At 34.3% G+C, this 132,439-nt stretch overlaps 14 protein-coding genes and 1 non-coding gene across 19 annotated transcripts; 10 read left to right on the forward strand and 5 right to left on the reverse strand.

Annotated features, from left to right (window-relative positions):
* The first annotated feature begins 5,125 nt into the window (after nucleotides 1-5,125).
* LOC114184826 (subtilisin-like protease SBT1.1) lies at nucleotides 5,126-8,126 on the forward strand. Its single transcript, XM_028072141.1, has 2 exons — nucleotides 5,126-5,182; nucleotides 5,651-8,126. The coding sequence occupies exon 2, from the start codon at nucleotides 5,656-5,658 to the stop codon at nucleotides 7,966-7,968; it is 2,313 nt and encodes a 770-aa protein (XP_027927942.1). The 5' UTR covers nucleotides 5,126-5,182; nucleotides 5,651-5,655; the 3' UTR covers nucleotides 7,969-8,126.
* A 2,405-nt stretch (nucleotides 8,127-10,531) lies between these two features.
* Nucleotides 10,532-19,793, forward strand: LOC114184134 (phospholipase D gamma 1-like). The gene is made up of 10 exons (XM_028071387.1): nucleotides 10,532-12,831; nucleotides 13,485-13,598; nucleotides 14,180-14,374; nucleotides 14,761-15,009; nucleotides 15,096-15,164; nucleotides 15,279-15,426; nucleotides 16,110-16,258; nucleotides 17,680-17,859; nucleotides 18,284-18,481; nucleotides 19,294-19,793. Exons 1-10 carry the CDS (start codon nucleotides 11,092-11,094, stop codon nucleotides 19,585-19,587), a joined length of 3,336 nt encoding a protein of 1,111 aa, XP_027927188.1. The 5' UTR covers nucleotides 10,532-11,091; the 3' UTR covers nucleotides 19,588-19,793.
* A 2,039-nt stretch (nucleotides 19,794-21,832) lies between these two features.
* On the forward strand, nucleotides 21,833-42,648 carry LOC114183994. Its single transcript, XM_028071219.1, has 18 exons — nucleotides 21,833-22,279; nucleotides 23,782-23,861; nucleotides 24,452-24,502; nucleotides 25,868-26,395; nucleotides 26,535-26,792; nucleotides 27,440-27,505; nucleotides 29,856-30,035; nucleotides 30,926-30,977; nucleotides 31,067-31,351; nucleotides 32,623-32,733; nucleotides 34,052-34,240; nucleotides 35,308-35,583; nucleotides 36,415-37,038; nucleotides 38,073-38,575; nucleotides 38,674-38,734; nucleotides 38,857-38,925; nucleotides 41,434-41,997; nucleotides 42,169-42,648. The coding sequence occupies exons 1-17, from the start codon at nucleotides 22,115-22,117 to the stop codon at nucleotides 41,518-41,520; spliced, it is 3,585 nt and encodes a 1,194-aa protein (XP_027927020.1). The 5' UTR covers nucleotides 21,833-22,114; the 3' UTR covers nucleotides 41,521-41,997; nucleotides 42,169-42,648.
* A 969-nt stretch (nucleotides 42,649-43,617) lies between these two features.
* On the reverse strand, nucleotides 43,618-45,817 carry LOC114184140 (THO complex subunit 4B-like). Its single transcript, XM_028071396.1, has 4 exons — nucleotides 45,516-45,817; nucleotides 45,301-45,423; nucleotides 44,273-44,517; nucleotides 43,618-43,958 (listed from the first exon to the last, which is right to left on the reverse strand). Exons 1-4 carry the CDS (start codon nucleotides 45,639-45,641, stop codon nucleotides 43,694-43,696), a joined length of 759 nt encoding a protein of 252 aa, XP_027927197.1. The 5' UTR covers nucleotides 45,642-45,817; the 3' UTR covers nucleotides 43,618-43,693.
* Nucleotides 45,818-48,223: 2,406 nt separating this feature from the next.
* LOC114184311 lies at nucleotides 48,224-66,086 on the forward strand. 4 transcript variants are annotated; one of them, XM_028071609.1, is made up of 10 exons: nucleotides 48,224-48,483; nucleotides 48,973-49,066; nucleotides 49,350-50,246; nucleotides 50,712-50,833; nucleotides 51,270-52,206; nucleotides 55,070-55,588; nucleotides 56,607-56,932; nucleotides 62,564-62,650; nucleotides 62,733-62,858; nucleotides 63,519-66,086. In XM_028071609.1, exons 1-10 carry the CDS (start codon nucleotides 48,352-48,354, stop codon nucleotides 65,304-65,306), a joined length of 5,028 nt encoding a protein of 1,675 aa, XP_027927410.1. In that variant the 5' UTR covers nucleotides 48,224-48,351; the 3' UTR covers nucleotides 65,307-66,086. The 4 variants fall into 4 exon arrangements, with proteins under 4 accessions (XP_027927410.1, XP_027927407.1, XP_027927408.1 ...); XM_028071606.1 differs by having other exon boundaries at nucleotides 48,225-48,483; nucleotides 51,270-52,221; XM_028071607.1 differs by having other exon boundaries at nucleotides 48,225-48,483; nucleotides 51,270-52,221; nucleotides 62,567-62,650.
* A 6,588-nt stretch (nucleotides 66,087-72,674) lies between these two features.
* LOC114184252 lies at nucleotides 72,675-74,078 on the reverse strand. The gene is made up of 2 exons (XM_028071537.1): nucleotides 73,680-74,078; nucleotides 72,675-73,596 (listed from the first exon to the last, which is right to left on the reverse strand). The coding sequence occupies exon 2, from the start codon at nucleotides 73,248-73,250 to the stop codon at nucleotides 72,756-72,758; it is 495 nt and encodes a 164-aa protein (XP_027927338.1). The 5' UTR covers nucleotides 73,251-73,596; nucleotides 73,680-74,078; the 3' UTR covers nucleotides 72,675-72,755.
* A 5,336-nt stretch (nucleotides 74,079-79,414) lies between these two features.
* Nucleotides 79,415-79,486, reverse strand: TRNAC-GCA. The gene has a single exon. It is a non-coding gene; the product is annotated as a tRNA-Cys (tRNA).
* Nucleotides 79,487-79,971: 485 nt separating this feature from the next.
* On the forward strand, nucleotides 79,972-81,067 carry LOC114183908 (DNA repair protein XRCC3 homolog). The gene has a single exon (XM_028071087.1). It carries the CDS (start codon nucleotides 80,074-80,076, stop codon nucleotides 80,926-80,928), a length of 855 nt encoding a protein of 284 aa, XP_027926888.1. The 5' UTR covers nucleotides 79,972-80,073; the 3' UTR covers nucleotides 80,929-81,067.
* Nucleotides 81,068-81,197: 130 nt separating this feature from the next.
* LOC114183907 (pentatricopeptide repeat-containing protein At2g39620) lies at nucleotides 81,198-84,252 on the reverse strand. Its single transcript, XM_028071086.1, has one exon. The coding sequence runs from the start codon at nucleotides 84,196-84,198 to the stop codon at nucleotides 81,529-81,531; it is 2,670 nt and encodes an 889-aa protein (XP_027926887.1). The 5' UTR covers nucleotides 84,199-84,252; the 3' UTR covers nucleotides 81,198-81,528.
* Nucleotides 84,253-85,589: 1,337 nt separating this feature from the next.
* Nucleotides 85,590-88,726, forward strand: LOC114182998 (WUSCHEL-related homeobox 8-like). The gene is made up of 4 exons (XM_028069814.1): nucleotides 85,590-85,738; nucleotides 85,896-86,092; nucleotides 86,614-87,144; nucleotides 88,447-88,726. The coding sequence occupies exons 2-4, from the start codon at nucleotides 85,906-85,908 to the stop codon at nucleotides 88,530-88,532; spliced, it is 804 nt and encodes a 267-aa protein (XP_027925615.1). The 5' UTR covers nucleotides 85,590-85,738; nucleotides 85,896-85,905; the 3' UTR covers nucleotides 88,533-88,726.
* A 1,887-nt stretch (nucleotides 88,727-90,613) lies between these two features.
* On the forward strand, nucleotides 90,614-93,841 carry LOC114183417 (pentatricopeptide repeat-containing protein At3g12770). The gene is made up of 2 exons (XM_028070430.1): nucleotides 90,614-90,710; nucleotides 90,932-93,841. The coding sequence occupies exon 2, from the start codon at nucleotides 91,276-91,278 to the stop codon at nucleotides 93,454-93,456; it is 2,181 nt and encodes a 726-aa protein (XP_027926231.1). The 5' UTR covers nucleotides 90,614-90,710; nucleotides 90,932-91,275; the 3' UTR covers nucleotides 93,457-93,841.
* A 1,016-nt stretch (nucleotides 93,842-94,857) lies between these two features.
* LOC114185774 (ras-related protein RABE1a-like) lies at nucleotides 94,858-99,380 on the forward strand. Its single transcript, XM_028073682.1, has 8 exons — nucleotides 94,858-95,194; nucleotides 97,055-97,127; nucleotides 97,549-97,649; nucleotides 97,977-98,042; nucleotides 98,323-98,420; nucleotides 98,597-98,659; nucleotides 98,748-98,840; nucleotides 99,027-99,380. The coding sequence occupies exons 1-8, from the start codon at nucleotides 95,122-95,124 to the stop codon at nucleotides 99,105-99,107; spliced, it is 648 nt and encodes a 215-aa protein (XP_027929483.1). The 5' UTR covers nucleotides 94,858-95,121; the 3' UTR covers nucleotides 99,108-99,380.
* A 1,325-nt stretch (nucleotides 99,381-100,705) lies between these two features.
* Nucleotides 100,706-107,358, forward strand: LOC114185835 (2-oxoglutarate dehydrogenase, mitochondrial-like). Its single transcript, XM_028073768.1, has 9 exons — nucleotides 100,706-100,970; nucleotides 101,102-102,726; nucleotides 102,814-103,040; nucleotides 103,122-103,454; nucleotides 104,190-104,436; nucleotides 105,471-105,599; nucleotides 105,878-106,093; nucleotides 106,246-106,369; nucleotides 106,717-107,358. Exons 2-9 carry the CDS (start codon nucleotides 101,155-101,157, stop codon nucleotides 106,953-106,955), a joined length of 3,087 nt encoding a protein of 1,028 aa, XP_027929569.1. The 5' UTR covers nucleotides 100,706-100,970; nucleotides 101,102-101,154; the 3' UTR covers nucleotides 106,956-107,358.
* Nucleotides 107,359-108,236: 878 nt separating this feature from the next.
* LOC114184238 lies at nucleotides 108,237-114,654 on the reverse strand. Of its 2 annotated transcripts, none has more exons than XM_028071519.1 (6): nucleotides 114,400-114,654; nucleotides 114,116-114,243; nucleotides 109,292-110,701; nucleotides 109,134-109,202; nucleotides 108,854-109,052; nucleotides 108,237-108,695 (listed from the first exon to the last, which is right to left on the reverse strand). In XM_028071519.1, the coding sequence occupies exons 2-6, from the start codon at nucleotides 114,116-114,118 to the stop codon at nucleotides 108,625-108,627; spliced, it is 1,752 nt and encodes a 583-aa protein (XP_027927320.1). In that variant the 5' UTR covers nucleotides 114,119-114,243; nucleotides 114,400-114,654; the 3' UTR covers nucleotides 108,237-108,624. The 2 variants fall into 2 exon arrangements, with proteins under 2 accessions (XP_027927320.1, XP_027927321.1); XM_028071520.1 differs by having other exon boundaries at nucleotides 114,352-114,566.
* Nucleotides 114,655-119,655: 5,001 nt separating this feature from the next.
* On the forward strand, nucleotides 119,656-120,424 carry LOC114184090 (zinc finger protein ZAT11-like). Its single transcript, XM_028071329.1, has one exon. The coding sequence runs from the start codon at nucleotides 119,759-119,761 to the stop codon at nucleotides 120,296-120,298; it is 540 nt and encodes a 179-aa protein (XP_027927130.1). The 5' UTR covers nucleotides 119,656-119,758; the 3' UTR covers nucleotides 120,299-120,424.
* The last annotated feature ends 12,015 nt before the right edge of the window (nucleotides 120,425-132,439 follow it).

A 132,439-nucleotide genomic window follows, 5' to 3' on the forward strand; every position in this document is an offset into this window, starting at 1 on the left:
TTATAAAAAGTTTTTATTTAAAAGTTATTAATTTTTTCCTATGTCGTGTTTAAGATTTTAATCAATCTATTCATCTATTTTAAGGTGATCGAAATCATAGCTAATCAAAAATTTATTTTTAATAAGTTCATTTCTATAATTTTTATTGAGTCAATTTTTAGAAGTTTTGTATGTGTGTGATAAAATTCTTGCACATGACTTAAAAGAGTTCTAAACAAATTTTTGTTTGATTAAGATTAATGGATGTGTTCAAATAATTAATATAAATTTTTCAATATACAAGTAGAGCATTCTATGAGGATCAAAGTCATGAAACTTAATTTAGTTGAGATCAAATATAGATAAGGAAACTAATTATTTTATGAATTTGTTTTGATTTTAGTCGTGTGAATGAATTATGTGATGAGATAGAACGAGTAGTAAAACTTCTAAAGATAACTTATTAACTAAATGTGACATTAATAAATTTAAAGTTTTTAAAACTCCTAAAGTTGTTTCGTTAAGCAAGCTCGTATATTTGCTGAACGAGATAGAAAGATTTTGATAAAATATTTAAAAATTTTGAGATGAAAAATGTGTGAAATCAAATAAAGAAAAGCGTGTTATAATTGATAAAAAGTTATTAACTTTATTTATATATATATATATATATATATATTTATATATATATATATATATATATATATATATATATATATATATATATTCTTTGAATAAAATGATTAGTAATAAGTAGCCTAAACTAAGGACATTTTAATTATTTTATTTATTCAATTTTATTTTTCTATTTAATATTTATTTAATTTAGTGAGAAATGTATCTGTTTTAAATTAATCTAAAGATTAATTTTTGGCACAAATATTATTTGAAATTTAATATATATTTATAATTTGGATTATGAAAAGTAAAAAGAATAAAAACATAAGTTGGTACTTATAAAAAAATGTAGAATTACATATTATTTATCATTTTATCACTTAAAATAAGTTGATTCATTAGTTTTGTCAAACCTATCATACTTTTTAACTTTTCGTTAATTTGTCAATTTTCCACTAACTTTTACCCAATTTTACGAAACACTAAAACATTCGAATCACTTTATTTATTATAATAAAGTTAATAATGTATTTAATAGGCAGATGCATTTGGAAACAAATTTAAGAATTTGATGTTTTATTTTTTCCAGTTTCTTTTTGTTCTTGTCTCGTGTTATTTGAAGAAGAGAGAGAAAAGCGAAAACGACAACACAGGTAAACTAAAACATAGAAATAGCGAGATACCCGAAACTTGTTTTTTTGTCTGCAAATAATGCATTCGACAATGGTTTTAATTTGAAGCTGAATGTGAATTTGAATTTAAATTATTGTGAGAACATAGTCGTTGATGGACCATACAGCATTCATTGATGCATCACCAACAAACCTATCACTCTATCACTCAAACCCATTTATTGGACTTTGTTCTTACAAACCTATGGTTAAAAAATTAGGGTTCGTAGGGTAAACTATTATTTAATTTTGATTTTAATGTTACAGTAATTCATTTTTTAAAGATTTATGCCTTGTGTATGTATGAATGATATACATATACGATATGTGTATCGGATACAATATATATCTAATACATCGATACACTAATTTTAAAAATAATAGGATACAATATGTGATATATGCGTATTAAAAAATGTACAAATTTTTAAAAAATATATGAAAATATATGATTATTTTGGTGTAAATTCAAATTAAAATCAAATATATTAAATATTTTTAGTACAAAATTTATAAATTATTGTCATCGTACAAACATTATTAGTTTATATATTAGATACTTCATTAATCAGTATCGATAAAATACTCTAAAATATCAGATACAAATATGTATCATTGACAGAAATATCTGATATAAATTGAATTATTGATACATGCATGCACCTAGGTGAGAAAAGTTATTTAACTTGAAAATGAAAAAAAAAAAAAAATGGTAGAAAACATATCACACTTTTACTCTTGGCAAGGAAATACTTTCTTTGCATAACGCGAACAAAGCAATAGAAGAAAAAAATGTAAAGAAAATTAAAAGCAAAATTTTAATTATTATAATTTTAAAACTTTTTTATTATAACTATATATATATATATAATTATTAATAAATGAGATTGTTTTGTATAAGATGTACACAATTTTATGAATGATTTTATCTTTACCAACATAAATATTTTATTAATTATTTTATTCTTTAAATTTTAAAACTATTATTTATAATTATTTTTTGAGATATATTTTTCATAAATTTAAATACATTTTTTATTTTAATAACAAATAAAAAATAGTTTTTTTTATTACCATAAGATAAAAAAAAGACACATGTCTCACTAGTTAAAATAACAATAGTGCTATTAAAATAATAAATAAATATTATTGATAAAAAGTTTTATTTTTTTTTTCATTATATATATATATATATATATATATATTTGTATCTTCTTTATTTTTCTTTTTTCTTCCTTATCTTTCCATTTAATCTAAATAATGTTACTTTCAACCATCTTTTTCATTTTTTTTTCTTTTCTATTTCTTCAAATTTATTTTTTTAATTCAAAGTATGATTTTTACATTCATTTCTTTTTATTCTATTCCTTCAAATTTATTCTCTAATTCAAAACACTTTAAACTGTGATTTTGTTTTTCCAGTAACATCTTCGACAGCAACAAAAATTCATCTAAAATTAAATTTTCCAGTGACCAAATTCTGAGAGAGTTCTATATTTTTTTCATTATGTAAATATTTTTTAAAATAATATCATTTAAGGAAAAAAATAAAAAAATTCAAAAAGTTGATTTAGTTGGAAGTGTGGTGAATTAATGTGGAGAGATCTTAGTGATGAAAAATATGCAGTTCCTCCCTCACATGATCCAACTGCACGTATTTAACTTTTCTCGTACCCCATACCATGATAATTAAAGTCTCTGCAATGCCCTCTTCTACAAGTACATCATCATTTACATTTAATGTGTCTCCATTTTAATGCTACAATTGTTCCTAATTATGAACTCCAACATGTTCAGATAAACAAAAAGGAAAAAAAAAAAGTGGTAAAACGGTGCCTTAAATTGGACTCAAAGTACAAAACCACTCTAAATTGAACAAGCATAATGGTTTGAGAGCAGAAAATTCTTGAGGTCTGAAACCTGTGGTCCCTTAACAGCAATGAACCTTTCATAGCTGAAATGTACTACTCAGAAAACATTGGCAGAGTAATATGAATGATGAACACTCTGTGGCATTGGCAATAGTATGAACTTGTGCATAGTATCTGTGACATTTGCAGCAGTGTGAATGAACACTAGCCGTGACATTGGCAATAATTTGAGTTCTTGGTGTGACATCAATAATAGTTATGAAACTAGCTTTGAAAAGAAATGTGAACATGTTAATCAAAAACTTCAATTCTTCACTGTTCTCATCACCTTAAACCAAACTACCACGTGATTCAACCAACTTGGAATAAATGAGCAGGGCCGTGTTATGAAATCCCTTGATCTGTTACGTATCTGTGCTGCAACAATGAATGTTGATGAAATTTCTTCTTATATTCATACTGGTGTATGGGTTTAGGTGTACATTTATGATTATTATAAGACAAAAGATAAGATAGTTAATGACTTTAGGCTGCAATAGTAAAGTGAATTGAAAATCTCACATCGACTAAAAATGAGTAAGACGAATAATATATAAGTAGAATGACTAATAAATCTATTGTCTTAAGGTTTTAGGTCGAAAGTGGTGACTTGATATTTCATACAAACTTGTTCACCATTCGCTGTGTTTTCAAAGTAGTTATTAGATGTTATGATTTTATTGTCTCTTAAAGTTTTAGGGCGACGTGTCTTGATATTTTATCTTTTTAAGGTTTTAGGTGGAAAGTTGTATCTTTATTTTATACAAACTTGTTTACAATTCAGTGTATTTTCAAAGGAGTTATTGGATCTTATGATTTTATTGTCTAAGTTTTAGGTTTTTAGATATTTTATTGTCGTAAAGTTTTAGGTAGAAATGTTGTCTTTGATATTTTACACAAACTTGTTCACAATGTGTTTTCAAAGGAGTTATTTGACCTTTTGATTTTATTGTGTTTTAAGGTTTTAGGTCGAAAGTTGAGTATTGATATTTTATACAAACTTGTTTACAATTCAGTGTTATTCAAACTTATGATCTTATTGTATAGTGAATAGAGTAACAAATGAAGTCTACTTGTAAGATTGAGTAACAAATAGATATGACCAAACATGAAGCATTTCTGAATGACAGACATAATATTACAGGCAAAACATATTTCCCAAGAGGTTAGAAAAAGAAATTTCATGGAAAAGGTGGAAATGAAAGTTTTAAATAAATTTCCTCAATATATAGTTAAAACTGAAAATACGTGTAAAATTTCCCTTGACAAAAAATTTGTCATGACTCATAATGTTGTCTCAGCCATGTGTTTACAAAAGCCATAAATAAGACACAGAAAAAGGTTCTGAAAAGGGAAAAGTGTGCCAAAGGAAGAACCGAAAGCAGGTGATATAAAGTGGTACAAACTGAGAAAGTTATTTCTATATTTGATAACCAACACCTCTTATACATGAGTGCTCTTAAATTCAAGTCACGTGGTTAACTTACATCAACTACATACTAAAAATACTTCACAAAAAAGAAAAAAATGAGTTCTTAGTTTCATGCATGTTAGGCCATAGTGAAAAACAAAAAAACTAGGTATCTTTTTTGATCTTATTTACTTTCATTTATGTTACTGTTATATGTTTCTGTTAGTGTACACGATTCCGATCTTGACCTTCCAAATCAAAATTTGTCACTAAATTTAGAGACTAATAACCATTTACAAGAAAATAATGAGATTGAAATAATTAAAATATGACATCATAACCATTCTTGCTTTAGGTGTTATAATATTGACTGCTAAACAGTTATGTATGACAGTCTTTTTTATTGTGAGATTTTGTCATATTGAGTTTAATTCCTTTTATTCTATCTTTTTTATATGCATTTTTTAAAAAATTTGTTTTAACATATTAGTCTTGTTGTTTGCTGCACCTCCATTTCTATATAAATCTTTGGAGATCTTTGGATTGATGCCATCTCATTCTGCACTCTTGAAGTAGAAGAAAAGTAAGAAAAGGTGAACTCTTTTCTATAGTTGCAATGAGCATATACATAAAGTTAAAATTTAAACTTCTACTCATTTTAGTGCTGATTCAATATTTGATGTGAAAACTTTATCAGAATTTCATATTGCATTAACTTTTTTCGTGATCTTGTACCAAGCCCAGCACAGGTACAATCTACACAACAGACCCTTGCTTCAATCTTCTGTGATCTCTATCTGACTGCATTGTATAGTTTGCATACTTACATAGGCAAAATTTACTTTCAATTATCTAGATTCCTAAAGTACACAATATTTTAATGTTAGAAACCGGTTTGTAGCTAGAAACTCTGTCTCTTAGGATGAAAAATGTAACAGAAGGAAGTGGAAATAGTGTAACATTGTTTCATATTTTAGTTTTTCTTGAATTGAAGATTCTTATGGATTCATTTTAGGACCTTAGCATCCATGAAGTGTGAATTCCTTCTTCATTTTTTGCAGGCATCATGATCTTTAGAACACTTGTCCTATTTCTGGCTTTTATGGTGACAAATTCAACAGCTCTTGCGGATCAACACACATACATAGTTCACATTGACAAGACTAAGATCAGAGCCTCAATTCATTCTCAAGACAACTCAAAGCCATGGTTTGAATCCATCATTGATTTTATTTCTGAAGCTTCAATGCAAGAAGACGGAGAAGAAGAGATTTTAGCCCCTCAACTCCTTTATGCCTATGAAACCACCATGTTTGGTTTTGCTGCTCATCTTTCCAAGAAACACCTCAAATACTTGAACCAAGTTGAGGGTTTCCTCTCAGCCATACCTGATGAACTATCAACACTCCACACAACGTACAGTCCACAGTTTCTTGGCCTAAAGAGTAGAAGAGCACTTTGGAGTGCTTCTAACTTGGCCAATGATGTGATCATTGGGATTCTTGATTCAGGAATATGGCCTGAACACAGCAGTTTCCAAGACTCAGGATTTTCCCCAGTGCCTTCTCATTGGAAAGGTGTTTGTGAGAAAGGCACCAAGTTCTCTCCCTCAAATTGCAACAAGAAGCTTATTGGTGCAAGAGCCTATTTCAAGGGGTATGAAAAATACTTTGGAAGAAAAATCAATGAAACAGTGGATTACCTTTCTGCAAGAGATTCCCAGGGGCATGGAACACACACTGCTTCAACTGCAGCAGGTGATGTGGTGAAAAACGCCAACTTTCTTGGCCAGGCTAGAGGTACAGCAACTGGAATGAGGTACACTTCTAGAATTGCAGCTTATAAAGTATGTTGGTCTTCTGGGTGTACTAATTCTGATGTATTAGCTGCTATGAACCAAGCAGTTTCTGATGGGGTTGATGTGTTGTCACTCTCTTTAGGGAGTATTCCAAAACCTTTTTACACTGATAGCATTGCCATAGCTTCATTTGGGGCAACCCAGAAAGGGGTTTTGGTTGCTTGCTCCGCAGGCAATTCAGGCCCTTTTCCATCAACACTTGGAAATGGTGCTCCATGGATCATGACTGTTGCTGCTAGCTCCACAGACAGAACCTTTCCAACAAAAGTAAAGCTTGGGAATGGACAAATTTTCAAAGGGTCATCTTTATATGAAGGTAAGAAGACAACCCAATTGCCCCTTGTCTATGGAAAATCAGCAGGTCCAACTAAAGAAGCACAGTATTGCACTGGAGGCTCTCTTGATCCAAAGCTTGTGCATGGGAAAATGGTTGCTTGTGAAAGAGGAATAAATGGTAGAACTGAGAAAGGAGAGGAAGTGAAAGTGGCTGGTGGAGCTGGAATGATTCTTCTCAACAATGAATATCAAGGAGAAGAACTTTTTGCTGACCCTCATGTTTTACCAGCCACATCCTTGGGGGCTTCTGCAAGCAAGATTGTTAGAAGCTATAGTGAATCTGTTAAAAAAAGACCAACAGCTTCAATTTCCTTTATGGGGACAAGGTTCAGGGACCCTGCACCAGTGATGGCAGCATTTTCTTCAAGAGGACCAAGTTTAGTGGGACCAGAAGTGATTAAGCCTGACGTGACTGCACCTGGTGTGAACATTTTGGCTGCTTGGCCACCCAAAATTAGCCCAAGCTTTCTCAAAAGTGACAAAAGAAAAGTATCATTCAACATACTTTCAGGTACTTCAATGTCTTGTCCTCATGTTAGTGGCATAGCAGCACTGCTAAAATCTTTGCACAAAGATTGGTCCCCTGCAGCCATTAAATCTGCTCTGATGACTACTGCTTACACATTGAACAACAAAGGAGCTCCAATTTCAGACATGGCTTCTAATAACTCACCATTGGCCACTCCCTTTGTTTTTGGTTCAGGCCATGTTAACCCTGTGAGTGCTTCTGATCCAGGGTTAGTGTATGATATCAGCACCAAAGACTACTTCAATTATTTTTGCAGCATAAACTATACTTCTTCTCAGATTGCTTTATTATCAAGAAGTAACTTTGTATGTTCTAAAAAAGCAGTTCCACAAGCTGGTGACTTGAACTACCCTTCATTTTCTGTTCTATTTGGCAGAAGTGCCTTTAATTCTAGTGTGACATACAGAAGGGTTGTCACAAATGTTGGAAAATCTCAAAGTTCTTATGCAGTTAAAGTGGAACAACCGAATGGAGTTTCGGTTAGTGTTGAACCAAGGAAATTGAAGTTTGAAAAACTGGGTCAGAAATTAAGGTATAGTGTGACATTTTTGGCAACTGGAGGAGGTAAAGTTGGTGGTAGCTCATCGTTTGGGTCACTGATTTGGGTATCTGAAAGATATAAAGTTAGAAGTCCTATAGCAATAACCTGGCAATAGTGAAAATCTTTGTGAAGGGTTGTGTTTTTGCTGAATAGACAGAGTTTATTGATGACTTGTTACATTATTGTTGTAAGTTCTGTCATATAGGTAACTTTACATTGATTCTTGCTAATTATTTTGAATATTGTTTTAGTATGTGCATTTATGCATTTTAATCATCAATGTAATCCTAAATTTTTTAATGGGCTTTGTTTTCTCTTATGGCTGTTCTTGTCTGAAAACTTCTTGAAGCTCGTTTCCTACATTTTGAGGTAGCGTGTAGTATGTCTTCAAGGTTGAGAATTGTACTTACCCCGGCCATATAATATAATGATATACGCAATTACTTCTTGCACCACCCATCATTTCCGAAATTTATTTTTCAAGAACACTATAAATAATTTTGAATTTTTTGGAAAACCAAAAGGAAAACATTTTTGGAAACATTTTGATGGGTGGGAGAAGAAATTTGATGGGTGTACAAAGTAGTTGTCAATGATATAAGTTTCTAAGGCCCAAACCAGGCTCAAATTAAACTGGATCGGTTGAACCAGACTGGAACCTTTTCGACGAACCGAACCAGTTCGGTGAATCAGATCAAAAATTGGTTTGACCGAACCGAACCTGAAACTGGTTTAATTAAAAACCAGTTCAACCGAACAGGGCCGATAAAGGGTTCAACATAACCATATTGAAAACCGGTTCGACTGAATCGGACTGAAAATCGATTCGACCGAATCGGACTAGAAGCCAATTCGACCGAATTGGACAGGCAGTCGGTTCGACCGAACTGGACTGGAATCTAGTTCGAAAGAATTGGATCTGAAGTCGGTTTGACCGAACTGGATCGGAAGCCAATTTGACCGAATCGGACCAGGAGCCAGTTCAACCAAACCAAACCAGTAGTCTGTTCGACCGAACCACACCAACAACTAGTTCGACCGAATTGGACCGGCAGCCGGTTCGATCGAACCGGACCGGTTATTGGTTCGAAAAAATCGGACCCTTATCAAGTTCGATCGAACCGGACCGATAGTCAGTTTGAAGAAATTAGACCAACAATTGGTTCGACCGAACCGAAGAAGCAGCTAGTTCGACCAAAGCAGACCGTCATTCGGTTTGATCGAAGCAGACTGTCTGCCGCTTCGACCGAACCGGATCAGAAAAGGTTTGACACAATCAGACCGAAAAGTGGTTCGACCGAACTGGACCGATAGTCAGTTGAACCGAATCGATAGTCGGTTCGATCGAATTGGACCGTCTCCCAGTTCGACCGAACCGGACGTCAGCCCGTTCGACCAAATCGGACCGTCAACCAGTTCGACCGAACCAGATCGTTAACTGATTCGACCGAAATGGACCAGAAAGAGGTTCGACCGAAATGGACCAAAAAGAGGTTCGACCGAAACGAATCAGAAAGAGGTTCGACTGAATCGGACCGAAAAGAGGTTTGACTATATATATATATATATATATATATATATATATATATATATATATATATATATATATATATATATATATATATATATATATATAAAAGCTAACCTGTATTAAATTTGTTTGAAGCTTTCTAAAAATTCTATATTTATTTATTTTAAATAATGTTTTTGTTAATGTTCATAATTAGAACGCGTTTTAGAAAAGACAAAAACTATATTGTTGGAAATCGCAATCATGAATAATAAAAGTTATAAACTAGTAAAAAATATTGCTAAATACATTTGTACAAAATAGGATGGAGATGATGGTGTGTGATCCCTCGTGGCTCATCTGGATCCATGATTAAGATCTGTATTAGAATAATCAAAAGATTAATATTAAGATTAGTACACTGTAAATATTCCAAGACTAGATCTAACCTATCTAGTATAGATTCATTTAAGTAAAAGTTCTTAAAAATTATATATATGATATAAAACAGTTTATTTATTTATTACCATATGTATTTTATCTGAAGACTTAAACGTTAATATCTCACTAAAGACGAGAAACAATGTTGGAAAAAGAAAGATCTTGTAAAGACATTTAGACTCTCATAAATAATGTTCACACGTATTTTTTTTTTAAGATCTTTATAATTCATAATTTATTAGAATATTAAATGATTTCATAAAGATAATATGGTATTTTCAGCTTAAACTTTTGATATCAATTCAAGAAAGTTAGTTTGTCCAGTTTCCACACAAATGTTTTCTTAAAAGAATTGTCAAAATTCATTATCAGGAAACATGATTCCTTGAAATTTTTTAAAATATTAATCTAACATGAGAAATAATTTATCTTCAGATCCTTAAAAATCTAAAAGTTCCTTTCATACCGAGTATCTCTTATGATATTCCAAAGAAAAAAGGTTATTTTTGTTGAAAATAAAGTAAAATCAGATACTTGATCCTAAAGTGAGAATCATTAATACTTCTTGGAAGAATCCGATTGAACTGTTCTACCAATCTTCTTTATCGATAATTATTGCTAACAACTTTATAACAACCCAAGTCTTCCATAGTTGAATCCAATGGCACTAAACTATTCACACGAACTTGTATATTTGGTTCATGAAGTATTAAAGTGAAAGAAAAACACCGTTTATTACTGAAGCAAGTTTTTATTTTTCTAATCCCACAAGTTCCGTCGTTGTTCATTGTCGTGTTAAACAAAGTTTAAGATTTCTTCTCAGGTGTGTAAGACCGTGGTAACATCCAATCAAAATTGCCCAGGTGGAACGACGAAAATTTTAACTTGGAAAACTGAAAAAATGTTAGAGGAGGTTGGTATATTGAATAACGTGCCATGCTAGTATTCCACGTGGACTTTCATTCCCTGAATGCTTCTTCTTCTTCGTCGTGTTTCCCCACAAAGGTAAACAGGTTCTCTCTTTCTACTGGGTTTATTCATTTCATCCAAATACCCTCCAAAATTTTCATCACCTACAGTCTCATCCTTCGATCACAGCAATTCACTTTTCTCCCTTTTGAAATCCCTATCTGCTGTATCGATTTAAATTCAATTGGCTCGATTCTTGTTTGATTGGCTCCAATTTCATCTTTTGCTGTCTTTCTTACATTACCCTTTTGTGTTGAGGAATCAAATTGGGATTTTAGCTATAGTTTTATCTCGCAAGAGTGATAATTTCTGTGTGTGATGGATAACTATGGATCATCTTCTCCATACCGGTATCCAAGCCCATATGGGTACCCTCCCAACCCTCATCAACCATACCCTCCTCCTCCAGTTTCAGCTCCTGATCCATATGCACACGCTCCTTATCCTTCATATCCTTACATTTCTTCACATTCCTTCAACTATTCTCACCATGGACCTCCTAGACCATCTTCACATTCTGGCCATTTTGAGTATTCTTACCCTCCTAACGCCATGGACTATTCTCACCCTCCTCCGCCATCTTATTCTCCTCCTCCACCATCTTATTCTCCTCCACCATCTTATTCTCCTCCTCCCACTTATCCTTATCCCTACCATGTGCCTCCACCAAATCATGGATCTCCCAGGCCTCCCCTTTTTCACCAGCCCAGTTACCAACATGGTTCACCTCAATACTATTATCCACCAAAGGAGGCCTATTCGCCGCCTCATGATATCCATTCCGGCACCAATAGCTTCTCTAGTCCCTATTGGCAGGATAACACAAGCGCGGTTGAAGGAGGTAAAGTGTCACAAAGTAGTGACAATTTGAAGCCTTCTCAGGGTTCTTCTTACCCAGCTTTGGATGATCTTATGAGCAATGTTAGGTTGTCTGATGGCCAGCCAACTGCTCCTGCATCACCTCCTGCGCCTGCAGGGCATCCTCTTATGCATTCCATTTCAGTTCCTAAGTTGCAACAGAAGAAGGAGGATTTTTATGGATGTTCTAATAACTCCTTCTCCGGGTGGGGATCCTCCTATCCCACCCGGATGGGTTCTTCTAAGCTTTCAGATTTTTCTGGCTCATTTAATGAATCAATGTATGGTGAGCGTTTGCAGCTTGTTCCAGTGCAGAATAAAGGGTCCTTGAGAGTTTTGCTCCTCCATGGAAATCTAGATATATGGGTCCATGAAGCCAAGAATCTTCCAAATATGGATATGTTTCACAAAACTTTAGGTGATATGTTTGGTAAATTGCCTGGTAGTGTGAGCAATAAAATTGAAGGAACTATGAATTCGAAGATTACTAGTGATCCTTATGTATCGATTTTAGTATCCAATGCTGTAGTTGGGAGGACTTATGTCATCAGCAACTCTGAGAACCCTGTTTGGTTGCAACATTTCTATGTTCCTGTTGCACATCATGCTGCAGAAGTACACTTTCTTGTTAAAGACAGTGATGTTGTGGGTTCACAGCTCATTGGCATTGTGGCAATTCCAGTGGAGCGAATATACTCAGGGGAAACAGTTGAAGGATTTTTCCCTATCCTGAATAGTAATGGGAAGCCATGTAAGCAAGATGCTGTCCTGAGGCTATCCATTCAGTACATACCTATGGAGAAACTGAGCATTTATCACCAAGGAGTTGGAGCAGGGCCTGAATACGTGGGGGTTCCTGGAACATATTTTCCTTTGAGGAGAGGTGGAACTGTTACTCTGTATCAAGATGCTCATGTTCCAGATGGAATGCTCCCTAATGTGTTGCTTGACAGTGGGATGTACTATGCGAATGGAAAGTGTTGGCAAGATATGTTTGACGCCATAAGTCAAGCTCGGCGTTTGATTTATATTACAGGTTGGTCAGTGTGGCATAAAGTAAGGTTGGTTAGGGATGCTGCTCGTTATTCTCCAGATTATACCTTGGGTGATCTTCTAAGGTCAAAGTCACAGGAAGGAGTAAGAGTGCTTCTGCTTATCTGGGATGATCCTACATCAAGAAGCATTTTAGGCTATAAAACAGTAAGTAAAACAACCTTTTCTGTTACATATCTCTGCATTGCCATGCTTCGACTGGCTGGTAGGATTTTATTAGCAATTGTCTACACACATGCATATCTTTGTTCTGTGTTGTTATCTGGATAAACGTTTTATATTTTTCTGGACTTTGCATCTTTGAATTGAAGAAATGAAAAGAAATAGATTTTGGCAATGAACTGTTGTTCAAGAGACAGTCATATACTACTTGTTGAGCAAGTGAGCAGCAAAGGGGGGATACTGATTCCTTAAAACAATTTTCTTGGTTACTAGTTTCATAACTATTAATAAAATTGTTTAACCTTCCGTTGGCTGATGGTGGCCTCAAATAAATCAGAGTAGAATATTTGTAGAACTTGTATACATTTGGACTTGGGACATTTTATACCTTGGTTACTCGTTGACCGGGCAATGCTTTTGACTAGATTAGAGGGTAATATAAGTAAATCAAGTGACCCAACAATCCATTCTCTTATCCTCTTCCTTAATACTTTTTCATGTGTGACAACAGATGTTTACTTTATTTCAGTTAAGATAAAGATTATTGAGTGAATATTTATTTTATCAATAATGAATATATTATTTGTGTCTTTCCCTTTAAGCTTTAGTTTTGAGAGACTCATGGACTTTATGTTTAGGATGGTGTCATGGCAACTCATGATGAGGAAACTCGACGATTTTTCAAGCACTCTTCAGTGCAAGTGCTTCTTTGTCCTCGTAGTGGTAAACGACACAGCTGGATCAAGCAAAAGGTTTGGTTTTGACAACTACTTTTCTAATTGAAATATTCTTTATTAGTTTATGCTCAACTGTCTACGCTAGTGCTGGAGTATTGTTTCTCTTTGATGTCATTATTTTAGACATTGAAATTTTGGGACTTAAATATATTATGATTTACAGCTGATAATGTGATCAAATTTGGTAGATTCCTGAATTATACAGTGGCACAATTGTGAATGTGATGATTGGATTGGATTTAATAAGCCGAGTCTGCAAGTGTACTATCTGCATAGTTGTTGATAATTAGTCAAATGCATTTACTTATTGACTACAGCTCATGTGCTAGATAGTGAGATCATTACATCAACGAGTAATTCAATTCACTCGTGCTCTTTGTTATCTACCAAATAGTCAGCACACAAAACAATTGGAACCCCATAAAGTGCTCCATGTTCAGTGAGAAATGAAACTAAAACTTCATGGGTCATACCTTTTGACAACATTAGATTTTGAAGCTGTTATATCTGCTTTCTTTTGTGTTGTGTCTTTTGGTATGTTATCACATCTACAATTTTGGTTTCAAAGTTCAACATTCTTTTGGTCTTCTTATTAGGAAGTTGGAACGATATATACACATCACCAGAAAACTGTTATTGTTGATGCTGATGCTGGAAATAATAGAAGAAAAATTATAGCATTTGTTGGTGGACTTGATTTGTGTGACGGGCGATACGATACTCCCCTCCACCCTATTTTTAGAACATTGAATACAACGCATAAGGATGACTACCACAATCCCACTTTCACGGTAATCTCTATTTCAGATTCCATTGTTGACCAATGAAGATTAGCTACGGTTTTCTATCATTTTCTTGATATGATATGCCAAGAATGAATGAAAGCAGCTGTAAAAAAATATTTTCCATTCTTTTATAAGAAAGATAAATTTTTTCATCACTACATGTGGTGTATAGTGCAGCTCTCATTGATATACTGTTACTTATATTCAAGTACCCTAATTGCACAACTGGAATTTATCAATAAAAGCCACAGTTTTCGGAGGAAATGTTCAGCAGTATATTTATATCATGGTGGAATTTGTAGTTAGAAATCTGTTTGGTTCAATTTCTAACTATTATTATTTGAAATACCCAGACCAATTAATTGCTATAATAAGAGTAAATTTCATGACAGGGTAATGTTGGTGGTTGTCCGCGGGAGCCATGGCATGATTTGCATTCTAAAATTGATGGTCCAGCAGCTTATGATGTTTTAACTAACTTTGAGGAGCGCTGGTTAAGAGCTTCAAAACCTCACGGGATTAAAAAGTTGAAAATTTCATACGATGATGCTTTGCTAAGGTTGGAAAGAATTCCAGATTTTATTGGCATCAATGATGCTCCAAGTGTTGGTGAAGATGATCCTGAAGTTTGGCATGTTCAGGTAATTAGTTATCTAATAATGCTAACCATTTATTTTCTAGGTTGCTCTAAGGTGAAATTATTGATTCTGTTTACTTTGGAATGTAGATATTTCGTTCAATTGATTCCAATTCGGTTAAGGAGTTTCCGAAGGATCCAAAAGTTGCAACAAGCAAGGTGAATGAAAATCCTGGTTTTCAATTTTTCTCTTTTAGACTTGGTATACCTGTTAAACTTTGATAAATTTGTGCTATATGTACAGTGGAATTAATGCTTTTTGTATTTTTCCAGAATCTAGTATGCGGAAAGAATGTGCTGATTGACATGAGCATACATACAGCATATGTTAAGGCCATTCGTGCTGCACAACATTACATTTATATAGAGAATCAGTATTTTATCGGCTCCTCATACAATTGGGGTCAACATAAAGACCTTGGTATGGAACTCCTCTTTATGAATAATTGCTGCTTATAATTGCATTCAATACTATTCTGGAAATTATGTAGAACATAAACTAACACTGTATCAACTTTGAGGCAGATAAATTATCCTGAACCAGAATCCATCTCGTAGAATTAATGTTTAACTAATTTAATCGAATAGACTATGCAATAGGTAACAGAAAAAAATCTTTCAGATGTGCAGCATGTCACTTGGATTATACAGCAAAGGCCCTAGAAGTAACACAAGTATATTACAACTACTAGATCATATTATGTTGAATTGGATATTTTCAACTGCTGTTTGTTTTACTAATTTCAAGTTGAAGGGGGGAAATTGTATATTTCTGAATGACCAATCTGAACATTGGCTTCGCAGATTACAGACTAAGGCTTATGATTAGTTTCGTAAGGTAGGGGTGAGTTACAAGAACAGATAGAATTGGCCCTGATGAAATAAAATAAACAGCTAAATGTTCAATTTGAACATTGTTTTAGGCGTTAAAAGAAAATCTCGTTGAAAAATAAATTATAGGAATGCCCATGGCAAGCCTTTATCAACCGTATCTTTTCTGCGTTCTCAACCACTTATTGGATGAATAAGGATAAAACATTGTCAATGAGGTGCCACAAATTTATTTTGAAACACTTTCATATGTTAATTTTCTTGTTTTGGCAGGTGCTGATAACTTAATCCCAATGGAAATTGCTCTAAAGATTACTGAAAAGATAAAAGCACACGAAAGATTTGCAGTGTATGTTGTTATTCCCATGTGGCCAGAAGGAGTTCCAACAGGGGCTGCCACGCAAAGGATTCTATTTTGGCAGGTATGATTCAACACACAATATGAAAACCAGGTTTCTACTTTTGGCAAGGATTTGACTGAAATATTGAATTGGTTTAAGTTTGAAATTGTTCACTTTTACATCAAATTATATGTCTGCTCTATCACTATCATATTAGATCAATTTTGTATTCCAGTCTTCTATTTTACGTGGTTCATGGTCGTTTTACTCAAAAAGGATTATAATGTATTTTGTGAGTAACATTTTTGTAATAAACCCTAAATCCTAAATCCTAAGCTTGGATTAGGTTCCTCTGTTATTAGTTGAATAGCAAAAATATGGTTGGAAGGCGAGGTGGTTATCGTAGAGCAAAAATACTTAGAGGGCACAATGGTGCCAAAGAGCACAACAAAGTTTGGAGGGTATGACATTTGTCGGAAAGCAAAAGATGCTTAGAGGGCATGACTACTACTGAAGTGTGGGATAGTTGTCAGTGAGCCAGACTTTTGCCCGGAGAATAAAAAATGTTCGAATGGCATGATAATTGTTGGAGAGCAAAAAAATGCGTACTTAGGAGTGTGGCAATTGCTGGAGAGCAGAAGTGCACAGCAAGTATTGTTTACCTGAAGAGAAAATCAGGGTGACAAAATCAGTTACCACTTTGGTACAGTCTTAAAAGCTAGTTTAAGCTTAACTCAACTTTATAAAATCAGTTTGTAAGGTAAAAATGTTATCCATTTATATGTTCTAGCAGCTCTACTTTATTACCATCAAAGACCATTTTATATCCATTAAAATGGTCACTCACAACGTTATAGACGTTTGAAGCCCAGGAGTGTTAGAATAGAGTCTATTTTAATGAGTTTCGTTGGGATCTCTTATAAGCTTCTTACACTGAGTCTGGGTGGTCTGATAGAGAATGAGTGACATGATAGTCCAACAAACCTCACTTGAAAAGGCTCTTATACCATATTGAAATTATTACTTGTAATTGTGTGTTTTTTACACATGAGAATTCTTGTTTATAATGAAGAAGAGATAGAAATAACAAGGAACAGAATCAATATCTAGTAACAAAAAGTATTGGGTGAGATATTTCCCTCTCGAATCATATTGTATCTCCTTGAACAATGTAATCAAATAATATTCTTTAACATAATCAATCATCTCTCTGGCTAGGATTACAATGTATAGTCATTCAAAAAGGAATACCATTGTGACCATCTTAAAGAGCTAGCATAACATCCTCTTTCTCTTTGGCTTAATTGTTTAGAGGACAAAAATAAATCAAACCCCGTTAAATTTTTCTAATTAAGGAATCTTTGATCTTCAGTCAAATGAGTGGTAAGACTCAACTGTTGAGAACTTGTAATTGCCAAATGTTAACTGAAAAAAGGTTGTAGCAGATGGTGGTACTTGGTTATTGCATTTGTTGATATGAAATTATTTTCCTACTTTTGCAGAATAAAACAATGCAAATGATGTATGAGACCATTTACAAGGCTTTGGTTGAAGCTGGGCTTGAAGCAGCATTTTCTCCACAAGATTATTTGAACTTTTTCTGTCTTGGTAATCGAGAAGTCATCAGTATGTATGATAATGTTTCTGTGACAGGAGCTCCTCCCCCAGCAAATAGTCCTCAAGTATGTTACTTTTAACACCCCTTTTACCTTGTTTCACTCTTTCCAATTATATTTTTCTGCTACCATACCACATTAATTTTATGAATGTCATTATGTGAAACAAGGATCCCATATAGATTTCTCTAGTACCAAATGTAGATATTAAGGGGGTAAAGGCTTCCAAATAGGTGTTTGATATTTTATCAAGTAAACTGCTATCTGACAATCAGAACGTAAGAAGTTTAATATATCAGATAGTACTAACAATTAACATTGCCGATCTAAAGAAAAAAAAAACTCTAATGCTCTATCCAAATTTCTTGGTGATTTTTATTCAATTTCCATATAGGTATTTATAATGTTTTTATTCACTTTTTAAGGGCATGCAATCTTTGTTTAGTGAATGCTCTGGTAAAACTTTTGTACGTTCGTGGTCTATTTTCAGGTGGCTAGCAGAAATAGCCGACGTTTCATGATTTATGTTCATTCAAAAGGCATGATAGTTGATGATGAATATGTGATACTGGGGTCTGCAAACATCAACCAGCGCTCCATGGAAGGAACAAGGGACAGTGAGATTGCAATGGGCGCCTATCAACCTCATTATACATGGGCAAGAGCACAAACTTATCCACACGGTCAAGTAAGTTTCTTACATTACTATTTGGCTACTGATGTTTTCTAATATATTATTACTATAATAACTTCATGTTTCACTTGTGCTATTCAAGTTGAAAAGATGAAACTGCAGAATTTCATTAAATATCTCGTGGTCATGTAAAAATATTGCATAGAATCTATGATCCGGATACGAGTATTGGATACGACACGTATCTAATACGTCAATACGTTTATTTTGAAAATAATAAGATACAATATGTGATATATATGCATGTTGGAAAATGTACAAAATTTTTTAACATGATAAATATATGATTGTAATGTGGGAATCCAAATTAAAATCATATGTATTAAACGTTGTCAAAATAAAAATTATAAGTTATTGTCATCATAAAAGTATTACTGCTTTATAAATTAGAAACTTCATAAATAATTATCGGTAAGATACCCTAAAGTAGATACGTGTCTGACACAGATACGTGACCCAAATTAAAGTATCGGTGGATGGACCATATGATAGAATTTTCCTAAAACTTAACAAAGTAAAGGGGGGTTAAGTCACTGCCATAAAAAACACTGTTTAAATGCAGAAGATTACTCACTTCAGTCAGAAATAAAACACTCACCGGTATTATTTTGAGGTCATCAAATGGTATTTTGCTTGATACAAATGAGATTGTGTATGCACATTCTGACTCTGGTATACTTAATGTTCAAAGATAATGATATAATAGTATTGTTTGATTTGATTTTTCAGCAAATACATTATTGAATCCATTAACATGCAACCATCCATAATCTAACATCAATACTTTGTGAATCTCTGTTATGTAGATCCATGGATATAGGATGTCACTTTGGGCAGAACATACAGGAACTATTGAGGACTGCTTCTTGCAACCTGAGAGTATTGAATGTGTAACTAGGATCAGAGCAATGGGAGAAATGAACTGGAAACAATTTGCAGCAGATGAAATAACAGAGATGAAAGGGCATCTACTGAAATACCCTGTAGATGTTGATAGAAAGGGCAAGGTTAGATCACTTCCAGACCAAGAAGAGTTCCCAGATGTGGGAGGAAAAATAGTTGGATCTTTTCTTGCCATGAAGGAGAATCTAACCATTTGATGAATCCATTGGTTTTAGTTTTTCACATTCTTCTAGCCAATGCCAATAGGATAATGTGTGTAAATTACAACTTGGAAACAATTTTTGAAATGTATGATAGAGGAAGAAACAAATACCATTACCAACCCAAAATCCAACTAAATAAAGACACCACACTTGTACAAAGATCAGAGAAAGATGTTATAGTTACTGTGATTTTTCAGGGATGTTACAACAGTACTTTCTCTGTTCCACCAGTTTAAGGTTACTGCACATATAACAATAGCTTCAGTAAAATATACTATTTTTTGAAACAATAAATAACCTCACTCGTTCCCTAAATAAGAAATAGTGTATTCGAGGACATATCAGAAGAAAAAAACTTACTACTTCGTTGAGAGGTGAAAATTTCAGTAATTTTGAAAAATTTTATATAGTAAAAACTGTAGATGTTTTGGAACTGACAGTTACACATTAATGTAAGCATGGTTGCCAATGCTAGAGACAAATGTTTCTGTATCAAACAGTTTTATATAGTTTGCATTACATGAAATCAACTTTCCATTTTTTTTAAATGTAATTCAATCTACAAGGTGTGATAAAATATATTTCAATCAAATAAACATCGACAAATGTAATATTTGATAAAAAGTTTCATCACTCCTCTCAAAATAAAAATAGAACATATATATATATATATATATATATATATATATATATAAAATTTACAATATCTTGGTTGGATACATACAAATCATAATAGAAATACAAAAACACTATATACAAGTTACGTGTGAAAGACATTATTATTGCATGTTGCACAATTATGTTATAGCATATGTTGGATGAAATTATAATCTACAAATTCAATTTTTAATGAAACAATTGTTTAGAAAAAGATCGTTATACGATACATCAATTCTTTAATGAGGTCAAGTGACCAAGTCATTTACATTTAAATTGCTATACTCTTCAAAATAAAAGATTGTCTCTAATTATAAATTATAACTTTTGACTTAATATATTATAAATTAATTCTTAACATTCATGAAAAATTATTGTGGATTGGATAATTATCCCATAATATGCAACTTAGTATGTTGGGCCGTTTAAGTCCAATAGGTCAGTGAAGTTCAATGTGTAACTGTAACGTTTATTGTCATGTTTGGTCTACTTTAATAATACATCCAACTTTTTACTTCTTTAGCATTCTTCATTTAAGATATTTATGGACCCAAATAAATTGAAATATTTCAAATTTAATATTTGTCATGCTTCTATCACTGTTTCTGTGAGCAGAAAAATGAATTCTTGAAAAACTCATTAGTTAAATTTAATGAATTTTAATTTTATCTATACATGTCAAATATGGAGTGAATTATAAATGCCATTTATTGGATTTTAAATTAAGTTGAGATATTTCGTACCTGAATTAAACCTACAAAAAGGTTTTTTTTTTTTGCTAACTTTGGTGAAATTGCAAAGGTTAAAGAGTATTAAATATTTTTAATTACTTAAAAGTTAAACATCAGTTATAAAAAATAGTTAACTAATAAATGAAACATGTAACCATCATTTCCTTTTCATAATAATTAGTTAGCCAAACAATAGTTAGATGAAACGAATGAGACATGAGTCTTGATAATTTCAAAAGAGTTTGGAGAATTTAATATAAATTACTAATAAATTTAATGGCATTAATAAAACTAATTAACTTCTAATTAGTCAAGTGAATGTAAGAACAAAGAGAGTACATAGTACTGACAAGGAAGTTTTTGTTGTTAAATTACTAATTTTCTAGTACTAGGCTGAAAAAATGGTTTTAAAGTAATAATTATAAAATGTAATAATTTTTATTTAAATAAAATGATTAAACCATAACACATAACACATAAACACAACTCCAATTTGCTACCTCTTTCTATATTTTCTCAAATTCAACATTTTAAAATTTAATTGATGCTTCTATTTAATAATAGTGACGTGGATATAATAATTAGAAGTTTAAGCATGGACATTTTATTTTAAATATAACAAAATTTGCTTTAATTAAGCATTTCTTAGTTTGTGTATATGAGCTTTAAATAACCAAAACTATGAAAAAGGAGGTGGCACTGTACAGGGGAGAAAAAAAAAAAAACCCTAGAAGGAAGAGAGATTTGAAATTGAAACGGAACTTACCAAAAATAATAGAGAAAAAAATATTTATTTAATAATAATATATATAGAGAGTGTTTAGCGCATGCCAGCTCAGTCACAAGTGTTGTGTTCATAAAACTACGGCGCTACGTACAGCTAATACAACACTCGCGAAAATTAAGAATTTTATTTAATTTTCCCCTTTTTTTCCTTCTCAAATCTCAAAACCGAAACGCACTCACTAACACAACACCACGACGAAGACGACGCACTTCTGCAATCTCTCATTCGTTCATTCTCCGATTCGAGAATCGTTCAATCGAAATCAAATGTGCAATTCTTTGCCAAGGCGCTTCCAGATTCGCCTCCGCTGACGCTGATTTCGAATCCAATCCAGCCGAATCCGATAATGTCTTCCAGCTTCAGTCCCTCGCGTCCGCCGCAGCAGTTAATCGGGGTTTCGCGCCTGAGATCCTCCGGCGTTAAGAAGCTGCCGGAACCCTTGCGGCGAGCAGTCGCCGATTGCCTCTCCTCCACACTCTCTCCATCCAACGAACCTTCTAGAACTCTTCAGGTCTCTCTCTATTCTTCGTCTTCGCTTCGTGATTCGTGTTGCACTGGATGTGGAAAATTGGAAAATGAATTTCGCACGACACCGTTGCTGGAAATTATTTTTTTATTAGAAATTATTATTTTTGAAAAATTGGACGTTAGTTACCATTTTTTTTTCACTTCTGTTATTATGTAAAAATAGGAAGTTATTTATCCTCGCGGTTGGGGAAGAAAGTGGGATCGAGTAGGCTTTTTTTACGTACTTAGCTGAATATGAATCTTGTTACTGAGCTGGAGGAGGGGTAGTTTGGTCAATGTTGTGTGGCTGGTTTTAGGTTAACTTGTGGGAAGGGGTATTACTTCTGTACACACTCTTTCTCACTGGGCATGTTACCTATTTAGCATACAAGGTGTCTATCTAGTTATAGATAGGAGGAAAAATAAAAGTAAAATGAGTTAAACTTCTTTCAGTTAAAATTACACATTAGTTACAGTAAGTTACTGGATAAGCTAAATTAGTGAGCTATTATCCCCTTTGTGTATATGAGCAATCATTTTAATATTTCTTTTGCATTAATTATATAATTAGTATTCAGTAATTGCTTGAAAAGTCTTCCTGGCTTGCTATACCCATCTTGATAGGCACCATAGCAACTTCCTGTGCGAAGTTCTGGAAGTTAGTTAACTGCTAATGTCGTCTTTAATTTTTAATGTGTAGGCTATGAAGGGTGGCGGATATGGTTTTCATAATTAGTGTGATGATTGCGTCTTTATCAACGTGACATTTGAAGTTTTTCCTTAAATTTGTTGCTTGTATGCTAATGATTTCAGATGGCTGAGTAATGCCGTGCATGTGTGCGAGAAGTTTAAAAAGTACTCTGTGTGGAGTTCTTATTTGATGTAATGGTCATTTTTTTATCATCATATACATATGCATATACATATATAGTATGCATGCATACATCTATGTGTGTGTATGATGCTGAACGTTTTTTTCTTAATTTTGTTCGTGTAAGTTAATGATTTTAAACAGCTGAGTAATGCTGTGATCAGGTGCAAGAAGTTTTGAAAGTACTGTCTGAAAATAATGAGTATTCTTGTTTTGCTTTCAACTCATGATGCAGGCTGTGTATCAGCAGGGAAAATTTTAATATTTACTGCAAATGTTGTAATGCTGATGTCACATTCAATATTTTTTTGCATTTATTGTACCATCTGTACTGAAGTTACTAACATATATTTTATGCAACAAATATGATTGTTATCGACAGTAAGTCTAGTATTTTTAGATGTAAGGTGATTACTCAAGCACCAGCTTTCTATTATTGGGGTTCCTCACCATCTGCAACATCGTTTTTGTTTCTTAAAATATTAACAGATTTTAATGCATAACTGTCGCTCTCGTTACTATGACCAAATCCCATTTAACTGCAAATTATTGTACCATTTTATTTGATATACAGTAACCAAATTCTAAACTTTACCAATTTGTTTTTATTTTATAGCTTAAATATATGATTTCAGGACTATCTGAAGGCCCCTGCAGCCACAGACTTGGCTTATAATGCAATTCTGGAACATACTATTGCCGAGAGGGAGCGCAGGTAATTGTTACATTTATTTATCCCATGAGGTAGTTGGTGATGCTTTCCAGACTTGTTAGAAAAACATCTCGATAAATATCCTGCTATGTATGTACTTAAGACAATGTCATGCACGCAGTGAACTAATTTTTTGGATGAAAGGTGTGGAGTACATCCTTATAATTTCTATTTGGTAGTAGCTGAGTATTTTTTTTTCTTGGTTAAGAAGGTAATGCACCTCTGAAGTGGATGGTGAACAATCATACACACACACACACACACACACACACATATATATATATATATATATATATATGTGTAGGATTTACCTTCTCTTGTCTACTTGTTTTATTCTGCTATTGGACCTGATTTTCCTTTCAATTCATTGAAGATCTAGTTCCTTTTGTTATGAATTTGTTAGTGTTTCCCACAGTTGAACTATTGTAATTGACTTTGTACTAGAATTTTGCTAAGACAAGCTGATTATACTGTTGCTTATTGTGTACTACTGTCGGTTAGGTACCTCAAATATTGTTTCTATTTCTTTATTGCCCTTTCCTGTTATACAATTTCAAATTCCAGAAGTTTCTAACTTTGATATTTTCTGTCAGTCCTGCGGTAGTCACAAGGTGTGTGGCACTTCTGAAGCGGTATCTCCTAAGGTATGTTTTCAGTTACTTAAATATGTCAAAACTCAATGGTTTACCAGATTTCTATTTTCTGGACATTATCTATTACTCTAGTCTAGTGTCTTCCATCCTCATTTCATAGACTTGCACTTCATTTTACTATAATTATTTCAATATATGAATTTACTTACACAATGTTATGTCAATCTTTATGTTAAATAAAATGCCAAAAAGAGTAGAGTATTGGTAGGTGTTTTAATCAATGCCAAAAAGTGGGTATATGTCTGTTTTGTATGCTTTATGCTGAACTTGAACTTCTACTCCTAGAGTACTTCGTTGGAAGAAGCGTTTTGTTTTACCAATCTTACATGCAGAACAGTGATGTAAACTCAGTGTCAATAAAGTCCATTTATTAAACAACAAAGATGATCATTAGTTGATAATTGAAGGTACCAACAAAAGTACTAGAGCACAATGTTATCTCATTTCTTCGTTACATTCTACAGCAAGATGTTTCAAATTTGGGGAAAGGGATTTGTTAAATTAGTTTTTTCACATCCTATGTCTTTCAAAATTTACTGTTCTGATGTGCATTAAAGTTTCTAATGTATTTACATTAAAGAACTCATAATAATCAATTAATAGAATAATATGGTAGATCCTCATATGTAAAAATTAATATGCTCTAGTTATCTGTTTCTTAAGACATGGCAATGCCTATATCATTATTTTGTTAAATTAGTGTTTACTGGATTTTGATTATTTCAAACTCAAAAACTAGCTTTTCAGTCTGATTCTTGAAGAATTTGATTATCAGCTTTTCTCATACTCATGAAAGAAGAATAAGTTAATCCAAAGGTCAAATGGTCTCTCACTTCGCAAAACGAGTGACACTTAAATTCTATTGAAAATTATGCAGTTAGATTCCTTTTCCATTTTTGTGGGATAAAAGCACAAAATTGCATTTAGGCAAATAGCTTCTTTGTCTAATTGAATAGAACAAAGTACAGAAATGAGGACAAAGTGTCATCTCAAAAGAAATCAAATGTGCAGAGTCTAGGAAGAAAGAAATAGCATGCACATTTTTTGTTGGAAGGGGATAGGTTGGCTTTCTGGTCCTGGAATTCATTGTTCCTTGTATTAATTATTGTCTTAGTAACAAAACTTCTTTGTTCTCAGGCCAGGGGAAGAGGTTAGTGAAACTTCTTTAGGTTTATGCTAATTTTCTTTGTCGTTTAAAGGATCTTATATTCATTATCTGAATGCTGTTTACGTAGATTTATAGAATATCTGAAACATGTAATTTGTATCTTTCCTTATTTGACTGCTTCTTGGACAATATACAATCCTGTTATAGTTGCTATTTGCACATTAAGTACTCACAACTTATTACTACAGATACAAACCAAGTGAGGAGACATTACTTCAGATAGATCGTTTTTGTTCAACCATAATTGCTGAATGTGATATTAACCCTGCTCAGCCGTGGTCACGAGTTTTGAATCGTCAATCTGGTGTATCAATAACATCTATAAATACATCTCCTTTACCTGTATCTACCTTTGCTTCTGAGGCACTTGTAAAGTCACTAAGTTATGTTCGTTCATTAGTGTCTCAACACATTCCTAAACGGCTTTTTCAACCGGCGTCATTTGCTGGACCACCTTCATCCGGACAGTCACTGCCGTCATTGTCATCATTGCTAAGTAAATCCTTCAATTCCCAGTTAACTCCTGCAAGTATTCCAGAAACACAAAGTTCCACAAGTGTTCAAGAACAACTAGAGAAGGATTCAAGTTCTCTATCCATTTCAAGGTTGTCGAAAATTGAGAAAGCTGATGAAATGGATGAACTAGGGTTCATCGCAGGTGATCTTCTGAAATGGCGCTGGCTTGAGGAACCAATGTCATCTATAGGCACTGAAAAGTAATAATCTGTGCTTTATACTGGTTTAGGTGTCTTGTTAATGGCCACTGTAGCTTACATCTCCACTTTACCTTTTAATTTTCAATTATCTTCTAGCGTTTCAGAAATTAACTTTGTTAATTAACATCTGTTAATGCAGTGATCGTGCTGCGAATTCTCAAGACATGACATCACATAGCTTCTTAGAAATAGGTGCCGCAGCTCTACTTGTAGGAGACATTGAATCTAAGATGAAGGAGCAGCCATGGAAATTTTTTGGAACTGATGATATGCCTTACCTGGATCAGCTATTGCAGTCTTCCCCTGTAACACCAATTACTGATTCTGATTCTGCTCGCCCCCATTTGAGAGCGATTACAGCATCTAAGCGCATAAAACCTGGTTCTCGTCAGATATGGCATGTTCTTATATGAACTTGCTCTGTTATTTTTCTTTTTCTATTTTTTTTTGAGTTCATGACATGCCAAATCTTTCATAATTTGTTGTTTTAGCCAAATATTATATTACAAAATCTGAACTATTACCTTCATAATATTTTATTTGATGTGAAGTTGAAGTACTTACAATTTAAAAGCAATGGTTTCTAGAATTTTAGATTATCCTTCAAAAGACAAATGGATTGTCATGTCATGTTGATTAATTAATTGGTTTGTGCGAGGTATGTTGAATTAGTTTTGTCAGTTAAGGTTTTGTCATTGTACTTTTTCTGTACTCACTCTGTTTCTTGTATTCTTGTTCTTTCCCTCTTCGTTGTATATTTTTTTTAATATACACCTTATCTGCACTCATACATAAGATCTTTATGCAATTTGGGTGGTCTCTTTGGTTCATTATCACTCATTTCAGCAAGGACTGTGAACTTATGCGAATTATCATGCTAGTTGTATGGGCAACATTATGTGATAAGTATTTGAATTGGTCCTATACAGTTTGATATTCTTTTTATCCACAAGATGTGTAAAAGATATATTTTTTCTTTTTCACTACTTGGTATGCAGCAATGTTTTTCATGATTTGGTTTGCTAAACGCTTCCATTTCTACAGGGAGGATTTTCCTGTGACTACTTTCCGTCCCAGAACTCGACAGCTTTTCCAGTATCGTCATTACAGGTTTAGATCATTTGACTCTAGAGAATCTTCAGACGAATTGGACAACAAATGTTTGAACCTGATTTTACCATATCTGAATATGCATGCCATAAAATAAATTATAACTTGGTCTTTCGTTGCAAGGGAAATTGCTATCATTGCTTTCCAATTTATATTCAAAAAATGTAATTATTTAATATTTGTCACTTCTTTCAATGTCACTTCTTTCAAAGTAATTGTTACTTCATCCTAAAGCTTCTTAAGCTGAAGTCGAATATTTACATTAGTATGTATGATTTTACTTGTTTATTGAGCTCTGGTAGTTTTGGTGCCATTATTGATGATTTAATATCTTATTGTCTATAAATTTGCACACTCTGATGACAGAATTGAAGGGAAAACTGTCAGGAATAGTTAGAGCTGTTAAGTAAATAGGGGGGGGGGGGGGGAGGACATATTGTAAGCCAGGAATTTATTTGGTAAAGGCCCCCCCAAAAGGCCTGATTGTCTTTTTTAGAGGGCTATTTCTGAATCACATATAGTGTAGTGTAGCTATTCCTTCTGCAACAGTTGCTGCACTTAACTGTTCTACTTCAGCAGTGACTTTAGTTCCCAGGGCAGCTCTGCCACTATAGCACTCTATTTATAACCCTTTATAGAGTAACTTTTCTGGAGATGGATGCAGAAATAAGACATAGAACGGGAGGATAGGAGAACACCGCAAATGAGGAACTTGTTTAGGAGGAGGCTCAACCCCCCAAGCATCTTGAGGAAAACTGATATGGTAGTGGGTTAGAGTGTGGTGGTCCAGAGATTCTCTCTTGGGCAAGAAAAATGGGATTAACCCATTTGATGGTTATGATCCTTTTGGGTAGGTTACTAAAGTGGAATGCTTTTTAAAGTGCAGCAAATTAAGCCACTAGTTTAGAATTGTGGGAGATGATCAGCAGGGATTCTCATGCAAGTGGAATCTCTATGTTGAGAAGAGAGAAACTGAGAAGGCCTCTGGCGAATTCCATTTATTTATACCACAATGAAGCTATTCAATTTATATGGGGAGAACATAATTACATAATATTCAGAAACCCTATTTTGGGCTAATAATATAAATGTAGAATCAATCTAATTGCCTAATGTCAATAATAACTTTATCTATAAGATTCTAACATATCTACATTCAAACACTCTCCTTTAAGTTGGAGCATATTGGTCATATACACCAACCTTGTTACATATGTTGTTAATCCAATGACCCCTTAGTGATTCAGTGAATATATTTGCTAGTTGATCACGGGAATTGACAAAGCTAGGAGATATTTCATACAGCATAACTTTCTCTTTGACATGGTGAGAATCAACTTTAATATACTTCATACTTTCAAATCATATCTTTTACATTCCCCTCACGTTGGACATATATATGATATAAGTCAAGCTTGTTACAAACATCATCAGCATAAGACCCCTTGATAGAGCAAAAGTGCTCAGCAGACAATATGACTATTGGAGAGCGAGAAGAATGCTTGTAGGGCATGACCAACTGCTGGAAGCAATAATTGCTTCGAAAACACCATGACTATTGGAGAGCAATAATGGTGAAATGAGATTTTGATTGTTGGAGGCCATAATGCTTAAAGGATGCAATGACTACCGGGAAGGAAGAATTCCCAAATGGAGTGATTGATGTTAAAGATAAAAAATGCTCATAGAGCGTGGCGACTACTAGAGAGCAAAAGTGCTTATAGTGCGTTCAAAAAATGTCTCAGGGCTCTATGGTTGGCAAGAAAAAAATGAGTTGGTGGTGAATAGTGAAACACGAAATAAAAGGAACAGAAATTGGCAAACATATAGAATTTCTAAAAGGGTACCTTTGGTCCATTTGGAAAGCACAAATTAAGGTTGCCTTCTCGTTAGGCTCCCGATACCATGTTAAGAAGCAGGAAATCAAGAAGGTGTGTGATGAATTCTGTGTATTTAGACAATAGAGGAACTATTCTATCTAATTTGATTGATCCTAATATCAACTGTTACTATATCTATAGGATTCTAAAATATCTATCACAGTTACATTTAGAGGACAAGGTTGTTGTCCGGAAAAACTGTACAGTAAAAACTATTAGGGACTTTCAGAGCATTTAGTAAGAGGAGATCAGTTAGATAATTTGTGGATGGGGGGATAAGGGGTTTCTTTGCCTTATCTCAATTGTTCAATAAAATTGTTTTTTCTTTAAATTGCTCATTTTTATTCCTTGCTTCCTAAGATTTTGCATATATATTCAGTTAATAATTACAGTATTTTTTTATCATAGTATTGTTAATAGTTTATTTATGTGTTTCTATATCTCACAAAATGTTCTCTTTTGTCGACCAGTGAGCAACAACCTCTGCGATTGAACACTACTGAGGTACATGATGTTATAGCCGCAGTTTGTGCAGAGGTTTCTGTCCCAAATGCCAATGTTGTCAGAGCCTCAACTACACTAAATAATAACAGCGGCAAACCATCAACGGATGTGGCTGTGAGCGTCCTTATTAAACTAGTTATTGACATGTATGTTTCAATTAACTGTTGTCTTTTTTATGTTTTATTCCTTTCTGGTTACCATCAGTCCTAAATAATTTTTCTTACTTTTACTGTATATTCCTGATTTCTTTTATTAAAATATTAATTTTTTGTGAGTTTCATTTTCTCACAGAATGTAAACTAGTACGAGTTGAATTAATTTTTGAAGTAGAGAAGATAAGGGTTTGATATTGCAAAATTGAAGAAAAATGTTATGAAATATTTATTTTATTGAAGGTGGTCCCCATTACGCTAGTAAAAATATATCCCAAATATCATCCAGAAATTCTTGCAATTTGGCACTAATTTAATGAATGCCGTGCTTAGAATCTGTTTTAGCTACGGGCGCAAGCATATAAAGAAGAAAATAGACACAGTAAATTGTAGGTCGGCCATGAAACAGATAGAAATGTCTGATGTACAAAGATTACTCTATTCAATGCCCATGCGCATAACATTGGATATTCTCCACAAATCTCATTGAAAATTTGTTGCCATTCACAGTTGAAGGAACCATTGTTTTTTTGAAATTTTTACAGAAAGGAGGGATGGTTTTATAGAGGTGTACGAATATATAACTTGTTGACTGGTATTTTTTGCAGTTGTCCATTTTATTTTAGTTTGGGTTATTAGATTAACAATTGCCAATTTACACTGATGTGAAAGCATTTTCGAGATATGGCTATGTAGGTAGTATTTCAAAACTTATAATGCTTTTCATGTTGGGTAAAATTATAGTGTTGAGTGCCAAATTGTTTAGCGACATATTAATTTTCCAGCAACTGATTGATTGAACTAATATTTTATTTCATATTTCTATCATTTTACACTTCTGCAAGCCAATTATGTGTAATGATCATAGAGATATTATTTTCCAGGTATGTTTTAAATTCTCAGACTGCTGCTCCGCTCATTCTTTCTATGCTTGAGGTGATTCATAAATAAAAGACTTTTTCTCTGTTATGCTATGCTATCTGTAATATTTTCGGGTACTAATGTATTTGAAATGCAATTTTCAGGAGATGCTTAGTTCTCCTAATACAGCGTGCAGGGTTCGTGCTTTTGATTTAATTCTAAACCTTGGGGTTCATGCACATCTCCTAGAACCGATAGTTGCTAATGATGCTTCTACTATAGAAGAGGAATATTCTCAAGAATCCTATTATGACAGTGACACTAAAGTTATGGTGCCAGGAAGCGCAAAAGCAAGTTCTCAGAATAAGTCAGATGGGGGCTCTGCAATTGATAAATTTGAGTCTTGGATTTTAAATATTCTGTATGAGATACTACTTCTTCTTGTTCAGGTATCATTGGGCAGAAAATGAGATTGTTGAACATAACCATTACTTGTTTCTAAATATTTTTTCTTGGCTGGGATCATCTGTCGACTGGTGTCAATATTTTATCTTTGACACTTGTCACAATATACTAATTTCTGTGTAAATGACATGGTGTTGATGTGTTTCTATTGGAAACTACAGTTAGGATGCGACATTTTTTTAGTGGATTGAAAATATAAGAAAACAAGGCAAGTTTACATCGTTTTCTTGCCATTATTGAGATTGGGAATTTGTTTTTCTTTAGTTTATGTTTTAAGAGTTAGATAGCTATTCTAGATGGATTTGTTGTGATATTAATATGTGCTAGGAATTGCATAGAGCACCAGTTGGACTTTCAGGTGCTGTGTTATAGAATATTTTGTATGCTAAGAAATACAACTTTTTTTTATCAGATTTCTCAAATGTTTCTTGATGATTTTTCCATCTGAACAATTAAGTTCTACTTCTGAATTCAATGATGACATTATAATACTTTCGAAGGTAGACTTTTAGAGTATGATAGATACATTCATAACCACGTACAGATAGATGCACATCAAGAAAACTGTTTTTGTTTAATATCGCATAGAATTATATGTCAAAGCTTATATGATCTTGTATTCTAGTGTCTTATAATATAAATTAGGATTTGGATGCTTACATTCCTAATACTTTTAAGATGTAGACAGAAGACATTGTACACTGTCGTGTACATGTCCCTTTAGACTACTAAATTGTCAGGATAACTGCATTAACTAAAAATACGAACATTTAAATTCTTTGAACATACATGTGCCATTGGTTAGTTCTTCCATCTTGTACACATTCTAACTAAATAATATCACCTGAAGATGTTCTAGTCAGTATATTCTTTTAAATTTGTTGAGTAGAACTTGGGGGCTAACACTTTTGAATGTGGAATAAATTAAAGGGTAATTGTTGTAGTCACTGGTGGTACCTAATCCTTGATATACTTGTAAGCTAGTGGAGTACTGTTGAAATAATCTCTGTCTTTAATAACTAGAAAAATATGTTTTTGAGGTAGTGTTCACGTATCGGAGTGGGTTTGCATTTGTTTCAGACTGGTTGGTTCAGCTTAGGTGGATAAAGAAAACGTTTTTATCATCTATTTCATATGAATGTTCTTAAGATAATTATGTTATCTGTCTATCTGCTTTTTCCATTTTTCAAGCATAATGGTTTAATCATGCTGTTGTCATAAATTATCATTTATGCTGATGAATTGCTTTATACAGTCTGAAGAAAAGGATGAATCTGTTTGGGCATCTGCTCTCAGCTGTTTGCTGTATTTTGTTTGTGATAGAGGAAAGATCTGGAGAAACCGTTTAGTAGGGCTTGATATAAGGGTGAGAAATAATTCCCTACTCTCCTATTTGATTCTATTTGTATTTCATGGAAATTTCATTTTTATTTCATAGCACATTCTGCTGGCTAAATATTTTTCTTCTTTTTTGGGAGGTTGGACAGGGTGTCAGGGGAGAGGATTCCTACTAATTATTGAACTTTGGAATTTAATGTAGATCTATAGAAGTTAAGTCTTCTATTTAAGGGAGTGAAGGAATGGTGATGGGGGATGTTTTATTAAGCAAAAAAACAAGTAAAAGTTTAATAATTAATATTTTTCAGACTAAACTAGATAAAATTAAAAATAGTGTCACAGAAGGAAGTTGAGCATGTTTCAAACATCTTTTAAACCAAAAGGTCATGTCGCTGCATCTAGAACTGAAAACTGACGTTTTCTGTGGTTGTATTGCAAGGAGAGCATTTCACTAATGCTATTCTTATAAATGTCAACTTTCTTCTCTAAGCCTCTTCTTTGTCACCTGTCCCTTTTACTTTCATATTCTCATTCTACCTTATTTCTTTCATTCCCTTTATTCCTTGTTATGAGCCATAGCCATCTATTGGGAACAAGTGATTGGTGCTAATTTTCTCATAGTTGCTATCCTAGAATATGCGTCTTCATTGTCTCACTTTGATTTTCACCATTGTTAGGATATAATCAACGGTGATAGATTTCTAGGAAATCAACCATTACATAATCTCGGAAATTAGGATGATTGATTCCTAATTATTAGGTGTCACAATTGATTCTATTCAATAGCATAAATACATATTGTGTGGTCTGCATTAAACACACAATACATTCAGAACATATACAATTCTATATATAACCAATTTTTGGTGTCCCGGTATTAGTCACTCTATCATCTCCTTGGTTGAACAGCTGTTGTATATGTTTATTTTTAACCCCCAGGAATGATTCTGTAAGGTTGAACGCTTGAAAAACTTTCAGTGTTTAGGTTTAGGTGAACGTACCTAACATGCAACTTAATGCTATTGGATTATGTTTTAGAATTTCTATGAGGAGCTAAAACAAACAAACTATAAGGTTGTAGTACTTTGGTTTCTGTAATCTAGATGTTCTTTAGTTATTCAGTACTTTTTTGTCTTCCATTAAGACAGTTTGTTTCCCATTTGGGCACTTAAGTCTGTGTGCAAGCTATATGGTTTTAAGCTTGTCAGCCATAAAATAATTCTTAATACAGGGATTTGTAAACCCTAGGTGTTGTATCTTGAGTTATTAATGCATAGCTATTTGCTTACTGCTTTATGTCATTATGATATAACTGTCTAATTTAGTTACTTCCAATCTACTGATAGGTTCTGAAGGCACTTGTAAGAATCAGTAGGGAGAACTCTTGGGCAGAATTAGTTCACTGTAAGCTTATTTCTATGTTGACCAATATGTTTTATGAAGTTCCTGAAGTTGCTGCATCTGTACCCGGCAAACCAAAGTTTCTTGTGGATCAACTTGATCTCATCGGTGGAGTTCAATTTATTTTTATTGAGGTGTGTTTATATCTTTTTTCCAATTGAGTTTATTATCACTGATACTTTTCCCCCTTTTCACCAAAAGTACTGTTCTGTATCATTATTGTATCCTTGCTGCACAAATAAGGCCCAACATGTTATCTCGTCAGTTGACCACTTAATTAATTCATTTTTCAATCTGTTGAGAAACAAGTATATTATGGGTGATCTATGATTGGAATAACAAAACTAGTATTGGAAATGGTGTAGTTGCCTGCTCCAGATCATGTAATTGGTTTTAGGAGTATGAAAGAGTATCGGAGAGTTATAAGTAAAATGATTGTGAAAAAACTAGAGATAAAGATTGTGACACATTGGGCCATTGGATCTCCAAATTTAACCCTAACGGAGTGAGGTTGGTTGACATGATGGGTTAATGGCACAGAAAGATGTGATTGTGAAAAAGCAGATGCAAGGTAATCTCCACTATAAAATTTATTGCTTAAGAAGTCTGATTTTTGGTACAACTTATAAATGATAATGGACCAAGACATAATTTGCAGGACAAGACCTCTAAGCAAAAAGGAAATTATTTTCTGTGAAAATTGGTCTGTCATGCACAAAAACTTAATGGTAAATGATTTTTCTAGGATCTGGAGCTGATATTTACACATCCTCTGGTGGTTGTGGACTTCAGCCAATGATTGCAATGGGCTAGATTCATTTAGTCATTGTCGTGTTGCTTGAGTTGGGGACTTTTAAGCTTTCATCAATTTGTCATTTTGGTTGTGATTGGTTGATCCTACACAGCCTGTCTGGATACACACTTAGAAGTGAGCATCTCAACTAGAAAACAAAAACTATATTTCTTGCGGAGAAGCTCTCAAAAGCACTTATAGCTTCTATCTAAAGAGGGCCCTTATGGAATAATACTTTTGTTATTGTGATTGATTGATGGGTCCAGTACAGATCTTCCATTTTATTTGGTCGTAAGATTTCTATTTTTTAGTTTTATGCAGTGGAATAAAATGTTCATCAAGGTCTTACTTACAATGTAAGTTTCAAAGTATATGATTTCTCCTTGCTTTTTGGTGTGTTGGGTGCAGTATTCCCTAGCAAGCTCAAGAGAAGAGAGGAAAAATTTGTATTCAGTGCTTTTTGATTACATTCTGCATCAAATAAATGAAACATGCTTTGCTTCTGGAGTCAATGAATATAGTGATGATGAGATCCAACCTCTTGCTGCTCTACTTGCTCAAACAAATGCACCTGAGGCATTTTATATTTCTGTTAAACTTGGGGTAGAAGGCATTGGAGAGATTCTGAGAAGATCGATTTCTTCAGCACTGTCCAGATATCCCAATAGTGAACGACTAAATATGGTACTTCTATATTCTTTTTTTCTTATCTGTTGTTTTAATAGTTTAAGGGTTATTCCTTTTCATGATTTTAGTGAGTGTCTCTATTCTGCATCCGTTGGTGGACATAATAAATCTTAATGTTTTTTTAAATGTAAAAACCTGCAAGATTGTTTTTTTTTTGTTAACACGGAGGAAAAAGGTTTCAACTTGGATTAGTTTGTAAAGGCAGGTAAAAACATTTAACAATTTGGACTACGAAGAAAGCATGTGAAACAATTTGTCTAGTGCTTCTCAGGGATTTGTAATACCTTCATCAAACAAAAAAAGCTTTTCTACCAGAAACACATGATTACGAAGTGTAAAAAGTAAATTTCTAGTAAATATAATTTTATCTACCCTTTTGTCTTGGACATTAAATTTATTTATACTTTATATGACATCTTCAATATTGTGGGAGTTGCTTTATAGTCATAAACTAAATTCTTGTTCAGTTGATGGTTTATATCAATTAAAACTTATAATTTGAGGGAGGATTTCTTTGGTAGCCAAAATTAAGGGTTAAGTATGTTTTTAGTCTTCGAACTTTGAGCAAAATTAAAATTTGTCCCTGTTTGAAACTTTGATACATTTTGGTTTCAAACTTTAAAAAAAAAATGAAGTTATTCACTGGTTTAGTTCAGTTATAGTTTGGTTTTATATTCATTATACCCTTTATTAAAGATTATGAAGTTATTGTCACTTTTAGTTTTAATATGTTTTTTCAAATATTTGGCTTAATATGTTTATCAAAGATTATGTTTAATTTCTAGATATTCGTTTTGTATATTGTTGATTTCTTTTAAATATTTGCAGCTACTGGAAGTTGTAGCGGAAAAATTTGATGCTGTAATAAGTACATTCACTCATTTGGACAAAGAGTTCTCTCATATGAATCAGATAACCAAATCTCTCAAGTTTCTGGAGAACATGGAAGGTGTGGTTCTGAGAAATGGCATTGGTTTACAGGCAAAGCACTCGTGGTCCACTTTACATTCTCTTCTTCATTCTGAAAGAATTTCTTATCGTCAAAATGGGTATATCTGGTTAGGTGATCTGCTTATTTCCGAAATTAATGGAGAAAGAGATGGAAATATATGGTCAAGCATAACATACTTCCAGCAGAAAATTGCTCAAGCTGGAACTCAAGATTCGTTCAATACCTCAGATGTTCCTTTGCCCATTTTACTTTTGTGTGGCCTTCTAAAGTCTAAATACAACTATATTAGATGGGGATTTTTGTATGTCCTTGAAAGGCTTCTCATGAGATGCAAATTTTTGTTAGATGAGCATGAAATGCAACAATCAAGCAGCAGAGATCAGGGTTATGGGAAGAGGGATTGGCATCTCGAGAAAGCCAATGCAGTGATTGACATAATGAGTGGAGCTTTGTCTTTGGTATTTCAGAAAAATGAGACAGATCGCATTAATATTCTGAAAGTAATTTTCACTGAACTCGACATACTTTTTTATAATATGCTCATGATGTAACATTATCTGTCTGTAAAAGTGTTGCAATCCACACTACAACATAACAGAAGCCTGATCCCCCTAGGTGAAGTCAGCTGCATGGCCACTTGATACCATTAGTATATTGGTCAGAGATTCTAACTCTTTGGAGATATTAACTATGAGATCGCTTTTAATAACTTAATCCGATTGCCTCGTTGGTCTCTCTTTTTTCACGAGACTAAATACTGTTACTCTCCTTAGTAATGCTTATTCCAATAGTCTGCATATGTCTAAACCACCTTAACTGTTTTTTTATCTTTTCCTCAATTAATGCCACCCCAATATCTCTTCATATACTATAGTTTTGTATTGCATCCTTTAGTGATCCATCCTTCGTTCTCATTTATGCTACCCCAACTTTTGTCTTATTGCTGCCTTAAAGCTTAGCATCCGGTACCATAGAATATACAAATGTCTAGCAGTATGGGTAAACATTTTAGTGAGATTTGTAGATAATTTGACAATTCGCAAATAACCCCTGATGTCTTTTTTCCATCTTAACCATCCCACTTGTATCTTGTGTATGGCATTCACATTACTTGCAATCAGCACTAATTTTGAAAAATGTAGCTACCAAGTCTGCATGTTCTAATCCTATTTGAGTTTGTTTTAGGATCTGTTAAGGAACTTTTAGTCATGCTTTGTTTATCAGTAAACTGTTTATGGAGCATATTTTTTGTTATATGATCTAGAATGGTGTTATTTTCTGAGTGGTGAAGAATTTTGTAGTAAATTAAATTTCTACAATCACAGACTATGTTCTAGCCGAAAAAAATTGTTGATATTGTTGCAGATTTATATTGAAGAATAGTAATTTTTATAAAAATATTGTTTATGTTATTCCTTTAAACAAATGTTTGGAGAATTTGTATTTGGTTTTATGTTGCTGCTTCTATTTAGGTATTGCTTGATCTATCATTTTTCATCCTATGTGCTGAACACTTTTCTCTGTTTATAAACAGATGTGTGACATATTATTCTCCCAATTGTGCCTTAGAGTTCCTCCAGCTGCAGCTCTGCCCTATGGAGATGATGTACACCATGGTAGAAATTTAAATCACAATAATGTAAGTAAAAGGTTTGATAGAGATAATCATTTTGCCAGGCAAGATACTTTCCACTGGGATGAACACAAGGAGGAAGCTAATAGGAGATCCGGCTATCATAATAACTACCACCTGGATCATGAGACTGCATCAATGGCAGCACTTTCCCAAGGACGAGCCATTGTCCCAATGCAATTAATTGCACGTGTTCCTGCTGCCATACTATATTGGCCACTTATTCAATTGGCTGGAGCAGCAACGGATGATATTGCATTGGGTGTTGCTGTTGGAAGTAAAGGAAGAGGAAACCTGCCTGGTGCTACATCTGATATTCGAGCCACACTTCTGCTACTACTTATTGGTAAATGCACAGCAGATCCTGTTGCTTTCCAGGAGGTTGGTCAGGAACAATTCTTTAGGTGATTCCTAACTTTGCTCTTTGTGAATTTGTTGGCTTTCTTACTTTATCATCTTTATACATTGGCATATAAAACATGAAATTTCTTGCATCTTGCAGGGTACTTTTGGATGACACTGATTCAAGAGTGGCATATTATTCTTCTGCTTTTCTTCTGAAGGCATGGATTTTAATTGATTTTTGGTGTTGGAAATGTGTTAGATCCATGTCTATATATATATGTATGTGTTTGTGTGTGTGTGTAACTATATCATCTTTTGTAATAATTTCTCGTTGCTACAGCGAATGATGACCGAGAAGCCAGAGAAATATCAATTCATGCTTCAGAATCTTGTTGTGAAGGCTCAACAGGTACCTCCATTTTTCATAATGAGTTGGTCCAAGTCCATACTAGTAGTAAAGCTGAGATTTAATATTAATCTTACATTTGATGAGCTTCATATCCAAATTCTGTTTATGTAATTCTCATGATTATGTTAATGAAACAAAAAAAAATGGTGACATTCAGGCTTTCGAAGTTCCAGTTACAGTGGAAATTTAGGCTAAAAGACAAGATTTTGAAACCATGCTTGCAAAAGTCATTATATCAGAATATTAGGGTTATTCATTTATTCTTAGTCCTGCTATGCTAGTGGTCATATAGGAATGGGTTTGTACTAGTACTTGGCTTAGACGTATTAGTATAAACTAGTTATTAAAATTATAATTTATATCTTTTGAAATTATTAAAATTATTATTATAATGGATTAAAAAAAATAGTGGTAATAATATAAATCTTAATGTTACCTCAAGTAGATTGGTTATTTAATATTAATATCATCCACATTATCTAATGGACACATTATTACCTCAATATATATTAAGTGTGTACATTAATATAAATAATTACTAATATACATTGAGGGTATTAATATCTCAAGTAAAATGTTATCTCAAAAAAATTGATATCATCCACATTGGTTATTTAATATTTAATTTATTAATTTCTATATTAATAAGCTTACATGTACATGTCGATATAATATAAAAAACTCACTTTGTTCATCTAAAAGAAAATTTTCAACTATTTAATTAAGTGGGAAGTTAATCAATTAATAAAGATTGACTTAAAAATTGCATTAGACATTAATTTTGCTTAGAGAAGATAGTTACATGGAACTATTTATATTTTTTCATGTAATTATATATTAAGTAATTGGCTAAAAGTTCAATTGAACCTATTAAAACAATTAGAAAGATACATACATATATATATATATATATATATATATATATATATATATATATATACTTTTGAATGTAATTGATGTAAACTTTTCATTCTTTTTGTGTCGTGCTTTATCCATGTTTTTTTTATATTAATAAGTTTAGATGTAAGCATTACTGTTTTAAGATAAGAAAGTTAAAGAATAATGATTGTCCTACCATTTTTGAGATAATTCTTTTAGAGTGAATTCAACTTTTTTTAGGTAAAATAACATTATATAAATTTGTGAGGTCATAAGATATTAAAGATTTGAAAATTACATTATATTAAAATTATTACAAATAAATATAAAGTTTTAAAAATTATAATACATTATATTTTATTTTGACATGTTAATATGATAATTGGCTAACTTTGGTTATCATGAGTGAAGTTTTTGTTATCATTTATTTATTTTATTGTGTATCTTAAAATATAAAGCGGAAAAAAAACGAGAATGAAAAATTGGAATGAAAAAAGACTTATTCATTTAATCATTCACTATTTTATATGCTTGTTGCTTTTGTTTAATTTACATTTTTAACAATATTAAAACAATCAAGAAAATAATATATTACTTAAAAATAATATTAGATATTATACATAAAAGAAAAATCAGAAAGGTAGAAACAAATTATTCAAATAGATACGAACCTGTGTTAAGGGAAAAATAATTCTTTAGGCAACTAACTCATTTCTTTCCTTCCTGCTGGTCTACTTAAATGTCATATTAGAGGACTCTAGATCTGTTGATTAGTTCCTTCTTCTTTTTTTCCCTTTTGTTGGTTTATTTCCGTACTGCGCCCAACAGTATGTGCCATGAACAAATGGTAAAAAGGCCACTCTTGTAGGTACGAAAGATACTGCTAGGGTAAACAGAAAAAACCGTACACTTGCCTGCTTTTAGTATATTAAGATAAGATAGGAGTATTAGGTTTTGGTGTTTATTATCCTTCATTGCCTTCCCCCATTTTTCATTCGATCCTTTAATTTCAAGGAGGAATATAATGATTTCCTGCCAAAAAGTGCACGCTCAATTTGTCATTGACTATGAAGGTCGTCAAATTAAACTCGTGGGAGTTTACCATCCTAGATATATCTACGGACAAATAAAACAGAGCTTAGATTCAACGAGGGAGAAAAGGAAGCACAACCAATTTTTTTGGAAACATAGTTGAACCCATCATCTGCTAAAGTAAGGTGATGAAATTTTAGAGGTGACATGGAAGAAAATAAACCAGTCCCAACAATGTGAGAAGAAGAATTACTAGTTATGTACTTGCTAATAGATTTCCTAATATTATTTTTAAAATTAAGTGAATTCTTATGAGTTTACGATGATCAAGACAGTTGAGAATTTATGCAAAAGGATGCGGCAGTAGATTAATAGTGCTTGATAAGTTTCCCATATGTGAGTTATGCCCTCTTTAGAGATGGTGCAACAAGCATTTGTTGAGTTACAAGAAAAAACACTCCAAGGGAGTTCATTTCCTTAAAATTTCTGGATGTTCGATTTGTTTTTTATTTTTTTTGTGGTTTTCTTTATAATATAATATTTTTGGTGAATTTAATTGTGTTGCTTAAATTATCACACGTTGTCTTTGCAATGTAGAGTAACAATGAAAAGCTGTTAGAGAATCCATATCTTCAAATGTGTGGCATACTTCAACTGGCAAATGATCTTGGGATTGACCTGTGATCTTCAAGGCATGACTTTCTGGGAGGCTATATTATATGGGGTAGGACATCTGCATTGGTTTGAGGAATTGTCGCTATTCATTCTGAGGAAAAACTTCCGTCATTGGATTTACTCAGATTGAATACATATACATATCCAGGGCATACTTAAGTTCGGATGTTTCATTCTTGCAACATAAATGGATTGATTGTCAGTATTGCAGAGTACAATTGTATCCAGAGAAAAAAGAGCCAGTGGAATTGAATGAACTCTTAATATTAATTAATTACTTTGAGAAGTAATTAAGAGAACTAGGAAACATACTGCATGGCATCAATTCCTGTATCTCTTCAGTGATATCACTAGTTTGGAGAGCAATGTTGTATACTTGTATCTGCCATTATTTCAACTACTGGGGGAAGACAGAGTTCTATTAAGGGATAAATTTGAATGTCCCTGATTTTGACTCAACTGTTGAAATTCTTGGCCTGCCACCAGGTTCGCACCCTCTCTTATTTTCTTCTTGCTTTGTTGGGATATTGACGCCTTCTTTGTGTCTTTAGTCGAGACATTAGTACCCTGGTCTGAGTAGATGTCAATAGAGCAGCTAAACTCTGATATTCAAAATCTTGTGACGTGTTTTGACATGATCATTTTGTGTGCATGCAGTTGCTGGCGGGCGTACATTACTTTCCAACCAAAATGTGTGCAGAACTACATAAGATTGTCTCTTGTACAGGCCATAGATTCCCACCGAGCCTTCTTCAGTTTTTTTTTTCATTCATGAAGGCTGCCTCTATGCTTGCTTTTTTTACTTGGCATACAGGACCTTTCATGGGAAAAAGGGAAGAACTCAATTTTGTGCGTTGTCAATATAATCACAGGTCCAACAAAATCCTTTGATAGGGGCATCATGGGATGTCTACTTTTAGAGGCATCCAAGTTGCTCTCGTTTCCTGTAAATATGTTATTATTTCCCCCCCTTTTGATCTAACATTTATTGCGAAAACTGTAACATGAATTGAGAAATTATATGTACTAATGTAGATGATTTATACAGAATACTGGGCTTTGTGATGGAAATGATTGTGTAGGACAGTTTGTGATCTAACAACCCCTCATAATCCTTCATGGTTTCATTTTTTTTAATATATTTGCAATTAACGCAAAGTTTTGGCCACTATGTAAACTTATGTTCATTCTTGTTCTTATTATAAGACAGATGATTTTTATAAGATTATGTATTCCTTGCTCATTAATCTTGGTATGTGAGTTTTTGGTTCACAATTGCTTCTCAGTCAACGGTTCAGTGATAATATCCGTGACCAATACCTTGGAATAGTTATCTGTTTATACTATTATTAATTATTATTAATGGACTTTTACTTGAAAGAACCTTGGGATAGATTTATGTCATTTTTAATCTTGATTTAGTTGTTGTTTAGTTATGATGATTGATTTTAGATGTTTATAATCTTTTGATTGGTTACATAAATATTGTACCGAAGTATCTTTGGCTTTACATAGTACTTCTCAGTCTAACTTCTCAAGAAGACAAGTACTTCCTGGCCTTGCATGATATTTTTCAGCCTTGTCTCATAAAAGCAAGATTAACGTATTCTTAGTTTATTAATTCATTTAACATTCAGCATGGTTTAAGAATAGTGTAGTACACTACTCTCTAGGCCCAATTGTATTACCATGTGTCTTGAAAGAAAATTTCATTTCTTTAACTAGATATCATAAGAAAAATTTAGTATACAATAATTTTGACTTATTTTAACATGGATTGGTGCGAGTGGTACACGATTCACAGGTTGGTTGAATAAAGGCCATATGAAATCGAGAAATCCTTCCAAAGCTAAGAGTATGCAATTAGGTAATTCAAATCTTGATGCTCTACAAGACATGCTGGTAGTTAAGCCTACTTCTCATCTTTGTGGCTTTGTTTCAATCAGGTCAAAATATTGCGCTGCATACAACGGATCCAAAGAAAGATGATATACTATTTTGTTTGAATTCTAATTTCGTCACTCCAAACTGCCCCGTAGCAAACTGTGTGTAGTGTTTCGAAAAATATGTCCAAACGTCAAACTAATCTAGACAGCAGAGGTAAGATTTTGCAACAAAATATTGTGTTATATATCTGATGCTTTTCTGACCCATTTGCGCATAATACGATTCAATCATCATCTCACTTTCCATTTTGTTGCTTTATCCGCTTAGCCTCTAGGTGATACCTCTCCAAGTCATCGTCAAGATCTTTAGCAGTCACTTTTCTATTATTGTTCTTTACTTTTGCGTGGCCTATCGGAACGCGGTGAGGCCTCTCCAAAGCATGACCAAGATCTGTAAAATATAACTTTCGAATATATCCCTTCTCTTCTCCATGGACCCTTGGAATGTAGCCCTGTACGAAGTCATTGTGGAACCCCCTACCCCCAACTCTTTCTCCTTTGCTGCAAAAAAGCGTAGTACGGAACTTACAATCAATAGAAGTTACTTAAGAAAAGGGACATGCAGGAATAAACCTGACCATTCTAATCACAATTACATGGAATCACCATGGTAACATGTTAGGAAATGTGGATCCAAACCCCACATACGTTTACCCCTTATTTATTACAAATATTCATCTACTCAGAAAAAAAATATGTACTTAAATTTCTAATTTTACTCAATATCTAAAATGAACAGAGAGCAGCTGCAATGTTCAGACTAGATAATATATAGAACTGAAAAGCTAAAATGATCAAGGATCAGAATTTCACACCTTAGAAGTGAAGCACTTGGTCCCAATAAGTTATTTTGATGAAGAGGCGCAACAACAGGACTACTAGTTCCAACGAGCTCAATTTGCAATGGTTTTCCATCAAGCCTCATATTGTTGTATTTCTTGATGGCTGATAAAGCATCAGAGTGTCTCATAAACACAACTTCTGCTGTTCCCTTTGATCTCCCATTCTGATCATAATGAATGGAGCATCTTTTCAATTCACCCTCTTCCGAGAACAGCAGCTGTAGAAGTCATACTTGATTTTCAATTATTTACAGTATTTGCAGATCAAAAAACAAAGGGTATCTCTATTCACAATTTTTTGAAGAGTTCTACGACGACAGAAAAATTATATATGTTTGAAACAGGCCATTTGAGTATCATGTAGCAATAGAGGTTTGAGCGAGCTGCGATTTGGGTACATGTCATAGGTCCATATTGCAGTAATGTCTCCTTGATGTACCTCAATTTCAAATTCATAAACCAGCATAATGAAAGGGCTGTCAGCAGAAATGTCATTTAATAGAATAAGTAGAAACATTCTTTGCACCTCTCACATGACAGACGCAAATTTTCAGTAATATAGAGTTCTGAGCATGCTACACACTTGAAGGTAGGCAAAAAATTATGGCACCAATAAGTACAAAAAGTTGAAAGCAGAGTAAACAAATGTAGTAAGCACCGCTAAGAATCAAAATCAATGAATATTATAGAGTACATCAATTTTCAGTCCAAATTATCTTGGTTCCGATGCTTTAAAGACAATGGTTTTTGTCATGACAATTTGGGAATTTCATCTCTCTTCACAAAACATAAGACATGGAGCCCGACCAATTTTGACCCAAAATTGAATAGTCTAAACTAAGTTTTACCCAAAACTAAATTTGTAATATCATGATAACATCTACTAGCACAAGAAAGGTGCGAGGAAAAATGGATCACAAAACATTAAAAAGAAGACATTAACAAAGGAGGGAGCGAATAAAGCACGAAAGAGTTTCTTGTGTAGAAGATGGTGACAAAACCTTCATATCACCGTTTGAAACTCCAAGATCCAAGTTAGATATCAAGAGTTTGGTTCCGCTTTCGATCATAGCGGCACCGTCATCTTCGAAAACCATTTCTGGAATCATTCCGCGATGCCTTGCCTAACAATCAAAACGGTGAGTCACCACTAAACTCTCTTTTCTTCGTTAATAACAAAGAACCATTGAAAGAACGAAATGAAACCGTAACTCACCCGCGGAACGGGATACGGCGTCGCTCTGACCGGGTTGCGAACAAACGTGAATCGCCGACGAGTCGCCGCCGCCTCGGCGGAGCTCCTTATAATGTCGTCGAGTGACATGTCAATGCCGGCGACCATTCTCGTCGGAAAAAAATAAAAGTGAGAACTTAGGGTTTTGGAAAGAGTGCAGTGTCTCCGTGAAGCGTGTTTGCGCTACTCAGAATATTTGAACATGGTGCAGTGTGAGTGAGACCGAGAAGGAGAAGAAACGAGGGATCCGTGTTCGGTGTATTCGCCATTCCACGCATTCATTTGTTCGTCAATCTAGAGTCGTCTGATAACAATCAAACGGTCCCTATTTTGTCTCTATAAATCAACTTAAAACACGTGTCCATGATAACATCCGTCAAAAAAAATATCTTTAATCAAACGGTTATTAATGCGCCAAGATATTTTGGCTCCAATGACTCCGTTCCCGAGGAAGATGTGTGTGTGCTGTGGTGATATTTTGTACCCGTACTTTATACAATTCCCGCTGATATTTGGACACGTGCCATCATAAATTTTCATGTATGATAAATTTATCTAACTTTTGTAATAATCATATTATTATAAGTTTAGCACAAAATTAATTATTAATTATATAATAATTAAAAAAATATGTTTTTTGTAACTTTAAAATGATTAATGGTTCAGACTTAACCTCAAATGACAATTAAATTAAACATTGAAGGATCATTTCTATGTGCACTCTTGTTAAAGACAAAAACTCCAAGTAATATGGTCTATAACAGCTCTTTATTTTGAGGTAAAAACATTTTGAAAATGATTAATTTTAAAATGTTTATTTAAAAATAGTAAAACTTTTAATTAATTTTGAAAGGTTGATTTAAAAATTAGAACTATCTATAACCAGTTTGTTTAAAAATATAAATGTAATAAACAGAAAACTAACTTTAAATTTCACGAGATCTTTAAATTGTAATTAATTTATGTATGCCCGAAACTAACATTTACGGGGGGAAATTAAATTTTCACATACTTTCTATATAAATATTTCTATATTCTCAATTAATTAAAAACTATTTCGGATATTTTTTAAAACAAATGAGAGTTATTATTATAAGCTGATAAATAAAAAGATAATTACCATAAAAACTTAATAAACTTATCAACCATGATAATTTGTACTTTGGTGAAATTATACCGCCATGTCATTTTAATTTAAATTTAAAGAAAATAAAATTATGTTTATTTTACAAAATTGGAAGCTAAAAAATCTGAGTAATATAAGGGAGAAAAGAGTAGTGAGTGTGTAAAATGAGAAAGGTTTTTTATTTTTATTTTCTTAAGTGGACCTCAAATTCAGTTTTCAAAATTTCGAAATTATATACCTTTATACTTTTTCCTGTATTTCTATAAGCAAATGGAAAGAAAATTTACCTTCATCTTTCAAACATTTTTTTACTATCATGTCTCTGTACTTTCCTCCATTTTCACTCCATCTTCTTCATTCTTTTTCAATTCTACATGGAGCTTATTTTAACTTAGTGTAATTTCAAAATGCGTTTTTTATTTTATATTTATGAATAATTCAAAATATAAAAAATTAAATATCAAATTGTGTAATTTAAAATAGACATAGATTATATAATTTTGAAATATAATATTTTATATTCCAAATTGTATATTTTGAAAACATTTTCAAATTAAATCGCCTGATATTCAAAACAAAAAGAGGGTAAAATTATAATTTTGAAAAGTATGAAAGTATAGAAAGAAATTATGAAGACGAAGGAATAAACCCCTTATATGGAACTTCTTGTCTTACTGTTCGACCAATCTTAAATAACAAAAAATCGTAATCCCTTTCAAAACCAATTAAAAAACATCTTTTAAATTTTAAATCCTTAATACGTATTTTTTCTGTGAGTGGTTTTCTTAATTTATCCCTTAAATAATATTTCATTTTCAAATTAAAATAGTTACTTTACTAGTTTTAGCTATTAGCTATCTGTTTTTCAAATATAATCAAATTTTTTCAACTTAATATATTTTTAAACTAAAATAATGAGTTAAAATTTGTGTATAAGTAATTTTTTTTGTATTTATCTTTTGTAAAAGAGAGTTTACTCTTTTGTGTCCACAATTCAAAATATCAATTTTACTTTTTAAAATATAATTTATTTATAAAATTTTTAAAAATTAACTGTTATTTTTAATTTTTTTTATTTATCAATAATTATTCTCTCATCTCTTTTTATATATTTTATTTTATTTTTAATAAATATAATTTATTTTATATATTAATTTAATAATATTATATTATCATTTATTAATATAATATTACATAAATTTAAAAAATATATGACGTATGTATGTACCTTAATAATAATAATAATTATTATTATTAAAGTATCTTATTCAATTTATATATTTCTCTAAATTATTTTACTTCTCCGTTCTCGTCTAAACCAGGTCATACGTCGGTTCAAATTTTAAGTTCAAATTAGATAAACAAAAAATATCAGGAAGAAATCAAATTTAATATGAGAATTTTTGGGATTTAGGTTAATGCTATCTGTTTTGGAAAAAAAAAAAAAACGATACTTGCGTAAGCAGAAAATAAAACAGAAGAAAAGAATAAATGAAAAATGAAAAAAAAAATGACGTGATCTCAAACTGCAAAAACCGAACGAAAATGAGGACATAATAGCCATTTCAGATTCTGCAAATCCCCGCCCCCGAGTTCTATCGTTTTCTTTTTCCTTTCCCCTCTTTTCTGAGTTTTCTTCGCTACTCTTCATTTCTAGAGAGAGAAACCAAGAGAGAGAATCGCACACGCACCATGGACCAGGCGGTTCACCTCCGATCCTCCACCATCACCACGGCGGCGGCGGAGAGTCTACACCTTCCCACGCTCCCTCCCAAAACTAGAGAGGAGGGCGAACTCTCTTCCGACGCCGACGACGATGCCGACGTATTTTTCTTCACCAAACCCTACCTTTTTCTTCTTTTTTCACTATTCTCCAATTCTCTCTTTTCGTATGGTACAATCGTTGACTTTCTTCTTCTTATCTTCTTCTTCTTCTTCTTATTCTTCAGTCCCGCCATTTGTTCTGTTTGTCTCTCAGTCACACTATTTTATTTATTTATTCTTTTTTATTATGAATTCAGAACTAGGTAATTTGTCTTTGTTAGTTAGTGAGTTTATCTAGGTTGCTGTAGATCTGAGTTTCTGGAGAATACTACTCGGTTCTGTTTCTCTCCTGTTTGAGAACTATGCAGAGTTGGGTTTTGTGTTTCTTTATTTGTTCTTGTTTTAATTTGGATAAAACAGTTGATATCGAAAATGGAAGAGTGTAGAATTTTGATTGCATGTGTTGTTCTTGACTTCTTGACTTCTTGCGAATTTAAATTTATCATTTCTTTTATTAGTTTTTTTTAATGAGTAATTCGTGTGCACCAGGATAACCTTGAAAGCTCTAATGTGCAATCCACCCCTGTTGTTGGGACTGGTTCTGTCCCATTGGTGCGAAAGAGTACACTGGGCGTTCAGGATGGTGAGATTTGCTAACTTTTTATTAAAGAAGTGTGCTATCAGCCTTATGTTGTTGGTTATCTGAATGGTTTATACAGTCTCTTCTACTTAGAGCTTCATTCTTCTCTTTTGGTGTCATCTTGAACTCCCCGTGGGTACTGGTCTGGTTTATGGGCTTTTTCAATGTATTCTTCTTGGAAACCTTCTTGGTGGTTTTTTGTGCACCAAGGATATTTACTCTTGATTTTCTGTGCATATAATCTTCCAAAATTCTTCTTGGAAACTTTTATGACAATATTTTACAGGTTCCACTAATGTACAGTTGCAAACTACCAGACAACCAACTACGCAGAAGGGCTTAAAAAAGAACCAATTACTTCCTAAATCTTCTCCATGGACTGGTCATGTCGGCACTGATAAAAATCTTGTGATAAGCTTCTCTGATGATGACAGTGGTAGTGACCATGAAACGAAAGGTAATGTATCCAGGTTAGATAGCAGTGTAAAGAGGACTAACTCAACCTTGGGAAAATCTAACAAGTTAAAGCAAACAAGTTTACCCAAGGAAGTGCCCAAGAGATCATCCTTAAGTCGCACCTTTGTCTCATCAATGACAAAAATCCCTGGATCTAATTCTAAGGGTGTTGGATCCATGCCACCAGTACAAGGATCAAGGGCTAGAAATTTCAATCTATCGAACAAAAATTTAGTGCGAGGATTGGATCAAGGATTGGTGTCAAATGACAATAAACTTCAGGATTTGCGGCATCAGATTGCAATTCGGGAAAGTGAGCTCAAGCTAAAGGCAGCCCAGCAAAATAAGGAGAGTGTTTCAGTTTCGAATAGGGACCACAGTGCCATGAACCCAAAGAAGTCAGTGTCAATGGCTAGAAAAAATACTCCTGTTTCCTCCGGACCTGCACAATTTGAGCCAACAGAGCCAGCTAGGAAGCGTGTGAAACTTAGCACATCTAATGGTGTCTCTCAAGCTGTTGATAGTCAGCAAGAAATTCCAGCCGTTAAATCTTTGTTGCCAGCAGAAACATTAGGAAACTATTATCCTCAGGAAAGAAACAAGGTTGATCAGGACCAAAAAGATATTCCATTATGTAGAGCAGAGCCAAAGTCTGGCATATCACGAAGGCAACCTGACAATCATGTTGACAATCCATTAGAAAGTATGCCTCGTAGATCAAGCGATGGTAAATACTTGTTCTTCATATGGCATCTGTACTATTCTGCATTTTAGAGATTGAAGGAGGGTTTTAGTCAACCTACTTGTACTCTGCATCAGATTCCTAACCTAAAATTGAACAAATGTTTCCCCATTTTGTTTTTATATTTTCAACAACCCTTTAGCTTTTATGATGCAGTATTTTCATTATCATATGTCTAGATTCTGGCCTCAATATTTAGCAAAATAGCTTCCAAGTGCCATTGCAATTTCTATATCACACATATTTAGTCAAAATATAAAATCGTATTGCCATGTCATGTGAATTTGTAGAGTGTTACTGTCTAATCCTACTTGGCTATTGATTTAAATGACTTGGGTAAGTATTACAAAGCCAATCACTTGACGGCAACCTAGCCCAAACACTAGACAGTCAAGCATGTTTCAGTTGTTTTCTGTTTGTAATCTCTCATGGTCTAATTATACTGTGTAGGTGATGTCAATTATGGTTCCAATCAAACTGAGAAGAGTAGTAGGCTGGTGAATCCTGGTGTTGCATTGAACCAAAGTGCAGTGCCGGCAAATAGCAATTCAAATACTGTGTTAAAAAATTTTGTGAGTTTTAGTTTATTTTACATGACATTTTCCTTTCTAGTTTGTGACTTCACCGAAAACTCCATCATTTGATCTTTGTAATAATCTGACTTTCTGTTTTTTATTATGAGTGAAGTATTGACCTTTCTAGTTTATTCCTCTTTATTGTTTTTCCTAGAACAGCGTAGGTCCCAGTAGGTCATGAGATCAACCAACTTAAACGTTTTACAACAAGACAGCAATGTTTCTAATCTAATTCTGAATTTTTCTATATTGTGATTCTGTTGTCTTTAACAATACCACCGAATAGTGTAGGGTTTGTTTATGCATCATGTTCCTCCCTGAATAAATTTCTGGTATTCAAAAAATTGAGAAAAAGAGGCCTATGATATGTATGACATTATAGTCTCCTGTGTTTTTCATCTTGTTTGACTCTCTCTTCTCCTCTCTCATGTAGGAAGCATTGAACAATGCAGTTCTTTTGAATCATAATGGCAATGTAAATGCCTCAGAGCACAGCAATCTAGATTTACAGTCATTTTTTGGTATGGAAGAATTGATAGATAAGGAACTAGAGGAAGCTCAAGAGTACAGGCACAAATGTGAAATTGAAGAAAGAAATGCTCTCAAAGCTTATCTTAAAGCTCAGAGGTCTTTGCTTGAGGCTAATACACGATGCACCAATCTTTATCATAAAAGGGAATTGTATTCAGCCAAGTTACGATCTTTAATTTTAAGCAGTTCTGGCTTATCTTGGCCTTCAGGGCAGCACCAACATCCTGATATAGAGTTGGATTACCTACCGAGACTTGGATATGAAATACCCACATCAAGCTGTCAGAGGCTGGCTGAGGATAATGATATTAATAATCCCAGTTTTGATTCTAATAACCGAGGAATCAATAGTAGGCATTCCAATATAACCAAACACCATGCGACTAGAGCAAATTTAGTGTCCGAACCTTTTGGTGAACCAGATGCCAGTACATCAGAGCCGTTGCCTCAAAGGGATAATTATGCAGCAGATGAAGTTTATTCTCCTTCGGATGAATTAGGTACATCAGCTAATGAAAATGAAGAGAGCTCTCCATCTGGACATGTTTGTAATCATCATCGTGATGCTGACTATTTTAGGAAAGAAGACTCTGTATCCAAATTAGTGGACAGAGATACAACATCAAATGCAATTTTATGTAGTGATAATCCTCAGGATTCCTTGCTTCTTGAAGCAAAATTAAGATCTGAATTATTTGCACGATTTGGGACAAGAGCTAAGCAGAGAAGCAATTCGTGTAATGATGTAGAGCCTGTTGCTGAACGAGGAGCTGAAAATGAGGTTGGAAATGAGAAAACAAAGGTGCTTCAAACAGTTGTTCCACACTCTAGGGCAGAAGGTAACGATCTTAAAGGTATTTCTCTTACTTATGTTAGAATGTAATCAGCTATTGCAGATTTGTAGGAAATTAACTGTTGCATATTCTAGGAAATTAGGATAATTGATTCCTAATTATTAGGTGGAAATTTATTATAGTAGATTCTGTAAATTAGTATAAATACATATTATGTGGTTTGAATTAGACACACAATACATTCAGCAAATATACATTTCTTTATGGTATTAATAGTTTAGGGTTCCAATCTTTGATCTCCATTTTTTTTTCGGGTGAACAGTGTCCACGGCCATTGTGTGTCCCTTTTTTTTGTATCCCAGTGTCCCTTTCCTCCCCTGATCACTGTGACTAGACTTGCCTTCCTTCGGTGACCACCGTGCTTTGTTCGCCGCTGCGATCTGCCGCCACACGCACCCACATGCGCAACCTATTTTTGGTGTGTGCGTTTCATGCACCCATCTCCAACAACGTTTTTCTCCCGTCTCTGGCATGACCCACTTGCCAGCCGCCCTCTTCCTTCTTCCTCTCACCCAGGATTCCCTTTTTAGCCTCATTTCAGGTTCATTTTCCATAGCTTATGAAAGCTCACACTCAAGTATGCCCTCTGCGGTGACTTTTACCATTGATCTATTGATTCCATGTCAAAAATTAATCGAGATGAGCAACTATAGCTCTTCGGCTGCTGCTGCCCAGCTGTGGTTTCAGGGTCAAGGCTATGCCGACCACTTGACCAAACAGGCTAAAGACATTCCCCGCAATGATCAAGTCCAATGGATGCAACTTGTTGTGGTGTGATGCTTTTCTTATATAGATATGACTATTAAGTTCTGTGTTGGTGTTACTACTTATCAGTAGTCCGTAGTTATTGTAATGGAGCATATGTAAACTGTATAATTCATGTGCTCTTATCTATCGCCCTCTCGCTTGTCACTTCTCTATTTCTTATATAGATACGACTGCTAAGTCCTGTGTTAGTCTCCACATGTGTCTATTTGTTTCAATTTAGTTCCCATATATGTTTATTTGTTTCAATTTAGTCTCGCTCTATTTGTTTTAATTTTGTTCGAATATTTTTTTTTTCAAGATAGAGAAATATTGTCTCTCTTTAAGACTAAATTTATTATTTATATCAATGTTATATTGATATTTGTTACTAAAAATGACTTATAAAATTAAATATTGAAATTTATATTAAGACTTTTACATTAACTTAAATATAAATTTCAATACTTAATTTTATAAGTCATCTTTAGTAACAAATATCAATATAACATTTATATAAATAAGAAATTTTATCTTAAAAGAGAGACAATATTTCTTTATTTTGAAAAAAAAAAATATTTGAACAAAATTCAAACAAATAGAGCGGGGCTAAATTGAAACAAATAAACATATATGGGTACTAAATTGAAACAAATAGACACGTGTGATGACTAATACAGGACTTAACAGTCTTATCTCTAAGAAATAGAGAAGTGACAAGCGAGAGGGCGATAGATAAGAGCACATGAATTATACACTCTAAGAAATAGAGAAGTGACAAGCGAGAGGGCGATAGATAAGAGCACATGAATTATACAGTTTACATATGCTACATTATAATAACTACGAATTACTGATCATTGGGTGGAATGTCTTTAGCCTGTTTGGTCAAGTGGCCGGCATAGCCTTGACACTGAAACCACAGCTAGACAGCAGCAGCCGAAGAGCTATAGTTGCTCATCCCGATCAGTTTTTGACATGGAATCAATAGATCAATGGTAAAAGTCACCGCAGAGGGGTACTTGAGTGTGAGCTTTCATAAGCTTGAGAAATGAACTTGAAATGAGGCTAAAAAGGGAATCCTGGGTGTGAAGAAGGAGGAAGAGGGCGGCCGGCAAGTGGGTCATGCCAGGGCCGGGAGAAAAACGTAGTTGGAGATGGGTGCATGAAACGCACACGCTAGAAACAGGTTGTGCAGCGGCGAACAAAGCACGATGGTCACCGAAAGAAGGCAAGTCTAGTCACAGTGGTCATAGGAGGAAAGGGATGCTGGGATACAAAAAAAAAAGGGACACACAATGGTCGTGGGTACTGTTCACTCGAAAAAAAAATGGAGATCGAAGATTGGAACAATGACACTTGACAGGTACCTTGCCACATGGCATTGACAATGCCAAGGATTTGACACGTGGCAATTTTTTTTAAATTAAAAAAAACCAAAGGCTAACACGTGGCACACTATTAATGGTGTTTGCGAAAAATTAAGAGAGAGTACTACATTGATGCACAATTTCAAAATTGGATACTAAATTGAAACAAACTTAAAACTGGGTATGTTCGGACTAATTAAGCCTTAACTTTTCTAACATGAATATCTTTGGCGCTGAATATTTTGTATTATTGTGATTGTATCAACTTTTAATGCCTTAAAAAACAGAAATTGTAGTTTCTATGCTTTTATAGTTGTTGATGTAGGTCTTCTCTTCAAATCAGTTTAATATGAATGCTGTTTTTAATGCATATATTTTACTATGATTTGTCTTTTGTTGGGTATTTTGAGTAAATGTTCTTAGAGTATCTGTTATGTATTTAATGATAAGGTTTTCGTATCATTCACTGTTGGTTTTGAGTACAGTTAATTTCCTTTATTGAATTCATGTTATCCTTTCGGTTGTGCATACAAATTTTTCATAAGGTGCCTGCTGTAGGCAAATATATGCTAACTATCTGGTTGCTCAGTTTTTATGATTTTACTTCGAAATCATGGCCTATGATTGAGTGACTGAAATTTCTCCAAATGACTGGCCGTTTTAGCACATATCTTGTTTTTTTATGAACTTGCATGTTTATCTCTTGTATTGAATATTCTGTTCAATAAATTTAGGCATTGGGAATCATGATAGGAGCGTCTCTGTAGACATGAGAGAGAATCAAAGTCAGCCAAACATTGGTGGAAATTCTTTGATTGTCAACCACATCATTGGTTCAAGAGTTCAAGGAGATATGCCTTGTGAAGGTTACCTGACTACAAATACATTAGACATCCAACCTTTAATTTTTAGGAGTGCATTCAGTAAGCTGAGAGGAATGTTTCCATTCAATACAAATCAATTACAGAGTAAAAACTTTTTTATTAATGCTAGTGATGGTCCAAATGAAAATGCTACTTCCCTCAGTTCTCATGAAAGAAAGTGTACCAATGTTCTAGCAATATCAATGCCTGTCAATATTGGAAACTTACTCTCAGATGACAGCTCCTATGGCAACAGTGCTGCAGTTGATCCATTTTGGCCACTTTGCATGTATGAGCTGCGAGGAAAATGCAACAATGATGAATGTCCCTGGCAACATGCTAAGGACTATGGTGTTGAAAACATTCAGCACACTGATTCTAATAATACAGGTATAAAGATTAGTTGTTGTTTTCAAATCGATTTGTCTTGTCTTCGTCCTTGCTAATTTTGAAAATTGCCATGTGGTATTCTTTTAGTATTCTTTGGGTGCTTTCATAAGCTGAACTTTTGTACATATGATATAAGTAGGTCAGTGAACAACAATACTATGTAATAAAATGCATGTTCAATAAAGCTTATTGTATATTGTTTGAACTATCTTGTTTTTGGGTTATAATTGTTCAATTATTAGGGAACTTTAGTCTGGCTCGGGTTAAGCCATTTTTCCATTGGATGTAGCATGTATTAGGAAAATTAATTAATTTCATTTTTATTAGAGTTATTTGTAGTTTCTTATTATTATTTTTTTTTACTTTGACATTTCATACACTATTATTTTTATCTTTTTTGATAAGGGTGCAACTAGAAAATGGTAATTAATGTCAGCTTGGATTTTAAAATGACAGACAAAAAAGGCATACTTTTCTTTAAAATATGACTTAAGAAAGAAAAAATGCAATAAATTTAGATGAATAACAAACAAAATAACGAAAGACTTTTAAGTCTCTAAAATATCTAAAAAATGCTACTTGTACAACACAATTACATCAATGAGACGGAAAGGAAATATGAGATGTGATGTTATAGAGATAAAGTAAAAAAATGTTGTATATAAACTTTTTTATGAATAACACATTTCAATATCCTATGACTTGATAACTCACTCTAATGGCACTGTTTTATAGGCATTTAATATTTTCCTTCAGACATATTTAAGGAAGGAGCGAATCCTCGTAATTCAGATTTCAGATTAAACTACTGAAATTCATTATTGACACATGAAAATGGTTTCTTTACTCTTCATCAATGGTGAACCACACAGTATTGGAAAATCTAGAAATATGTAGTGTATTGATTTGACTATTAACTATGAGCAGTTGTGAATATTAATAAATGGAATTTTAATTACAAAATCAGAATTATTATTTTTAGATTGCTTTTCTGAAGACTGATAGACTATTGTCGTAGATTGTCAGGGGAGATTACCATTGCATCAACAGAATTGTAATGGTGTGGCTAAAGTTCCCAAGTTTCACAAAGCTACAATTTTACCAACTTACCTTGTTGGTTTAGATACATTGAAAGCAGACCAATTTGCATATAAACCTGTTGTGGCACATAGAAATGCTCAATGCTGGCAGAAACATTTCGCCCTTACTTTAGCTACTTCAAGTCTGCTTGGAAATGGTCTACCTGTGGATGGTCCGTTACTGCATGGTGGTAATGAACGCATAGAGGTCCATGGTGCATGGAACAAACAATTGTCATCTTTTCATTGGAGAAGTGGATCTGGGGTTTGTTGCTTTTAACTAATTTATTTATTTATCTATTTATTGTTTATTACACTTCTATTGGTTTTCTATTTATTTTCATCTTTAAGAAGTGAGCAAAATGGGTCAACTGTAATTATGTTTTGATTTTTTATGATTGTATTTTGGTTTTATAGAATCTTTTTTAGGATTTGATTTGGTTATGTGTGGTGGTTTATTGAAACACTTAGAAAAATGCATACTTGCCGATAAGTTTTACTTGAAGAGGTTTAGAGAAAATGAAACAGTGAAAAACTATCACTGTTACTGTTTTACCATTGTTTATATAAGAAAAAATAGGCAGAATACAAAGAGTCATCAGTCCTAACCCTAACCTTAAAGAAGGGATCCCATACATGATAATAAAAGAACATTACATTTCAACACTCCCCCTCAAGCTGGAGCATATAGATCATATGCTCCAAGCTTGGAACATATAAATTGAATTCTAGGCCTCTTAAAGATTTAGTTAGAATGTCTGCAAGTTGTTCATTAGAGCCGACAAACTCAGTAACAAGATCCTTGGATAGTAATTTCTCTCTAACAAAATGACAATCAATTTCTATATGCTTTGTTCTCTCATGAAACACCGGATTGGAGGCAATGTGAAGGGCTGCTTGATTGTCACAACATAACTTCATCTGCTCATTTTCACAAAATTTCAACTCTTGAAGGAGTTGTTTAATCCACACTAGTTCACATGTAGCTAGAGCCATAGATCGATATTTCGCCTCTGCACTAGATCGAGCAACAACACTTTGTTTCTTACTTTTCCAAGAAACAAGGTTCCCTCCAAGGAATACACAATACCCTGTGGTAGATCTTCTATCAATTGGACAACCAGCCCAATCTGCATCACAATATGCTACAACTTGAGTACTTCCCTTGTTCTCATACAACAATCCTTGTCCTGGGTTCCCTTTCACATATCTGAGAATGCGAATCACAGCATTCCAATGATCAATGTGGGGATTTTGCATAAATTGACTTACAACTCCTACTGGATAAGAAAGATCAGGTCTTGTTATAGTAAGGTAGATGAGTTTTCCAACCAACCTTCTATATCTCTCTGGATCTGAGAAAAGTTCACCTTGATCTCTTGTTAACTTTTGATTTGAGTCCATAGGGCTATCAATGGGCTTGCAATTTGTCAGGCCTGTTTCCTCCAAAATATCAAGAGCATATTTTCTCTGTGCAATGATGACACCTTCTTTTGATTGTGCCACTTCAATGCCAAGGAAATATTTAAGACGACCCAGGTCTTTGGTCTGAAAGTGGCTAAACAAATGGTTCTTCAATTGAGCAATTCTAGTGATATCATTTCCTGTGATAACAATATCATCAACATAAACCATAAGATAAACACATTTGTCAGGAGAAGTATGACCATAAAATACTGAATGATCCGCTTCACAATGTTTCAATCCAAAATTCTGCACAACATGACTAAATTTACCAAACCAAGCTCGAGGAGATTGCTTCAAGCCATAGAGAGAACGATGTAACTTACAAACTAACCCAGACTCCCCCTGAGCAACAAACCCAGGAGGTTGCTCCATGTATATCTCCTCTTCCAGATCACCATGAAGAAAGGCATTTTTAATGTCCAACTGATACAGAGGCCATTGGCGAATGGCAGCCATAGCAAGGAAAAGACGAACAGAACTGGTTTTAGCCACAGGAGAAAAAGTATCACAGTAGTCAAGGCCATAAACCTGAGTATACCCCTTAGCTACGAGATGGGCTTTGAGTCGATCTACAGCACCATTAGGACCAACCTTAATAGCATAGACCCATCTACAGCCCACAGGCTTCTTACCAGGAGAAAGAGAGACAAGTTCCCAAGTCCCACTGTGTTCAAGTGCCTGCATTTCATCAATCATGGCTTGTCGCCATCCAGGATGACCAAGTGCCTCATCAACAGTCTTAGGAACCTTAATGGTAGACAAGGAGGAAACAAAAGAGAAATATGGAGGAGACAAACGATGATAACTCAAAAAATTATAAATAGGATGTGGATTACGAGTAGAGCGAATACCTTTTCGAAGGGCAATAGGCCAAGGATGATCGGAGTCAAGAGAAGACGAAGAGGATGAAGGATCCATGATTCGAGAATCTGGTGGAGAAGGATTTGAGTCCAAGGGGTCTTCAGGCAAGGAAGGAGTCCTTGGAGTGCGACGCTGATATGTGAGAAGAGGTGGTTGAACAATGTCATTGTCATTCTGAGTGGGAGGTTGAGTTTCAGGAATGACCAAGGGATCACAGGATGGTAAAGGAAGGACCTGTTGAACAGATGAACTCTCCTCCATGGAGGACAAGAAAAAAGGTGTGTCCTCAAAGAGCGTAACATCAGCAGACATATAATACCTTTTGGTTGAGGGAGAATAACATTTATACCCTTTCTGAAGGCGAGAATATCCCAAAAAGACACACTTAATAGCCTTTGCAGAAAGTTTATCAAGACCTGGAGAGACATTATGAACAAAACAAGTACATCCAAACACACGTGGAGAGACACGATACAAAGGATCATTTGGAAAAATTATCGAGTGAGGAACTTTATTTTCAATAGAAGAAGAAGGCATCCTATTGATTAGAAAACAAGCAGTGAGGACTGCATCTCCCCAATGATGAACAGGAACATTAGTATTCAACATTAGAGAGCGTGCAGTTTCGATAAGGTGTCTATTCTTTCTTTCGGCTATGCCATTTTGTTGTGGAGTGTGAGGACATGTGGACTGATGTAAAATTCCATGGGAAGATAAAAATGAGGAAAACGCAGCAGAAAAATATTCCTTAGCATTATCACTTCTGAGAATTTTAATTGTCTTCCCAAATTGGTTCTTAATTTCATTAAAGAAGGACACAAATAAGGATAAAAGTTCAGATCTTTCTTTCATTAGATAAACCCAAGTACAATGAGAGAATTCATCAATGAACATTACAAAATAGTTAAAACCAAAAGAAGTGACACGACTTGGTCCCCAAACATCAGAATGAATAGTAGAAAAAGCAAATTACATCGTGTCTCAGACTTTCTAGGAAAGGAAGATCTAACATGCTTTCCTAACTGACACGATTCACAATCTAAGGCTTGAATGTGTTTGAGACTTGGAACCATCAACTTCAACTTGGACAAACTTGGGTGACCCAAACGATCATGCAAAAGTTTTGGGGATGAAGTTGCAAAACAAGATACCGAGGAGCTTGGTTTTAGGAAATAAAGTCCCCGTGACTCATGTCCTTCTCCAATCAAGACGACCCGTACCATGTTCCTATATAGCAAAGGAATTAGCAGTAAAGGTTACAGAACAATTTAAGGAACGAGTCAATTGACTCAAGGAGATTAAATTGTAAGGACAATGAGGAATGTACAAAACAGAATTTAAATTTAGTGAAGGAGATAAAGAAACTTTGCCAATTCCTTGAGATGCCACTTTGGATCCACTTGCGACAGTAATAAAATGAGGAATTTTGGGAGAGGATATGGAGGAAAATGAGGAAATGTTACCAGAGACATGATCAGAGGCACCTGAATCAAGAATCCATGGACTAAGACCTTCCACTGATTGAGAAATGCATGCAGTTGACATTGAAGAGGATGGGCCAGGATTGTTGGATTTCTCAGATTTGTACCTCAAAAATTCTTGGTACTCTTCATCAGAAAATCTAGATTCTGAATGATCAGACTTGGACACATGAGCAGCTTTATCAGGAAAACCATGTAAGGAATAACACTTGTCTTGGGTATGGCCCATTCTATTACAATATGAGCATTGAGGACGCCCACTTCGACCACCACGTCCTCCATGGTTGCTCCGACCTCCTCCTCTTCCTCGTGGTGCTACCATTGCTGATGTTTCAAAATCATCAATTGAACTTTCATCTTTGACCAAGGTAGGTACACGAAGAAGTCTAGTAACTAAGTTGTCCATTGAAGGAATTTGATCACCAGCTAAAACTTGATCACGCACATGATCAAAACTCGAGTGCAGGCTCCTCAAAATTAAGACCATGTAAAACTTATCAAGTTTTATATTGATATCGTCTAATGAATCAGCCACAAAAAAACTCTTCAATTCTTCTACCGCAGCCCTAGCCTTTCCTATATGAGAAACCATATCATGATTGATTTGCTTGAGTGAGGCTACTCTTTGAGTTGCATCAAAGAGGCGCTGAATGTCGTTAGCAAAAATGTCTTGTGCCCTTTTCCAAAAAGAGAAGCATGTCTTGTAAGGTCTCAAAATGTCTAAGACCCCTTGCTCAACCGATTGCCATAAAACAGCACACAACTGAAAATCCAATTTCTGCCACTTAGGTTTCTCTTCCTCTGAAATAGTAGAGACCTCTTTTTCAAGATGATCATGATAGCCTTGACCAAGAAACCACAACTCCACCGAAGCTGACCAAGAGGAGTAATTTTTCCAGTTCAGTTTTGCAGAAGTAATAATAGGAGTAGCTGACAGAGGGAGCCATTCCAGCAGCCGTAGAAGCCATTAAAAAAAACTTAACTTTTGAGAAGAAACCCTAGGTACAAGCTATGGCCACCAAAACAGAGAAACAAGAGCACAAATAGATCCAGGAGGCTCCGGCGAGTCGAACGACAGTGGTGCGTTGCGAATCCGGCGCCGGGAAGGCGGCGCGTGGTGAACACGCGCTTGAAGGCCGCCGGAGAGTGGCGGCGCGTGGCGGAGCGTGCGGAGGATTCCGGGGACGTGACTTGCGGGGATGGGTTGCGCTTCTCGAGGCGCACCTAACCCTGACTTCGCCGGAGTAGACACGCCGGCGGCGACGGCGGACGGTGGCGGAAGACGGCGGACAAGCGGCGGACGGCGACAGTCACTGTGACAAACAGTGAAGAGGAACCAGAGAAGATGTTTTGGCTCTGGCTCTGATATCAACTTGAAGAGGTTTAGAGAAAATGAAACAGTGAAAAACTATCACTGTTACTGTTTTACCATTGTTTATATAAGAAAAAATAGGCAGAATACAAAGAGTCATCAGTCCTAACCCTAACCCTAAAGAAGGGATCCCATACATGATAATAAAAGAACATTACATTTCAATAGTTTTATTGTGCCTATCGAGGGACCTAATTGAAAAATAAGATAAAATTTTAATCTTCTGTATTATTCCAAGAACACTTCCTTTTGTTCTAGTAAATTCAAAGTATCTACACTGTGGATTCTAGGTTACATGGTGAAAATAACCGGTCTTTGCATGTCTGTGTAGTGCTTCTGTACAGTGTCACTTACATTCATATATTTTGCTTGTCAGTGCATGTACATCTATTATATGTGTGCTGTTTGTGTAGCTTGATGAACTAATCAAAGAGTTTCTTTCTAGTCATGATTATATCTCTTAGAACTTTAAATAATTAATTTCAGAACTTGGAGTGAAAAGGTATTTATTTTTTAAAAGGAAATAGACCCCTCCAGTTTTATTGAGAGCTCCCTTTGTTACTTATTGGCTATGATGTGTATTTTACGATTTCCCTGATATCAACACATTGGTTAATCTGGTTTTGATACCTTAGTTCAAATTTATGGACTCCTCGTATTCCTTTATGCATACTAAATTTCCATTTATTTATTGCATACTTAAAACCAAATTAAGCAGGCTATGGCTGATAGTGAACAAGCTGTTGAGATGGCTCTTCTTATTCTCAACCATGAAATTAATAAAGTCCAGGGTGTAAGGAAGGTAACTGCTGTATTTTGGACTGTGTTGGTGGTTAGTGTTCAATTTGTCCACGTATTTCCATCTCAAAATTTGGATTTTTCAGGCCCTATCTGTACTGTCAAAAGCACTGGAAAATGATCCAACATCTGAGGTTCTCTGGATTGTTTATCTACTCATTTATTATGGAAATTTGAAGCCAAATGATAAGGATGACATGTTCTTGTGTGCGGTATGTTTTTCTTTGCTTCCTAATTTTGTGTAGTCTGTTCCCTGGAGAATATTTCCTTCTTCCAAAAGGAGAATGGGGAATTTTTTAAAACATATTTACCATGGATGGTAAACTCAGTAAATCTACTCATAGACTTTATTTATTATCCAGATTCCTGGGAGGTCGTGGTTTGGTTTGTGTGATAAATAATGGCGTCTTTCTGATTTGCTTTCATTCCCATGTAAAAGAAAAAATACAAATCCAAAATACATTGTCTCCATCGTTTTACAAATAAGAACTTTAGTTATACACCTGAATATATTGGCCCATCATTTTTAAAGATTGTTAGAACCTGTCTATCATTTTATAAAAAGCTAGTTATTGGCAAGTACGTTCAGGGAATGATGGGTGAATGGTTGAATTAAGACAGTCCTGTTTGGAAGGTGGGCTATTGCGTGTATTTCTTTTTTTTTTTTTTATAGTTTTGGCCTTTTTGTACATGAAGATAAGAGAGAATTTAATGGAATGCTTGTCTCCATATATTGTTTGATAAGAATGAGCCTTTTGTTATCTTTCTTGGTCTCTCTACTTCAATTCTATTTTAACTTTCTGATAGCATGTTAATTCTTCCTTTTGAGAATTGAATGTGGGCTGTGAAAACACTCAACTGTTGTTTCCCAGGTAAAGCTCTGTGAAGAATCTTATGTACTGTGGCTCATGTATATCAATAGTCAGGGAAAGCTTGATGACCGATTGATTGCCTATGATACTGCCCTTTCTGTTCTCTGTCAGCATGCATCTGCCGATCCCAAGGACAAAATACACAAAAGTGCATGCATATTGGACCTGTTTCTGCAGATGATACACTGCCTATACATTTCAGGGAATGTTGAGAAGGCCATTGAAAGAACTTATGGAATATTCCCTACAACAACAAAATCCAATGAGCATCATCATCTGTCACTCTCAGATATACTCAATTGCTTAACAGTTTCTGACAAATGTGTATTCTGGATTTGTTGTGTTTACTTAGTTATTTACAGGAGATTGCCTGATGCTGTAGTTCAGAAATTTGAATCTGAGAAAGATCTCCTAGATATTGAATGGCCCTTTGTCAATTTATCTGAAGATGACAAGGTGATGGCTATTAAACTTGTAGAAACAGCTGTCGAATCTATTGATTCTTTTGTCTATAACGAATCTGGAAAAAGTGAAGTTAATCTCAGGTCTGCTCAACTTTTTGCTCTCAATCATCTGAGATGCATGGCTGCCCTTGATAGCAGAGAATGCTTAAGAGATTTGCTGGATAAATACATTAAGCTGTATCCGTCATGCTTAGAATTGGTGCTGGCATCAGCTCGAATACAAAAACAGAATATTCAGGTTGATAGTTTCGAGGGATTTGAGGAAGCCATTAACAGATGGCCAAAGGAAGTTCCTGGTGTACATTGCATCTGGAATCAATATATTGAAAATGCTCTCTACAATCAAAGAACTGATCTTGCAAAAGAAATTACAGTTCGATGGTTCCAATCTGTTAAGCAAGTACAAGATCTACCTATTGATGTCGAGGGAAATTCTGGTGGCTCATTCCGAATGGGTTCAAAATTTGTTTCAGACAGTTCCAGAACTGATCATAAACAAATAGATACAATGTTTGGATTTCTTAATTTGTCTCTCTATAATTTTTTCCAGAATGATAAAACAGCAGCATGCCTAGCTTTTGACAAGGCAAAGAGTACTGTTAGTTTTGGAGGTTTAGAGCAATGTATGAGAAAATATGTGATGTTTCTGGTTTATGATGAGTTGAGCTTGAAGGAGGATGGTCCTGATTGTGCCATTAAGAAGATTTTGGAGTTATATACAGATGCTTCCTCCCAGGCATTGCTAGTCCCCAAGGTGTTGACAAGAAAATTTGTTGACAGCATCAAGAAGCCAAGACTACAGCATCTTATTAGTAACATAGTAAGTCCAGTTTTATTAGACTGTTCTCTGCTATATTTGACACTTCAATCATGGTTTGGTTCATCTCTTTTACCCCAAACTTTTAGTGACCCCAAACATTTGGTGGATTTTGTTGAAGGGGTTATGGGAGTTGTTCCTCACAACTTCCAATTAGCTATTACTGTGTGCAAACTATTGATCAAGCAATACAATTCTTCCGACTCTAACACAGCCAGTCTTTTGTTTTGGGCTTGTTCAACCCTGGTAAATGCGATTTTGGATTCCATGCCAATACCTCCAGAATACATCTGGGTGGAAGCTGCTGAGCTTTTGCACAATGCTATGGGCACTGATGCAATATTTGACAGGTTTTATAGAAGGGCTTTATCAGTGTATCCATTTTCTATCATGTTGTGGAAATACTTCTATAAGCTATATATGACCAGTGGAGATGCAAAAGATGCTGTTGATGCGGCAAAAAAAAGGGGTATTGAACTTGGTACTAAAGATTTAGAAACTGATTGAATGTATGGTTTGGTAGGGTCAACATAATTGCTGATGGGAAATGAGATGCCAGTTTTGCTTTATTTGTGACAAGGTCTCTAGATGCAGATAATTTTTTCTATCGTGGAATATTTTCCACATACAGAAAGTGGTCCTGGTGACGAAATTATTTCAGGAGTTTGATGTTCGGGAAGGTAAATAAGGTATGAATGTGTGGCGACTTCTGAGGTTCAGGCAAATAGATTGTATAGGTAATGCTGATGAACTTAATACGAATACTGACTCTTCTCTGCCTCTGCCATCTCCCCTTCTTTTTTGCCATCCCCCCTTCTTTTTTGCCATCCCCTTCGCTTCCATTTTTCATGAAATTGATGTTATTAGCATACTTCAACTTTTGCACATCTTGTCCTTTCTCCATCCTCCAAACACCCAATCCTCCACTCAAGAATCAACTTTGTATCCACACATATGATAGCCATTGCACCACCACAGGGAAATCTTAGTAACTCACTCTTGGACACTTCTTTTAACATTTTATTATTATTAGGTGAAATCTCGTGTTGGCAATACCGAATAACTTTAACGTAATCTCGATTTGGGTGTGACCAACATGAGGTTTTATCCGATAGTGTTGAATAGAGAGTGTCGGAGTTGAGTTACTATCATTTTTCTTCCACCTTGTTATGCTGGACATAGTGGTATCATATTTTGGATATTCCAATTTTGTAGACTTATACTTTTTTTGAAAGATTGTAGCTTGTTACTTGATAGATGAATGAAAGAAAATATTACCTTATGTCTTGTGCTTGTTGTTGCCTTATATTCCTTCTCTCCCTGACAGTTCATTGTATTTTACTTCCTACCCCAGTTATACATGGGACACCACAATACCATGTCTCTTTCACTATGGGAGTGTTTGGAAGAAGGAAACTCTTTTGTTTCCCCAGAATCTAGAATTGGGAAACTAAGTGTTTCGTGTTTAATATACTACCTGGGGAAGTTTTTCACGAAAGGATTCGTATAAGTGTCAAAAGAAAAGTTTGGTTAAATAAAGTTTATAGAACCTTAAAGGAATTGTGTTACATGTTCATATACGTAAGAATCGTGTTAAAAGCAAATGCTAACCTGGTTCTCAAATAAGAAGTGAGTTTTCTATCAGAATGTACTGTTCTATAAATATTTAATACACTTTCTCGATTATATTAAAACGCCCTTTCTTGAAAATGACGAGTGAACAAAAGCTAAGATACCAAATTTATGTTTAATGTATTTCAACTTGTACACCTTGGCGAACCCGGGTTATTTCTGACCGAGGTTGTCGACCAAAAATAAGGACCTCGGCCCACTAGTTACTCGACCCAGTAGTGGTGCAATCTGTCCAATCCTACTACGTTTGGTTCAAAATAACCAAGTAACGGACATAGAGGAAAGGAAGTTAATTCATGGGAAGTCGGAAGTTAAAACCGCCTTAGCCACAAAATACTCGGAGGTCAAAATTGTCGCTCCCAAACTTTATGCCACGACTAGATCTGAGGAAAGTAGATCATAAGCATAAAAAGGTAACATATACTCTGCTCACTAGAAAATAGAATCATAAGAATATTCGTTCTTCGCAAAGCTCAGAATTTCGATGGGAGAGAGCGAGGTCTTTGTGACCAGAATAGATTGGCCGACCGTGGGTCATGTTAAAACTGATTCCCAGGCCCTTTCTTTTCTCATTTCAGTTATGGCTATAAGCCCGAATTTCGACGATGTTGATACTTCAAACCATTCCCCTTCAAATGATGCCACCGAACTTACCACTACGGAGTTGTTACAACAGATAAAGGAACTATGGCGAGAAAACAAAAGAATACGCTTACGAGCAGAGGAAACTCAGGTTAGAGCCAACGAAGCTACAGCTCAGCAAGTAGCGGAGGATGTCAGACGAAGGATGGAAGACACCCTTGTAAGAGCAAGACCCTCCCATGGAGAACTCTTACGTTGCCTCCAAGTCCGCGATGATCGCGTAAGAGGTCGCCGTATCACCGAGGTAGCCGATGAGGAAGGTCACCCTTTTTCCACGGTTGTCATGGCGGAGCAAGTACCGCATCAGTTCATCATTCCCAAGCTATCTCCCTACACATGTACCTTAGATCTTGAGGCCCACCTGAAGGCCTTTAACACCCAAATGCTGATTTCAGGCAAAAACAACGCTGTAAGATGTAAAGTTTTCGTAGGTACCTTAATTGGAGGAGCACTCAAATGGTTTGGTGGAATCCCCAAGTCCACTATCACCTCGTTTCCAGTTTTTGCCGGTTATTCTTGGAAAGATTTGTCGCTAACAGGGCAAAACCTCCACGGATTGTAGATCTCTTTGACATAAAACAGGGGCTGATGAGCCACTTTGGGAGTACTTAAATTGCTTTTGCTTCATCCTGGTAGATGCTTTCCTCAAAAGATTGCGAGCTAACTCCTTCAATGATTCGTTAGTAAGAAATTCAACTATTTCTATGGCCGAAGTCCGAGCTAGGGCATCCATCCACATTGAGGCAGATGACGTTATGAGAAGTAAAAGAAAGGAAAAAAGGTCAGACCGACATGTGACCCTAGGAAGATTTATGTAGCGCAGACCTTAGTCACCAAACGAGCAGGGAAGGCAAGTGCAATCCGACCCACCTCCCCACTGCGAATAAATTCTTCCAAAAGTAATATTTTGAAAGACCTAGACGTCCGTCAGCAACTCCGTTTTCTCGAGGCTACGACGAGATCATTAGGATGTGATCCTAAAGCATGGTGTGAGTTTCACCAAGCTTGGGGACATGTACTGAACGGTGTTTCACTCTTACGAAACAATTACGTCACTAAAAGAAAAAGGATGTCTATCCAAATATGCTGGAAACACCTTAAAGGATGGGGCGACGCGTACGCAAAACTCCTATTCTAGGTGATTTACTAACAATAGCAGGAGGTTTTGCCAGAGGAGGAACCACGTCGAGCGTGATGGTAACAAATATCTCATCAATCCCCCCTCTCCCAACATTTTATTCTCGAACGACGACCGTTTGGATGTGATGCCCCATGAAGACGATCCAATAGTGGTATCGGTGGTGGCCATGGGGAGACGAGTTCACCATGTTTTAATAGACTAAGGAAGCTCTGCAGACGTCATGTTTTGGTCAGGCTTCCGACCAAATAAGGCCTTTCGACGGAGTCCTGGTGGGATTCTCAGGAGATCCAGTGGAAGTAAGAAGTTACGTAAATCTCCGTACTACGTTCACTGATGGGGAAGCATCGCAGACCATAACCATTCGCTACATAGTCGTCAGAGCTCATTCGTCCTACAATCTCCTTCTGGGACGATCGTCGTTAAATCGACTACAGTCCGTGGTCTCCACGGTCCACTTGAAGGTAAAATTTCCAACTCTCGACCGGAAGGTCGCCACACTTCGGGTCGACCAGGCCACTGCCAGAAAATGCTACGAGAACAGCCTGAAAGCACGAAGAACCACCTACACCGTCGGCAGTCCCCCTGAGTCCGAATCTCAAGTTAGTTGGAAAGACCGTAGACCTCAACCGGTTGGAGGGATTAAGAAGGTTGAAATAAATAAAGGGTGTCTCGTCAAATTAGGAGATAACCTTGACCCAAACATTGAGCAACACCTCGTGAACATCATCCGAGCCAATCAAACCTCTTTTGCATGGCATCCTACCGATGTGGTAGTAATAGATCCTAACTTCATGAGCCATAAGCTAAACATAGACCCTTCTGCAAAGCCTCGGGTACAAAGAAGAAGAAGGATGTCACCAGATAAACTTGAAGTCGTTCGAGCCAAAACCACGAAACTCATACCGTAGGCCACACACGAGAAATTCATTACCCTGACTGGCTCACCAAAGTTGTCATGGTCAAAAAATCCAATGGCAAGTGGCACATTTGCATAGATTTCACTGATCTCAACAATACATGTCCCAAAGATTCATACCCTCTACCCAACATCGACACACTGGTGGACTACGCTTCAGGACTAGGTATGCTCAACTTCTTGGATGCATATTCTGGCTATAACCAAATCGTTATGCACCTAAAAGACGAGGATAAAACAACCTTCATGCGCGAAGCTGCTAATTACTGCTACAAGGTGATGCCTTTTGGGTTGAAAAATACGAGAGCAACGTACTAGAGACTCATGGATAGGATCCTGCAACCACCCATAGGAAAGAATGTTCAGGTGTATGTCGATGACATGGTAGTAACATTAACCCAGCCTAGCGAGCATCATGTCGACCTATCCGAGCTCTTCTTCACAATCAACAAGTACAACCTCAAGCTAAACCTCGACAAATGTTTGTTCGAAGTTATAGCAGGAAAATTTCTCAGTTTCTTGTTAATCAAGAGAGGAATCAAACGGATAAATGCGGGACCATTGTAAATATAAGGAGCCCCAGTAATCTCAAAGAAGTACAAAGGCTCACAAGTTGTATGGTTGCCCTTGCGAGGTTCCTTCCCCGTGGAAGAGATCGAGGTCACCCTTACTTTACTTGTCTATGAAAAAATAAGGGTTTTCAATGGAGCGATGAATGCGAAAAAATGTTTCAATAGCTAAAGACATATCTAGCCTCTCCTTCGGTGTTACGTCGGCCCATACTCGGCACCCCTTTACTATTATACTTCACCGTGATCGACCTTGTCGTCAATACAACGTTAGTAGAACATCAGGATGACGAACAAAAGCTCATATACTTCACCAGTAAAACTTTAAAGGGGGCTGAAACACAAAATCAGGGAGTTGAGAAGGCCGTGCTGGTAGTCGTTTTTACCTATCGATGATGGTGTCACTACTTTCAAACACACCTCGTCGTAGTCATGCCCGATAAACCTCTGAGACAGATCCTTCAAAAACCTGATGTATCAGGACGATAAGTGAAGTAGGCAATTGAGCTCCCCCAATACAATATCAGTTACGAACCTCGTGGACCCATCAAAGCACAAGTGCTGGCCGACTTCATAGCCGAGCTAACATTCATGTCAAACAAAAACGGTCAAACCGAACCCGAAGGCTCTTGGACTCTCTCCCGTCTAGCACGAAAGGCAGTGGCGCAAGAATCATCCTAGAAGACCTTCAAGGAACAATGATAAAACAGGCATTACGATTTTCATTTCAAACCAGTATTAACCATGCGAAATATGAAGCTCTCATTGTCGGCATGCTCCTAGCCAAGGAGCTCGGAGCTCCTAAGCTTCTGGAGAAGACCAACTCCCGTCTTATCCCAGGGAATCCAAGCAAGAGATCTTTTACTAGCATGTTATCTAGAGTTTGTACGTAATTTGTCTACGTCATTCACATCCTTTCAACTCGTACATGTTCCTTGCGAGTAGAACAGTCGGGTCGACTTACTTGCAAAATTAGCCAACAATTCATGACCCGGCCAACAAAAGTCGGTAATTCGAGAAACGCTTGTAGCTCCAAGAGTATCAGTGGGGGAACCATCCATTTGTTCCAAGTTTGTGAATAAGTCGGACGTCGTGACCGACGTGAACTCTTTGACCATAACCTCGACCTCGATGGACCCTAGTCAACTTCTTGGATGACTTCCTACATCACTTATCTCAGTGATGGTAACCTTCCTGAAGATCCGGAAGAAGCCCATATCATAAAGAAAAAAGCAGCCAGGTACACCCTGATAGATGACCGACTATTCCGATTTGGTTTTTCTCGACCTCTCCTCATATGCATTAGCAAAGAAGAGAGCGTCTGAATCATGGCCAAGCTTCACATCAGTATTTGCAAAAGTCACAGAGGAGGACGAGCTTTGGGCTTGGAAGTAATTTGGGGTGGATATTATTGGTCCACCTTGCAAAAGGACTGTCTAGAGCACACGAAAAAGTGTTACCGCTGCCAATTACACTCAGATTGGCACCATGCCGCACCCGAGCAGCTCCACTCTATATCCTTTCCATGGTCTTTCCACACTACACGAATTGATATCCTAGGCCATTTTCCTCTGGCGTGCAGACATATCAAATTCCTCATAGTGTTAGTGGAATACTTCACAAAGTGGATAGAAGCGAAAGCAGTGTCGAACATTTCCACCACACGCATAAAAAATTTGTATGGAGAAACATCGTATGCCGTTTTAGGTCACCTACGCGACCAGTGTCCAATAACAGAATTCAATTCACTAGCGGGACTTTTCATGAAGCATGCACAAAATTGGGAGTCCGACAATCCTTCTCGTCCATAGAGCATCCTCAAACAAATAGGCAAGCTAAAGCCGCAAATGAGGTCATCTTATAAGCAATACGACTGAAAGTATCAACTTGTAAGGTTGATTGGGCATAAGCAATACTAGAAATCCTCCTATCCTACCACACTACACCTCAGACAACGCCTCGAGAATCCCCTTTCTGTTTGGCCTATGGAACCGACGCGGTTTTGCCCATAGAAATCGCTCAACCATTTTAGAGGGTACAAGTCTTCAACACCTCCTCCTCGAAGGAAGGTTATCGAGCTAATCTCGATGGATTAGATGAAGTTCGAGATCGAGCAAAGATCAGCAGCGAAGCAATAAAAAGAAAAATAGAAGCTCGATATATAACAAAGGTGAAGCCCCGATCGTTTCTCCTAGGTGATCTTGTATTTAGAAAGGCTCACCCCTTACAACTTGAACACAAGTGATCAATTAAATGGACTGGGCCATTCAGGATAAGACATGTCCTCGGCAGAGGTGCCTACCAGCTGGAAACCCTGGACGGATCAGAGGTACCTCAGACTTGAAACGCCACCAACTTACTTTTTTCTTTAGTTATAATCATGTACTATCTTCCGACACTCTTTTTCCCTTTTTTAGGAATGAAAGGGTTTTCTAACGAGGTCGGTTAATTTGAAATAAAATTTTGTTTCTACATACTATATCTCGATAAAATCCCCTTAAGCTTGGCTCGAGGGTTAGTTCAACCCGTAAATTGTCAAAATCCCCTTAAGCTCTGCTCGGGGTCGGGTTCAACCCGTAAATCGTCAACTCCACTTAAGCTCGGCTCGGGATCGAGTTCAACCCGTAAATCGACAAATCCCCTCAAGCTCGACTCGGGGTCAGGTACAACCCGTAAATCGACAAATCCCCTAAAGTTCGGCTTAGGGTTGGGTTCAACCCGTAAGCTAAAGTTGGAATTATATCGAACTAACTTAAACCTAAACTCAGAGAACGAATTTAACCTTAATGAAAATACTTTGTTTTACAGCTATGCATTGAGGGTTACCCTCACTTTCTATGTAGGAACGAAAATCAGCGTTAAGGATTACTCTGCCGAACTCTGAGCTACACACTGAGGGTTACCCTCACTTTCTATACAGGAACGAAAATTAATGCGAAGGGTTACCTCGCCTAAATCGCTCGAACAACGACATATAAAACAAAGGTACAATTGTAAATTTGCATACATAAATTACTGACAAAGTTTTTAAACAAAGTACAAATATTAGATAATAGTCAAAGCATGATCAAAGTTCGGAAACAACTAAGCATAGAGCTATCCACCAAGCGGCCATCAAGGACCGCCTTGTTGGCATCAACAACCGAGATATTTGCTGAAGGGCACAATAAACGCACTTGCTCCAAAGCTGCTTCAAAACCCACACCATAAGTAGATGCAGCTTCGTTCGCCATCTTCTCTGTGAACTCCTCCTCGGCTTTTTGCAATGCGGCCTCTAGCTCAGTCACCTTCTTCTCCAGCTCGGTAACTCTCTTTCCCCTCTCCTCCATCTTCTTCTTCAGACCATGAAGACCCTTGACTTGATCTTTAAGTCGAACTACTTCTTCTTTCGCCGTCACCGACTGTGTTTGAGTTGAATCCAACTTTGTAGCCTGATCCTTGTCCATAACAATCAACCAACCAAGCTTTTCGCAAAGTGCTGCCACAGAGACTTCAGCCTTATGGAGGAATCCATAAACATCTTCTTGAATAACTTCAGTCTCTTGGTTCATTAGGTCCCCCTCGAACACATTATGAGCCTGACTATGCGTTGTATAGGTAAAATTAGAATCCCAAAAACTATAGTAGACGTTGTTGGATCTTTTATGAGGAATTGGTCCCTTGGAAGATAGGGTGTGTTTTGACCGAGTAGAGGTTGCAGTCGCGTCGTCCAGTACTACCTGAGTCCGATCAAGAGGTCATCGTCTCTTGAAGCTCGACGCTGATTGTGTAGCTTCCTCATCCGACACCAATGTCATGGCCTCTTAGGAAACGAGGATCAGTTGAGTGAGAGATGCCTGAGAAGAGCTCTTCAAGGCTTTGAAGCGTTTGGCTAAGTCTTGTTTTGTCATCCCCATCCTAGATTTTGCAAACAAAGAAATCAAGATTGAGAACACCAGGTAAGGTCATCACCCTTAAAAACAAACATCGTGTTCCTATACCAATATGATGTTTCAAGTTTGTTGGTTGAAACTCGAGATTCAAAAGTTGTTTTTTGTCAAAAATCGCCCTTAAATGTTCCAGCATAAGGCAATACTCCTTCTTAGCCTAAGTGAGGTCAGATAATTGTCGAGCACTTGGGTTGCTCGAATTATGCGTCCAATACAACGGAAATCCCTCCACAAGATCAGCCCTATGAGGAGGGGCCTTTATTTTCAAGAATCCACCTTTGAAGCCCTTATACGTAGATTGAAATAAAGTCAACAGACCCGTACCCCTGACGCTATTTAAGGAAGACCACATCTGCTTGGAAGATTTTTTTCATTTCAAAAAAGTACAAGAAAGCGTTTGACGTCCTGTCAACACCCATTTGTCCAGATTGCTTTTTCTTTTTTTTTTATTATTACCTTATTATAATTATTATTATTTTCTTTCTTATCTTATTTTACTTTGATTTTATTTTATTATGTCCTTTTATCTTATTTTATTTCTTTTTATTTTATTTTATCTTTTCTTTTTTTTCTTTCTTCTTTCTTTGTTTTCAGTTTTCTTCATATTTATTTTATTTTATTACTATTTATTAATTTTAAAACGGATTAAAAAACAGTGAAAAGAAAAACAGATCTGAAAAAAAAAAAAAAAAAGAGCAAAAAGAAAAACAATAGAACAGATATTTGAAAAAGGAAGGCATAGGCATTTAATTTCTCTGCAGTCAGTAGACCAGCCCTTTCCTAATTTGATACCCTGGAATGCGACGCTGCAAGTTACCATACAAATAAGGGAATGAATGGTGACTGATCGGTGAGGCGGATTGATTGAAGTGGCTCTGCTGGATATTGGGCAAGAGAAGAAAGCAACCGCCACTTCCCATGAACAAACAGAGAGAATCACATAAATAAAAGAAAAAAGAACATTCTGAGGAGAGGGGCTTTGGTTGAGGTATCATGAGAGCATAAGGAGAACGGAGAGAACAGAAGGGGGAGAAGGAAGTGTGCCGAGGCTGGGAGAAGAAGAGAATGGAGTGGTGATTGTACATTATCTTCAAGGTAAGTACCCCTAGTTGCTTAACTCCTATCAGGATTGTTCAATAAGAATGTTTACGATGCTTGTGAATTGTGAAAGTATACGTTGAGCTTGGTTTGAATTGCTGTCCCCTACTTATCTTGTTTAAGCCATTTCACGCTCATCATGCTCATAATCATACACGTTCATGGAGGTTACTTGCATAAAAAACATGGCATTAATTCTCACCAGCACCAAACCAACTCTGAAACACACTTTCTCCTCCATTCTCGTCCGCATGTCCACACATAACAGCCAAACCAATTTCATCCACCACCCCATCACACTCAATCTCTGTCGTCATCATCAACATCGGCCCCGCGCCACTACTCAGACCACTTTCCAGCCTCATTATCCTTTCCTTCTTCATATTCAGCCTTCATCTTCATCCTTCACCTGCACAAAAATCAAAGAAGGCCAAAACCCACACGCTCGACAGCAGATTCACATCCTCTCAATCACCTCCTTCACGCCGCAGTCAACACAAACACCAATCCTTCCCGCCACTTCCATTCATAGAACCACCACCTCAAATTCACAGCACCACCATTTCAATCTACAAATAAAACATACAAGCAAATAACCAGAATCACATACATTCGCAAACCACTCATTGTTTCTGTTACAACCCCCATCCCTGCAATCTCCATTCACGCCGAATCGGAACCCTCATTCCACTCCAACACCAAACTCTCGCGCTTTTCCCGACCACGTACATCCAATCAGAAACAAAGAAACAGAGAAGAAAGAGAAATCGAGTCGGACTTCGAACAGACTGAGCAGCAGCGGCTTCAATCGCGGTTGGGGGCACGACAGCGGAGCTCGCGGTGTGGATTCCAGACTTAGCGTGGCTCGCGCGAGAAGAAGAATGAGAGGCTTGGAATGCAGCGGAGGCCGGCGACACTTCCGGCAGCGGTTGGCGCCGTCACCGGTGGCTCTGGAAGCACGGGAAGCTTGCGAGAGAGTGACTCGTGTTTGGAGGACAAGATGCGACGAAGGAGCCTCGCACGCAGAACACGAGAACGAAGGAGCGCTCGCGAAAAAGAAAAAAACATGAGGTCGAGGCAGTGACCCGAGCGCCGGCAGCTCTGTCGGCGGAGACCGCCATCGTCGCTGGCGTTTGAGGTTGAGTAGACGCGCGTCCCAGGGCTGGATTTGTGTGGTGTCGAGAAGAAGGGGCTGCAGGAGAGTTTAGGGTTTCGTTTTTCTTTTTTCTCCTTTCTTTGAGAGAATAAAGGAAAGTGTCTCGGCTTTTCTTTTTCTTCGCACACCCCCGTCCATACGACACGCACCCCCTTTTTGCATTTCAACTGGGCCTGTTTCATTGTTCTTCATACACCCCCGTTTTAATTACCCGCACCCCTATGTCTTATTTTTGTTGAGTTTGATTACTTCCTCGCTCACCTCCACAATTACTAATCTCGCACCCCTGCACACACTTTCTACTCCTATTTTGGACTTCATTTATATTTTACTCGCTGCACCCTATCTTTTAATGTATGCGCCCCATTTGTTTACTTCGTGCACCCCCACATGTGATAGTCCTGCACCCCATGTCTGTCTATTGTTTGGGCTTGTTGTTGTGTTTACTTTGTACACCCCCATTAATTACTCATGCACTCTCATATTTTATTTTTCACTTTTATCCTTCTTAAATAATTTTATCATTTATTTATTTATTTTTATTATTTTTGAGAAAAAAATCAAATATTTGAAAATTACCAAAAATTGCAAAAAAGTAGAAAAAATAATAAAATAATAAAATATTCTCTTTCACTTTATTGTGTCTGTCCGGTCGTCCGCATCATGTGATACTTATTTTCTAAAAATACCAAAAAATAGTTTTCTTTCTCTTTTAGTGTCTGTCCGAACGCTCGCGTCGTGTGACACATATTTTCAACTAATTCAAAAATACCAAAACAATACAAAATTCTCAAAATACAAAAATATCAACATTTTCAAACAACTACACCTTTTTAAGAACTACGTGATCCTTGATTCTCCACCGTGAGATACGTAGGAGCAAAGTCAGTCCTTGTCAGGTACACCTCTAAAAAATCAAATTATTTTCTCAATTATTTTTTTTTCAAATATCCTTTAAAAAACTACTTAATCCTGATTTCTCATCTTTAATGAGAATACGTAGGATCAAAGTCAATTCTTGCCAGACCCAAAAACTTAAAAAATATTTTTGTTTTTTTTTTAACATGTTTGTCTTATTAATTTTGGGGAAATTAACATTTTGAAAATCACATCGACTTTGCATTTTTAATTAAAGGTACCGCCCTCGGGCAGACGTTGTAGGGTGCTAACACCTTTCCTACGCGTAACCGACTCCCGGATCCTATATCTGGTTTTTCGTAGACTTGTCTTATCTTTATGGTTTTCCATAGTTTTCCAGAATAACTATGGTGGCGACTCCAAATCTTTTTTTAAACACGTTTTCTTTTTTGGTTCGTCGTCCCGTCGCGATCCCGGTTGCGACACGTCCGAACTACCCCAAAATAAGTGCATAAAATGTGGAAAGCTTGGATAAAGGCCCAACTATTGGGATGGAGTTGTGCCAGAGCCACATTCAACACGGTCAGCAACTCCTTTTCAAATCAAAGGAAGACGCAATCCCACTTTCGAAAATAGAGTTGAATAGAAAAAACAGAAAGGCCAGTTGAATCAGTAGAAGTATTTGCACACATTAGCTAGTCCAACTCACATCAGACCACCAGGACATCCTTTTCATTGCTTTGGCATAGTTGTTGACCTCGACGATACCGAGTTATGAACTGATCCGAGGTAAAGCTCGAACATTCATGCCGAAGACCCAACGGTGCCCAGGGATAAAAATCGTCATAAGAAGTTGCCATTACTCCCACTAATAACTCGCATGCCAAACGTCAAAGAAAAACCCCTCAACCCAACTCCAAACAAAACCAGTCACAATGGAAACTCTCCTCAACCAACAATGGAAAAACTGCAAAAATCATCAAGAGGAAAACTGCTAAAAAATCCATTATTTCCAACCCAAAGGAAAGAAAAATCCCCCAGCAGCAGTACCACCAAATGAAACCATCGTTTTCCCGAAACCACAGAAAACCCTAGCAAGAACTTAAATACTACAAAGTTTCAAGGATAAACAGGCATGCAAGATCATAATTAGGCATTGTATCATCACCACCATGCAAATACGTGAGTAAGAATCAATGAAGGTAGGAAAACAAAAACCACACACCTGTTGCAGGGAAACACAAATGGAGTGTGTAGGAACCACCAAGACAGCAAACGGAGAAAGAAGATGAAAAATAAGTACGAAAATAGTAAGGAGGTGAAGGGAAACAAAGTAACTGCGAAAAGAGGGGTTATTTAAGTATCTTAATGTCAAAAAGACAAGACAACAGTTTTTCACAATCTAGGGAAGCGTAACACGCGTTAAGTGTGGACTACATGGCAACATCTCATTGAAAAGTACACAAATGTACGAAACACACGCCATGAAGTTTTTGACGACTTTCTCATCCCAGTCCCTTAGAATTCAAGGTCGGAGGGTTAATGTACACCCTGGCGAACCCGGGTTATTTCCGACCGAGGTTGCCGACCAAACATAAGGACCTCGACCCACTAGCTACGCGGCCCAATAGTGGTGAGCCTAATCCATCTAGTTGAATCCTATTACGTTCGGTTCAAAACAACCAAGTAACGGACAGAGAGGAAAGAAAGTTAATTCATGGGAAGTCGGAAGTTAAAATCGCCCTAGCTACGGAATACTCGGAGGTCAAAATCGTCGCCCCCAAACTTCATGCCACGACTAGATTTGAGGAGAGTAGATCATAAGCATAAAAAGATAACATTTACTCTGGGAACGGATCATCAATTGCTCACTAAAAAACAGAACCATAAGAATATTCGTTCTTCACAAAGACCAAAATTATGATCTCTGATAAGTCGGGAGAGAGCGAGTTCTTTGTGACAAGAACACAACTTATAAAGAGAAGTGTGTCATTGAGTAATTTTTCTTACAAATATTTTCATTATTTCTCTTCAAATACCACGCCTCGAAATCCAATGGTTAGCAAAACTAAGTTAATTATATGATTGAATGCTGGCATCAAGCTCATAACTAATTTGAGAATGCTAATAGTAGAATTCGAGATTGAAAGTTTCCAAAATTCGAGAATGAAATCAAATAAACCAGTATGTTGTACAACTTTCTTATACAATTATTTGTTAACATATTAGTTGATTTAGTTGTTATTATAAAAGTATTATTAATTATTTGTATATAGAAAACAAGTTATCAAATTGTTATTCTTCTATCCATGAATGTTTATAATATAACCTCATTAAATTTCCATTATTTTTTTTTTATTGATATTATATATTTGAATTTAGAATTCTATGACATCACATCTTTTACATTTTACTTGTGAATCATTCTTGTTATCGATTTTTAGAATTGCAATGAATATACTACCTCTTGCTGCTACTTAGCAAAAAACTTTTGTTTTCTAAATCTATCTCTAAAGTTCAAATTTAAGGTTTATTACTTAATACAAAAGAAGAATGATATTTATTTTTTTTCTAAATAACTATTATAGTATAAATTTAAGTATTCAATCATTAGTTACTGTTGTGTTGGGACACTTACAAAATTAGTCAATAAGTTATTTCAAATTATAAAAAAAGGGCCCAACCGGGTTCGAACCAGTGACCTCTTGATCTGCAGTCAAATGCTCTACCACTGAGCTATGGACCCAATTGATGTTTGAATATTCCTATAATTCTATATCTTGAGAACAAATTTTTGAGACAACGTTTTACATCTGTTATCCATTTATTTTTAACAGACAAAAATAAACAAATCTTAATATTACCTGTCATGTGTTAAGTTAAAGAGAAAAGGTGATGTTAGGTATAACTAAATTTACAATATTTATGTAATAGTCTTTCTCTTTAATTACACGTTAAATTTGATAAATCTTTTTCCCTTTTTATTGTTCTATTCATAACCTAAAATGTTGCTATAAACTTAAAATCATACAATAATTATATCCAATTTGTTTATTATCAAATACGTAAACCAATTTAAATGAAGTTGTTCTAATCTAATCCGTATTGTGAACTATAAACTAAAGAAAGCCTCTTTTATAGTTACAGGTAAATAAAAATTCTTAATTTTTTTTAAATGTGTTTATAAGAATTATTATTTATTAAATTTATTAATATTAACATTGAATCCGAATTCTCCTTTTTGATGTTTAAAACGAGACAGCGAAACGTTATTCCCTCTCACGGTAATGTAGCTATAACCGCGAGAATTCAAATCCCAGAGTTTTTGGCGAGATGAGGCCAGAGAACCTTTTGCTTCTGCCCCACCGCAGCGAGAAGTGCACCGTCGGCTGTCCCGTACTGGATCGCTGCCTCAACGGTGGCGTTCCCTGCCATTCCATCACGGAGTTTGTTGGCGAGAGCGGTTCCGGCAAGACGCAGCTCTGCCTCCAACTCGCCCTCTCCGCCCAACTCCCCTCCTCCCACGGCGGCCTCTCCGCCTCCTCCATCTTCATCCACACCGAGTTCCCCTTCCCCTTCCGCCGCCTCCGCCAACTCTCAGGCGCCTTCCGAACGTCGCACCCTGACCTCCCCGACCCCTGCGACCGCGTCTTCGTACGCGCCGTCCACTCCGCGGACGAGCTCCTCCACTTAATTCCAACCATCGAGACGTTCCTTGTGTACTCTCGATCTCGGTGGCGGCCGGTGCGAATCGTCGTCATCGATTCCATCGCGGCTCTCTTCCGCTCCGATTTTGAGAACACCGGATCGGACCTCCGGCGCAGGTCGTCGCTCTTCTTCGGAATCTCAGGCGGATTGCGGCGGTTGGCGAAGAGGTTTGGGCTGGCGGTGGTGGTGACGAATCAGGTTGTGGATTTTATCGGAGATGGAAATGTCAGGGTTGGAAATTTGAGTGATGGGCTTTATTCGTCGGGCCGGCGGGTCTGCCCTGCCTTGGGCCTGGCCTGGGCCCATTGTGTCAACTCGAGAGTGTTTTTATCGCGTGATGAGAATGGGCCTGTTAGAAGGAGGAGAATGAGTGTTGTGTTCGCTCCTCATTTGCCGCATTCTTCTTCCCAGTTTCTTATAAAAGGAGAAGGCGTTTTTGGCGTTGAGGATATACAGTCCGAACCAGACAAAACTGTTTGACTTGTTTTCACCATCCAACTTCTACACTCTTAATATATATGTATTTATTATTTTCACACTGCAAAGTCAAACTAAATATTTTTGTTAGGCTATGTACATTTGTTTAACACTGTTTTTGTTGTGTAGTGTATATATGTATCACAGTTCTCCACTGTTGGGTTTTAATTCAAGTGCTTAATTATCTATTTTGTTTTCTAAGTTTTCAAACAAACTCAAAATCAAAACCAAACACTTCATCAGTTTATCTCATGTCAATTACTACTGAGAAGAACATGTTTAATCTTAAAAAGCTCAAACTAGGCGTTTTGAAGCTTAGTTTCTATATTGTTACATCAACAGAAACTTGCTGCTTGGTGACTTGGTCCCAAAGCAAACCATAAGTTATTCTACTGGTTTCGTTTCATACTATGGTTACATGTAAAATATCAAATGAATGATTGAAGTTTGCATAATACTTTTCTAATATACATATTTGTTTGCCATGTGCCGAAAAAAGTGAGACTATCAGAATGCTAACAACTATTTCTTTTTGTCAAAACATGTTATAACAAGTTGTTCTGTATTTGCATGTTGTAGCAGTGGTTTGGTTGGGATTTGCCACTAGCCAGAAAGGAATTGTCCTTGCTTATGAGCTCCAACCAAACTATATCCGGGAATTTTCTTCAATCCATGGTCGATCATATTTGATCTTGTTGTCCTGGCATCGACCCACCTACCACATTGAGCATATATATCTGCCAAAACTACATAATGAACCGCGTTTCTTGGTTCAAGTTTAAGGAGGTGATGAAGGGCAACCTCTCCTAACTTCACATTGGAATGCACTTTACATGCTCCCAAGAGGGCACCCCAGACCTGAGCATCGGGTTCTGTTGGCATTCCATTAATTAAACTCAAAACTTCGTCAAATAAACCAGCACGGCCTAAAAGATCAACCATGCAGGCATAGTGTTCCATGTTGGGTTGAAGATTGTGCTTCTCAGTCATGGAATGGAAAATGTTCTTTCCTTCTGGAATTAAACCAGCATGTCTGCAGGCAGATAATACACTGAGGTAGGAAAGTGAATCAACATGGACATTGGTCTCTTGCATAAGTGAAAAAAGTGCGAGGGCAAGTTCACCTTGGCCATGCATTGCATAACCTGAAAGCATTGCATTCCAGGAGATCGTGCTTTTATTTTCCATCTCATGAAAGCATTTCTCTGAATAACATAGTTGTCCACATTTAGCATACATATCAATAAGACTGTTTCCGACCAGGGTACTAGATATAAATCCCATTCGAATTATGCAGGCATGAAAAGCCATGGCCTCTCTTAACATTGACAAAAATGATACAGCCGGAAGAATGATCACAAATGTGACTAAATTGGGCCTTACACTCTCTAATTTCATTTGGTTAAAAGTGCAAATTGCTTCATTAGCACCTCCATTATGCAGGTACCCGGCAATCATCACATTCCAAGGTACTTCATCCTTTACATGCTTGATTAATTGAAACAAGTTCTCAGCTGAGAAAAGGTTCCCGCATTTGGCATACATGTCTATTAGAGAAACTTTTACATGCAAGTCAGATTCAAAACCAGTCTTTATAGTATTTCCATGAAAGCAGGTTCCTAGATGTAGATCATCCAGAAGGGCACAAGCTGAAACCAAATTCACCATGGTTCCACTATCTGGTTGAACCCCAGTAACCTGTAATGTATGGAACATTTCGAAGGCAAGACGTGGGTCACCAAATTTGGTAAACCCATTTATCAAGGTATTCCATGCCACAACATCTTTATACCGCATTCTGTTGAATAACGCCATAGCATACATAAATAATTCACATCTAGTGTACATCGAGACAAGGGTTGTTGCAACTGAAATATCAGACACCATGTCTGCTTTAATAGTGTGGCAGTGCACAATCTTACCTAACCCTGCATTTAAAATGTCTGCACATGCAGAAACAAGAATTTTCAGAATCGTTTTATCTGGTTTCAAACCTACATGCCACATCTCTTGGAATATAGACAGTGCTTCTCCAGGAAATCCTGCTTGGACGAGAGCTGATAAAAAGGCAGACCAAGCAACCAAATCTCTTCCTTTAAGACTAAGAAACAACTCTTTAGCTTTTTTCAACTCACCACATTTTGCATACATGCACACAATAGGAGTAGCAACAATAATATCTGACATCATCCCTTCATGTAAAGCATAATTATGAACATCCTTCCCTTTTTCTAGGTCTCTCATCTCCGCAGCCGCTAAAAGGGAATTTACAACCGATACCTTATTCATCTTCATACGTTGTTGTTTCATTTTATCAAGTAATTGAAGCACCTCAAAGAAACAGCCATGATGCACATATCCAGCCATCATCGTTGCCCACGAGACATCATCTTTAACCTGCATCTCATCAAATATCCGACGAGCCAAATTTACCTCACCACATTTTGAATACATATCTATCAATGAGTTAGAAACCACACCAAATACACGTCTCCTAATCACATAACAATTTATAGACGTGCAACAACGAACATCCTCTAGTTTAGAAACAGCCGGAGCCAAGTTCAAGATGCTCACAGAATCAGGCTCCACACCCTCCATCTGCATCCTCCGAAATATTTCCATTGCTTCACCAGGGTTTGAGCTCTGAGAATACCCCGAAATCATTGCATTCCAGGAAACAACATCCTTCGTGGGCATTTTATCAAACACCTTTCTTGCACTGTCCAATTGACCCATCTTAGAGTACATTACAACAAGTCCAGTCCCAATGAAGACATCACACTCTAACTCCCTGCAAGCTATATCTTGGTGAATGGCAACACCCTCATGGAAGTCCAAAGCACCAGTGCAAGCCTTCAAAACAAAGGTGAATGTGTACTTGTCAGGTTCAAGTCCCACACATAACATTGTATGATACAATTTTATTGCTTCCTGGAATAAACGGAGTCTAGAATAGGCTCTAATCAATGAGTTCCACAGAACCAGAGATGGGTTTGTAATTGATTTAGGTGTAGATTGAGTCAAGGTGCATTGTTCTGTGACAATTAAACGAGCATGGATTTGGAACAAAGGGTTCAAGTGTTTGCATGAACGAAGAAGGTGAAGGTAGTAGTGATTGTGGTTGCAATATTGTGGGATGTGCAGGGTCGTCGGAGAAATTACAAAGGCATCCGAATGAACATGCTCTGGTTGATGGTATCTTTTGTTGTGAATTCGTAGTGAATGTCTCATTGTTATCATTCTCATCCTCAATCTCAATATCATTGACATGGTCTATCTTTCTTTTCATTACAATTTTACAACACTCCTCCATAACATGCCACAACCAACTACCTCCTAAGGTTAGCCAAGTTTTTTATCTTTCACAATTTATATAATCACGTTAGCTTGCACAACTCATGAATTTACTCAATTATAACAAACCAATTTGCTAATTCATCATTTTATTTTATTTATTTTGCATGAAATATATTTTAATTCCTTGAAGGTAAAATTTTATTTTATTTCATACGTTTTAGAAATGTTGGTTTTGCATTTTGTGAGATGTGATAAATTCAGCCACGTGGCATACCAATAAATATCGAGTTGGCGGAGAAAGTCTCGTAAAAAATAATTCTATTATTCTATAAAATTATTCTATAAAATCATAGATATTTCACGTTTTTAAAATAATAATATTTTCATGCTATAAATAATAGTACATGTAATAACAATGAAGTTATATTACAGACAAAATTCATTGCATCTAAAAGATAACATGAACAATATCACAATTTTTAAAATATATGGCCTCAAACAATTTTCAACAAAGTCTTTTGACTGTTATTTCTTTGATAATGATTAATATTTTTTTTGACGTTATTTAGCTACTACGCGTATGCTGTGAAAAAACATTCTACTTGTATTTTTTAATATGTCGTGTTTTTTTTTTTGTTTTTTTACTTTAGAGTACAAATTTCAACTGAATTTCTTACTAAATATTATGATACAGATATTATGTTACTTTAATTACATAATTTAATATCATAAATTATTCAAATTTTTGATAAAAATATCATATCATTCTTTAATTTCCAAGAAAATTTTGCAAATATTTCTAAAATATTAATCACAAACAAAAAGAAATTATTTTTTATAATAAAATATTCCGTAATACCTGAATCTCTTATTTATCCTTACAAACTATATATGACTTTCTTAACTAAAAACATAAATTACAACTTCCTTTTCTATTTTACCCTCAAATCCTGCAAGTATAATCTAAAATACATTTAGCATTTTTATCTATCAAGTTTTCTGTATTATACAACAAATGCACAAATTAAAATATTAAAAATAGATTTTTTTGGTAAATAATTTTAAATCTTCCTAAAACACCTTTTCTATATAAAATATTCTTATTTATCAAATAAATCATACATTAAAATATTGTATTTATAACTATAAGGCTTACTTAATAAATCATTAAAATTGTTAACAATAAATTAATAAAAAGATATAATACTTTCTTTAATTATACTAATAATTTTTTATATACAAATACAGTTGTAGAGTTTAACATCCTAAACCTCAGACACTTTTAATTGAGTTTCTTTTCTAAATATGAAATTTATTGATTCCAAAAACTGTAGAATTTTGCGAAATAAAAAGCCCAGAGCTGGTTAGGGACAGTGAAATAATTTGTTTTGGACAAGAATATCCCTGGGACATTCTTGCTTTTTATTCTCTCCCCGCATCGTACGCCGCCTACACAGCTTCGGCAAGTGCTAACATACGCCTCTGACACCAAAGCAACGCTCTCTGCTCCCATGTCAGATCTGAAACCTTTTCTCTTCCATTCTTAATTATCTCTGCTTCTCGTTTTCGTCATTTCATGATTAGGGTTCACAACTCTCAATTAAAAATAAATAAATAAATATAAATAAATATATAAGACATTGTACACACGTGTTTATGTGTGATCGCAGAGAGAAGGCGATGGTGAACGTGATGGATTGGCAGAAGCAGCGTTGGCAACCCAACGGGAACGCCGAAATGATGTACGTCAAAGTCATGACCGACGAACAACTCGAGACTCTCCGCAAGCAGATTGCGGTTTACGCAACAATCTGCGAGCAACTCATCGAGATGCACAAAACCATCTCTTCTCACCAAGATCTCGCAGGTTTCGATTCATCTTTCACTGTTTTTAATTATTTAGTTAGTTGGTGTATGTTACAATGTGTGTTAGTGTGTTAATTTACTTTCCCTCACTCTTCAATTAAACTGTTATTAATTCAGCCATGACCATCACTTTGTCGATTAGTTAACTGCATAAAGTTTTTCTCCCTCTGTGCTACTTCGAAATTGTACAAGTATAACTTATTGGCTAATTTAATGAAGGAATCCAAAACCAGTTTTGATGATTAGAACTGTTTATTGAATCGAAAGAGGCATATATTCTCAAGATGGTGTGGTTTAATTTAATTTCTGTTCAATGTCAGTGTATATTCTAACAACCGGTTGGATTTAGTAGTCATAGTTTGTATAAATTCTAGGATGGGTATGGTAATAGTCAGCAAACTTAACATGCATGATTTTTTTTATTATATGATTAGAGTAGAGTGTAAACATCCTTTACATTGATGGTTTTTTCTTTATTTAGTCGTAATAACAACGTTGTTTGATTGATGTTTTCATTGTCAGGGATTAGACTGGGAAACATGTACTGCGATCCTTTGTTGGGGTCTGGTGGGCACAAAATAGCTTCGAGGCAGAGGTGGACTCCGACGGCTATGCAGCTTCAGATTCTGGAGCGGATATTTGATCAGGGGACTGGAACTCCCAGCAAGGAAAAGATCAAGGAGATCACTGCTGAGCTCAGCCAGCATGGCCAGATTTCTGAGACCAATGTTTATAACTGGTTTCAGAACAGGCGGGCTCGCTCCAAAAGAAAGCAGCAGAATGTGGCACCTGGTGTTAATGCAGAATCAGAAGTAGAGACCGAGGTTGATTCCAAAGATAAGAAGACAAAGGCTGACGATTTTTGGTCCCAGCTCAATGTTTCTGCTGGGCCTTCTGATAATTTAGGTTTCCAGAACCATGATGATCTGCAGTACTTGAATGAGAATCCAGAATCCAACAAACCAGATTCTGTTTTCCCGTCTGATGGGAGTTTAAGATCCACTAGAAATTTCAACCATGTGCCTGTTTTCGATGGGCTGCTATCAAACCCCGGTATGTAACTTCTTATCCTTTCTTCATGTACTTGTCTTTATTTTAATCAAATAAAGGTAAGATTATTGTTTTTTAACGTTATACGTTGGAAGCTAGTTGATATGTGGCAGAAAAATTACAAAAAAAGGCAACAAAAAAGAATGTTCTGTATTATTTAGTATTAGGCTGGATCATGGTGATCCTGGACCTAGTATAGCTGTATTTTCCAGGAGGTATGGAAAAAACCATTCTAGGCATTCAAGAGGTCTAGTTCTAGTTTTTTCGCAATCTCCCAAGTCTCCATTACCATATGTCAGGGCAGATTCTTATGCCATCACCCATTCACACCACTAGATAGTAAGTCTCTCTCTCCTCAGTTTTGAGAATTCATAAACTAATCACATAAACTTTGGTGACTTTGGGCCACTGTTTGAATCACTCTCCTCTCTTCAAAACTCATCTTGTTCTCCCTTCTACTTGATCATGACCTCCACCATTCCCCGGGCATTCTGTCATGAGGATTTTATGGATGCACTTGACTTCCCTTGTACGCAAGTTGTTTAAGTGATCAAGCTATCTCCCCATTATTTCTCGCCTTTCTATGATAACAAGTGAACACGAGGAACCCCTAAGCCCCTTCACACCCACAAGTGAGCCAATCTAACGTATCTTTTTACCTTGTTAGAATCCTGTTGAATTCCTCTGTTTAGAGATGATATGCCCTAAGTATTCCAACCAGTTCTGGATACAAGAACAATTCTTCCTGTCAATATAGCTCGTTCTATCTCAACTCCTCACCACCCTTTTCAGATGTTCCTTGCAGAAATCCGTACTTTTATAATAGAGAATTTTGTATTGATAATTACTTTTATAATTGAAGTTCTTGGATTTGAGATTTTCTATATGTATAGGACATGGCTTAGATCAAGTTCCTTACATCTCCAATTAAATGACGAGGCATGCATATTTATTTAAAATTGTTCAATACATGAAGTTATTTATTATTGGAAGAATATTCACATGCCATCATTTAAATGGAGAACTTTTTTACTTCTGTCCTTGTCCAAAAGTCCCTTTATATATGTAATATACTTTGCATATTCGTGCATCTCCAGAAACCATTTTAATGGGTCTCATTTTCTTGTGTATGAATTTAACGAGACTGTGGAGTACAGTGATGGAGCTTGTGTGTGATGAAAATTACCTTCCTTGTTTTATTTCATACGGAAATTTAGAAAGCGTTACTGTATCTCATTCGCGCATGAGAGCTGTTTTCTTTATCAAAGTACTTGACAATCAAGACTGTTACATTAATTTTTGCAGGGAATGGCTATCTTACTGGAAAAATAGAAGCTCCCGAGAACTACGACTTATACCAGCCATCAGACGACTTCGACATGGCAGGCTGACACTCATTGTAATTTCTGAGACTGTGATTAGCTGTAAAGAATTGCTGGTTTGATTTTGAGCTTGTGTGAATGAGAAAAATTGAACCAATTGAAACATGAGAACTTATAGCTTATAGTATATAGATACCACGATCTTTTAAAATGGTAGTGAACATTTTACTTGATAATGGAATATATTTGGGAGTTCATATTGATACTGTGAAGTTAGCTTTTTTTTTTTTTATTAATGGTGGGTGCGTTTGGTATTTGATTGGAAGAAACGTGGCAAGAATATATTTTGTGTGGCTGTGGCTTTCTTTTTTAAATTTGAGCGGAAATAAATAGTTCAAGATGAAATTTTGACTAAAAGCTTGAAGAATAAAACTATAAAATAAAGTCATATGTTTGTTGATTTGGTTTCATTTTTCAAGTCCCGTGTCCTGAAGACAAGCATGCGCGGTTAACTCTTGCATTCAGGCACATGTTCAAGTGCATGTAAATTAGGTTGAGTAAATTACGTAATCATTGGCTACATTTACATTTCTTTTATCATTATAGTAAAATGTTTGAAAGGTGTGTGTATATATAAAAGGAGAAATAATGTAATGCTTTTAAACTACATATTATCTTTTTGTATAAACTTGGAAAAAAATGGTGTTAGTGTATCTTGAAAAAACTTTACCCATGTTAATTTAATTTACTCAATTAAATTTATGCAATTGCCTAAATACGCTATCACTGGGTGGTACATGTTCGAATCTATCTTCTTAAGATAAATGTATGTTAATTTATTAGACATGTAAGGTTGGTTCGAAGGATTTAGAAGATCCAGAAGTTGTGAATTTAATTCTTTTCGCTACTAAAATGTTAAGAATTAACTTTAGTCGATAATTGAAACACAAAATAGAAGAAATTGTGAGTTTAACTCTTCTTATTTACAAAATATTAATAATAAAGTCTATGATTTCGTTACGAAAAGGTAAAATTAGAATAATTTCAAAATAAATAGTTTACAATCTCAAAATAAAAAGGTTAATTACAGTCATCTCAAAATAAATTATGTTCTCACAGTGAAAATTCACTTATCTCTACTATGATATTAGTGGTCTCAATTAAATTTAAAAATTAAAATACTCCATGTTGAAGCCATTGCAATGGAAGTTACTGAAAAGAAACATGTTATTTGTACAATAACTTGAAATAAACGATGCCACAAAAGAAGGCATTTCAAAAGGGTACATCTGAATGAACATCTACATTAGAAAAAATACAAATTTATGCATATGTTAAATTGTAGAAGTTATTTCATATTAGCTTCTTCAAAATGTTATTTTTAATTTATTTATAAGTTACTTTTAATGGATGAAAAGGATGATTTCACTTTTCTCTGTTATAAGCCTTTTAGGACGAAGTTAACAAAAAAAAAGTTACATGAGGGTTTTTCAATGAAGAATACAATTCAACTACTAAAAAGTGTATTACATATAAACGATAAGAAGTGAACCAGGATTTACATACATGCACTCAAACTTCAATGCAGATGAAGAGAATAAGGTCTTTGATTAGGTATACCAGCATTTGGAGTTCTTATGCAATAAAGTTGGTAGTTATTAATTCAGAAAACTGCATAAAATAGCAAAGTCCATATATGAAATACTCATGTTGAAAAAATATGAAAAATGCTGCAGAAATTCGTACATGAAAGAAAGGCTGGACATAACAAAACAAAATACAACATAGTACCTCTGATGCAAATGTCTTGATGATGATGAGAGAGAGAGAGAAGGTAGAAAATTAATGGAACATAAAAGAATTTGGTGATGAAGCTGAATTGTTTGGAGTGAAGTATTTAGAAAGCATGGTTTTATTGAATGAAAGGAATAGAGAAGGTCCATGCCAGGTTAAGAATTCATGAAAGTAATGCTAAATTTGTGTTCTGTTTAATTTCGCTTTCATCAAAATAATTTTGGTTAATCAATGGCTTCTTACTACAAAAAATTACAGTTTTAATAGGGTGGTTTTTGAAAAATGGTCACTTTTCACCGTATAACATGATAGTTAAAGAATCACCGTATTCTTTTCATATAAAATATGATGTTTTGTTCTGACAATTTTTAATCTTCATACTACTATTTAAAAATTTGACATTTTGAAAAAATATTTTATAATAAACCATTCCCAAAGGATTTCTGTGTCAAGGTAAAACTTATTGCATTGTTCTTCCCTTTCTCTCTATAAATCTCTGCTTCGCATTCAATCTGTGTGGTTTGCAGTTATTCCATTTGCTTTACATTCGCTGTCATGTGTTCGCATTCGATAACTTTCCTTCCGATTCATATATGTTATTGTTCGTTTTCATATTTGCCTTCAATATATTCAGTTTCATTTCACTTCCATTTTCGTTCCCTTTTGTGACCTAGCTTCAATCTAGGTTGGCTTTGGTTGGTTCTTCGCTGCTTCAAGGTAGCCCATTTCGTGCCTCCAGAGTTTACATAGCCTACGTGTTCGACTAAATGCTTCAACAAGTTCTGTTGTCACTTATATCCGCTTTTAACATGACCTAGGTGTTTGATTAAATGCTTCAGTTCAGTGTACTCCAATTTAGGCTGGACAGAGAAATCGGAATTAAATCGGGCTTCAATAGGCTGGTAGCTGGAAACGAGAAACTGAATTGGTTAGATCACCATTTGTCTAATTGAAGTGCATCAGTTGATATGAGTTTAGAATTTGCAAACATACATTGAAAGATGATGGACGCAGCTCTATGGCTTGGATTTTCTTTAGCTTATCTCCCCTTACTGCAAAGTACCGAAAGGTTACAACTTCTGAAATACCCACGTGGTTGGTGCTCAAGTGTGTCAAATATATTTGTTCATCAGCTCTTCATCCTGAACATTCTGTTAACCGTGATCGTGGTGTCAATTCAGACTCTTTTTATGCGTCTCTTATTGATAATTCTACCCACAAGAGACACCTTGATCAGATACATAACCAATTACTTGTCTCTGGGCTTCAACATAATGGGTTTCTCATGACAAAACTGGTTAATGGGAGCTCGAATCTTGCGCAAATTTGTTATGCTCGCAAGCTGTTTGATGGATTTTGCTTCCCTGACGTGTTTATGTGGAATGCTATCATTAGGAGTTATTCGAGGAACAATATGTTCAGGGACACCATTGATATGTATAGGTGGATGAGATGGACAGGAGTCCATCCGGATGGATTTACTTTTCCTTATGTACTTAAAGCTTGTACTGAGTTATTAGATTTTGGTTTGAGTTGCCTGATTCATGGACAGATAATCAGATATGGATTTGGGTCGGATGTGTTTGTGCAGAATGGCCTGGTGGCAATGTATGCTAAATGTGGTCGTATTAGTGTGGCAAAAGTGGTGTTTGATGGGTTATACCATAGAACGATTGTTTCATGGACTTCCATCATTTCTGGATATGCGCAGAACGGGGAATCTATGGAAGCATTGCGAATGTTCAGTCAAATGAGAAATGCTGATGTGAAACCAGATTGGATTGCTCTGGTAAGCATTCTGAGGGCTTATACCGATGTAGATGATTTGGAGCAAGGGAGATCTCTTCATGGTTGTGTCATCAAGATGGGTCTTGAAGATGAGCCTGATTTGCTTATCTCGCTTACAGCTTTATATGCTAAATGTGGGATGGCGACGGTTGCAAGATATTTCTTTGATCAAATGAAGACACCAAACGTGATTATGTGGAACGCAATGATATCTGGCTATGCAAAGAATGGCCACGCCGAGGAAGCGGTACATCTGTTTCGTGACATGATCTCAAGAAATATTAAACCAGATTCTGTCACTGTGAGATCTGCAGTCATAGCTAGTGCACACGTTGGTTCCCTCAAATTAGCACAATGGATGGACGACTATGTAAGCAACAGTACCTTTGGAAGTTGCATTTTTGTTAATACCGCCCTCATTGATATGTATGCAAAATGTGGAAGTGTAGAATCTGCTCGCATGGTATTTGATCGTAATTCAGATAAGGATGTTGTTATGTGGAGTGCCATGATTATGGGGTATGGCTTGCATGGTCAAGGATGGGAAGCCATTAATCTTTACACTGCAATGAAGCAAACAGGTGTATTCCCAAATGACGTTACCTTTGTTGGGCTTCTCACGGCATGCAATCATTCTGGCCTCGTAAAAGAGGGGTGGAAGCTATTCCATTCCATGAAAGACTTTGAAATTGAACCTCGCAATGAGCATTATTCTTGCGTTGTTGATCTCTTGGGACGAGCAGGTTATCTGGGTCAGGCTTGTGCATTTATAATGAAAATGCCCATTGAACCTGGCGTAAGTGTATGGGGAGCACTTCTGAGTGCATGCAAGATCCATCGTTGTGTAACATTGGGAGAATATGCTGCAAAGAAACTATTCTCATTAGATCCATATAATACAGGGCATTATGTACAACTCTCTAATCTCTATGCTTCCTCCCGCTTATGGGATCGTGTTGCACATATTCGAGTTCTAATGAGGGAGAAGGGACTGAATAAGGACCTTGGCTATAGTGTAATTGAAATAAATGGGAAGCTGCAAGCATTTCATGTGGGTGACAAGTCACACCCAATGGCTAATGAAATATTCAACGAGCTTCAGATATTAGAACGAAGGTTGAAGGAGATCGGGTTTGTTCCACATACAGAATCGGTTTTGCATGATCTGAATTACGAAGAGAAGGAAGAGAATCTTAGTTTTCATAGTGAGAGGATAGCCGTTGCTTATGGACTTATTAGTACTGCTCCTGGAACCACACTTAGAATAACAAAGAATCTTCGAGCATGTGTGAACTGTCACTCTGCAATAAAGCTTATATCAAAGCTTGTTCAAAGGGAAATAATTGTGAGGGATGCAAATCGGTTTCATCATTTTAAGGATGGCTTGTGTTCATGCCGCGACTATTGGTAAGAACAATGGCTCAACCTCAAACTAGAATCCGAGTTAGCTGCAGTAATCTAACTATTCTTGCATTTCCATTTTTAAAGTGCTGTTAAAGTAAAGGTTTCGTTCGAAGTCATGGAATATGATTCTAGTCGTATTGTATGAATGTGATATCGTCTCTTCAACTTGTTCCTTGATGCAAATAACAATGGTGGAATGCTCCTCATTCTTCTGATTAATTTGATGCAGAGATACCACAAGACATGGAAACTTGTTTTATGGCATAGTTTTTTCTATGGCACGTTTATTTGTGTTTCAAATTACAGAGAAATACTAACAACATATTCTTTTAAACACTTTGTCTGCATCAAAAAAGTTAAAGGAAGATGACAACATAAGCACGAGTACAATGTTTCTTTGGACCAACAAGACGTGTTCCTACATGTTTATTTGAAAGTATCTAAACATGATTCTGTATAACATCAATGTAATTGTTGAAACATTTTCAGTATTGTGTGTACATATTTTCTAATTTAGTTTTCGGAACCTTAAAATTATATTTCGGAATATATATAAACAACGAAAAAGTATAGCCTGAAATTTACTTTTCATGATATAATTTTTAAAATAAACACCCCAAAACAAATTTTTTAGATCGGAAAAACTACATTTTCAGAAACTAATTGTTGAAAGGAGGGAATATTTTTGACAAAAAATGAAAAGCAGACAAGGTCTTCTGAGAAAACAACTCCGTGATTCTTATCTTTATTGCAATTATTGGGCTTTATTGATTTTAGAGGTGTACTTCAGTTCGGTTCATTTATTATTCTCAATGAACAAACAAAATGCAAGAAAAAAAGTATTAAAATACTATTTGATAGGAATTCTAATAACTCATTAACATGTGTTATGTAAAAAAAATAAACACTTACGCTCATCATCTTTGTTATTTTTTTCTACAAAGAAGAACTGTCATCTAAAATTGACTTTTGAAAAATATTGTTTGTTTGTATTTTTACATTTTTATATTATGTTTACTTTATCATGTTTAGATTAATTAGTCTCTTTCATCACACAACCAATCAATCCACATCACTATCCATGACAATTATTATTTTACCATTTGCCAAATTATTTTCCTAATCTAATCTAATTAGTAACAAGGTTGGTCACATTGGCAATTGAAATCAACATTTATCAGTTGTTAATGATGGTTGACAAGTTCAATTATTAGCACTGCTAATTATCGAAATATTTTCAAAAATTATATTTCAATTTTTATATTAAGGAAAAATTATTATTATTTTCAAATTCCATATAGGTGTTTAGGCTTGGACATAGGTTCATAAATTTCTATTTTAAAAACTTAAATTACAAAATACAAATAACTAATATATTTTTTTATGTTAACGGATACTGGTGACAGTGTAGAGAGAGAGAGAGGGCCACGCCACGCAGCATACGCGGAGAGAAAGAAACAAAGAAAAGAAACCCAAACCTCTCTCAAAAATCAAAACCAAAACCAAAAGCAGAACAACACAACACAACCAAACCCATTTGGATCCTCTCTTCGATCTCGCATACCCTTTTCGTTTTATCGACACTTATCTCCACAAAGAGAAAGAGAGAGAGAAAGAGAGGATCTTTTTGAGTGAATTTGCGTGTGGTGTTGTTGTTATTGTGTGGTCACCGATGGCAGCACCACCTGCGAGGGCACGTGCCGATTACGATTACCTCATCAAGCTTCTTCTTATTGGCGACAGCGGTTAGTTATATCGTGCCTCCCCTTTGTCTCTCTGTCTCTGCAAAATTAAGAAAACAACAAAATGGGTTTATTTCAGATTTCAGATCTTAGTGTTTTTTTTTTCTTTTTTTTTTCCTTTTTTTGTGGGGTTTGGATGTTTTGTTTCTAGAGCCAAAGGTTTGGTGGTGGGTTGTTTTGGAGATGCTTCATTGCTGGTTTTGAATTATGATTGTGGTTTTTACTTGGATTGAAAGCTGTTGTATGGTTAAGCTTCTTGTTTTTTTATTTGGGAATTTGGTTGTTAAATGTGATGTGGGCTTATGTTGTTGAGAGCTTGAAGCATCATTTCTTTTGACACGTGATTGCTATATTTGACAATATCTAAGAAAAAGCGATGGCACTTAATGATATAGGCAGTGAAGTTTTGCAAGTGTGTTCGGAGGAAAGGTATAGCTTGATATGCATATTAAACACTTATGAGAACAGTTAAAATGAAGTAAGTTTCTCCCTAAGTTAAAAATAACTTAAGGTAAGTTAAAATCAGTTCTGTAGAAGTTAAATGAGTTTTAAGTGCCTTAGTTGATTTTTATTTCTGGAATAATTTTAAGTCATTTTATTTTGTTATTTTATATCGAACAGGTCCAAAGTTGTCCAATGAGATAGTCCTATATAATGTTTAAAGACGACACACTTTGGTACTAGTTTGGTTTTATGCTAGGAAACTCAATCGCAGAGGTTATATGCCTGTTGTTGGATTTAATTTAATGATACATAATGAAACAAGAAGGCCTACATCATTGATCTAGAAAAACTGCCGTTGTTTCAGAGGGTGCTGTGAGAAACTTTGTGGAAGACTACGAGAAAGAAGTGATTCCAATAATATATGTTTGATTTATAAATGAAAAGATATGCTTGATGTGGCAATGGCTAGCATGCAAACTATAGTATGGCTCACGAATGATTTCTGTAATAATAGGTTTACAGTTTGCACTAAAGGTGTGCTTCGAGTCTATACTACTATAATAGTCAGTGTGATAAATTATGACATGTTCTACGAACTTAACGTGAGCACCGAGCATGTGCTACATTTGTTAAATGTGTCTGTGAGATAGTGTCCTATAATTTCCATTGTACAAATTGAGTATGTTTGCCAAGCATTTTAAGTTATCTTCTAGATATTTAATTAGTTAAAAATTATTTAAGTTTATTAGTAGTGTTTAGTAAACAAGGTTATTTTTGTAACTTGTTGTGTTTGGTGAGTCGCTCCACCCAGATTAAGGGATCAAATTCAAAATGGATACCTATTATGATTGGAAAAACTACTTACTCTAAACTGTTTTTTGAAAATCTGCCTTTTGATTTGATAGAATCCTATGAAGTTTAGTAATCCATGTAACCACCATGATAGCATTGATTATTCCCTGGTTATATAGATATATGTATGTGATGGAAATAAATTAACCCATAAATTATTAATAAATTTAAATGTGCATGTATGTTGCCATCTTGGATTAGTTTTACTAATCCATAAAATAAGTCACAGGAGATGAGGGGTGGTATTTTAAAATTTTTGGTTGGTAGTTATTTTGGAATGTTAAAATTTTTATTATGTTAAAAAATAAAGGTGTAAGAAAGCAGATTGATCAGTGTGCAAAGTGCAACATCCCACAAGTGAAGGTCCATCCAGTATTATAGTATTTCCAAAATATAAAATATATGTAAACAATGCACTCCAAATATACAAATCTGCATATCGAAGTTTGGTTTTATGTATTTATGCATTTGAGTGTGTGCATATAGATCTGGTGTCTTGTTTTATCTTTTTTGAATTTCTCTTGAACTTTTTATCTTCTTTTGATAGCTATCTTGTAACAATTACAGGTGTGGGGAAAAGTTGTCTGCTTTTGCGTTTTTCTGATGGTTCCTTCACGACCAGCTTTATCACCACCATTGGGTTAGTATCTGCTGGTTTATTCTTATTCTTGTGAAAATGCTGTAGGATCTGCTGGTTACTGTCTTGTGTTATCTGAGAGTCTTGTATCAATGTTTCCAATTGGCAGTGACAATATTTTAGTCCAAGTAGTTAATAAGGCTGCCTACAATACTTGTCCTATTTGACTATATTGTATTCCAAGTATTTTTTTTTTTGTTAATCAATAATACTTCCTGGAATATTTGTCCCAATTCACTTATAATGAAATTTCTAGACTTCATGCTGCATGTCATACTTATCAAACATCATAAATATACACCATTCTCTAATGTCAGGGATATCAATTTAGTCTGTAGCTCATTATCTGTATACTCTATTTCACAGAAGCTAATATATATATTTTTGTTGATGGATAAAACCATGTTGTGTACGAATTTGGCAGCATTGATTTTAAGATAAGAACCATTGAACTTGATGGCAAACGCATTAAGTTACAAATCTGGGATACAGCTGGTCAGGAACGATTTCGAACTATTACCACAGGTATTTGTTTTGACTTTTGCAACCTGGCTAATTGAATATGTTTGAAGCTTAAACACATTTCAATATCAGTTTATATATAGGAGGCATAGAAGTTTAGTGGCATTTCGTAACCCCCATCAAATTAAAGTCAACGTGGACTTCGTTTGTGCACGAATAGAACACAAAGTACTTTAGTTTAATAGGCTGACTGACTTATTTGCCTAATAAATTTGATCAGAAGTTACTGTCATATAAGTTCATTATGTGGATGAATATCCTACTTTAGTTTCATCCTTCATATTTTTTTTATGAAAGAAAAATTTCTTACAATGCTACTTGATTTTTCAGCTTATTACCGTGGAGCCATGGGCATCTTGCTCGTTTATGATGTCACTGATGAGGCATCTTTCAACAGTAATATCCTTCACATCCAAATTCTTCTGATATTTTTTTATACTTATTTATGAACCAACCAGTATACGAATGAGAATATATACTACTTTTCAGCTGCAGCTGACCCTTCAAAATGTGTTTTCTTCTTTCTCCCCTCTTTACCCATTCTCTTCACTTGGACTGTCTTTCTCTCTATTTAGGTTGAATTATGTTGACTAATTATTCCTTTTTCATGGTTAAGTTTCTTTTTTCCATTTTTCATTCCTTTCATTTTTAATATATCTTTCTTCTATCTGTTAAGATATTAGGAATTGGATTCGCAACATTGAACAACATGCTTCTGACAATGTAAACAAGATACTTGTGGGCAACAAGGCTGATATGGATGAAAGTAAAAGGGTGTGTACCTCAGAGGCTCCTTTTCTATCTACTTCTGATCTAATAACTTGGTTGGCTGGAGCAGATTTGTTCTCTGCTATAGAGCTATGACATTGAACATTCTATGTGTTTATCTCTTTAAATTAATGTTGTCTATATTCCATGTATTCCAACAAAGGGTCTTTTTTCTCCTCTAGGCCGTGCCTACCTCGAAAGGTCAAGCTCTTGCTGATGAGTACGGCATCAAGTTTTTTGAAACCGTGAGTTGAGCTTGTTTGATGATAAATAACATTACCACGTAATAAAATATTTGACTTCATTATATTTACATTGGGAGATCTCTTGCAGAGTGCAAAGACAAACATGAATGTGGAAGAGGTTTTCTTTTCAATAGCAAGAGATATTAAGCAAAGGCTTGCTGACACAGATTCTAAGGCCGAGGTATTTTACACAGCTTTCATTTCTTTTCTGAAAGACTGATTTTTCCATCATCAAATTCTTGTTTTTCTGAACTCACCAGTGAAATAAATATCTGGGGAGTTTGAATTCTAACTTTTGAAGAAAGTGCATGGAATTGTTGTTTCTTTCTTAATCCTGAATGATGATCGTATCTTCTTTGTGATTCAGCCTCAGACTATCAAGATTAACCAACCAGACCAGGGTGCCAGCGGGGTAGCTGCTCAAAAATCTGCTTGCTGTGGTTCATGAAAAAATTGAATCTTGGGTTAGAGGGTGCAGATTCAATCAACACTTGCCCTTATATGGGTGTTATAGTTATTTTGATGAGTTTAGAAGTGGGAGCATGTATTTGTCCTTGTATTTCCCAACTGCAAAGATTGTGTTTTGAAGTTAGTGTTTTAAAATTTCAATTACTTAGTTGTTGGATTTGTTGTGATTAGTTCATTTACTCGACTCTCCTCTTTCATTTGTACTCTTAAAGAAATTATCCCTCGATTGGATTGAGATTGATTATTAGAAAAATTTCTATCTGTTGCAAATAATGTTCCAAACTGTGATGTTTGGATCACTGGTGCAAGGCTTTCAAAAGTATCTTTAGAATAAAAGATACAGTGTAGAAACTAGGAAATTAGAGGTAATTATTATTTTTTTTAAATAATTGACGGAAAATAAGTTTGGATAATTCAAATGAATTCATTAGTAATTGTAATTTTTTTTATATTATTATACAGTATATGTGTTTTAAAATTTATTATATAAATGCATTACTTTAATTTTTTAAAATTGCAATAAGATTTTTAAATAAAATATGAATTTAACCTTTAATAATTTTGGTGCGGAGAAGTTGAACATTGTGAGTGGTAAATAAAAAACTGTTGGTAAAATGGATTATTTCAAAATTTCCCATTAATCTTTAGAGAATTTTTTTATCAAGAAAAATTAGCAAAATAAAAATAAGTGCAAAATAAACATCACTTAAGACACTTGTTGTTAGAATGTCAATAGATTTTAAAATTATATTTGATTCCAACAAACTAAAAGAAATCAATATTAAAAATCAAAACAATATAATAAGAATTTGTAAAGAATAGTTAAAAATAAAATTCCGTAAGAATTAATTAGAGAAAAAAAATGTTAACATCAATTAAAAGATGTAAAAGAGAGAGTAAGCAAGTGGGTTAAAGAAAAAAAAAAGATAAGGAGAAGACAGAAGCTGGGAAAGTAAATAAAATAAATGATTAAACGTCACTATGAAAATGTTTTTAGTAATAAATTAACCTGAACTTGGATAATAATTCATTAAATTGGTTTGACTTCAAAAATTATTCTTCTGATTAAATACAAATAACGGTTAGGTTACTTTAATTGAAATATTGCTAAAATCAATTTAAATATATGCATATGAACTATATGTAGAATAAAATAAAATGTTATCACATCATCATTTAAATATATGTTTCTCCATGTTTGGGATTCTTTTGACAATTTCAGCTGTTTTGAAAAAAAATAAAATAAAATAAAAATTAGATGAGATAGGTATTTTACGTATCAAATGGGTTTTAATAAAATATGTCTATTTTCTGAAAACTAGTTTTGTTCACGAATCCAAAAAGCATATTTAGTTTATGATTATTTTGAAAAATAATTTTGTATATGGTCCTTTTTATATAAAACTTACTTTTAATATTTAAACAAAATTAATTATTTTAAAATTAGCAATAAGTTTGTCTGAATAAATTCTGTTTAAACTGCAAGAAGTAATAAAATAATAATAATAATAATAATAATATATTTGATAATAAAATAAGAGAATGTAACAAAGAGCATGAAAATTGGAAAATGAAAGAAGAAAGAAAGGGACAGAAGATACATTCACTTATAGAGCAATAGAATTCGCAGCCAACGTGACAGAAGAAACCTAAATCTATTCAAAGGGTTGAATTTTCCAATCTCCCAACAAAATAGCAAAACACTCTGAATCCTCTCTCACTCGCTTTACATCAACGCAACTAGGGCTTCTTCTCTTTCAATTTCCCTAATATTTCTCCATTTTCCTCACAGCAACCATTCACAGCACAATTGAACCCTTTCTCGTCCTCCACTCGATCCCATGTAAATTCTCCTGCAAACCGCATTTTTTCTTTCTGGGTATTCTTATTTCCTTCTATTTTTATTTAAAAGAGTCATATTTTGGCTTAACTGTTTTCTGGGTATGTGTGTATGTGTGTGTATGGTTGTCACAGATGTGTTGAGGATAGGATCGTATTGGTGATAGTGAAAGGCATCATCGTCAAGCATGGCATGGTTTAGAGCTGGAACAAGCATAGCAAAACATGCAATTAGGAGAACCCTTTCGAAGGGTGGATCCACATATCTTGTATCAAGGGCAAGGATCCTTCCATCATCGTCAACATCATCACATGGCAGAAGCTTCCACAGTACGGTTTTCAAATCAAAGGCACAAGCGGCACCTATCCCACGAGCGGTTCCTCTTTCGAAGTTAACTGATAGTTTCTTAGATGGCACAAGCAGTGTGTATTTGGAAGAGCTTCAGAGGGCTTGGGAGGCTGACCCCAACAGTGTTGATGAGTCCTGGGATAATTTCTTCAGGAACTTTGTGGGGCAGGCCTCAACCTCTCCTGGGATTTCTGGTCAAACAATTCAGGAGAGTATGAGGTTGTTGTTGCTGGTGAGGGCGTACCAAGTTAATGGCCACATGAAGGCCAAGCTGGATCCCTTGAATCTGGAATCAAGGGAAATTCCTGAGGATTTGGACCCTGCACTCTATGGCTTCTCTGAGGCTGATCTTGATAGGGAATTTTTCTTGGGGGTGTGGAGGATGGCTGGTTTCTTGTCCGAGAACCGCCCCGTGCAAACCCTTAGATCCATTTTGACAAGGCTTGAACAAGCCTATTGTGGAAGCATTGGATATGAGTACATGCACATTGCAGATCGTCATAAGTGTAATTGGCTTAGGGACAAGATTGAAACCCCCACCCTTACACAGTTTAATAGGGATAGGCGCGAGGCTATCTTTGATAGGCTTGCTTGGAGTTCTTTGTTTGAGAACTTCTTGGCCACCAAGTGGACCTCTGCAAAGAGGTTTGGACTTGAGGGTGGAGAGACTCTGATTCCTGGAATGAAGGAAATGTTTGATAGAGCATCTGATCTTGGGGTAGAGAGCATAGTTATAGGTATGGCACATAGGGGGAGGCTGAATGTTTTGGGAAATGTGGTTAGGAAGCCACTGAGACAGATTTTCTGTGAATTCAGTGGTGGTCTTCAGCCTGAGGGTGAAGTTGGACTCTACACTGGAACTGGTGATGTTAAGTATCACTTGGGGACTTCGTATGATCGGCCTACTCGTGGTGGCAAGAGGATTCATTTGTCTTTGGTGGCAAATCCTAGTCACTTGGAAGCTGTCAATCCGGTTGTTGTTGGGAAAACTCGTGCCAAACAGTATTACTCAAATGATTTGGATAGAACCAAGAACATGGGTGTGTTGATTCATGGAGATGGAAGTTTTGCTGGACAGGGTGTGGTCTATGAAACTCTGCATTTAAGTGCTCTTCCAAATTACTCCACTGGTGGGACTATTCACATTGTGTTTAACAACCAGGTTGCATTTACAACTGATCCAACGTCGGGCAGGTCCTCACAGTATTGCACTGATGTTGCCAAAGCTTTGGATGCTCCCATCTTTCATGTGAATGGTGATGATGTGGAAGCAGTTGTTCATGCATGTGAACTTGCTGCTGAGTGGCGCCAGACTTTCCACTCTGATGTGGTTGTCGACTTGGTGTGTTATCGTCGATTTGGCCACAATGAGATTGATGAACCATCATTCACTCAGCCTAAGATGTACAAGGTTCGCCCTTTTGTTTTGTTTTTCTTCTTTTTGTGTGCATATTGCTTTGTTACTAGCTAATCAATTGCAACGTGTTTGGGTTGATAGGTAATCCGAAGCCATCCATCAACTCTTGAGATCTACGAGAAGAAGCTTTTGGAGTCAGGGGAGCTGTCACAAGAAGAAATTGATAAGATACACAAGAAGGTCACATCCATTCTAAATGAAGAATTTTTGGCTAGCAAAGAATACATTCCAAAAAGAAGAGATTGGCTTTCAGCATATTGGCTTGGTTTCAAGTCCCCTGAACAGCTTTCACGTATCCGAAACACTGGGTACAACAAATTTATATTCTTTATGTTCTTATATTTTTCATTTTTGAACTAAAATGCTGAAGGCTGGCCTATCCAATGCAGTGTGAAACCAGAGATCTTGAAAAATGTTGGGAAAGCAATCACGACCATCCCTGAACATTTCACACCTCATAAAGCTGTGAAGAGGATTTATGAACAACGAGCTCAAATGATTGAAACTGGGGAAGATATTGACTGGGGATTTGCTGAGGCACTTGCTTTTGCCACCTTGCTTATTGAAGGCAACCATGTTCGATTAAGTGGTCAGGATGTTGAAAGAGGAACTTTTAGTCATCGGCATGCCGTGGTTCATGATCAGAAAACAGGGGATAAATATTGCCCCCTTGACCATGTTATAATGAACCAAGATGAAGAGATGTTTACTGTTAGCAATAGGTAATATTTCTTCTATTTACATAAAATTAATTATGTTGCCTCTTTCTGCTTTTTACTTCTGCCACAGTCATCCATGAGGCTTAAGCTTGACCATTTTTGGATTAATACGTTACAGTTAACTTGGTAATGGTCGGATGTTATGGATGTTTTAGACTTCCAAATCTATGTTTGCCGTGCCTTATTGTTCTAATTGTGTTTCATTGATTGATCCTAGTCCCGCCCCGCCCCGCCTTAAATAGTTGAATAATATGTATTGCTTTCAACCGCCCCGCCCCCTCCCACATCTTTATTTTTTACTTTTGGCTTTATTGTTAATAAATTATTAAGGCGATCAATCATTTAGGAATGTCATATGGATCACTCAATATTGATTTAAAAATGGCATTTCCTATCTTATTAATTACAAATAATTACATTTGATATGGAACTTTTTGTAAACCATCAGCAATTTTTTTTGAACTGTTTCTTTGCTAATATACTTAGTTTTATAACCTCTAATGTGCTTTGTATTCATGACTTTGTTCTTCAAGTGTTAAACACTTCTTATGTGCCTTCTGGATGTCATGGTTGAATCTTAAAATAATATAAAAGTGGCAGTATAATCCACTTGTTACATTAAAACCTTGTTAAGAGTTACAAACAGAGAAAAACAAATGCTTGTTATTTATATTTAATCCATGATTTATAATTTTCAGTTTTTGGTTCTTATCTATTTTTTTTTTTAAAACTATGCAGCTCTCTTTCTGAGTTTGGTGTTCTTGGATTTGAATTGGGCTACTCAATGGAAAATCCCAATTCATTGATAATTTGGGAGGCTCAGTTTGGTGATTTTGCTAATGGTGCCCATGTGATATTTGACAATTTCTTGGCTTCTGGTGAGGCTAAGTGGCTCCGTCAGACTGGCCTTGTTGTGTTACTTCCTCATGGTTATGATGGCCAGGGTCCAGAGCATTCAAGTGCAAGATTGGAACGCTTTCTTCAGGTTCTTCTTTGTGAATCTATGGTCTAATATATTATGTGAATACTTTTGACCTTTTGTCCCATCTTCTTGAATGGGAATCTGCTTGCCAACTTTAGCTATTGTTTGCCCTTGCACTTGATTGTGTTGGATATTTTGGTTGATTAGATTGATGACAAAAAATAGTGGTGGTTCTAGGGCATACTATAATTTACATGGTGTGCTTTGAGATTGATATGTGAACTTGAAATAAGTGACACTGATATAAACGTTAATGTTGTGTGTTTAAGATTCAATTGCAAGGTATGAGACTTAAGTTTTATAGTGGAGGTATGGGATTCTAGTTTTGTTGACAAGTCCTTGGGCTTTTCAACTATGATGACCAACTTTTGTGCTGTGGTTCTCCCAAGGTTCTTATCAGTATGCATCTTCTTATTGTTTTGTGTTGACACTATAAATACTCGTTGTGCATAGTTACAGTAGTATGTGAGGGATACTTTGTTTTGAGAACGAAAATGGAAAGATAGAAAATTGAAAAAAAAAATTGGATAGATAGGATGTGCTGAGTAAATATGTATATTTTTTATTCTGAGCGAAATATGAAAGAAAGTGGAGAAAAAGTAAATTTCTGTTCTTTGTTTGGTTGCAAAAAAAGGAAAAAAGAAAATATAAATTAAAAAAATAGTATGCATTGAAAATATTTTATAAAAATTGTATTAATTAGGAAAAAAAGAAAAAGTGGAGGAAGGTAAGTATGGAAATAGAAATTTGGAACTCCCTACTTTCTCAGGAACCTGCTATAAACCAAACAAATTGACCAGAAACTCCTTCTCATTTCGCCTTTCTATTAATCTCATTGTTAATAATGTTGTTGAACTAAAAAGAGGAGTAATCATTTTGTGAAATTTAGATTGTTGGGTAAACAAGCAATTAACATAAACAATGCTATCTTGGTTTGCCAATTTTGAAACTGCTTTCTAGTCTTGTTGTATGTGCTCCATCTCCCTATTTTATCTGAATGTCGTTGAAATAACAAATGTTCACTAATTTCATGGCAGATGGCTGATGACAACCCTCATGTTATCCCTGAGATGGATCCAACTCTTCGGAAACAGATTCAAGAGTGTAACTTGCAGATTGTGAATGTCACAACTCCTGCTAATTTTTTCCATGTTCTAAGGAGGCAGGTTGGTACAATAAATTGAGTTTTTTTTTTTTTGTAATAAATAGTGCCGAAGCCCAAAAAAGTAAAGTAGCATTGGTTGTACTGTGGGTGATTGTTGACTTTGACCTTCATGCTCCTTGCCATCTGATCTGTTTCCTGTGTGGAGAGCCCTTGATTTTTCATCATAAGGAGAGCTTTGTTGTCCTCTTATATAGTAACAATGATTCGATTTAATGGTCGCTTGTTCACTTAAATATATGATCCTTATTTCCTCATAATCTGCTGCTTGTGTTTTTGCAGGTACATAGAGAATTCCGTAAACCTCTCATTGTTATGTCCCCTAAGAACCTGCTTCGTAGTAAGGTTTGTAGATCAAATTTATCTGAGTTTGATGACGTCCAAGGCCACCCAGGTTTTGACAAACAGGGAACAAGATTTAAGCGTCTCATAAAAGACCAAAACTATCCCTCAGATGTTGAGGAGGGTATTAGGAGATTAGTTCTTTGCTCTGGAAAGGTATGTGTGTGTTACTTGCCGGAAACCAGTTTTTATTATCAACTTCAATGGTTTCTAAGGTCTCTAATCTGGTGGATTTTATTAAAACCATATTTAAGTCGTACTTCAATTACATGCTTTTTGAAATTATAGAATGCAACTATCTCTTGCAGGTTTACTATGAACTTGATGAACACAGAACTAAGGTTGAAGCAAAGGATGTTGCAATATGTAGGGTGGAACAGCTTTGTCCTTTCCCTTACGACCTTGTCCAACGAGAGCTTAAACGATATCCAAGTATGTATCTGTAGAAGTAGAAAAATTCCCTTCAGATTATGATTTTTTTTTATTTCCTATATTGAAGGCCTGAATGGGGTGTAATTTGTATTTTGTCTGGGACCTAATTTTCTTGCTTGTGCTTCTTTTGTAGGCACTGTTTGAATTTCCTAATTTCATTGTTGAGTCTTTTAATAAATAGTTTCACCCAGAGAGAGATAATTTTACATTTTACTGTTAAGTAGGCCTAACCATTTTGCAATAGGGGGGTATATCTGTTTTTCGACCCTTTTAGAAAGATTTGATTTTGTTAGACTCGTTATTATTTGTGAATAAATCATATATTCTCTGTTTTGATTCTTATATAGATGCTGAAGTTGTTTGGTGTCAAGAAGAGCCAATGAACATGGGTGGATACACTTACGTTTTGCCCCGACTTGTATCTTCAATGAAAGCTGTGAATAGAGGAGGTTATGATGATGTGAAATATATTGGTCGTGCTCCATCTGCAGCCACAGCCACTGGTTTCCTCAAGGTTCACCAGAAGGAGCAGACTGAGATTGCTGAGAAAGCCCTTCAACAGGAACCAATTGATTTCCCTTACTGAAAACCCCTTTGCACATGATATGATGATGCATCCATCTTTTTTCAAGTCATAATAATGCATTTGATTTACTTTATCCACATAAGAGTGGAAGGAAGGTGACTTCATGCATTTGCTTGAGTTTTGACATTTTGTTTTTTGCTTCCTCACAAAGTGTCAGCTTAGCTAAATTTCAATATATTCATATGCTCAAACATTTTTATTTTATTGCCAAGAGATACGCAAAGGTGGTTTCCTTACTGCTTGTACTGAGGCTTTGATATTTATACTTTTTGTTATACTGTAATTTGGAGATGGATCTTCAATAATTTTTTGACAATGTAATTTCACTTTCCAGCGGCATGCCTTGGCAGTATAGCCTCGGGATCATGATCAAATTAGTTTTTCCCCTCAATTGTTTTCTTTACACCCCAGATTCAAAATCAACTTTGATATGGTTCTTGAATCAATTTGAGTTCACCTTCTACGTATCTTTATCTGATAATCTACTCTGATCGAACTGTTGTGGTTATTGTATTTTGCTATGAAGTTAGATAACGTTGGTTTCTAATTCAACCATTGGGGATCTGCAACAATTTACCAGAACAACCTTAGAAGGTTTTTATGTGCTACAATCAAGTTTAGCTTTTGTGCTCTTCAATTTCAAAAGAAAATCTCTAGTTCAGAAAATAGAAGAGATTGAAAATCGAGTATGGGTTAGTAAAATCCTTTATACAATATGAACTCTCACTAAATTTGTGGCTGTGAGATTGATAATATATAAATCTTATCTCATGTTTCTAATAGACAATAAGTCAGGCTTATCTAACACGTATCGAGAAACAAATATACAATTTGAATATTACCTCGTTAATTTTTTGGAAAAGAACGTTGATACTGTCATGGCATAAGGTTTGAGCTGTAGTTCATAATGTTTACGCTGGGTCGTTAACTTTATTTAAAACTTTACTTCCAATATAAGGATTTAACAATTACAAAAATAAATATTACTTTGATGCATCATCGAGTAATAATTACAATAAACATACATTAATTTTGTCACTTAAATCACTCGTTTTTAATTTTAGATTAATAAGTCGATGAGTCGCACTGATAAATATTTAAATAAAGCTTTCTTAGTTTTAGAAGCCAATGTATCAACGTTTTACATTTTCGTGAAAAAAAAAATGATGGTTTATTTTGGTTTGGTACAAACTTCTGGGATTAACTATGATAGAACGTTAGATGCATGCATATACCTAAAGCAATAAATAGTTAAAGCTCAACGCCAGACAAACAAAGAACTGATAGTCAAATTTCCACAGGTAACATGAATATACCCTTTCCTCTCCCATGTAATAATCTCTATTCAACTTCATACATAGTATAGATGGGATGGGTTACCACCCGCAAAATTGACATGAAATCTCTTAAAAGATTCACTAAGGAACATGGCTTGCAAGCAATTTAACAAAGGTGTGACAAGACATCAGCAGATTGTGATGGAAAGAATGACAGCGAACCACGAAAGACATCTTCATTGCCATAAACAAAACAATCAAGTTCCTACAAGAAGCATCGGCTAAAACTTCCCAATTTTAAACAGTCTTCTAAACTATCAAGCTGCCAACCACTCACTATGAACAGATTACATATCTACCACTGTTCTGAGCTTTCAAGAAGAAAATTTAACTTAAGATGGAATTATCACTTCATCCTTTCCATAAATACGTTGAAGCTCCCGAGTAGCAGCTTGGTATGATGCTGATAAGGGGGAAACAGATTAGAAGTAGAAAGATTGAGGAATTTGTGTTGTATTTATGTCGAAACATATGGATAATTGAAGCAAAGTCAAGGTCATCCACGTGTTATTTATTATTAACAATAACTAAGCAAACTGAAGAAAACTCTTGTTTTGTTACCTTTCCATCCTCGAAAGTTCTTTTGGTTGATGGTAGAGCCAGTCACATTTTGAATTGCATCAAAAAGCATCTCCTGAGGAGTATTTTTCAGTTCTTGAACAACAGCATAGATGGTTTTTCCATTCTCGAAGTATATGTGATTATTGGGGTGTTTTGTCTTGGCACCGGCATGACGCTCAAACTCATATGCATTAAGAGCCTTCATGATAAAATTTAACATATGAGCACAATCACTTCTGTTATGCAGATTACCAGAATGTAAGTGATTTGAAATGCCAACCTTTGACTGCTTGCAGTCATCACATGAACACAAGTAACCAGTTCCTTTTATGATTCCTTTAAGACTTTTCTGGCAAGCATATTCTTGAAACTGTTAAAACGAAATACAAAGTACAAAAACCCAGAAATTAAGTTAGAAAAAATTAAAACAGACTTTACCTCCCGTGACCATGAAACATATTTCACCTGGACACCATCAAAAATACCGGTTGACAGCAAACTTTTGACATTTGAAGGGAAGTTGTTCGTAGGAGCCTTCTTGGTTGTTGTCTTAGGCTCTTTGTTCTTAACAACATTATCATTTTTAGTATTGAGTTTTGGAATGCTATTTACAAGTGATTCAGTGTTTGTTTCAGTCAGATCATTCTGACCATCCAAAACTTGAGCTGAGTTTTGGTTTCCTATCAACAGATCATAGCCACTGATGATTCCACCAGAGGGATTTGCTTCAGGGTCATCATGAAAACCTCCAAAAGATATTGTACCGCTCTGACCCTTATGGTGATTTTGACCCACAGGTAAAGAACTGGAATCTCCTCTGTCATATGATGGAAGTGTTGATGCAATATTTGAATCCACCTTCTCATATGCTGAACCCATTGATATTAAATGATCGGTACCCTTGTCATAAGGAGCAACAGTAATAAAATTCTCTCCTGATTTACCATAGGTTGGACCAATTGATATAAAGCTCTCATGCCCCTTGGAATATGAGGTGCCCAGAGATATTAAATTCCCATCTTCTTTCTCATATGATTGACCCATTGATATGAAATTTCCATCTCCCTTGTCAAAGGGCTGACCCATTGATAAGATACTTTCATCTCCCTTGCCATAATTGTGGCCCATCAGCATAAAGCCCCCATCCCCTTTATTGAAGTTGTGAGCCACTGAAAGAAGATTGTCATCAGTCTTGCTACTTATTCTAGTCCCCATACCAATGGTGTTGTCACCTCTATTGTTATAAGTAGGACCCAACGAAATATTGCCATCATTCTTATTGTAACCAGCACCTACTGAAATTGTACTATCATCTTCCCGGCTATAGGAGTGCCCCATGGATGCAGAAGGCATGCAATTGTCAGAATCTCTAACTTGATTAACTTTAACTTTTCTGATGCCACCAAAATTGAGACATGATGAAGGGTCTGCAATGGAATGAGATATCGACAATCCCACTGAAGGATCATTACCATATTGATGCTCAAAATCCTTCCTTCCCATGTTTATATTTCCACTTACAATAGATGGCACATTCTTATCAACCAAATTCACTGTCCTAGCAAGATCAGATCCAAAAAGACGGTCAGAAAATTGACCCGTGACAGAGTGAAATCCTGAATTGGTGTCCCATTGGGAAACATTCACATGTGAAACTCCTGAAATTGGCCTACCACTGACATCTTCAACTGCTTGTTTCTTGCTGCTGAACATTTCAGGTTCACCTGTATCCATAAACCACTGATGACTACGCTTGGGTTCAATTCTGGAAGAATTTTCATATCCCACATTTTCTTCAGCCATACAGCCAGCATCTCGTGGCATCCAAAAACTTTTATGCTGGTAGGACTGCAGAAGTTCACAGCTTAGTATGTTTATCTTAATTGACGGAAACATTCACAGCTGGTAGGACCATTCAAGACATAAAGACAGATCATAGCAGAAATTTCTCTTTAACTTTTAATATAGTATCCATAAAACAAATTCAGCGTCAAGATCATTCAAACAGAAAAACATATTGATTATCACAAACATAATATATTTTCACTCTAGCAATTTCTAGATTCGAAAAAGTGAAATTCTCAAACATGCTACAACCTTGAATTTAGAAAGTTTAATGCGTAACTAGTCTTAATGCATGATATTTTAGCCAGAAATACATTTGCTAAAAGCCTAAATATCACTGATATTCCAGCTGAGAACTTATTATCGTATCATAATGCAGAAAAATCTATTGCTGTTTGGCACCTTCTGCTAATAGTCATCCATATCCTTTAAACGCAATTTTGTGCATTGCATCTTATGGACATGAGCTGCTACTTTTTCTTTGTTTATTCCTTAATGAAATATGTATTAAGAGATAAGATGTAAGATCCACCACTAAATAGGAATGTGTCCAGCTCATTAGAGTAAGAGGTACAATACAAGTGAGAAACAAATTTTGTACAATCCAAGACATTTAGAGGAAAGAAAATTTGTGATGGGAAGGCAGAAGTAGCGCATCCACATATACTATTTAGTGGAGAGAGTGGTCAATGAAGGCATTTGGTTTTGTATAGCTGAGGATTACAGATGAGGCTTGGGGTCTCTCATCAAGAAGCAACAGTCCTCAAGAGGACAGACCATGTGGTTCTCAGTCCCTATGTGATTGCATATATTCATTTTTCTGTGATGATATTGCAATCCCTGAGTTTTTCTTCAATTTATTTTTTATCATCTGGTTGTCTGACCACCAAGATGCCCTGAGGAGTCTCATGCAGAAGCACTGGAAAAAAGGATGGGTGAGATATGCAGCAAGCTGCGGCGGGCTCACTCTACAACATGAAAAATATAATCTATACAGAATACTTGTCAGGGAATATCTCTACGTGAATCTAATTGATGCATCCCCTTTGAAGACAACAAAATAAAAACTTAATATAGCCACCTATTTTTACTGAAATATGCTCCTCTGCTATCTTTATAAGCATATTCAAATGACAAAAACCTGAAAATATACCAATGAAGATATAGAGAATATTGGCGTGAAACGCATCTAACAAGTAAACTGATTAATGTAAACCAGAGAAGCCAGAAATCGAAACTCATAAACAGACAATTTTACTGATTCAATCATTCATTACTGATACGATAAACTTCTTTCCATATATGACCACAAACATCAGAATAGTGGTCAGTAATTTATTAACCAAGAGATCTAATCATACAAATCAAACGAAATTTCCATGTCATGTAAATTACTATGTCAATTATCCTAAACATGCTTCAATTGATCAATATTTCCCAAAGTTTCTTATGTATAAACTGAATAGGCGTCCACAAAATATTTTTCCACTTAATAATTGAAATTCCCAAGTTACAATCTTTCCATTTAATTCATTGTCACAAAATTAAGCCAAAACTGTGAATTGCTTGCTGGTAACAAGCAATTTTTCTTCCAGAAAAAAAAAATAATAGAGAGAAAACAGTGAAACAACTACCAGGTGAGATAAGGTCTTCCTCTAAACTAAAAAATAAAAGCCAAAAGCACCAAGTGGCTAAGACATGCAGCAAAAGCCGCCCAACAACAAGAACAATAAATAACCCCTATGTACCAGCATATTCACTTTCTAGTTAGAGCCTCTATATATGTTCTCTAATGAACAGATCACCACAAACAAATTCCAGTCATCATTTCAAGAGGTACTATTGAAACCATAGCCTGAAACGCATGTTCCTAATCTTACATTTTCTGGTATGCTAACTTACATATCTCATTGTTCTGATCATTAATTTTAGGCACAGGTTGAAAAGTGGTGTGGTGGATTTTCATATAGCAGCCGAAGGGGCCCATGATTACAAAATAGTGGTTGTACCAGTGCTATAGTGAGGCTCTCCAAAAATCACTTTTGCCTTAAAAATGATGTCGTTTTTAAAGGCAAAGCTGAAATTTCTTTACCATTTCTAAAATTTAAAAAATCCCTAATTGGATGTAGTTTTCTATACCTTTGTCTTCGAACCCTAAACCGTTTGATTTGTTTGTTTCCTTTGCATTTATTGTTATTTACTTGGATGTTCGGCGTAAAATCTATAACCTTTCATGGTTAATTGCAAACTTTTCTTTCAGTGTTATCCATGTTAATAAAGATTAGAGGAATATTTTAAGTAATTCATATCGTTTGGTTTGGTTAGGTTCCTACTAAATTTGTTAAGAACCCAAATCAAAACAACCTGACGTTTTGCATTTGTTGAAATCGAGTTCCCAGGTCAAATAATAAAAAATAAAAATCCTCATGGAAGGAGGGCAGGATGTGACATAAGAGAGGAGCAAAAGGATTCTGGAGTTGGTATCCATGGCATTCAATAGAGAGAGGTTAAGACTTTGGTTTTACCCTTTTAATTGTTTAAGACTTTGAGTTAAAAAAGAAAAAAGCAGGAATTGGATAGAGACCTTAAGTTGGTGGTAAGCAGATGCTCCGACAGTAGAGAAGGGAATTGACAACAGATTTATAATAGTGTATCAAGTTTGGTTTCGATCAGGTATTTCAGAATTTAAATTCGTCAAACCAAGAAGCAAATCAAACCAATTTCTTGCTATTAGTTTGGTTTGGGTTGATTGGGTCCATGGGTTGATTCAGACCCGTGGTCACCCCTTATAATGTATCAAGAACCTAGCATTATACAACACTAGACAGAAAAAGTATCAAAATGACATTTGTAATTCATTTAACAGATTGCACAAAACGTTGACATTTTACATTTATACTGGAATAGAAAACTTAGGTCCCGAGTTAATGCAGTATCGGACTATTAGAGTGTATGGATACATTAAAAATTCTGGTGGCTCCTCTGGAAATGGGTAAAAAGCACGATTTTTCCTCATCAACAAAGTTTTGCATTGCTTTCACCATGAAATTGAAATTGACTTCCCTCATCTCACCACCAAATAAACTATAATATGAGGGGCTCAAATTCTTTATTCTGATATAAGCACTCGGTGTCACCAATTATACGAGTCACTAAAACTCAATTTCACAGAAGTGTTACATAAGATCCCCATTGCTAAATCAAACCCCCTCAACAATTTGAGTAAACAAATAACTCGTCAAGTGCATAAAACTCAAGAATGAATACTTAAATTTCAAGTAACTTCACATAATTAAAAATAAAAAAGGGACACAGCAAGAGTATTATACAAACCATCATGCAAAATCAGGCAACCACAAAATCACATATCAGACCCAGCATTCACATGCAAACAGTCTATTAGAATATTCAACCAACCATTTCTCTCCTCGATATTTCAAAACAAGTGTAATCTGACTCAACAATTCACGGTGTCACCACACAGTGAGTAATGCAAATCACCACGTCCAATACACCGCACCATCAAACCCGGTGAACTCGATCAACTGCATCACAAAAACCAAAAGAAGATCAACTCCACGGTATAAAAAATCTTGGATGTTGATCCAACTAACATACGTAAAATAAAATAAAAATAGCAAAAAAAAAAAAACCTAGAATGAGAAAATGGAATCAATTGAATTGCGATCGCAACTTCTTACAGAAGCGAAGAGGTTTAGAAAACGAAAACGTGACTATCTCCTTAGACTTATTTTCTCCGGCAGAGACGTTCCTCCTTTGATAGCTACTCTTCGTTTCACTTCAAAACAAAGTGTGTGGGATTTACGAATAATGAGGTTTAGAGTGTGTGAGAGAGAGAGAGGGTGGAACAGAGATATAATACGGGAATATGTAGGGTTGCCGAATTGGCCATGCTATATCCACCCTACACGTGTATAGCCTCTGATGTTTCCATCTTCAGAGAATCTGAACTGTCCTAAGCTTCTCGAAGGCATGAATACTGTACAGAAGGTGCAGGGAAAACTGATCAGGTGTATCTGCTTGTGCCAGGTGGAGCTTGTTTATTGGTTGAATATTTGTGTCAAATTATCGTGGTAGTGATGTGGCATTGTGTGATTGGCTCAGCCTGACGGAACACATGCACCGTGAAGTTTCTCAGTTGAGTAACTAAGGTTGAAGTGTGAGAGTAGTGTTTTATGTTGGTTTTCATAAAAGGCCCAATATTTTGGGCATGCATTGTTGAAAGTTATAAGAGTTCAAATAAACAAATAAGTATAATTTTATATTGATATTTAATTATGAATTATTAGTATATTTTATATTGATACTCATTAATTGTACACAAACATTTAAAAAAGAAATACTTTGTGGTAATTGTTGTCCATTAATATGTTTAAAAAGTCAACTGTACTAATTATTAACTTATGAAAAGCATTTTTAAGTCACATAAAAAGACATATATAAATAAAATAAAAATATTATATCTGAGAATTGACATGGTAAGAGTTATCCGATAGTTTAGCTGTGTGATAAGTTTTGAGATGAGTTGTTTACAGTAAATGGGTGCAATTAAGAAGTGTTGATGATTAATTAGGATCTTAAATGCAATCCAATTTGTTGAATTATCCATTAACATGGACTTGGCCCAAACACGGTTTCTACCACAAACAAAAACAGTGTTGAGTTGAGAAAGAAAAAAAGGTGTAAAGATGAAAATGAAAGATTAGAAAGAAAAAGTGTGGGTGACAGAGAATGAGCATAAATTGGTGAATGAATATAGTTGGAAGTTGGAAGATTAGTGAAAGAAATTTGATCCAAATCCAAAGAACCTAATGGATTTGGATGCATGAGGCCCATTGGTCGGTCAATTAAATTAAACACTGTTAATTACAAATGGGAGACACGCGTAATGCCAACACTTTTTTCCTACACGTTACCAACAATTTCAAGATGCAACTAGTTTTCTTTGATGTATATAGTTTTATGAAAGAAATGGTTTGTTTTTTCTCACATCTTAATTCGGTACGAGAGAGAAATGTGTTGAAAGTCTCACATCAATTACAGATGTAATTAATTCATAATATATAAGTAGATGTAGACTTAATTTTACAAGTTAGTTTATAAGTAGATGTAAACCTAATTTTACAAGTTGATTTTGTGAGATTGAGTTAGACTTAAAGTTTACTTGTTAATATCACGCTTAAAATGCATGTCTTGACGTAAGGAAATGTGTTGAAAAAACCTAAATCAATTTATAATATATATATATATATATATATATATATATATATATATATATAAATTTTACCTTATGAACCGATTTTGTAAACTTAAGTTTATCAATGGTTTGTTATAGGATAACATTCTTTAAAATTTTAGTCAATTTTTGTATACAAAATTGATGGTATGTATTTCTTACAAGCAAACCTTTTTTAAAAGTATTATCTTTACGTTGATTTAATTATTTTTTAATTTTTTCTTGAACTTTTTAAAGTAAAATAAAATATTTAATCTTCCATTAAAAAATAATGTTTCAATATTAGCATAAGAGGAAGCCCTAGACCATCATAAATAATGGAAAACTATGAAAACATTGTTGAAGAATTATGTTATACCAAATGAAAAGTTTGAAAACATTAAGGATTTTCAATGGAAGAAGGTTGAACAATTTGCATCATATTGATTGGTGTTAGCAGTTGAAAGAAGAGGAAGGAAGGAAGAAGGTTCCGTTGTTCTTGTGGTGGTGACATAAGGTAATAAAATATATAGAAAACAATAATCTTCTACAAAATCTTCTCCATACTAGAAATATTTGTTTTAACTTGAATGCAAGGTTTTATAAAAGGATAAATGTTGATTTTGATACCCTAACTCAAGATCTCGCATTAAAGATTTGTTGGGATCTATTTAGTATCATGTCTTGTTATAATCAATCATGCAACATACCAATATAATATAATATGGTATAATTTTTCTCCTTTTTTTGTCTATTATATATTGTTAGTGCAATGTACTTCTTATTCTCAAAAGGGTCGAGTTATAAACTAACATTATAAGATCATTTACATTTTCACTATTTTTGACACGATTTCATATTCATTACAACAACATTATCATTGTTCTTGTTGTCACTTTTATCATTTTTTGTCACCATAATTGATATTGTTGTTTCACTAGTATCCTATGTACATTACCATCATAATCATATGCAAAACGTCAAAATTAATGGTAATCAGTGTATTATGAAAATATAGTAGAGAAACAACACAACAAAATCACATTTATCATTGTATTATCATCTTAGTAATTATGAATCCACCATCATCCCAATATTAGTATTCCTATTTATGTCCTCTCATTGATATTATTCTAATAACTATATCTTAGTGATCCCTTGATTTTAGGTGAATATTGAAATTAGTCTTCCTTCAAAATTTTGCACCAATCTAGTCTTTCATCTCTAGAAATGTGTGGATTTAGTCATTTTAACCAAATTTCGTTAAATTTATTTGACGTTTCGAATGCATTTTTGTGTTAACTTTAAAGTAAAAATGTGTCAAAAGGTGTAAACAACTCAAATATTATCATGAATTACGTTTGAAATGTTAAATAAACTTAACAAATTTTAGTTAAAATGACTAAATTAACACATTTCAATAAACTAAATTAAGCCAAACTTGTAAAGAGAGATTGCTTCCAAATTTCATTAAAAATAAAATGACAAAAAAACATATTTAACCTTTATCATTATGAATCGTCTCTAATTTTATTTCAATTGTTTGTTTTATTACTGTTTTCATTAGCATTTTTATAATTGTAGATAATATTGTGTGATATTTATCCTAATAAACATCAAATATATATGATTAGTATTTATTTTATTTTTATCATAATTTTCTTATTTTATTTTTGTTTATCATATCTTATTATAAGTATTGAATAAACATAAAATTAGATAAACTTTATTAATATTATTCATGCTTTATTACAAGGAAACGCATATATAAGCTCTAATTTATGTGAAAAGAAAAAAGCATGTTGATGGCTTTTTTTAAAACAAAGAAAAATATCGGGAATGGCGTTAATTACATTCATTGTATCTTCATACTAATATTTAATAATTGATATACTACTATTAATTTTTTATACTAACAAATTTGTCCGAGTAAATTAAAAATTAATAATGTATTCAAAAGAATGATGTTCATATTTTCATTAGTTAATTATACACATTGCTTAACTTGTGTCAAACAAAAGAAAAAAATGAATAAACTTGTACTCGTATCTACCTACTTCAGGGACATTCACATCAGAAGCATGTTTCATTATTACTTATATAGCAACTAATTAAAATAACTCAATAGTCAAAGAAAGTATTAAGTTGGAACTTTATTCAATACTTAGAAATTACAAGTAAAATTCATTCATCAGCAAAAAAAAAAAAAAAACTTCATTTTGTATTAGACAATTATAGAAAGAATTAGAAGGATATAAAAGATTAGATATTAGTGTTTATTAATAATTTAAATTAATACAAAAAAGGTAAAACCAACACTTACATATATTGCTTCCGTTTAAGTTAAATTCTCTTGAAGTATATTCTGCAATTGACGAGAGTAAATCTCACAAGCATATATATGAAAGGAAAATCGATATAAATTATTAAAAATAATTATCAAAGAATTCAATAACGTTTAAGAGTTAATTAATTTTGCTCGCCGCATTTTTTAACTCTTTTTTTCTCATGTTCTAATTTCCAATGCACACATCTTCACCAAGTACAAGAAACTAGAAGAACAGAAAAAACTGAATACCAATAAGATAATATATATAAATTTAAACTCCGAACACAGATATTGACACTTTCAACTTTGAAAATTTACTTAAAATAAAGTATTAACAGAAGAAAATAATGGTTTTATTATGATAATATATTACTATAGTTTCCGTATGTATAATTTTATTTATTTTGTTTCATACGAAATTTATATGTTCAACGTGGAACACGATTTCTAGATGTTTGGAATTCAGCGGTAAGGTTCACTGTTTGTTCCGACTCTGGTCCTCCGCTGCTTCCTTTTTTCATACCTTTCACAACGCTTTGGCTTAGAATTTTCCACCACAGTTTGAACACACACAGTTTTAATAACAGTAGTGCCGCCCTCACAATTTCCTTCCGTCCCGTTTGGCTCAGCAAATCTGTCACGCTTACGTACCGCACCAAACTCCTTTCACACCAAACAACTCCTAAGTAAGTAACCCTTTCTTACTTCACCACATCCCAATTAATTGCTTTAATTGCTGCACCACTCACACTTCCTTATTTCACAAGCTATCAAAGTCACAACACCATTATTCATGTCACATTCCTGATCGAGATAGCAAGTCCGTCGACTAAAGATAAGATTAATTTATGATATATGAGTAGATGTAAATTTTATCTTACAAACTGATTTTGCAGGATTGAATTAAACTTAAAATCTACCTCTTAACATATTATCATAGTCATGAATTTGAGTCTATCATAATGAAATTTGTTGTTTGAGATGTATGCATACTTCACTCTGAGAGAGTGTGTTACAGATCCCACATTGACTCAAGATAAAACTAATTCACACTAAAATAATTACAAATTTCATCTTACAAGTTAGTTTTACGAAATTGAGTTAGATTTAAAATTTATTTCTTAACGATTATGTCACTAATTTGTGTCTAAATACGTAATTAATCAAACATTCAAGATATACTAAAATAACAATTTAATTTATATATACATGTTGAAGTATATGCCAAAATTGTATTATATAGAGTTATTTTCAGATCTTAACCAATCAGTCTTTACTCACACAAAAATATTAATTAAATATTTCAAAAAAAAGTCAACTATTGTTAGAGTAGTGTTCAACACTCTGAAGCTACCAAACCTAGAACAACCCTTTATAAATACGAAGCCCTTCTAGTCTCGTAGAGTTCCATTCCAATACCTTTTTCCCTTTTCACACATTCATTCATTCATTCAAAGTCCCAATTTTGAAACCAACGACACCCCTTTCGTCTACGATGAAGAGAGAAAGAGAGGTCGATAGTTTAACCATGGCGAATTGTTTGATGTTGCTTTCTCGTGGAGGTGAATTTGAGGCCACATATTCAAGCTCTTCTTCCATGAGCAACCGTGTGTTTGAGTGCAAAACATGCAACAGGCAATTTCCCTCATTTCAAGCACTTGGTGGGCACAGAGCTAGTCACAAGAAACCTAGGTTGATGCCAGGAGATAACAGTGATCAAGCGCTTCACGATTCACCCCCAAAACCTAAGACTCATGAGTGTTCCGTTTGTGGATTGGAGTTTGCTATAGGCCAGGCTTTGGGAGGTCACATGAGGAGACACAGAGCTGCGAATTTGAACGGAAACCTCCATAATTCCACCACTATCAGCAGTAGCAGTGGTGGTGGTAGCAGCAGCATCGATTCTTCGACCAAGAACAACGTTGTTGCCAACAAGAGAGTTTTGGTTTTGGATTTGAATTTGACACCCTTTGAGAACGATTTGGAGATTTTGAAGATAGGAAAACCAACTTCTTTGGTTGATTATTTGTATTAGTTCATCTGTTAATTATATACTTAGGGAGATTTAGTCTGTGTATCATAGATAGATCAATGTTTTGTTTCTTAATCCATGATCTCTCTCTCTCTCTATATATATATATATAAGTATACTTGTTCATCATATACTGTATCAAAAATTGTTCATTTATGGAGCATAATAAGAACCTGATGATATTCCCAGACAGAAAAAAAAAATTGCAGTAGAAAACAAGTTAATGGTTGTATAAAGATTCAAGCAAAAACATATATCTAATTTAAAGTATGATGAATGATCTAAACAGGTATCGTATATTTCTACACTATTTTTGTTGATTTTCTAAACGTTTGGTATGAAGTTATACTAATTGAATTCAGTTACTTGCAAAATATTTAATGAACTTGTGTGCTTTTGACAAAAAAATAATGTGTAGTTGTGTTATAGTCATCAAATATTTAAGTAAAAAAAACAATTAATCCAAATATTCTAACAGTTGAACAAATATTATCTTAATCCTTGTTCTATATAAATACAGAGATTATAGTAAATTAATTTGTTATTAATTATACTTGGGCAGAAAGTCTAGAAGAAATTTGCAAATAGCCAGTGCCGTGTACTTCAATACAGATGAAAAAATACATCAATCTTTTGCAGCTGCCATCTAGAAGTTTTGTAATTTAATAGTTTAATCAATTTGTTTGATTCAGAGTATTGATTATAATTATTTGAATATTTATAGAGATGTTGGTAGATAGAGTTGGTTGAGTAAGCGTACAAATAAAAGTTAGACCAAAGACATAAATAGTAAACCATGTGCTTCATAAGTGTTCATTGGTTTTCATAAGTTGTCCAAATAGTTAGACTTTTTTGTGGATAATATTGACGATGGTGACAACTTTTGACACTACTACAAGCTACACCAGGTACACACACCACCAAGTAATATGTAAATAATGCAAAACTTTCTTTAATTGCCACCACACAAAATTCACAAACTTTGTTAACTTTAACTCACAACAAAATATATAAAAATTGAAGGCAAGAATTACAATTTTTGAAAGTTCACGATCTCGTATCGATTAGAAAATAGACAATTTATACTATATAAATATGAGATCGAATCAAGACCCAAATAAGTAAAGTCCTTATTTTAGGTTCTCGAGAAAAAACGTTTCAATTTTTTAGTACTAATTGTCTTGGTTTCCAAGAAAAAAAAGTCTCAAAAAATTATTTTTCCAGTATTAATTGGTGTAGTCCTTCAAGACAAAAAGTTTTATTCTTAAGCTTATTTTACGCTTCTCGAATCTTTTAACCGTCTATGTATAAGTGAATATAATTCTTATCTTTGCAAGTCGGTTTTGCGAGAATGAGTTAATCTTAAACTCATTTTCTAATATGATATCAAATTCTATATTAGAGTGATGCTTGTCATCAGGTGACTTAGGTCTACTGTATAACTTGTTATTCGCCTATTATCGAATGATCAACAAATAATTTGTCTCATCCACAACATATATACATTCTTCAAAAGAATATTGAGTATTTCATATCAACTAAAAATAAGACAAATTTGCAACATATATATAAATAAGAACAAATTTCATCTTATAAATCTATTTTGTAAAGATAAATCAGACCGAAATACTATTATTTCTAATATCTTATATAGATGATATTCAATTTTAAAACATCCTGTAAGATTTAACAATTTTCAATTAATCCGTAGACTTTTTTAAAATGTTTATTTTGAGTTTGTAATAAAATTTTTGTGATAATTAAGTGACAGCTTAATAGGGTTGGATAGCAAAAATGTGACGTATAATGTGGTTGGCAAAGTTTACTTGAAGAATAAGAAAATGAAGTGTGTGTTTGGTTATGGTGGCATGCGTAATTAAGAACAGTAGACTTTGGTGAACACAGTCATCGTCTTTATCGCCATCACCTCATAATAACTGTCAAATTTTCCCATTTCTATTTTCATCCTTTTTTGCTTAGTCAAGTCACAAATCTAAGTACCTACACAACATTCATATTTATAAACCCTAGCACAAATCACTCACTCAACAAAAAGGTTTTTCTTGGACCCTTCATTAAAATATTTATATTAAATGACCACAATGTGTGGGAACTAACTATTATATTCATTCCATAACTGCTCAACATTATAGTCAAACACGAATTAAGAAATTGTGAACCATTAATTATCTAACCGTGTCGGCTTCTTAAGATCTAGATCTTCCAATTTTAAAAAATTTAAATCAATTCTAAACTTTTTCTATACCTTATCAAACACACGTTACTTTCATAAAATAATTGAGTTAATTATTTTAAATAAAACACCATTCATTGATTGCTTCTTGTGTCTCACTACTAAAAAATTCATATTTCCTGTCAATTTTGTTTTAATTTTTTTTTAGGAAATGTTTATAAATTTTGTTATGAAAAAAATATTTCAAAAAATTGTTACAAATATTTTTACAAAATATTTTGTATAAAACATTTTTCGCAACAAATTTTTTATAAAATACTTGCAAATTTTATAATTTTATAAGAAATAATTATCACGAAATAATTACTTGCCAATTAATTTTTTTTAAATAACAAAAAAAATATTTTCTTGCAAAAAAAATTTGTGATATAAACATTTTTAGTAGTGTCTGAATATTTGCAGCTCCGCTTTTTTTAGTTATCATTTTTTTAGGAGTAATAATAAACTTTGTTAGGTTTTAATAAATAATTGGATCAAAGTTCAAGTCAAAGATATATAAAGATAAACAAAACCCGTCTCATTCCTTGATCAATCAGCCATAGTTTTTGGCTTGACTTGTGTAGATTATACATACAACATAGCATTGATGATGTAAAAAAATAAAAATAAAAAATGGTTGGAAAATGAAACACGAGTTTAGGGTAAAGTATTCTAATTCTTGAAATAGTGTGAAGTGGGTGGCTTGCAAAAAACTGTGTTGGTCCACCTTATATATCTAAGTAGTTTGGTCTAACTTTTGCTACTATATATTAATATTAATAAATCATACAAAATAAATTATATATTTTTTGGTCTCAAACGACCTCTTACTATAAATAACAGGTTTCACACAAAGCCACCTCGTATATTAATTCTATGATGTCGTGTGTTGAAAAATGTATGCATTTTGTGAGTGAAAATTCGTTTTGTGATGTTGCACCTGTGTTACACAATTTACTTCATTCAGCTTTGTCATACCCACGTGTCGTGTTAAGAAAACGTCATAAATCTTGGTGAACAACATAACTTTACATCTTTTTGAATATAAAAAAAATGAAAAATATAAAATAAAGAGAACTTTGCATCCTTATCTTCTTCGAAGTTCACACCCCATTGTATGTGGAAGAAATACCACCTTTTTCAAGAGATAATGTTTTTTTTTTAATTAAAGAAAGGTTATACGATGAGTTGTTTTAATAAAGATATATACAATTTTCATGTCTATTAATGTTTCTCAAAGTTCAAATTTAAGATTAAGATGTCGAAGATTAAAACATGAAGATTTGAGAGGGAAAAAATTGTTCTGTGGAAAAAGATAAATGGCTCGTAAAGTAAGAGGATAATTTTCAAAATAAAATATCATTAGTGAATAGTTGTGATTACAATAAATAGGTTGAATGTTGAAAGAAACATTTATTTCACTTATATTTATATATATTATTTTTACAGCAAAAAAATGTTCGAGATATAATTAAAGTGTCTCGACCTATTTACATAAAATTATAAATTCTAAGATAACTTTTAGGAGCGATGTCTTTACAAACAAATAATATATATATATATAAAAGTTTTACACATATTAAATATTTAATATCACTTTTAATCTAAAATTTTAAAATAATAAATTTAAAAAATTTTATTTTATATAATATTTAACTTTTATCTTTTGTATATTTAATGTAAAATTTTGTCTCATACTTAAATTATTTGTAATAAATTTTTATAAGAATGAGTTATTTTTTATATTATTATTTTAAATTAAGATTTAAATATTATAATTATTTTATATTTGATATTTTGTTATGTTTTACCTCATATATCACATACTTTCATATTTTCAAATTACAAAAGTTTTTTCTCCGAATTGTATCGGCATAGACCTTTTTTCATCTTGATTTATTTTTTACTAAGAAATTTATCTTAATAAATTATGACGTTTTTATGGATAAATACAATTTTTAAATTTTTCTTTATTTCATTCAAAATATGTTAAGTAAGAAAACATTTCCTCATAGTACAATAGTTTAAATGTCTTCTTATTATTTATTTAACACGACTTCTTATTTTATTTTATTTTCAATTATAATAAACATCATTAATATGAGTTGAAACATCTCATTGTTCTATCAACGTTTTTTAAGTCTCAAATACATCATTTATTGTGTTCATTTCTAAATTTTCTTAAAAAAAGTCAATAAGTTTGATATATGTAGTAAATTATTTAAAAATGTGAAAATGTTGATACTTTTGTAAATACTCGGTATGCTTGGATCAGAGCAACGAAGATAAAGAAGAAAAAAAAATATGTAAATAACAACATATTTTCTTTTATGCTATTGAAAAAGTTAGTTATTGACTTTTAAAAACAAATTAACGAACGTTCTTTTTTTTTTTTTTTCAGTTCAAAATTCAATTGTTAGTCTCCTTCTTCAATTTTTTTTATCCACCGTACCAAACCGACTATTATGATTATTCAATAAATATGAAATTTCCCCCTTCTTTCGTACATGAATAAATATAAAGAGTCAAAGTGGTACTATGCACCAAAAATATGTTTTTTTATATGTTCATTCCATGTTTAATTTAAAAAAATGGGATAGCCAAAATTGAAAAAATTATTAAAAAATAAAAACACGATAAATAAACAGATTGAATAAGTAAAAAATAGCCGATAAGGAAGAAATCTTCATGCATAACACAAATAACAGTTTTTATTGAAAAGTTGAATTTTATTCAGTCAAATATTCCGAATGCTTAATATATGTATGCACCTACAACCAATATCACATGTTATAAGAAATAAGACTTTATCCATTTCCATTTTGTCTTTTATATCACATTTTCATTTATTTATCATTGTTTAATTTCAAATGTTTTCCAGAAGTAAATTTTTATATATTTTCTTTGAACCTCAATTTGAACACTATAATGGTAAATCTATTTCTAATATTATTTTAAGAGATTTGATTCTGCATCCCAAAAAAACACATTTGAATTACAAAACAAAAAAATTTGCAAAGTGAAGGTAGGTCAAAGTGGTAAGTGTAAGAAGTCGGTTCAAACCTAGTTAAATCAAGTGTTAAATATGATTTTGGTCCCTTAAGTTTCAGTAAAATTTGAAATTAGTTCCTCTTTAAAAATTTTGACCGATTTAGTCATTCATCTCTCAAAATGCGTGAATTTAGTCCTTTTAACCAAATTTTGTTAAGTTTAACTTATGTTTCAAACACATTTCATGATAGTATTTGAATTGTTTATATCGTTTGACACATTTTTATTTCAATGTTAACTCAAATATTATCATAAAATGTGTTTAAAATGTCAAATAAAATTAACAAAATTTGGTAAGAATAGCTAAATCCACGCATTTCTAAAGAATAAAAGATTAAATTGGTATAAAATTTCAAAGAAGAACTAATTTCAAAATTCACTTAAACTTTAGACACAAAAATATATTTAACCCTTAAATTAATGAAATCGTTTTGAACGAGAAGACAAAGAGGCATCACTGTGATCAAAACGACATGTAACTTGTTTTCGTTCAGGGAATTGCAAAATTTAGGGTTTTCTTCATTCACATCTCACTTATTTGTTTCAAATTAAAGTCTCATAATAGCATCAAATTAGAGTGAAAAAAAAAAGAAGATAAAAATGGTGATTAGCTATAATTACTTATTAGGGAATTGATTGTGTTTTATGGCAGTTGAAAGTGATGAAAGTCAATATATATAATGTGTGAAGTCAACAACACTGAGGGCAGGGACCATTGTTAATAAATCATAATATCACACACCATGCATTAATCTTGACTTTTATTTCTTTGACTTCTTTCTTCCTTTAATACCTGGTGGGTGCACCTTAAAGTCACCTTTTGTCACTTTATTTCATCACTGTTTTTTCTTCATCTCACATTAAGTGCCAATTCAACTATAATGTTTTTTATAATCTTACTATTAATACAATCTACTCAGTTATTGAATATCATGTTATTAAATTGATGTCTATTGTGTAAAACCACTTAAAAAATGGTTAAATATGCTTTGGTCATTTAATTTATAAAAATTGAAAATAGTTTCTCGAGAATTTGGACTATTTAGTCTCCTAGTTTTATAAATGTGTGTATTTAGTCTTTTTAACCATTTTTTTTAAAGTTTATTTGATGTTTCAAATGCGTTTGATAATAGTATTTGAATTTTATACATCGTTTAACTAATTTTCACTTCAATGTTAATTGATGAACACATTTAAAATATCAAAGACTAAATTGATATAAAATTTTGAAGATGTACTAATTTCAATTTTCACTCAAAATTAAAATACTAAAAACATATTTAACAAAAAAAAATGGTAACATTTTATAGTTAAGTTGTCAAAATTTATATCTGACTTATAAAAATTAGACATAAATTTTATTTTTGATTTTTTGCTTTAGATGAAATGTAAATTTACGTTTATTAACTAGATGTCAAATATAAATTTACAGTTAATTAGAAACCTATTTTGTGTTAGTACATACTCTAAGGACACCATTTATATTTACAACACTATTAATTATTCTTCACTTAGCAAATTTTTACTTACTATCTCATTTAACTACAACAATATTGAAAATTAAAATACAACATTAATTTTATCGTTCACAAGTGGATTTTTGACAATTTAATCTACTTTTAATTTTCTTACTCGCTTTTATAATTGAGTTTGATTAGACATATGCGTTTATTTTTTTCTATTTTGATGTCGTGGTTTTCTTCATAAATAAATCGCTTTTATATCAACAATTACATTTTTCAAACTATTTATTTATACTCCTAACTCACAAATCATGCACTTCTATGATATCTTTTATATGTATTCTCATGATACATTATTAAGACAATGAAGTTTGAACAAACCATAATTTATGGGGAAAATAAACCAAACAAAATGAACAGCGGATTGGCTTTAACTGCTTCTGGGCCGAGCCCACTTATACGAAATGAAACAAAATTCTGGGGACTTCTTCCTGCACCTCCAACACTTCTTCTGTACTCCCAAAAAAGATCCTTATACCCTTATTTATCAGAGTGGTGAAAGTTGTTAGGACGCAGTAAATTTCATTTACTGCGTCACCAACCTCCTACACCCCCAAGCGTTTTGTTTCTTCTTCAGTGCTTTCTTTTAAAATTTTGCCCTCATTCTCTTCTGTTCCGTGGTCCCTGAAATTTTCCGTTTCATAAACTATATAATAACGCGTTTCAAACTTTTACTAGAAAAGTCGTTTAACTGGGAAAATAAAAATTTATGGGAAACGGATTACACAATCCGTTTCATACACTATGAAACGGATTGTGTAATCCGTTTCACAGTGTATGAAACGGATTCTGTAATCCGTTTCATAAAAAAATTTGCAAATTTTTTTGAAATCCGTTTCATAAGATAATTAGAAGTGCAAAATTAGAATAAAACAATTCATTGCTGAAGCATATTTATCAAAATCATACTTTATACTCCATTTATCCATATTTTCATCTTTTGTCTCTCCATTCACCCAGTTGTGCTGTAATTTTATCCTTAAAAAATTTAGATGACAAACAACTTAGAAAACCTATGACTAAGTCTTATTTGTTTTACCCATTTGTGCTCCTAAAATTTGGTCTTATCTCCTAGTCCCACTTTCTAAAGTAAATTATTATCAAACCAATTATCATACTACCTTTCCCCACAAAAATTTCCTTATATCTTGCCACCACCACAATTCACATTAATCCATACTATTCTCGTTTAAGTTCCTTCATGATCCTTGAATTTAAAATCTTCTTGCATAACCCTTTATTTTCCAACATAGTTATAGAGACATGACTATAAATGTCCCAGGAATTTCAAAATAATTGATAGAAGCATACCCATAACTGTCACATGGGTCTGGATTAGCTTCATATATAAAATACAAATTTTTTAATTTGTAATTTTATGTTTAGACTTTATTGAGCTTTTAGTCATGTTGGACACATAATATATAAATCTTTTTGAGACTCGTTTGTAGAAAAATTGTAATTATTCAAATAAATGAATTACACTTTTAAATTACATCATCTAAACACATCATAAGGAAAATGCCAAGGAGAAATAAAAAAAATAGCAACAAAAAAGTGGCATTTTCATTGAGTTAAAACTATAAATCAGTTCAGTACAAAGGACATAACGTTCCAAAGGCATCTGAGTTGTGAAATGTGGTCGTTAATCTTTTTTCTTTTTTTCTTTAAGGGCTGCATAAGTTCTTCAAATCCTCTTCCTCCGCATACCAGTTTGGTATTATTTTGAAAACATAAGGATGAAGATCCTTGTACGAGTTCCTAATGGTTCCTTCTGCAACTCCTGTAGCAACTGATATATCTGCACTAACACAGTAGGTCAGATACAAATATGTCATAATAGCGCAACAGCTAATTCTTATGATCACTAATACCTTCATACATTTGAATATTCTTTTAGATACTTATTTGAAATCAAATTTAATTCCAAATTTATCACATAAGAAATAGAGTAGACAATTTAACCAGTCGATATGTTCTTATTTCATTGGTTTTATGCTTCACCCTAGGAGAAGTGGCACTGACCTTTGAGATGGGGCTTCTCCTGGAAGATTAAAGATGCTATTAGTGGAACAAACATAAAACTAATTAGTCAGCTAACCCAATGATTAAATTAGCTAGCCGCGCAACATAAGCACCCTTCATCAATTAAAACCTCACCATAAAGTCTCCAGCGTGTATTGTTCCCATCTCTACAGATTGGCCCTTCTCCAAACCCAGTTGTTTCACTACGTATTCTTTCGCTCGGCCAATGTCCTTCTTGGAAGCTCCGTTGGCAACAGAGCAAATTTCTATTTCAAATCCATAGGTTCATGTAAGGTAACTTCATTGAAAAGATAAATCAGGAAGCATCAAATGTCCAAAAAAAAACATAAGATTGCACCCTTTACAGTGCGAGGCTTGTCCTCTTGTCGACAGGCAATGTATAGGCAAGCAGCCAATAATACATCCTGATTTCTTCCTCTACTGGACTTCTGGTCTTCAACTCGTTTATATATCTCATTAGCCCGATCCATTAATTCAATTTGCAAAAACGGATTATAGAATTTGCAAATTTTTTTATGAAATTTTAAATTTTTCTATGAAACGGATTACAGAATCCGTTTCATACACTGTGAAACGGACTGTGTAATCCCTTTCATAAAAAAATTTTATGAAACGGATTACACAATCCGTTTCACAGTGTATGAAACGGATTCTGTAATCCGTTTGCCATAAATTCTGATTTTCCTAGTGAAACGAATTTTCTAGTAAAAGTTTGAAATGCGTTATTATATAGTTTATGAAACGGAAAATTTCAGGGACCATGGAACAGAAGAGAATGAGGGCAAAATTTTAAAATAAAACACTGGAAAAGAAACGAAACGCTTGGGGGTGTAGGAGGTTGGTGACGCAGTAAATGAAATTTACTCCGTCCTAACAACTTTCACCACTCTAATAAATAAAGATATAAAGGTCTTTTTTGAGGGTACAGAATAAGTGTTGGAGGTGCATGGAGAAGCCCCCAAATTCTGACAAAATGAAACAAAAGGGAACCAAACTATTCAAATTGGGTCCTACCAATAAGCCTATTGCTTCCTGCACCCCCACAGTAATAGAAAAAAGACATAAACATAACCTCTCGTAGCTGGAGAGAAAGAAGAAAAGTGAGAATGTTCAGTAACGAAAGAGAATTAAAGAAAAAATACAAAAGAATATATTTCAAAAAGTTCTTACTTAACCGCATCTCATATTTTGAAAAACTAGTAAGAGACCCGTGCATACGCACGGGTCGTGTTTTTTAGTTTTACGTTTTGTAATTTTTAAAACAAAAATTTTGTTGTAATTATATAAATCAATTATTTGAATTATTATTATTGATTTAATTACATATAATAATTAATTTTATTATTTAAATATATTATCTATTTAATTAATTATAACAATTTACAATAATAGTATTAATAATAATAATAATGTTATTACTATTATTAAATTATATTGAAATGTATATGTATAAATATTTTGAATAGAAACACATGTACATATAAACACGCTATATTAAAATGAATTATATATACACGGATCGTTATTAAAGTAAAATATAGATATATGATGTTATATGATCCCGTATATATATAACATGAAATTGATGTTAAAATTTTTAAATATAAACACATGTAGATATAAATAAAAACATGTATATTATATTATACTAAAATAAAATGCATATTCAAGAGTCATTATTAAAGTAAAATGTAAGTATATTATGTAATATGGTCCCGTTTTAAATTAAATACAACATGAATTTGATGTTCATGTTGTATTTAATTCATATGTATTTAAACACTTGTGTTTCATGTTTATATGTACATGTGTTTAAGTAGAAACACATATTAAATTGAAATGCGTATGTATGAGTCATTATTAAAGTAAAATGTAGACATATGGTATAATATGACCCCGTACAAAATATATATAACATGAAATTGATATTAAAATTATTAAATAGAAACACAAAAAGATATAAACATATATATTATATTAAAATAAAATATGTATCCATGGGTCGTTGTTAGAGTAAAATGTAGACCTATTGTGTAATATTGTCCCGTATAAAATAACAAAACGTGAAATTGATGTTAAAATTTTTAAGTAAAAACACATATATATACAAACACATGTATATTATATTAAAATGAGATGAGTATGCATGGGTTGTTGCTAAAGGTAGGATGTAGTCATATTATGTAATATAGTCCTGCACAAAATAAATATAACATGAAATTGATGTTACATTTTTAAATAGAAACACATGTACATACAAACACATGTACATTACATTAAAGTGAAATGCATATACACATGTTGTTGCTAAAGTAAAATGTAGACATATTGTGTAATATGGTCCCATACAAAATATACATAACATGAAATTGATGTTAAATTTATTAAAAAGAAATACATGTAGATATAAACACATGTATATTATATTAAAATAATATGTGTATCCACGGGATGTCGTTGCTAAAGTAAAATGTAGACATATTGTGTAATATTTTCCCGTATAAAATAATACAATATGAAATTGATGTTAAAATTTTTAAATAAAACCACATGTTGATATAAATACATGTATATTATATTAAAATAAAATGTGTATCCACGCGTGATTGTTAAAGTAAAATGTAAGCATATTGTATAATATGACCCCGTATAAAATAAATACAACATGAAATTGATGTTAAAAATTTTAAATAGAAACACATGTAGATATAAACACATGTATATTAGATTAAAATGAAATACGTATGCACATGTTGTTGGTAAAGTAAGACGTAGGCTTATTATATAATATTGTCTCGTACTAAATAAATATAACATAAAATTGATGTTAATATTTTTAGATAGAAACAGGAACACATGCAGATACAAATACATGTATATTATATTAAAATGAAATGCATATGTTAGGGTTGTTGTTAAAGTAAAATGTAGGTATACTGTGTAATATGGTTCCGTATCAAATAAATATAACATAAGATTGATGTTAAAATTTGTAAATGTAGATATATTATGTAATATGGTCCGTACAAAAATAAATAAAACATGAAATTGATGTAAATTTTTTAAATAGAAACAAATGTATATATAAATAATAATAATAATAATAATAATAATAATAATAATAATTTAAATTAAATAATTTAGTTATGTATAATTATAAATATAATATTTAAATAAAGAGTCAGATAATATTGGATACGTAAATCATTAATTATAAGTTTTTTTAGTTAAATTAATTAATACAAATAATGACAATTATCAGATTAAAAAAAATATTTATATATGATATAT

The sequence above is a fragment of the Vigna unguiculata genome, chromosome 5, assembly GCF_004118075.2.
Source record: "Vigna unguiculata cultivar IT97K-499-35 chromosome 5, ASM411807v1, whole genome shotgun sequence".
NCBI classification, from domain to species: domain Eukaryota; kingdom Viridiplantae; phylum Streptophyta; class Magnoliopsida; order Fabales; family Fabaceae; genus Vigna; species Vigna unguiculata.

Bases quoted from the DNA above. Each gene is read 5' to 3' on its own strand.
- LOC114183907 (XM_028071086.1), bottom strand. From the start codon at position 84,198: ATGTCAATGATATTGAGATTGAGGATGAGAATGATAACAATGAGACAT.
- LOC114184826 (XM_028072141.1), top strand. From the start codon at position 5,656: ATGATCTTTAGAACACTTGTCCTATTTCTGGCTTTTATGGTGACAAAT.
- LOC114183994 (XM_028071219.1), top strand. From the start codon at position 22,115: ATGTCTTCCAGCTTCAGTCCCTCGCGTCCGCCGCAGCAGTTAATCGGG. The intron at 26,396-26,534 runs GTAATAATCTGT...CTGTTAATGCAG, and splicing joins TCATCTATAGGCACTGAAAA to TGATCGTGCTGCGAATTCTC. The intron at 38,926-41,433 runs GTACCTCCATTT...TTTGCAATGTAG, and splicing joins TTGTTGTGAAGGCTCAACAG to AGTAACAATGAAAAGCTGTT.
- LOC114183417 (XM_028070430.1), top strand. From the start codon at position 91,276: ATGGCTTGGATTTTCTTTAGCTTATCTCCCCTTACTGCAAAGTACCGA.
- LOC114182998 (XM_028069814.1), top strand. From the start codon at position 85,906: ATGGTGAACGTGATGGATTGGCAGAAGCAGCGTTGGCAACCCAACGGG. The intron at 86,093-86,613 runs GTTTCGATTCAT...TTTCATTGTCAG, and splicing joins TTCTCACCAAGATCTCGCAG to GGATTAGACTGGGAAACATG. The intron at 87,145-88,446 runs GTATGTAACTTC...TAATTTTTGCAG, and splicing joins TGGGCTGCTATCAAACCCCG to GGAATGGCTATCTTACTGGA.
- LOC114183908 (XM_028071087.1), top strand. From the start codon at position 80,074: ATGAGGCCAGAGAACCTTTTGCTTCTGCCCCACCGCAGCGAGAAGTGC.
- LOC114184311 (XM_028071606.1), top strand. From the start codon at position 48,352: ATGGACCAGGCGGTTCACCTCCGATCCTCCACCATCACCACGGCGGCG. The intron at 52,222-55,069 runs GTATTTCTCTTA...CAATAAATTTAG, and splicing joins AGAAGGTAACGATCTTAAAG to GCATTGGGAATCATGATAGG. The intron at 62,859-63,518 runs GTATGTTTTTCT...GTTGTTTCCCAG, and splicing joins ATGACATGTTCTTGTGTGCG to GTAAAGCTCTGTGAAGAATC.
- LOC114185774 (XM_028073682.1), top strand. From the start codon at position 95,122: ATGGCAGCACCACCTGCGAGGGCACGTGCCGATTACGATTACCTCATC. The intron at 98,043-98,322 runs GTAATATCCTTC...CTATCTGTTAAG, and splicing joins TGATGAGGCATCTTTCAACA to ATATTAGGAATTGGATTCGC. The intron at 98,841-99,026 runs GTATTTTACACA...TTTGTGATTCAG, and splicing joins ACACAGATTCTAAGGCCGAG to CCTCAGACTATCAAGATTAA.
- LOC114184252 (XM_028071537.1), bottom strand. From the start codon at position 73,250: ATGAACCAAGAGACTGAAGTTATTCAAGAAGATGTTTATGGATTCCTC.
- LOC114184238 (XM_028071519.1), bottom strand. The intron at 109,203-109,291 runs GTAAAGTCTGTT...TATGCTTGCCAG, and splicing joins ATGTTTCATGGTCACGGGAG to AAAAGTCTTAAAGGAATCAT. The intron at 109,053-109,133 runs GTTGGCATTTCA...TTTATCATGAAG, and splicing joins ATGACTGCAAGCAGTCAAAG to GCTCTTAATGCATATGAGTT.
- LOC114184090 (XM_028071329.1), top strand. From the start codon at position 119,759: ATGAAGAGAGAAAGAGAGGTCGATAGTTTAACCATGGCGAATTGTTTG.
- LOC114185835 (XM_028073768.1), top strand. From the start codon at position 101,155: ATGGCATGGTTTAGAGCTGGAACAAGCATAGCAAAACATGCAATTAGG. The intron at 102,727-102,813 runs GTTCGCCCTTTT...TTGGGTTGATAG, and splicing joins CTCAGCCTAAGATGTACAAG to GTAATCCGAAGCCATCCATC. The intron at 104,437-105,470 runs GTTCTTCTTTGT...ATTTCATGGCAG, and splicing joins GATTGGAACGCTTTCTTCAG to ATGGCTGATGACAACCCTCA.
- LOC114184134 (XM_028071387.1), top strand. From the start codon at position 11,092: ATGGATAACTATGGATCATCTTCTCCATACCGGTATCCAAGCCCATAT. The intron at 14,375-14,760 runs GTAATCTCTATT...ATTTCATGACAG, and splicing joins ACCACAATCCCACTTTCACG to GGTAATGTTGGTGGTTGTCC. The intron at 18,482-19,293 runs GTAAGTTTCTTA...TCTGTTATGTAG, and splicing joins AAACTTATCCACACGGTCAA to ATCCATGGATATAGGATGTC.
- LOC114184140 (XM_028071396.1), bottom strand. From the start codon at position 45,641: ATGGTCGCCGGCATTGACATGTCACTCGACGACATTATAAGGAGCTCC. The intron at 45,424-45,515 runs GTGAGTTACGGT...TTTGATTGTTAG, and splicing joins CGCCGTATCCCGTTCCGCGG to GCAAGGCATCGCGGAATGAT. The intron at 44,518-45,300 runs GTTTTGTCACCA...TGACTTCTACAG, and splicing joins TTTCAAACGGTGATATGAAG to CTGCTGTTCTCGGAAGAGGG.